This window comes from Sturnus vulgaris, chromosome 2 (genome assembly GCF_052056855.1).
Source record: "Sturnus vulgaris isolate bStuVul1 chromosome 2, bStuVul1.hap1, whole genome shotgun sequence".
NCBI classification, from domain to species: Eukaryota; Metazoa; Chordata; class Aves; order Passeriformes; family Sturnidae; genus Sturnus; species Sturnus vulgaris.
The window spans coordinates 47503750-47625645 of NC_142244.1; the positions used below are offsets into that span (position 1 = coordinate 47503750).

Below are 121896 nucleotides of genomic sequence, written 5' to 3' on the forward strand. Positions count from 1 at the left end.
ATTTGTCATTACCAGCAGCATAAGTCAGAGAGGAATCACAGCTAGTTTCAATTTTCTGCTATGACTACTGACAGATTCAGAGCTACAGACAGAAAAATATGTGCAGAAAAATATGTGCTTCTGAACTGCCTTCAAATTCACAAATTCTGGTGAAGAAACATGGATAATGGTTCTTTGGCCTCCCAGGTTACACTCACTTTGCTTAGTGGAGAGATCTGAACCCTAATTCTGACCGTGATAAATTCTGATCAAAACCTCATGGGACAGGCTTCTCCCAGAAAAAATAAATGTTTGGAAGCAGCAAACTTTGTTGGCAATCACATTCATTTAACACCATATTCTGTGCTAGGATCAAATGTTTTCAACATTGAGGAAAATGCTGGAAGACATCATTACTGTGAACAGTTGAGCCTCTTGATATTACACAGTCCTTGTCTTTTTTTACATTCAGAATATAGCACCATTTAATAAAAACATGAAGGGAAAATCATGTGATTTACAGAAAAACTAGAGATGTTTCAAAACCATGCAGAATTATTTTAATATATTATGTTCTGTATAATAAGGGTTATTCAAAATTTCTGTGGTTCCAAGCTGAGAACAAAAGCAAATACTACAGTGAGAGAAAAAGCCCCATGGGAGGTAATTCTGCCTTTTGACCAGCTCTATTAATAGCCCTGAAATTCTGATTAAGTTTGGGCTGCAGGCCATAAAGTTAGGATTATCTTCATATGGAATTTGAAAGAAAAATGGAGCCTGAATATTAGCAACTATTAACTAATTAGAAAGCTCATTACACTGGAACAGTATGTCAGAGAAATTCATGGCAGCTCTTTCTCTTCTAGCACTGAATACACAGATGGACAAAAATACTTAGAAATCTCTGCTGTGGACAAGAAGACAACCTGATAGAGTAATCCATCCCAGCAAAACATTGCCATCTCTACTATCTGTCCCTGCCAGTAAACACTAGATGCTGAGTTTCATCAAGACTCAGTTTCAACTAACTGCTGCAAAGCCTTTTGGAGTTTCATCATTTCAGCTTTCAAAAATACTTCCTAATCCAAGAAATTTCTCAAACCTGAACGTTGCCTTTCATCTTTCAGAGGAATTGCTTCTGAGCGCTGCAAGTGGAGTATTTTCAGCTCTGAGGTTTGAACTCACTGTAGTAATTGGAAATGTGAAAATTTTAAAGTAAGCTAATTTCGCTCCTTGAAGCTTTACTCTCTGAGGCATGTTTCTATATGTGCTCTTCCACAGACACAGTGTGTTCCAAATTGTCCCATCCTCCCATGCCCTGGAAATGTAGCACTTGTACCAGTAAGCACAGCATGACTGCTTTTCTGGATTTTTGGTTTCTAACACTTGTTTAAGCAGTTGTTTACCTCCACCCAAGCAGCAAAGTTATTTGATACACATAAAGTATTTTCACAATGAAATTTTAAGGATAATCATTCATAGTTGTGTTCCATCCAGTTCATTTTTTCCAGTTTCTATGGTGAAAACCATGTGATATCCATAGTAAATTCCTTGCCAAAGTTAAAATATAGTCCCGCTCTCAATTTTCCAGGAACTCAATATGATCACATTGTTCTTCAAGAAATGAAAAATTGACTTTCTGAAAACAAGAAAGTGTCCGAGGCCCCAAATCACTTCATTTTCTGTGGCAGGTTAGAAGAATCCATTCCCTGAAATCTGTGCTCTGGCCATTGGCTTCTACAAGCTTTGTTATCTCCTTGTTGCAGTGTGAGATAGTACAAATAATGTCAGCAACACTGCTAATAAGCATGTTAAATAAATAATGCACTAGATATGACTCTTTCAGGACTTGGAAGATTCCAGCTAGCACACAGTCTACACATCCAAGATATCCTCGGCCATGCTAGCTCTAAGAAATAAATGCAAATTACTTTCATTCTCACACAGTACCTCTCCCAAGGTTCCCGAGCAATAAATCATAAATCAAGATCCCACTCGGGTCTCTAAGGCACACTGCAGTCTGTACCTACTTCTACATGAAGTCCTCAGCTGACAATTCACGTCTTCAGCACAACAAAATTCACTAAGGCAAGAATAAAAACTTCTCTGTACAGGGGAGAAAAGCTTTCTTGGAAGACAGCACTGCACTGCTCGTGCATTGAAACCAGAGACAGTCCCCAGCCTCCCCACCTGCTGCTCCCCGGGCAGAGCACATTTCTGTGACCCTGCCTCCTCTGAAAAGAGCCACACCTATGCATATTCATACCTCTTCTTTGAGCATTCAAAATTAAACAACTACCCGGAAAATCTTCAGCAGAAAGGAACAGAAAAAGCATACTATGTATTAGCCACATTAAAGAATTCACTGCCAGAAGGTTCTGTGATGTTGAGAAATAAGCATAGCACAGCATATCACAGCATTGCACAGCATTGCATAGCATTGCAAAGAAGGCAAAGCAAGTTAGTTTGGCCAATTTCCACTCAAATCAGAGAAATTATCCAGCTCAGACCCTCCCTACATATACCTATAATCTCCTTATTTTCACTTCTTATCTAAAACTGTGATTCACTAGTTACAAGAAGAGAGTTCTACCTGAAAAGTGACTTCATTAAGGAAATAAAATGTTTTTCTTACTATGCCTTGCCTATGTCCAGGGCAATGGCATGAGTTTTAATGCTCTATTAATGAAGTACTGACCATTTGCTAAAATCCAAGTGCTGGTAAAATATAAATACACCTACATTAAGAACAGATTCCTTGTTTATATGAAGGAAGGTTTTTATTTTATCTGTCCAAATGCATCAATCTTGAGTCCTAGGAAAATTAAGGTTTTCAGATGAAATCTGAAACCAGTTATCACTGAAGCTAGTACATTTGTAAAATGTCATTTTGCACTCGCCAGGCTAGTTTCATGCCAGCTGAAATATTTGCTTTGAACAGCTATACTCTTATAGAAATCACAGCACTGAAAATTTCCCTGTATGTGGGCTGGTGTAAGAAGCCTGTTACCATAGACAGCTCAGTGGTGCACCTGACATTTTTCAATAGCTGCTAAGAATAGGACATATAAAGCCATTTCCTTCAGTTCCCCGTTTGGGAATGCAGGGAAGTGATTACAATGATCCAGAAAGCCACAAGAAGTTGTTTTCAACTCTGTTTTAATTGGACTCCATGGGCAGCAATAAAGAAAAGGCATGAAAATAAAACAGTATTATGGTAAGGAACAGTATTTATGGTAAAGTACGGGAAAACATAAAAATGTCTGCTAAGATTGCCACAGAAATAAAGATGAGCTGCAGGGGTGAGGGAAACACGAGCAGGATGATGGGCTGAGAGCCTAAATATGTGGCTTTCCTCTGGGACAGGTTGTGGACTCAAAAAATCACTTCACTCCCCTGTGTCATGGACCTCTTCTCTGTAAATGGATTTAAGTGACCATTTCTGTAAAACACTTCCAACCCAATAAGAAACAAAATTATGTAAGAACTAGACATTAGTAAGTTATTACTCATCCACAGCAAATTTGTGATTCAATATCCATGTGTTTCTTGAGACAATACTGGCAGTTGCTGCCAAGCTGACCATGAATGCAGGCAAAAAATAAATTTTCTATATATTAAAAAAATAGGCTGGATTGGCCTTGTAAAGCTGTTCCCAGGAACATCCCAATGACTGATTCCTGCACATCAAGCTCTCTTATTCCCACCAGCACAACTTAGTAGATGAGAGATGCAGGTTTTGACCTCTCTGGCTCTTCCTGCACTGCACAGTGTTACACTTCAGAGCATACACAGGTGCTGAGTGAAACATTTACCTGCCAGGTGCAATATTAAGAGTTACATGCTCACATCTTAGATGTGTCATTTGTCTTCAGTTCATCTTGTCCCCTTTGGCCCCATCTCTGCATCCCAGTCACGGAATGTGGCTCTCCCAGCTCCATTTCAGGTCAGGCTCCTTGCACAAGGCAAGGAGAGGCAGATTAACTGTCTGACCATCACAGCAAGAGCTTCAGCAGGAAAATTCAAATTATGGGGCATAGAGGAAATGCAGGAAAAATAAATAAGGCAGCAATTATAGCATAGGGCATGAGGAACATACTACAAGGATTTGGATCAGAAGAAGCCAGCTAGAAATGGAGACTAGGAACATGGCAGGGCAGACATTTACTCTAGAGGAAGCGATGCTTCATCAGTTTAAAGTCACCATGGCTGGCCAAATGAAGCAAACTTTTGTCTAGACAGCAGCCCCACTAATTTCAATGGGATATATAAAGTTAGTCTAGCTGTAGGCCCAGAGCTCTCCTTGAGTTATTTATTGTCTCTAATAGTCTGTAAGGAACAGACTGTACCATCTCACAGAGGTGTTCCACAAAGATCAAAGTCTTTAGAAAGAATCCACCTACAGGGCTGTGGATTTTGGAAGGCAAGTATAACCCACTTATTGCTCTGGGTGTTACATGAAAGCCTGCTTTGTCAGAGTAGGTGAAAGGAACAAGAGGGATTTTATTGTCTGTTAAAAACCAATATGGGAAGCTGAAATATTAAGATTAATTTTGGTTTTAACAATTAATAGCAGGGCTTTTTCACTTGTATGGCTTCTGTGCTTTGAAGCAAGAGCACCACAGATAGCAATGCAGTGCATTGAAAAGAACAACACACAAAAGAATTTGGAAAAGAAAATGCTCTTTGAGCAAAGGAAAGGCTCAGTAGTTACTTGAGAAGCAAAATCACAGCCTTGTACCATTGGATAGCCAATTGAGCAGAAATAAAATAATAGGTATGAAAACAAGTACAGATTTTAACTACACCAAATGGAGCATTGTGTAAAAGGTACTGTGTGTCTCTGAAGAGTAGGTTTAGTGGATTTACTCAGATACAGAGTACAGAAAATCACTCAAAACCTCTCAATAATAGGAAACCAAGATACAGATTTTGGGGGCCTTTCAAACCCTGCAATGCTCATCAAATGAAAGGATCCTCCTGTCAGTTTTACTTGATGCCTTAGGATTTTAACTTTTATACTTTTCATGTTTTGTAATCCTGCAATTCTTTAGTGTTTAACTCTAAACTCCATATAGAGTGTTAGCTGCTGCTTTCCCATTTTATTCAGACAAAACAATTCCTCTCTAAGCCTGAAACTCAAGGACACCTTACTGTCTTGAGAGATGTAAACAACAGTGAATTGGAGGGGGGGCAAACTTGGATTAAATTATTTCATTACCTGAAACTGTAATTGGAGGATTAACCCCTGATATGTGAATGGACCAAACTTGTAACTGTATGAAAAACTTGTGACCATCGAACATCTTGGGTGTAGCCCCTCAGAGACTTTTGTCTGCCCAAGGTGTATCCATTGAAGACCTTCAATAAATACCCACTTTTATTCTCTTGAAAAAAGTTTTAGGTAGCCATGCTCTCTCTCTGTTTCAGGTAGCCACTCCAAGGCATCATACTGACGCCTCATATCCAGAGCAGGGCTTTTTCTCCTGATGATAGTGACATCTTCTTGTCACTATTTTTAGTGGAGAAAGCAGACACATCCCAGCCAGCTCTCTGCTCTGCAAACAGCTAGCTGCACACAGGGACCCTGCCTAATGAAGTAATTACCTCTACCATGGAGCACAATTAGAAGAGGCAAACTCTTTGTCTCAACTTGATTAACAAAGAAAATCTGCAAATTGACTTCTCTGCACAGGAATTTCAGGTAGAGCTAGTAAATTAATTCTAGTTAAAATCAGTCCATTTCCAAAAAATTTGGGTAGGGCCTGAGGATTCAGCTATTACTGTCAAGAACAATAGCCAGTATCTTGCTACATAGCAGCTCCTTAAAAAATATTATCATTAATATAGCAGGAAGAAAATTGTTCTAATAGACCCTTTGGTTTAAGTGACATGCACTCAAATTTTTTTATGCTGTCAGTACTAAGTGATGCCTAAAATTTTTTAAAGTATGTCTCTCACTTTCCTAACTTTTGGAAAGACAATCTATATTAGGCTTCATCTCGACACAGAAAATATAGCTGATTATAGACGAAGTTGCTTTAATTGCAGTGGCTGCTCCAGAATAAGTGCTTGTGCATTGATTACAGGTCATGCAGCTTTGACTACTAAACACGTGCAAAGCCAAAGATTGTTATTCACTAAATCAGTAATGACAATGAAGTAAGAAGACATATATGATCATTGAGAGAAGTTTAGAACACTTCCCAAGGTGCCCAAATGGCCAAGGTTCTAATGAAAAATAGGGGTAGTTAACAAATCAGCTGGAGAAAGAGAAAAAGAAAGAAAAGAGAAAGTAACACAGGGATAATGGTTATGCAAATGAGCATACTCGCATTAACCGCCAGAAATTTAAGAAGAATGAGAAGAAAACAAAAGCCACAAATACACTTCCATGACCTTCGGACTTATGAATTACATGCTGGGTTTTATGCATCTCAGGTATAATACCAACTTTAATAACAATTAAATTCCTGTGCTGTATTTAAACTTTAGTCTTGGGCAATTATGAAGAGTAGGCAGAAGTGTTCAAGAAACATTATGATTCGTCTCTGGTTAAAAAAAATATGTTGCCATCAAACTGATGTCAAAATACTTTTATATCAACAGAGCAACAAGTGAAAGTGTTAATCTGTCGTTATAATAAATAAATAAAGTTAATAACTAAATAACAGGTTGTTAATTTATTTTAAAAGTTAATAAAATAATTAATTTATTTTAATTAGTTTTAATTAGTTAATTAATTATGTAATAAGTAAATAAACATTTATTTAAGCATGTTTGTCTAAACGACACATGAGAGTTTAGAAGGAGCCAGCCCAAGATTTTCCTGGCTTATTCGTGCTGATCTTATTTGTTTAGGCCTTAAGGAATGTGGCTCTTAAAACACCTAGAGCCTTTTAAAATGTCTTGGCATTAAGAGGAATAGTGTTTGGCTACTGTGACGTGTGCACTTACAAGCTTGTTAGCTTGGCATTGATCCCCAGGAAAATAAGAATGCATGTGATATACACTCAGTTAATACAGAACGACAGAAGTTAATGCAGTCTTTGGATATCAATGTGGATTTATAGAAAACAGATTTGGTGAAGCAGCCAAATGAATTTTTTCATGGCTTTATATATTTGGATGATAAAATGACTAGTGTTGATATAATAACGGCAGGCTTAAGTAAGCAAGTTGGCTTAAGATTGCATGACATTTTAAACAAAATATAAGCACACAATATCAACATGGCATGTATTATGTGGACTAAAAGCTGCCAAACTGATAAAGTCTCTCAATTTTCCAAGAAGGATGTTTTAGAAAGATTTGATCATCACTTTTTAATATCTCAGATAATGTCATAATTGTTCTTTTGACAGTTACTTCTATTTTTTTTTCATTATGCTGAAAAACCACAAGTAATACGGATCCACTAGGTGGAAACTGAAGTTAAATGAGTGAGCAATTACCCACAGGAAATGTTTCCTGGGAGTCACAGTGGAGTCCTCCTCTATGTATATTTGAAAATTCAAAAATGTTGCTCTAGATCAGACATACACGAAGTCAGCAAAATCCCACGACTTGTGGTATGAAAAGGTTGGACTAAAGGATGGCCTCATCTGGCTTTAATAAATATATTGTTGATATCAGAACATGTGCCTGGGTAAACCTGCTCAGTCTGTGTGGATTCCCAGGCAGAAACACAGACAAGGAAAAAATCATTTGTATCTACAAGATTAATCAACTGAGAATCCATCTGCTCTGACTGCCAGGTTTGCTGCATTGCTATTAGTTCCAGCAAGCAAAGGTGTGGTGGATTCATCAGACACCTTCGTGCATTGGCACAGAGTCCCTGCTGCTCACCAGGCTCTCTGAGGGGGCAGAGACACTTTCACAGAGAAATAGGTTGGATCAGACAGCAGAAATTACTAGCAATTACTAGAAGAGGCTGCCCAGAGAAGCCCCATCCCTGGAAGTGTTCAAGACCAGGCTGGATGGGGCTCTGAGCAAACTGATCTAGTGAAAGCTGTCCCTGCCCATGGCAGGGGGGCTGGAACTAGATGGTCTTCAAGGTCCCTTCCAACCCAAACCTTTCTATGATTTTATGAATGTCAGTTTTATCTTTCTTTAATTTGCAACAGAACTATGGAACTGGCTTGCAATTGTGATGTTATAAAATGCATATGAAGATAAATACATGCATTTTTACACAAGTAGAGCATTAAGGGAGAATGAACAAAGCCAGTGTCAAAAGGGCACATCCTCACTCATGAGGCAGGTAATGATATTAACCGAGAGGATTCTCAAAAATGCATGAAGAGAAGTGACTTCTGCTTGAATAAAGGAATCATACAGGAACAAAGCTGATTTGGAAGACACCACATTAAATTTACCTTTGTGTCCAAAGTTATGCAAAATCTATTCATTCTTTAAGTTTATTTGAACCCCAAATGGGATATAAGAAATGCTAAGACCAGTGCTAAAATGAATTCAAAATATATCCTTGCTTCATTCAAAAAAATTCACAGAAATATTTCATCTTGCAGCAGGTGGCATGTTACTGTGAAAAAGAAAAGACGTGTTATCTCCTGGTGGCAGAACAACCTCGAGCTGAATTACATGTGACTGAAAGCCCCATCATTGCAGTGAGAGCTGCAATGAAACAAAACACAGGTTTTTGACTCCTGAAGAGAAATTAAATACCTCTTAAAGCTGAAGGGAAGAACAGTTTCATGAGTATTGCCTGATGCTCAGAAGGGGGGCCTATCCTTCCTTTCGTCTTTATAAATCCTTATTAGCAGTGGAATTATTCCAGTATGAAGCACTGGGGGAAAGCAGTGAGACCCACGTGTGAGAAGACAGAATTAGCCTGTTCTAGTGAAGTAATCATGTAAGAGACAAGTGAAAGATGAGAAAAAGAATTAATAACAATTATTATCTCCAAGGCACTGTGCTAACACTGACGTCTGTTCTTACAGGTAAAGGTTGTGTTTCATGGCTTCTCCTGTAATAGGGGAATTCCATCACTAATTGGGTTTTTATTTGCTTTACAGACTTAATGGCAGCAGGCAATATTAACTACAAACAAATAATTAGATTTCATTTATTCTGCCTGTCCATTTTAGGTTGTTAGTGAGCCTTAGTTAGTGGAGAAAAACCTCAAAATAAAATCTTCTGAAAAGTATTCTGTTACTGAACTAAAAAGAGTGTGGGCAGATACTGTAGGACTCTTATGCCTAGGTTTAGGTAAAATATCCCAAGGTGAATATAATAGCCATAGAATAATGCTTGCACACCTTTTTTCTGCTGTATTTATAGTGCATGAGTTGCTAAGAACCACAGAATAGCTGAGGATGGAAGGGACACCTGTAGATCACCTAGTTCAAGCCCCTGCTCAGAGCAGGGTCACCTACAGCAGGTTGCTCAGGACCATGGCCAGTCTGAATTCCCTGCCAAGTTGCTTTCCAGCCAGCTGGCCACCAAGTTAATTCTTTATCTATTAACATGCTGTTAATAGATAAACACAGTTCCACTCACCCAACTGGCACCTACAGTGCTTTAGAATTTGGCTATATGTTTAATTTAGAAAGGATGCATAATCATCTCTAGGTATTGCAAATGGTGCTCATGCAAATGCACATCTACTGCAGAAAAAGCAAGACTAGATTAAGTATTCAGACATGATCAATGCTGATCAGACAAAAAGGATAGATTTTCTTTAATGAAGAAATAATGCGTTGAATTACACTGAAGTTTATTTTAAATTAATACTTCATTAAGTGTGAAATGGAGATGTATTTATCAGCCTGCATAACAAATGATACAATGTAGAAGCAGACTGGCTTATTAAATGCATATTATTACTGGTTTTACTGCAATGGTGCCTCATGCAAGTACAGTGAAGGAAGTCACCAGAGAGAAGGACAACAGATAAAGAACTGAAGGATCAACAAAACACAGAGGCCATGTTACTCATCCAGTCACACAGCCACAAAACTGGGAGCCCAATCCAAATCACCCAAATTCCAATCCATTCATGTCTTTGAAGTGAGGCATTAGAAAAAGCTTAGTGGAAAAAATTTCCATCAGATTTTCTCAGTATGTTGAACTAAAAACAGCCCCAAGGATGGCTGGATTTCAGTTCTGTTCCAATCTAGATACCTATTTAAACTTGCCACAGTTCATCTGTCTTGTATGAAAATCAGACTCTGCTTTAGGATCCCACAAAACTGGGGTGCATGACCCTAACACAGCCTCCTGCATTTTGAGGTAGGAGCTCTTCTGAGACAGCCGACCTGATAGAGCTGCTGCAGTGCCATTGCCTTCTGTGTGAAAACTAAAGGAAAAATGAGACCAGGTAAAATCACAGACCTGCCTCAAAATGGGATGATTCATTCCTTGGAGGATCTTACCTCTCTCCAAAACAGGGAACAAGGAGGCCTTGATGACTTGCTTAAACCATACCACACCTTTTTGATAGCTAGGTGATAGCAGACATGTGCCCAACAGGATCTATCCAATACAGAGGTCTATTCTCCTCATAATTTCCAGCTATTAATGTAATTCTGAACTGGATTTGCCAGGTTTGTGTGCAAAACAGTGTGCAAAAGCTCTTAAAATGACAGATGAAAAGAATTAAGGTAGAGGATGAATGGACATCAATGTTTTCTCATATCCATTTAAAGCAATACAAGGAATGCTTTGATCTCTTTCAGATTAACTATCCTCCTATTTTGGAGAGATCTTTTACTGGATCATGGAGATGGCAGGAAAATTCCTTGAATGAATGCAGTATAAACTTCATAGGAGCAGTAAATAGAGCATAACTTTTCACTAAAGTTTAATAAGTTATTATAATTACAGATTATTCTTTTTAATAGTATTTTGCTCATATACAGCATGAAAGTCTTATCTTGAAGAAACAAATTAAATACCAGTTCCCAGAAGCCCCACCTCTGAATTCTACTCTTCTGAAAGACTTTTTCTGTCGTAGTCTCTGCATATCATCGGGAGAAACCATACAGGTCACCAAAACTTCATTAAAAATTCCTGCCTGCCATATTATGGCCTTGGCAATTATTGCTGAATTTAGTAGGTTTTAGTATGTGTGATTTGAACAGCACAAGTACTGGTGTAAAAAATATCTACCAGTTAAAACCATTTAACACCTTATTTAACTGACCAATATTATTGCCTTCTATGATTATTTGCCTATGGGACTTCTGTGATTTTCATGTTTGTTCAAAGGACTTGTTCTTCCTGTGGTGCTGCCACCTGCCAGTTCTTAAACAACAAAAAAAAGCTAAGCACAAACCAAAAAAATATTGCTCATAGCAAAACACCCATCGAGTCACGTTCCCTTATAGTTTTGATGAACAGAATTTTCAAAAATATCAGTCAAATGTAACACATACCCTCGCCCACCTTGGAAAACCTGAGCTTTTGTGGATAAGATTTGGAGTACTTTTAACTCCTCTGTAACATATACACCTGTAAAATCCTGTAATCACCTGTAAAACATGGTGAGTTTTTTGACAATGGAAGCAGAAAGGGTGCAGAGAAGAAGCTTGAGATATCCTGTTGTGACCAGTCAGAAGTTACAGGATTTATGAAAAAAAAATTTTATCACACCAAGAGGAATGCTGGCCCTCTAATAAGTATGCTCAGAGAAGTAAACTGGCAGCAGGTTGCTGGGAGAAGCTTTGTTACCAGCTGCACTATTTCCTCTGGCAGAAAAGGAGACAGGAGCATGGATCTGCGTCTTCTCCTATTACTAATGTTTTAACTCAGCTTTCAGCCCAAAGTGAAAAGTTAACTGTGAATATCCTCAAAATATAATGTAATCAAAGGCAGAATTGTTCACTGTTTCAACAGAACAAAAATAACCAATGTCAGCTGGGATTTGGAAGGATAAGAGCTAGGACATGTGGAACAGTCTGGTGGGGAGATGGGAAAAGCGAACTGAGAAATGTCCAGAGTCAGACAGCACAGCCTGAGCTCTGCTGCTGCACACCCTGCCCGTGCCCTCTGAATGCCACAGGGCACTAGGAGGGACCAGAGAGAAGCACCATCCTGCCTGGCAGGAAAGAAAGGTCAGGATGAGTGGAGCTGGAGCTGGAGCTGGGCTCACCAGTGCAGCTGCAGCACCTGATCCAGCTGTGCTCCTGAGACACGGCACATCCCTGAGCCAAAACACTGAAACACATCTTGGAGGGACCAGGTCATGGGGAAAATCCTGGGCAGGGCTTGACATTGTTAAGAAGGTCTGCATTAAGAGAGTCACAAGAGGGAAGAAGAGACTAAAAAGTGAAAATAATTTATTTTGAATTGCCAAGTTGATTTTGAAGTGCATGATTTGCTGTGCATAGTCTTTATCTGTCACATGAACATGGAGATTGACACAGTGGAATAAATCAGTCCAATTTAATTAATTACTTGATGCTTCATAGAAAACAGAATGATGAAATAGTCTTCTTATGTCCTGTCACTGGCCTATGCATCGAAGCATAAAGATTGCTAGCTCTTTTTTTACTCATTCAGTTTGCTTGTGGATGGCCTAGTTTTCCATATTATTCTTGATCTCTTGCTCCCTCTTGGCTCTAAAAAATTTTTTAAAAGTAATCAAAATTCACTCTATTTCAAAATGTAACTCATGTTTTGCCTTTCACTTCAGTTCAAAACCATTGCTGTCTATCATGTTTGCCCTCCTTGGTGACAAAAAAAACTCAGCAAAGGGATGCTAAAATATCAGTGAGGGCTACTCAATTCTTTCTCTGCAAATTACAGATAACTACTTTATCCTTCTGATGACTGCAATCAGAAAAATCAGAAAAAGTATCAGAAAAAATTCCCTGTTAATCTTCAAATGATATATAAAATGTTTCCAAATTGTGTGGCATCCCATAAGCATGCTTTTTCAGCTATTTTAAGATTTGGTTTAAGTGGACTCAATTAATGCCTCATTTGGGAGATACCTGAAGTTGCTGCCTTTTCAGAAAGCAATGACCTCTCCCCTCGATAAACTAGGGGCTATCTGAACACAAAAGACAGACTTAAAATAACCTTTAAAAGAAAAATAAAATTTAAAAAAAACAACAAAATTTACCACTATAATTCTAATGTACTGAAGCAAATTATTTCTTTCCAGTGCTTCCTGGATGTCACTTAACTAATAGATCTCCTTGTAGGAGATCTGAAAAATACTCCTTAAAACAAGCAGTGTCATGTGCTTCAGCACAAAGCAGCACCCAGCTTCCTCTGGAAATGATTCTTCCCAGGAAAGCCTGCTGCTGTGCTGGGCTCTTATCTATTTGCTGAGACCACCTAGGAATATGGATGAGGAATTGAAAATTTGATTCATAGCCTATTCAAATAAATAGCAATTCCAACTTATTCCTACAGGCTCTGCCTCAGGATATTTAGCAAACAGCTTTTAGTTACTCACTTGACTTGTAGCTAAATCATTTACTTGACAGAATTCCTACACACTGAATCCTTCTGCAGCTTGCATCCTATCTTGCAGGCCTTGGTCTTGCTGAGCATCACCTGTGTATAACAGGAATGGAAATAATTTTCAGAGTACTTTGAATAAATTAAACTGCCACGAGAAATCTGGCATTTCCTTTGCTCTTGTCAGCTGTCTTGATCCCATCTTAAAAGATCAGCTGTTGATAACATTGACAGCTTTATTATTACTAAGTGACAGCATGTGTCAGAAAATCAAAAGAAAGCCCAGCAAGAATATGAAAAGGTTAAAAGCAATAGAGACAACATTATTGTTGCCATGGTACATATCAGCATCTAGCAAAGCCAGCAGGGCAGGAGCAGTGACAGCCAGTGCTCAGGCAGTCTCCTTGTCTCAGATAATTCCAATAAAATGTCTGGAAAGAGGCAGAGATCATCCTGCAGAGTCCTAGTCTGAGTGAGGACTCAGTGAGAACCACGGTGACAGCTTATTCTGAAAAGTCAAAGCTGGTGAGGAAGAAATGCCCAAGTCCTCCTCGAGCTGCAGGGACAGCCACTTATTACCTCAAGGGCTGCCAGTCATATGTTTTGGCAGTGGCTCTGATAAACCACCAAATAACATTTTATCACTTGCCAATTCTTGACCAGTTCATGGAGCACATTGAAAGAATGGGCCATTAATCACATCAAAAGAGAAACAAACAGGCTTGGTATTTGTGACTCTGAAGTCCATGGGGGAAAAGCAAGTCAAAAGCAGCTTGTTTTCCAGTTTTGAGCTTCCCAACATTCTTTATTTCGATTATTCTAAGCATTTGGCCTGCTTCAAGACATAAATATGGTAGAAAGCAAAAAAAAATAGCTGATTTAATGTTGGTGGGAAATTAAACCTGGATAAAAGGTTGTATTGTGTTATTCCCTATAAATACTTTCATTTCCTATTATTTTCACCTTTTATCTGTTTTTGGATACCCTGTCTCAGAAGTATTTCTTTCAATGTGGGGACATAGTAGAGTTATACATCTGCAATGACCTCAACAGCGAAAGAAGGAAGAAGGATTGTAGGAAGAGGTAAATCTTTTTATGCTCATGACTGAGCCTCCCTGTACCCAAGACCATGGCAGAACACCAACCTTCCTGCAAACAAAGCTGTACTCAGAGTGGTTCTCTTTGAAGAACTGAGTATACAGCTTCAACCAAAGCATTTGGCTCTAACACAGTAACAGTCTTTAAAATCATTCCTCTGGGAAAAACATGTATCAATGTTTTATGTATTCCAATTACATATTTTTTATAAAACTTTTACCAGAACAAACACATCAGCTCACTGGCAGAAGCAGCCTAAGCAACTTCCCAATATCTTTGAAGGTTCAGAGAGCAAACCCAGTCAGGTTCACAGAGTTTAGACCCATTGCAAGGGACCAGAGAGACTGTTACAGAAGAGGACCCTTGTATTTCTTCCTCCTCGTCTTTGACCCCACTTACCTTTTCCTGCTATTCATACCACACTGGTGTGTCATGAGGAGCCACAACACTGAAGCAGATCAGTCAGAAAATCAACCTGCTGGGAAAGACATGGTCTCCAGTTTTAGAAATGCAGAAGTTAAAACAGCCCAATCCACCTGAAGAGCATCTCCAGCCTCCACCTGGAAAAACACTGTTGGCAAGGCCAAAGAACATTAAATCCTCCATAGAGCACCCCACATTCTCAGCATGGGGCAAGCAGTAACAGGAGTTTTTAACCTCCCACCTCAGTGCCAGGGGCAGTGTGTGGGACATCCTTGTACCTCTGTACCTCTGTACATCACGTGGCAGGGTGTACCAAATTTCTTCCATCAGCCTGCAGTTTGGTAGTGCACAGGTGCTCAACCATTGCTGCCCTTTAGTCTGCCATTCTTGCATCTTCTCTTAATATTTTCCTAACATTACAAATATTGGGCCGAAACAAATTCTGTTTTGCAGGGAATGCCACTTCTTTGATATTAAATGAAGTTCTACATGGCAAAATGATGCAGAAACCAATCGTTAGTCTGAAACCAATGTGGAAAACCAATCATCAATCTAGTCTGTCCCCATACGAAAGTTTCTCCCCACTTATAAGATTTTTGGAGGAATAAAAATCAGTAAATTTCCCATAAAATCCCATGTAAAGCAACTCAGAGAAGGTTCAAAAAAAGTACACATCTTTCATGTCTTCTTTGCAAATCCTGACCCAGCTCCCACTGCTCTGCAATACTATCAAGAACACAAATGAGACTCTTGGTATATACATAATTGCAAACTCATTAATCTGCTTAGGGACCACACCACATGAGTTCTGATTATCACAGAGAAGAAAGGAAATTTTGTAACAGGAGAAATTTAGGATCATCACATTTACAGAAGTATCACATGAAAATACACACAGAGCAGTTTTGACAGACAGCTCAGTGTGTTTCTTCCATATTCTCTTTAGTGTTTTTCATAGGCTTTGCAATCAAATGAATGGAGATCTCATTTCTATTACGTTCTTAGATTGCTTCCACAGAGAAAGAGCCAGCTCTCAGAACCCCAGCCAAACTAAGAGAGTTATTTGGATTCAAATCCTTCCCCTCACAAGGATTTCTTAATCTTCAACTCAGGAAAGATTTTTCAACCTGCCTGCCACGATGCCACTATCAAAACTTCCCAGCTTTGAAAATATCCCTTGGGGTTAGCCAGTTGGAGGCATCATGTGCTGAATGTTTCTCAGAATCTGCTAAATAAAACTCCAGTTTTTAACTGAGTGTTAGCAAGTCACTAACCTACAGAAGGATGAAATGTTCTTTCTGACATGAAGTTCAAAGAAAACATACAAACGTAGTTTTTTCAAACAGTGGACATTGGCTGCCCAGGGAGGTGGTGAACTCACTATCCCAAGGTGTTCAGGTTGTCTAGGTGGTTATCAGTCAAAGGGTAAACTTGATGATGCTGGAGGTCTTTTCCAACATAAATGATTCTGTGTTTCTGTGAATTGAAACTTGTGATACTGAAAGGTTTGGTGAAACTTTGACTGGAGCACCAGGTCTAGGTTTGGGCACTCTACATGAAGAAACAGTCATCACTGGGAATCGAGAAAAGAGCAGGCTGGAAACAACTCCATACTTCTGGGCACAGTGAGGCACTGGAAGAGAATAGCTGAGAAGACTGTGGAGTCTACAGTCAGAGCTGTTAAGAAAATGGTGAATGATTAGGAATCATTAATTGCATAGATACAAGTTAATCCTGGCTGAGTGAGGAAAGACAAGCTAAACAAACTCCCAAGGTTATTTTGCTTTTGTTTCCCTAAATGCTTTGTTTTTATGACAATCCACATTCAGGTTAAGAGAAAGTCCTGCAACATTTTACTCAGGTTGCATAATGTAGGCAGGAAAAGCCATTTAAATCAGCTTGCTTTTCTGTGCACAGAAACCAAGAAAATGGCACATCCAGCATTGCCAGGTCCTAATCAAAGCACTTTGTAACTGGTATCTTTAAGGCGTGTGTAAGAAAATTGTCTGGACTTCACGGACACAGCCAGCCTCACTTAGCTCCTTTATTTCCTTTATTTAAGCTCACTCATTTCTGCTGAGAACTAGGACAAAGGGGGTCATCTTCATCTTTAATCTTAACAATGTCTCTTTACAGCTGTTCACCATTTCAGCTAAAGTAAGACTAATTCAGACAGCTCAGTGGTGAGTCTTCAGTTTCTTCCAGCTTCCTTTATGCATATGGACACAAATGCCACCCGTAATTCACAGAAGAATTTCCATCTTCCTCATCAAATAAAAGCTTTCTTTTCACTGTTAACTCTTTAATTAATAGATTTCTAAAAAATTAAATTAATCAATAGATTTCTAGATATCAGTATCTAACTCCCCTGCACTCGACATCCCATTACTCCACCAGCTGATTGCTGTCTCAGGGAATTAAGGCACTGCTGCAAGCAGGAGACAATTGACTGGCCTGGGAGCACACATACTTCAAGCCACTAAGGGAAGAGGCTTGTTAGAAATTACAGACATTCATCTGGGACAAATCAAAGACTAGATTTCCTAGAAGCTATCCTCCCAGAAACACTCTCAGAATCTGACCCAGCAATCCATCAAGTTAAAGAGCAAGCAAGCCAGCAACACGCAGCTGAGCCATCTCTCAGACTCAGTAATGACTCAATTCAAAATTATTTATGCCAAATACAAATAACATCAGCACATCCTCAGGAAAATCAAATCCCCATAAATCTGAGGAAAAGGATTCCAAGCAGGTTGTTTCTAATGACTCAAGTTCACTAATGCCAGAGAGGAGAAAAATTTACAAACCTTGCTCAAGATATTTTTTCTACTAGTGTGTAACAGAGGTCTTCTAAAATAAGTGGCTCAAGCATTGATCTCACAGATTACAGGACTTAAACACATACAGGAAAATGTCTTTTCAAGGTCCAGATCCATCCTTGCTGATCCTATTAATTTCAGATGGCATGCTTGGGTTTATCCTTTGCATGGATATGTGCAACAACTTCACCCATCCTGGGAAGCTACGTGGCACCAGTCTTTGAGTCCTCAGAACCTTCCCAAGACCTTCTTCTGGAGGAAGAGTCCACAATGGAAAAGTCTATCTAGTTTTTTAGGCTGCTCACCTTATAAATATCTTGCTTGGCAAAAATGGCAGGAGGTTGCAGGCTTCTGGAGATAGGGATGATGCCTCCTGCAGGCTGGATCCAGCCTAGAAACAGCCTGGGGACCTCTGCTGCCTCTTGAACTTCTCACTGGGCACCTCCTGGCCATCAGTCCTTCTGCAATGGTTTTCAGTGTGCCTTCCCAGGGAAAGTGCCTTTTCCCTTCAGTCCCTGATTTAACCTTGAGCATTGAGAAACTCTCCTGCAGAGAGCATTTATGCACTGCTGGCTCACAGCATCACCTCTTGTCACACCAACAAAAGACTTGAGCCGAACAGTTTACCTAAACCGTAAAAGTATCTCCATGTACTGATATTTTGTGTCCTTCCCTAACTGATGTCAAAACTGATGGAAAAGCTAAAACAGGAATTAGAATCAAACTAAGAAAAAAAAAAAGTTGCAAATCAAGCCACCTTCAGCAGAAAACAGTCTCCATATTTCTGTCCTAGGCATTTCCAATAGAATTGAATTGAGGAGAGCTTATGATAGAGTTAAGCCATGCTTGGGTAACAGGAGATATAATAAATAACAGACATGGTAGCAGAAGCAATAATGTTTTTATACTGCCGTCTGGAAAAGCTTATTAGTATTTTTTCCATTTCGCAATTTTCCCCATAGCAGCGTTAAAGAATGACACATACTCTACCTGTAGGGTTTATGAGAAGGGGACTGCATGCTTTCTCCATGAGAAGATATTCACAGTCTTTGCACCATCAAATCAGCAGTTTCCTAACTCCATATAACTTGTTGACCCAGCAAATATGTGTTCTGGACAGCGTGCTTGCCAAATGCTGGTCACTGGGCTGTTAGTGCCCATTGTTTCCTGCCAAACAAAACTGAAGTATGTGCCTTTTTAATGAAATTGCATAGAAAGACATGTTAGAGCTGTCTAATAAAAAAAAATAATAAAAAAAGATACTTTAGATGAAATCACAGCTCTTTATTCAAGCAGCATCACAATCAACTTGATAATGTTTCAGTTTTTCTATTACTAACAGCTGTGGATGCAGAGCAAGCCCAAGCTTCATGCAAGATGGTCTCTTCTGCCTAACATTTTATATGTAAACTGTGTCCAAAAGGCTTTACAGAAGTAAAAACACAACTACAGGGGGAAATAGCAGAGTCTGAGAGAAGTGGAAAAAAAAGCATAGAACTGGAGACTGAAGAGACAAACGGATACAGGTGGTCTTGGAGGCAGAGGATGACAGCCAGAAAGACAAGGCTAGGGAAGAGCCTCTGCATAGAAGTGATGGAAAAGGTTCATGGAAGTTTAGGCAGGAGCCCTAAACCTGACCTTATACCAATCACTTCTTGAAGGTATTTCACTGGGAATGAAGGCTGCCCTGAAGCTCTCAGCAGATCAAGCTAGCAGGATATCCTTGAGGACAAGGTTCTATATGAAGCAGAGCAAAATTAAACGGAAATAACTTTCCAAGTAATCAATCTAACATAAACTAATAGAGGCAGATGAACCATAACACGCATTTTTTTCAGCAACAAAAGAAATTAATTGTGCAGCTGTGAACCCAGAACTGCATTTTGAGTCTAGTACTAACTGGGGGTTCTGTTCTCTGCCATATGCTTAAACTAATTAGATGAGATAGTAAAGAACAAAACAGTTTAAATTTACCACGACTGCCATTAGAAATGCCTGACAAACGGCTAGTAAATAGGTATTTCAAAAACAGCAGAGCAACACTAAATAGCTATATTCAGCTATTGTGCAGTTACATATATCTCAAGCATAAAAGGAAAATTCCTTAGCTAATCTTTATGATTTACATAGCTATCGGTACAGTAGGCAAAATATTGGTTACCATTAACTGCTGCACATTTATCTAGAAGTTGTTCCTATCTTCCTTTTAACACAGAAGTAATTAGAGACATTTACCATAGACATTTAAATGTACCTGTGTTTAAAATATCAAAAGAAGAAAGGAAAATTCTTATTTTAGAAAAGGGGTTAATTTATTTATATATATATATATTTATATAATATTTAATTTATTTATTTATTGTAAAGATACCTGCTTCCACTGCAAAGCAAATGCTCTAGAAAATCTCTTCTCATATCTAGTCCATACAATGACTATGCATTGCAGCAATAATACAGATGCTACAGGGCTTTGGCCTTACATACATTTAGATTTCTGGATCTTAACATTAATATTTTCTGAGTATTCATAATGTAATTACTTAAACCAGATTACTTGATTAGAATGGCATGTTAATACAAAAATCTTGCAGTTTAGGTTTTGCTCTTAACTCTCTCCCCTTTTTCCCTGGGTAATCATCATTACAGTGATGACAACAATAAAGGCACATATGTTTCTTTGTCTCACACGCTGCTGATTGAGGGAGCGTGGTGCAAGTTAATGCAAAATGAGCTTCACAGCTCAGTGTGCCAGATAAAGATGTCTACACAGAATTATGTGAGAGCAGCCGTGGCCCCAAGAAGCAGAGCATCCTGGAAGGCTGACTGTGGAGATGGGGTCATGGTTCAGTGGGGCTTGAAGAATCAGCAGGGAGAAGAAGAGAGCACCCTTAACACAGGCTCTGCCATGTGATTGCTTAGTCATAACCACAGATACCTATATATGTTAAGATGAAAGAAGCTAATGCTGTCTGATGGGGTATTAATGTTCAATGTGCAGGGAGCACATGCTGCAGATGTCCCAGCCAGCACAAAAACCATGTTTTGAAAGCTGGCAGCTCCTCGAATTAAGGTCATTTGTATCTGTAACCCACCTCTTGTCTGGAGGCACATTTGCCACTGGTGCAGCTGTGCTGGTGCAATTCTGTCAGGTGAGCATGGTACAGCAGTATGGCAAGCTGGGTCTGCACCAGGACTTTGCACCAGAAAAGTCTGAACCCCAGGTGCAGTTCAGTTGCCAGAGCATGAAAAATCAGTACACACACCTGACCTGCTGCTGTGGCTGCTGTAGTACAGATTACAATGAAGAGCAGATTGAGAGCAAGGTTTATGAGAAGATCTGGTGCCACATAATAGGAAGATCTTTGCAGTAGTTTTTCCTGTCCAGAAAGGTTAGGACTTTTTCATGGCTTTATTCCAGCACTTCTGCAACTATGCAAACAAACAGCTATCTTTTTGTTCTACCCACTGACAACAGTGGCCCTTGTAATATAGCAGCACAAGCTGCATTCCCAGTTTTGCTTACTTTTTCCCACTTAACCTATACACTTTTTGCAAGATAGGAAAGCACCGACCTCCATCCTCCTGCCGTGCTCCTTGCAATGTAAGAAAACAGAAGGTGGTTGGCTTTTTCTTTTAAAGGCTAATCTTGATGTGTCTTGATGATGGATGTCCCTTGTGTTACGCTGTAATTTTTCCCTTAGCAATATAAATTTAATCTAGACTTTGTAGCAGAAAAATCCAGTGCACGGCTGGCAATGGTCATGTGAGTGTATACACATGCTATGCTGTCCTGTATGCTGAAACAGCTACTCAGTGTGTCCCCTGCTAATATGTACAAAGATGCCTTGAAAGCAAAAATACCTTCCTGGCACTGCCTTTGTGTTTAAATTTTTCTCATGAGTAACAATTTAAAAATTCGCCCATGAGAAACAGAGCGAAAATAAAGAAGATCGAGAGAAAGAACCACTGCAATGCTAGGTGAACTAAATTGCTACTGCCATTTCAAATACTTTATGAGGTTCAATGTGTATATGGGGAAATCACTGGCATGCACATTTTCAGACTAAACACTACTTTTCATGAACTTCATTCATGCAAAGAGACACTCAGTATAAAACAACTTGGCCTTGGTTTCTATAGAGGTGCTGAGCATTGCTGTTTCACACTGACCTGAGTGTCTGCTGTGGATGCTTCATTTTTCTGAAAACCAGTCCCATACTGGCCATATAACATTTCTATTTGCATCTGAATATGTGTGCCTCAATGTGTAGCAAGTAATAAAAATGTTTATTCCAGTATTCAAAAAAAGAAAGGTAAAGAATATCACTGGAGTTCAAAGTATCATTGATTTAATCCACATCTCAGTTGTTGATCTGGGAGAAACTTTCTCTTCCAAAGAGAAGCTGGCTTCATTAAGACTGACATTAATCCTTGACAGCAGAAAGGAAAGACTGGTTCCTTAATTTAAAACAGTTCTACTGATTGCATTCATAGAGAAGAAGGAAGAGCAGGGATTTCTGCATAACCTTTGTCCTCCTTCTTCATACTTAAAAAAAAAAAAAAAGACAAACCAACAATTCTGTTGACCTCAGCAATATTTGTGAGCTGGGGGTAATGGCTGTAACCATCCAGTCCATCTTCTTCTTTAAAATCTACTATTGGTTGCTAATGGTATTGATGGATTGATCTTGATTTTCTCTTTCCAAGTGTAACCTTATATTTTGCCTCAGAAACAGTCCAACATCTTGCTTAACTGTCCAAGGAATGGCTTTGGGGTGGAGGCTGCACTCCTTGCCAACACCAATTGCCTTGTGGAAAGCTTTCTGGCTTAGGAAACACTGAATGCTTCAACACCCATCACAGCTTTTCCTCTTCTTTCTTAGAAGATGTTAAATCTACATTTGGGCAGGTACTTTAAATGGAGTGGAAAGTCTTGCTGGGAAATGGGAGAAGACCTCCTTGTGAAAATACCCTTAAAGCCTCTAACAGCCTTTCCTGAAAGCTGCAGACAATAAACCACTAATTTTGGCATGACAGAGGGAAGCCAAATCCAGAATTAGCAGACTTCTCTAGTTCACATCACATCTAACCTCCCTCCACAATACATACACAAAACATATTTGTTGTTTCTGGAAGAATTATGTCTGACAGAAGAGCTGTCTCTTGAAAATTCAGGGTAGCTATTCATTAGAATAGATGTCAAAAGCTTTGGGCATGACCACTCAGCCAAAGTCTTCTTTCTGACAAAAAATATCTTCTTTATTGATGCAGATAAAGATGACAGGCTTGACTGATTGTTGTTCAGTTTCACACTGTTAATATTTACTTGCTTTTTACAAAATAATCCTGCATTTAAAGCACTTCATAGTTTTGGAAAATTACATAGATTTGAATTTAAAGACTTTTTCATTCAATATCTCCTCATCTTAAAGGGAATAAAATCTAGTGATATTTTGAAGTGACTTGGTGAAGGCTACAGTGTGAACAGAAAACCTAGCTTGAGGAAGCATCACTTCATTCAGTTTTGCCCCTCTATTCCTGCTTAAACCTAGAGAGGGTCCAGTATGATATAAGTCAGATCTGTAGGAAAGCAAAATAGAAAAGAGGGTCACTGAATTGGTCAGATATTCTCATAAAAGTTCTTTAATTTGTAGGGCACCCCTTTGGCTGTCCAAGCCCTGTGACTTTTCTGTAGAAACCACTGATGTGTATGGACATTAGCAGTGCTTTCATTGTCTTGTTTCTTTGAGCATAAAACATTTCTTTAAGGCAACAGAAGACAAAACTTAAAGAGTATTTTTTCCATAGAAGTACATCACAGGAAAGGATGTCCAGGGTCACTGGGTCTTGCCTTGCTCTGCAGTAATGTTCCATAAAGACCTTTATGAAATGAATTAGTTTCACCTCAAAATTTGCTATTTATTTTGGTTCCACTATTCTTGTTTCAGAGTCTCCTTTCCATGATGGCAAAAAATATCCTTCTCATTTCCCAAGTAAACGTATTCTTTCAGCAGGATAAAGAGCAGGCTGGCAACTGAAGAGGTAGGGGAGGGTCTGTTAAGCCTTGGTAAGGATGTGGGCTAAGGCTTTCCATTTTTCTGGCGAGCACAGGAGAACAATTTAAAACTCCCCACCTACAAAGAGAGCCTTCCCCAGCACAAGCACTTGGTGTCTCACATCACTTTACCCACATCCAAAGTTTCCTACCAAACTATGACCAACCCTCCCAGTTGACCAACTTAAATTCCTTGCAAGATACTGGCCTATTGTCTGACTGAAAGCTTTCCCTAAAACTTTTTTTAGCCCTACCTCCCACAGCCCCAGAAGAACTGGCCCTTCCCAGCCTCTCCCTGAGGCACCCACAGAACCCCAGAGCCACCTAGGAAAACTCCTGGTGTCCATCCTTTCCTGCTCTTTTATGGCATCTACTCTGGCCTTACTGCAAAACTGAATTACTGCCTGAAGGGTCCTATTTCCAGGAAAATAATTTCATCTGTGTGACGGAATTTTCAAGACAAGACTAGATTTTGTGCCAAAACTGTCTATACTGTTTTAATAATCCTATTTCTTCTCCAGTATTATGTTTCTCTTTCATGTTCTCCTCTCCTTTCTGCCACTTTCAGTTAAGTTCTAGAAAATAACAATGTCCACTTTCTAAATTCAGTTCAGTTGAAGAAACTAAGACCTTTTTTATTTCTCTCAAAGAAGATCCCCTCTATTTCCTCCATCATGTAAACAGCCCTTTTTAAACAGTGTCCACTCCTCTGCAATTAACTCCTCCTTGAGCATTCCCAGCTAAAGCAGAGTTGCACTCCGTGGTGAGATTACACTTGTTGGTGAGATTATATCCAGTGGAAATATCTTGCCTTCTCCATTGTTAGAACAAAATTGTGTGTTTCACAGCTGTAATACAGTTGTTCCTCACACTAGTCCCATGGTAGCTACTAATTACACCCAGCTCATAACAACATATCTCTTTTTCCCTTGTTAGGTCTTTCTCAGTGTTGAATTCCTGCATCACTGCACAAGATACTTTTTGGTTATTTCTGCTTTGTATTGTTTCCCTTCGTGGTTTTTCCCCTTTTCTATGACTGCGCTTTTGAAGATTGTCCCTTTTGCCTGTGTGACACACCAAGGGCTGTTTGCAGGCAGTGCCAACCATCTTGCCTTTCCGTGGCTTCCAGCCACCCTGACAGCCACCCCCACAGTCCTGCAGAACACAGACCTCCAGGTTTTGTACACAGAGGCTGCTGCAGACGTGGAGGTGAGAGAAATGAGCAGATCTCTCTCACACACACTTTCTTACTTGGCACTTTCACATTTCTAATTTAAATTCTATCATCTGTTCTCTTCTCTGCTGAGCGAGAAAGGTGATTGCATTGACACAGGCCATCTGTACACTGGAAGGTGTAAGAATGAAAAATGTTCTGCTGCCACCATAGAAAACAGTCCAAGGGAGTTGTGCTTTAGGTATTACAGTAAAATATGTCTTTGGCTAAGAATATTTTTGGAGTTTCTGTTACCTCACAGAAGTTCCCTTCAATTTTTTCTTAATACTCTGCAACTACATTTTTAAAAAGGCTTTGGAATAATAGGTCTATTTATCTCAATCCTAATAATAAACACAATAAAAACCTTTTTTTCAGCTTACAAATATTTCCCCTCTGAAATTACTGAAAGTCTCTTGCTGACATCAGCTCTGAGGAATTCCTCCTGCTTGTTAGTTAGATTTACATCATTCATTATTTAAAGTAAGAGAATTTAGCCAGCATTACACCAGTATAACAACCCAAAAACTAATAGGGTAATTATTTGCATGCTCAGTACCACATACTTTATTCCAGGAACTTTGCTCAATCTGTATTTATTTGCATTCTTATTTACCTCTTTAAACTTACCTAAAGATTTTAGTTTTGTAAAGATGAACAAATAAAAAGAAACTGTTTGTTATCAATGTTTTACTCAAATGACCTGAAGAGTTTTATTTTGAGAGAAGTGCAGACGGTTGGGCAGTAGGACTGCAGACCTAGGATGACACCTAAGGTGGCATAGAGGTGAGAAGTGTTTAAAAGATGGAATGAACATCACCAGAAATTAAATGGAAAACAAGAACCAAATAGGATCTAAAGAAAATGAGGCAGATGGAACTGAAATAAACTGGAGAGGACAGGGGAGCCTCTGTCCATCACCTTCAGACACCTCACTCCAGAGCTACAAAAGCCCAAGGGGTGTCTCCCCTGCAGATGCCATTGAAGCCAGAAGGAATTCAACACAAGCACCACTGGCCCTGAGAGAGATTGGATGGGCACCAGTAATAATGCTCACAGCACATCTGGTTATAAAAAGATTTATTTCATGACACATCCATACAAAGCTTTCCCAACCACAAACTTTCGAAGGGAAGGAATGAAGAATCTGCTAGAACAGCATAACATGTACATACACCATGACCCTTAAGTTGTTTGGCTTCATAAGGCTGAAGTCTAGAGGTAAAAAAGGAAAACCACATGCTGGTAAAAGTTTTCAAAGATGATAAATAGTCAAGCACATAGTGATTGAATGAAAGAACAAACCATTATTTAAAAAAAATGTTAAGTGCTTGTTGTTAAATGCCATTTTGAAAAGTGTCAGAAAAAAATTCTTTTCAAAATGGAAGAATTTTTATTACTTGAGCAGCATGCTTAGGAAATTGCATGTTTGACTGAAGTAATGTGATATTACAGTATTTTGAGAAGAATGACAACTTCATTTTTGTAGTGAACTCACAATTCTTTCCAAAGCTTCTAATTCACTTTAATGTGATGCACAAGGACTAGGTTGACTTTATAATTTAAAAAATTACCAGATCCCATGTTCCATTGTTCAATATGGAAAGCTCCTATCTGACAAGGACTGCATAATAGAAACCATATTGCTTTCTGCTATGTCGTTCTTGAAAATACAGGTGTGAGAATATTAATGCATTCAAATATGGTACAGGATAAAGCTAAATATGAATGAGCCTATTTAGATATGACATTAAAATCCACTGAAAGATAATTTGGGCAAAGAAAAATACTTTTTACTTTATTTATAAATGATAGAGTTCTGAGACAATATTGACAATTATAAATAATATCCCTATCACACTGTATGGAAAGAGTACCTAAGCTCCACAAACAACAAAATTAAGTATGTTTGTCAACTCAATGCCTGGAAATGATGAAATTATGAAAAATTTGTTATATGGAACCCCACATATTTCCTTAAAAATGGTGAACTAAGTCAAAGATATTTGTAGACTCTTATGCCTATGGAGAAGTAACTGGGCATTCAAGTGGCATTTCACTGCCACACATGAAACAGTTTAGAGAAAACAAAACACTTAAAACTAAAAATTATAAAAAATAACAAATGACTGAAAATTGTAAAGAAAATGTAAAACGTAAAGAAAATGTTGTTCTACAAGCACTGAAAATCACTAATTTAATACACTGCTGGAAAGGGCAGTTCATAGTATTCAGTGTTGTTGACAAATAAAGTATGAGATAACTTAGTCATATGCATGTGTTTATTCAGATTTTGGAAAAGGTAACATGATGGCAAGCCTTCACTGGCCAGAATTATCCATATATGTCTTATCAGCAGTAACCCATGGGTTTCACTTTCATCTGTACTGCTATTTTTAATCTTGATCTCAAAATATTAAAGTATTTCAAGATCATGAAAAAAAAGTGCAAAGTACGCTCTGCTTCAAGAGAAACTATTTTCAAGGATTACATTTGAAAAGTTAAAATGTTTCCTGCTGCTGAAGATGCTTTGATAAGAAGAGAGAATTTTCCCAACAGTGTTGATTGTAATTCTGGAACATACAGGTACTAAGTAATTTTTTCAATTTAATTATTTAATGAGAAGTTTAACTGTATTTTTGTTTGGAAAAACAACCAAACCAAACAAACACAAATGAGAAAAATATCAGAATTATCTAGTTCATGAACTGCATAAAAGCTAAATTCAAAGTATTACAAATACAGAATTTTGTCAAAAAAAATGTACAAGTGGAGGAGATGAATTATCAACTGAGTTCATTTTGTAACAATTTTACAGGATTTATATGGGAAAACAATGAAAAGCTCTTCATTGTGAAACACCAAGTGGCAACATCAAAAATTAAATCCTAAGAGCCTAGAAATTCTTCGAAATTTTTACCACTGGCAATGTGACATTTTTTGAACCAAAGTATTTCTCTGAGGAGCTGCTCTCATTTAATACAAGTAAATATATTACAGAGCAATAGTGTGACACCTGTAACTCCAAAAGCAGCCTCACTCAGGTGCAGGATTATGTAGGTCCACAGAAGAAGAACACTTTTGCATTTGTAGATAATGCAGTCAGTTACATGGAACTGCTTATCACTACATTTCAATCTTTGGTTCCTTCATATTTATAGAATTAATTTCTTCTGGTGATCTGAATTTACAGGTTCCTGTACCTTTTGGAAAGATACTCCCAAAATTTAAGCAAACTCTCAAATTAGTTTTGTTTGAACTATTCTTGTTATACCTGGTCATGAATCACTCTAAAGTCCCAATTTGGATTTTAAAAACAACTTTTTCATTCAATTGCTAAATGAAGTGGATGAAGCAGATGGCAGACTATATGAGGAAAATACTAAAATAGCAGGACGCAGAAGTGTTCACACTGGGATTGTGGAGGAAACTTATGTCTCCAAATCCAACAACCAAGTCAGAAGGCTCTACCTTATCACTGCCAAAACTTCCCAGCTGGATGGGTGGAACCATAGGCCCTCTTTGCTTTACCCTGTGCTTTGGTGCATACTCAGAGTAGCACAGTCCAAGAGTTCAGTGTCTTCCTAAAAGCTATTTCAGATCAGATTAGCCCCTCATGCTGTCATTTCTACATCACTTTGAACCCTGATAGGCAGAGCTGTAACTGGAAGGTTGCAGATGTGCAACTTCTGCAGGCATGTCAGAGCCTGAAAAAGGGCAAGTCTTGCCCCAGCTTCCTAACAGGACCTTCAAAATAGGCAAAGCTTTTCATGTGGATGTGTAAACAGGAAAGCATCTGGCTTGGTCCAAAGCTAGAGAAAGTCCATGAGAAAGCCCCATAAAGCCCATGGATAGCCACTTGTCAATTTCAGTGAGATTTAGATCAAGTTTTTATTGCATTACTTATAGCTCTGGAATCCACAGGGGTAAAGAAGCCTTGAACACAAATCCTTCGAAAAGGAAATAGAAAGGGAACACCCTGTGATTTCTCATTCCAATTACAAATTTTGAAGCTAAGGCAAATAGTCAAAATAAACAAGTGTTTTCACAGCTGCTCATAATGGCTTAAAACATATAAAGCTTGAGTTATAAGTTATTTTTCTATTTTAGAAATGCATCATAACTTCCACCCCCTCATGCATTTGCTCAAAGAGCCTGCTAAAAGAATTTGCTGAGGAGTGCATTGCCATCTGCTAACAGTCAAAAAAGACCCACTTTTAAAAAAAAATCTTATCTTCATATTGCTATCAATTTATCCTCACTCTCTGTCTTGATGTGACCTGTTTTTAGTTTCTGAACAAATCCTGAGGTCATGAATACCTTGAGGTCAAGAATATTTGGATTTGGCAGAGCTAGGTAAATGGTTGGACTAAATGACTATGAAGTCAGAGACAACACCAAGTGGACAACAAAATCTGCCTCCTTATAACTACATGATTGCATGCACATTTTCTTACTTAAAGCACATTTTACAGCCTGACAGTTGTCAGTGCTGCAAATCTCAGTGCTCCTCCTGCTTCTGTTCAGAAGTTATTCTGGAACTTACACAGTTTTCTTATTCCCACCAGACATTTCTGCATGTCACACAAGCATTTAGGATGACCCTTGACATACACGTCTTAGTTGTTGATTACTTCAGAGAAGTATTGACTATTCTGGCTGTCACAGGAAGGAAAGCTGCAGCCCTTCCCTGGTTGCCAAAGTTATTAAGACTCTGGGCTCTGCAGCTGCCTCTGCAGCATTTCTAAACAAGGTTCCAGTGTGGAGCTACTACACTGACAATGGGGACCTTTCTTTCTCATAGTGGGAACCTCTCACCCATCATGAGCAGCACCCCAACTGCTCTGAGTACTGTTGATTGAATGATTCTTCTGGTTAGTGAGGAAAAGCCATAGGATTTCTGCTGCATAAAGAGGTGATTCCAGCAAGCCACACAACCCAAGGCCACAATGAGTTTCCTTCAGGGAAGGAGATATTCCTGTATTTGTCAGCTAAATAAGGAAACAGGAAAGGTCTCCATTGTGTTTTGTTGAAGAAGAGTCAGAAGAGAAAGTGGGAACAAAGCCAGACTCCTGGATATATAGATGAGATAAGGTATCTCCAAAACACTCATACAAAACAGCAAAGATGCCTCTCCTTGGGTCCAAGATTAAATACGTCACCTTCTGCATCTTTTATAGGCATGTAAATCTGAAGAACTTAATCAAAGGCAATATGTCCTATAAGCAGATGCTGCATTAGTACAATGTATGGCAATTACTGTTCTACAAATTGATATTATATTACATTTTAATAAAGCCATATGTCAGGTATCCCCTTCTTACCTCTTACTCAACTGACTTTCTTTCTATGGTACAAAGGCAGTAAATTTTCCCAAATTATTTTTAACTGGAGAAGAGAGAGGAAGATCTTTTTTATTTCCATTTATTTTCACTGCAATTCAGACATCAGAACTCACTATCACTCATCTGAGAAAATCTGTGAAACCAGTCTGCTCAAAACTGACCTGCTTTTACTCTTTGCAAAAGAGGTAAGATTTTGATTGCTTTTCCTCACTTATTGTAAAATTTGCCAGTGATAGAGCCTGAAAAGTTTTATAAACTTAATTTCTAAACTGTTTATCCATGCATCTTATATTCTCACATTTTCCTCATTAAATGATTTCATCTGTAATCCAGAATAGATGTGTGAATAGTGCCAGAGGTCTGAAAGGTGAGGCAAGGAAAAGACTCCTCAAATCTTTCCATTTTGATATTTGAAGTTTACCATACACTGTTCAACTGCTGGGCTTCCAGTAAAAGCTCATAAGCAAAGAATGAGTGTTTCAGCCTTTCAAACTTGATTAGCCAGCTCAATATCATGTTCATGAATGAGCCTTAGAAAGGGAAAGTCTGAAATGCCAGTTTTCCCTGAAGACATTTCACTATGTACATCACGTGATGTATTGGAATATGTTTCTGTTACTTTCAGTAATATTATTCTTTACAGTATTCCTCTAGCTGAAAGCAAGAATGACAAGCCTGAAATTTCAAATGCTCCTGTTCATTTTGGACCCTGTATCTTGGAAGTCATCTGGATGACTTTAGCAACAACACATTCAAAAACTGAAGAGCAGGTTTTTTCATAAAATTGCAGGTCTGCAACAACAGAACTGATTGGACTGTAGCTGGTAAAAGTAACTACTTGGATCATAATTTCTCTGCCAAAGGGGGAATGGTCCCCTCATTCCGCTTTGGGGTGGTGGGGAGGAGCAAGTATGCATTTAGATACAAAGCTCTAGAGATGCCAAGTCTTGTATTGTGCCTTTGAACATTTATCAGACATCTTTTATGTTCTGAATCAAAAAGGGGATCAAAAAGGGCATGAGGCTGAAATGTTATGTATCATTATTTCTTTATCAGAGACTGAGGTGCAACCACATCCTGGGGTTGCTAGGCCAACAGATGTGAGATCCTTTTACCTAGAGGTCACAGAAATGCTTTGGCAAATTCAAGGTTTGTAAATCTTCTTTTCCTTTGAAGAGATCACTGATCAACTCTGCTGATTTTAGTGTTGTTCTTAGCTTGTCTTGTTGTCAACAAGACAAGAATGAAAAGCAGACATTTACACAAGTAACAACTGTTGTGATGAGAGCTACAATATTTTGTCAGAGTTCAGGTACATAGAGAGATGAAGTCAAATAACTGGAACTGAAACATGGCAAGAAATGAAAACAACATAAATTTTCAAACACAGTAATAAGAGCAAAAATATATCAGACACTCTGCAGAGACAATAGATGATGACGCTACAACAGAAAGACACAGAAACAAAATGAAACCACAGCCAAAAAACTAAGCGTATTTTATAACTGCACATGTTGGGGAAAGGGTGGAGGTGGGGAAAGGATGTACTGGCATTCATCAGAAAACTTTTTTTTTTGTAAGCTCGTGGAAGATCTGTCTCAACCCAAGGTGTCAGTAGCAGCAGTTAATGAAGTGAAGAAAGAATGGTAACAACCAGATGGGACAAGGCCATAGGAACTTGCAATTGCTAAAGATACTCTCAAGGACAAAAAAGTCAAACCACTAAATCCTTTAAAGCCACTTCATGTGCAGAAAAGTGGCAATGGTTTTTACAAAGGTTTTCAAACTAGATTTGAGGAACTCTAAGCAAATAACCTCAACATTTCACTGAGGAAATTGGTAGCAACTCTTCTCTGGAATAGAATTAGCAGGTACAAAGTGGGGAAGATCAACACCGTCTTTACAGAGCTCAAGCGTCAGAAATCTGCCAGAATTCTCTGATTATACTTTAATAAACATGTGGACAAAGAAGATGCAGTAGAAGATAATCTACTTTCATTTCCTAAACACATTTGGCAGGGCTTACTATGAGACACTTTCAAAGAAACAAGCTAAAAGGGACAAGAGAGAAGGTCTTCACATGGCCACATGACTAGAAAACAAAGGGTAAGAATATTTCCTTAGTTTTCATGACTGGGAAGTTGCTATGAAGCCCTGCCTGGGGCCCCACTGTTCACGATTTCTTTAAAGAGATAATATGCATAAAAGTTGTCAATGTTTGTTAAGAATACCAAGGTGTGCAAGGTAGTACAGATGCCAGCTGATTGCAGAAATGCAGAAGGGTCTTATGGCTAAGTGATCAAAGGAGTAAATGAAAGATAAAGTTTGGTACAGGTAAACCTAAAATCACAGAAAGGAGAGAAATCATAACTGTCTAATTCCTAAGAAATATTATTCTATGGTTAATGTAGCTCATGTCATTTTCTCAGAGGTTGTGTCACTGTAATTTTCCAACCCCATGAATTTGTGGTGAAAACATCTGTTAGAATTATAAACACCAACCCTGAAATAGCAATCTGAAGTCAAGCAAAATTACCTTTTGGATAAATGGGAATGACACTTCTTGAAAATAAGCCAGAGGCCTGTAGATGCAAATAGAGGAAAAACTTGAATTGTTCTAGAAAATAATGAAATAAGAGCAAGTGTTTTCCAGCATACTATGTACCAGAGCTGCAATCTGATCATTATATCCACTCAGTCCCCTGGAACACAGTATATTCTACGATTTCACAAATAATCAGGTCATGTCATTCCTAACCATGTGATTTCTCCTAAATACTCTTAGAATGTTTCATAATGAACTGTATGATTTTCTCTTGTGTCTCTCTAATGGAAACTAAATACATTTTCCTTTTGCTACCAAATATACACACAAAAATCTGACTCTATATAGATTTATTGTACAGGCTCCCAGAACCCTGACTAGAGAAGATCCTCCTAACACCATATCTTGCTGAAGAACAGAAAGGACCATTAGAGCACAGAAAGCACCACTAGAGCACCACAGAACTGCTGCAGAAGCCAGTGCTTTCAGGTGATGTAACAGCAATTGACTCTCCCAAGGGAGAAGGGAGTCTATTGATAGAGTGAAGAGTGCCTGTATTCCCCTGGACACCTCAGGAAAGTCTTCATATGAGATGTGCTGAAGATGCTCCATACTTACTGGAAGATACCTGTGAGACATGTTGCTGCATGTAATTTGCACTGGAGGGGGGAAGTGGTTTATTCCCTGACAGTCATGATAGGGAAAATTTAAACAAGTTCAACAACAGAATGAAAGTGTGGAGGCCAGCAGTAAGCATATAAAAAATTTAAATGGATAGCTTTTTTTCTTGATTTCATGATCTATTCCAGCTTTTAGACACCTCTGTCTGTCCCCTTGAAAAGTTTGCCTCATGGAGGGAAGGCTGCCACTTGCATCTCAGACCCTCCAGAATCCTTTGATAGACTTCATAAAGAACAGATGACCAAAAAGCTGCTTGCTAGAGTCTGAACAGGGGAATGTCTACCCTGACAACTCAGTTGAGACAGAAGAAGGAAGGATAGCACCCTATAAACCCAAAATTTCAACATGAAACAGCATCTCCTAATCTTCCCTGAGGACCCTGGGTCTTCTCACAGCAGTCACATTGCCCAAGTACTGCCTACAAGATTCAAGCACCAAAGCCCTCTCAGAACTGCACTAATGGGAAGATGGCTTTGTAGTACAGTCTTTGTTTGAGAGAGAATTGGTAATTTTTTTCTTCAATCTGACTAGGTGCCCCAAAAACCTTATTAGCTCCTTCTCCTCAAGAATACGATGGCAGGTGTAATGTGAGTTCCCATCCCTTTAAGGTTTTGACCTGAAGAATGCCCACACTGAGCTTTTTCTCTCACTGCAACACAGAAACCCAAGTGTGAATGTAAATGGACCCAGGATAGGGCATTTAGGGTTCCATATTTTTACTGATGAGAGGAGCTGGATTGACTCTGGGAGTTCTGACTCCCATGGTGCCCATCCCCAAGAATAACTCCTGGCCAGCAAGGGCACACTGTACTTAGAGCCCACAACACCTCTGCCAGGCCAAAGGCTAGGGCCTCCCCTTGGCCTGGGTGGGTGACATGAGGCTATGTACTGTCATTTTCTTAAACAGCATCTGGAAATGCTGTCTCAGATAGCAGAAGAAGAGGCAGGGCTGCAGCAATGGGGAAGAATGAGAGCACCTTGTGTCCAGAGGAAAATAGCTCCTCTGGTTCCTCTTCCTGGCACGCTGTCTGCATATTTGTACACATCCATGGAGCAAAGGATGTGGACAACTTTTGCTGTCTGATGAGAAAAGGGAAAAAAGACCTAAGTACACACGCTGGCTGCAAGTACATACAGTAGAAGCTGAACGACCAAATTACTTGAATTAAATACGCACAATACCAGCAAAAGCTATCCAGACATCCTGGCACCACTCTGGGCTCCAGTATGGCTCAGATATCCCACTGTGATCTCAGAGCAGGGGACTATGTCATACATACATACATATACAATGGATGAAGGTTGTGTACATGGGCTGAAGGGCAAGTCTGGGTGTTTTGGATCTGTTACTCAGAGTAAACAGAATCACAGAATGGGTCAGGTTGGAAGGGGCCACTGGTAGGGTCATCTGTCCAACCACCCTGCTTAAGAAGGGTCATCCTAGAGCATATGGCATAGAAATCTGTCCAGACAGTTCTTTAATACCTCCACAATCTCTCTGGGCAATCTTTTCCAGAGCTTGGCCACCCACACTTCACCAAGGTGCTGTCAGGTACACTCAGAGAGCCAGGCACTATGGACACTCAAAGAGTGGGACTGTGTGAGCACATTAAGTGACAGGGTTTGTTGAAAACAGGCCTCTTGTTCTTTACTTTGCTCTTTTTACTTTTTTACAGCTTTATTTCCAAAAAATACACATTTACAGTAATCTTAATTCTCACTCTCTTATAGGTAATTGAAACACGAAGCTGAAGTAATAGGTGTTACTTGGAGAAATTCAGAGCAGCCTCCACACCATCTGAAATCCCTTGTGCAGTTCTTTGTTCTTTACTTTGGACCTTTTCCCTCATTACAGATTGCATTTCAGTCTTTAGAGAGTTGACAGGTAATACATGTTTTTAATATGTATCCATGGCAACATTAATTTTGTTAAAATACTGTATATGCCACACACATTTGGCAACAAATTGACAGTATCTAAACTAATTCCAGATATAATAATTACACCTTTCTACATTGTCAACAAAGAGATCACTATCAAAATCCCCAGCCTCAGCTGAGTGGACTCAGTCCACTCCTGAACTTAACTTTGGTCTAAAACTAACCTCTTCCAGGAAATATTTGAGTGAATGTAAAGACTTGTACCACTAAAGGGGCACCAAAATAAGTCTGTAGTGAAGTAAAGAATGAAGTGACTGTGAGACCAGAGGACTTTTCCAAGGATCTCAAATCCACATTTCAAAAAGAACATCAAATTACTTTTAACAAAAGCAGTGGGCTTGCATTCAGCCGTCTCACACATTTATACAGTTGCAATAAAGTCCTCTTCAGTACTTTACAGGCTGATATTTACCTTCTTGGGCTATTTTTATACCTCTTGCAATGTGTCTAGCAATGGCCTTATTCTCATCTAAACGATTCATATACTAATCACAGATTGTGTTCCTTCATTTACTGCCTTATTTTTTGGATTCTGCTGAATCCTTGCATGGCCTAATGCTCACCTCCAGGTTAACTCAGCCACAGAAGGATTTTGCTGTGCACAGTACACACAGCACTAATACACCCCTAATTCCTCTATGTACTGTCAAAACACATGCCATCTACCACATTCAAGTTTTACCTTTTTCCTGGAAAGCACTGTTCCCAGCACCAGTGACTTTCTTGCCAGGTGAACACACAGTCAATATTCTGCTTCTTGTTAGGAAGATTCAAAACAGATCATTGGAGATCATTGGCAGAAGAGTTCAATGAAAATTAATTCATTCATGTCCTGCTCTAAGTGGACATTGTTTGTCTGAAATGGACAGCTCTAGAAAATACTCTGGAATGATAATCCTTCATCCTCACTGGAAACTGGATCTCTTAATACATATATTCTATCTGTGTTAATCTTCATGTGTGTTAGAATTCACTACCTTTGGCCTCTCAGACATCAGGTCAGGTAGAAAGGTGCTTACCATCATCCTGGAAAGCATATTAGCCTTCTGGGATATTAGTCACATTGTAGAGATCTAATATATAATTCCAGCCCGTGCACCCAAGATTAACGTGTGTAAGAGAGTTCAGTCATCAAGAAGAGATGATTAAAGATCCTGACTAATTCTATCTGCCTCACACCCGTCACACCAGTCCCGTTTCCTACACTTTATTAATGAGTGCACCATTGGAAAATTCATTATCAATGTTCTTATTATGCAAAGGTCACAGACTCCATTAGCATTTGCAATACACCATGTTTTTTCTAGAGGCTGTGCAAGTCAGTCACTTGCCAGACAAGCTACCATGTACAGAACCCATCATCTTTCTCACATTCACTCCCTCCCAGACTCAGAGCAGAATCAATGAGAAGTCGAGAAATTCATGACTATCAAGAAGTCAGTACTACCCATATTGTTCACATCTCTTCTGTAACATTCATTTTCTACAAAACATCTGTCTACAGAGATCTCAAAAGTAGCACAGCTGAAAGTATCTAGCTGTCAGCATGTTTCAACAGATTTCTATGTTTGTTTTCAGGATGTGATTTTGTGCCTGCCACCAAGTTCTCAAGCAAATGTCAGTGCTGTTCCCAAAGCAGCAGAAACTCTACTCAGAAGACAAATGGGGAAGGAAAACACAACAGCTTTTTTTTTATAGTTACCAAACTTTGCAGAACTCTGAGGTCAAAGGATGATGACATTCAGATCTTGATAATGAGCACGACATTTTGCAGTTACATTATCTTCTCTAAATGTCAGAACACAGTACTCCAGTCACAATACATCAGTGCACTCAGAGAGGATCTGGTCTTCCATTCCTTCACATCAGTTTTGTACCAGTTTGACTTCATTTACATTCACAGAACTGTAAATTTAAAAAAATATTAAAAGACGAATACAGCACAAGGATGGAGCCAATAATGATTTCTGAAATTCTGTGGGGAACATTTCCCTAAGTAAGATATCTTAGACTTTGTAACAGTTGTAAAGTCGATTATACTTGAGGAAGAAATCAACTCAGCCGTTCTCTAATATTTCAGACAGTACAATATCTGGGGCTGTTTTCAGATGTAAACCAAAACTGACACTTTCCTTGGTGTCTGGAGCCTCCATAAGTGACCCTGAAAATCTGAACTAGACTAGCAGAAGGACAGATACAAACTGGTAAGCAGAAAATGAAAAGAGTGAACCAAAAAAGGAATCAACCCTCTAAATATTGATTCAGCTCCCTTCAGCACAATCAATGCAGAAACTTTAGCTTTTTGCACAGAATGATGGATTGAAAATATCAGCTGTGGGTACATGGACAGTTAGAGGATCTATAACGTTAAGACCATCTGTCATTACCCTTTTTGGTACACATGCAAAATCTCTTAGTGAAGCTAACACAATCTCTGGCTTCTTATCTCTATTTATCTTTGACACGTTACACTTTTAGATTCAGAATCTGTACGAGGAATAAGAAGGGAGCATTTGAATTATAGATCTCTGCTTGTTTCCCCCACATACTGTCATAAAAATTTTCATTCACTCATAATGATATTTTTAAGTACCTTTTTAAAGGTAGAACTAAATAAATATATACGTGACTTGGACAAACTTGTGTCTGCAAACCTGAGTGGAAAACAAATTTGTTTAATTTGGCAGTTGAAAGCTTCAGAAAGCAGAGAAAATGGCATGGATATGAGTATGAGCTGAGAGTGACTTCATTTTAGTTGAGAGCAACTTATTTTAGCTGAGAACAAAAAGGCAACCTCACAGTGCATTAACAGACACTACACAGTTGAAGTGGTGAAGTGGTAATAATTCAGTACATAGCATTTTTTCTGGTGCTCATGTCAGAAAAACATTCAGAAAGCTGTTTAAATGGCACATCCAGATACAGCATTGATATCAGAGAATTAAAAGCAGTTTCTCTAGTGGAAGGCAAACAGAGCCTGATCAGTCTCTAGATATCTAAACAGCAAGAAATATTTCTGAAAGTAGATTAATCTTTAAGCTAGCAAAGACATTATGAGATTCAATATCTAGACATGGAAACTGGAGACTTTGGCCTAAAAATAGGTGAAAACTGTTAACAAGGAATTAAAAACCTTCCTTATAAATGTGATTTATTTTCTTTTAAATTTACAGTATTGAAAGCAAACCTAGATGCAGTTGTAAAGGTTATTAACACTCATAGCCATTAGCAACTAGCACAAAAGACAGTGAGCATTAGTAAGAGTTATTTTTTTTTAATTACTTTTACTTAATTCAGCTCGTTTAAATCATGCCTACCATAACTGATAACAAAAGTTACAAGATGTAAAAATTATTGCAAGGACTTTCTAAACTATAGCAGTAAATGTGTTGACCTAGAACATATTTGGGACAGTTTGACTTCCAGCTGACTACACTCCCAAAACCAGCGGCTTCTCACCACTTAAAGAAAATCACACAATGCAAGTGTATTTCTCACATACAACTGCTCAAATGTGTTTTTTCTGTTTATGTTAATCACTAGCAGTAGAATATAAGCAGTCACATTATGTACAGAGAAAAAGTAATGAGAAAATGTCCACTTTCAGATCAGACAAATGGAGCAAAGTAGAAGAGGAAGAAACTCTAACCAGGTTAATCCTGGTCCCATACAAAACTTCACCCATCCAACAGCAGGACACAGCTCAGTAGGATGCACAGATAGCAGGGTTCAGGCACACTGAGATCTTGCTCCCAGAAAAGTAAAACTTGTTAGCAATAACATTTCCTTCCTTCCTTGAATAATGTACATTTTTCTTGTACGACGAGTTTTACCTGCTCAATTTAGTTCTGCTTGGAACAAATTGTAGTTCTGATAGATGATGCCTTATATTAGAACAGTATCAAGATACTATGATACTGTTCTTTATCTTGTAAAATATCATCATCTTTGACCTTCACGTTCTTTTGTTTACAAATATTAAGTAACTCATATCTGCAATTCAACAGTGATGGAGACAGGAATAAAAATACAAAGACCTGATAAGTACAATATTTATTAAAATGCTTTCATATATATCTTCTAACATAGCTGTTACATCTTAATGGCATTATTTTGAAGTGTTTGGATCACTTCAAGTAAGTATCCTCATACAGTTCTAGCATTCTCTTCAGAAACCCCTTCTTCATCTCTTGTTAGTAAAAAGGAGACAGGAACATAAAATGCCTTCCAAGCACAGCTTTTAAAACATTTTAAATTATAAAGAGAACAGCTCCGCATTAAGATTTTTTCTTTTTCCCATGCACTTTCTATTTCTCACACTTTTCATTTCTCTCATAATTTTTAAGATATCTGTTGCAGCAGCCTGGGAGGAACCATCATTCATACTGACTGTCAAAACTTTCGATCCAGTTTAGTGTCTGACCACCCCACAGCTAACAATAAACTCTTGACTACCATAATTGTTTAAGCGTTCAGTAAAACTCTCTTGTTAGACTGTCTTCATTGTTGATGCTGACACTCAACCTGCTGATTACCAAATTTATCACTTGGATCAAAGGTTTTGTTTTAAATTCTCAGGTATATGGGGAGCATTTTCAAGATGCTACACATTAAGACTGTAGGAGTAGTGAGACCACAGTTAGTAGCTCGTTGAGAAGGCTGCTGTAAGATACCCAACCATGCACACAAATTCACTTTTCTTCTCAAGTCTGCTGGGGACAGCTATAGCTAAACTGCTGGAGGAAAACCCCCTGCTGGCTTACAGGCTGGCAATTCTACATCTATAGGACAAGAATCTGATCCCAATGGATTGTCTGTGCTAGAGGCTTGATCTGACAACATTTTCTGTATCTTTCTGCATTGCTCACATTTCTAAATGGCAGCTGTTAGTTCCTGACTGGCTGGCAGCCTCTGGCAGACTCAGTATTCGGAGAATTTTTCCACCTTCATGCAGTAAGAAGTATGCTACTCCGTTTGAAATTAATTTCTTTATGCTTCTATAGTTACTACTTAATGTGGCCTGCCTGATATTACAAGGATTCATACTGAATCTTTTATTTATTTACTTTTCTTCCAGAACCTTCTTTCTCACCCTTGTGTTCATCTTCCACCATGAACAAAACAGTTTCACAAGAGTTACATAAGATGAAAAAATATATTTTTTCAGAGAGATAAGAATATAGGAAATCTCTTAGTCGAACAAGATAAAGTAATATAAAACTTTTGGGCAGTAACGGTGATATTCTCCTTCTCTAGTTCAAATTTGCATGCTTGATATTGTCAAAGTAAAGGTAATTTTCTTCTTCCTATTTTTTTAAATGAAAAATCCATGGGAAACATTATATTAGATGTTATTTGATTTTGCTAACTGCTAAATTTTTAATGTGTATTTGTAAGTGAGAGAATGCATTTATGAAAAACCATCCCCTTCTGTACTGGTTCCCTCTCCTGCAATGAACTGACTGCTGGAAGCAACACAACAGAGTTTAAACTGAGAGGAAAGGCTCTCAAAGAGACAATCATTTCAAAAGAGTCTGACTTTTTTTTCTCCACAGAGATGTAGTGAAATGCCTTTTTTCACAGTTTTTTTTAATAAAGCTATTAAAGAAAAAAAGTGGGTTCATTATCAATGCTTGTCCTTACTAACCTATTCTACCTCCCTTTTCTTCACAAAGGTCTTATCCAGCTGTGCACAGTAATATTCTTGGGGTATGCAGGGCACTGGTCAGAGCATTCCCAGTCTGCAAGGGAACATAGATACTCTGCAAGCCCTAGCAGCTCTGACAGCCAGAGCTGGAGTGTTGTTGAACCTATGCATTCTGCCCTACCCCTCCAGCACAGCAGGCCAGCCTTCATGCTCAGTTGGGAAGGTTGTCATGGTGGAGATGCTGAGAGATGCTTTTTGACCTTCTCCATACAGACATAGCAGGCTCCAGCCTGCCCGTATCTCTTAGGCTGAAAATATCCATCTGCTTGGACTCTGTCACACATGGAAAAGCTGTGCTCCCTGCACACTTGTCATCTTGTAATTTACAGATCAGCAGACTCTCAGAGGGCCAGGGGAAGCAGAAAGGCGTGTGAAGGTAATGCTATTAATGCTCTGTGGCTCTGCAGGATGCTGGGTTATACAACCTCTGTGTCTGGTTTTGGCCGCTGTGCGTGTATCTCACACAGTGCAATGCAAGGGAAGATTTTCACAGGAAATATTCCTAACCCCAGTCTCTCTACTTTTGTAGCTTATCCTAGTTAAACTTCTATTTATTCCTAATTTTTTCCTAATATTCAAGCAATTTTTAAAATTGCACAAAAAGAGTTGGCGTACTTCCTAGTACATTAAGTTAAAACAAAACAATAATATTCCAAACTAGCAAAGAGAAATGCAAGAAATTAAAGTCCATAATGTTAGCTAGTTTTAAAAAACAATATGGATTTAATCCAATGTAACTCCAGTTAATCCTTAACCAGGTTCTTTCACACAAAAACAATTTTTACGTCAACTGGATCAGGACCAGTTACAAAGCTTTGTTATTTTTGGTAGTGATTGTAGTAACTGTAGCAGTAAAAAAACAGCTTTAGTAATTTAAATGGCATTTCAAGCATTTTTAAAAGCAGAGTTTATCTTTTGCATTATTGAAAATTCATTAGTTATTCATTTTGTATTGCTTGAGGAAAGCTCTAAGAGTAGTCTTCTAAGACTGTAACTCAATATATGAATTAGATGGTGTTGTCCAAGTGTAAACACATTCTAATACTAGACTTAGCACTGTATTCTTTTAAATTCACATGGCTTTACAGAAAGGTTTTCAAACATGTGAGATGGCACAATACATTTAGGTAGCCATAGGTAAGTGTATATAAAGATCTCTAGAAATCCAGCTATTAAATTATTTCAGATGTTAGTCTTTATCATGGTTGCAGAGAGGCAAGTTCATCCAACATTATTTTCCCACAGTCCTAACTCCTTTGCTGGATTATCTTCTTTAAAGTACATTAAAGTCATCTGGAATCAAAACTCTCATCAAGAAGCAGTCATGTTAGTGGTTCAGACAGGGTGGGCACTGAGTGGAAATGGCTCCATTAGCAGCTGAGAGTTACACAGATGAGAGAGAAGCCTTTCAAAGACAGTGAAGGGAAAGAAGGAGCAGAGAGATCAAAGCAAAGAAAACACAGCAGAAGACCAGATTTTCTCAGTGATCTGCAACTGTAGACAAAAGACACTGAATATTATAGGGATGTGTTTAGCTAGTACAGAGAGTCACACTCTGACTCCATACTGGTATCAATGGCTAAGAACTTTGTGCTTTGGGGAATTCACTGGCCTGATTTTATAGTTCTGGCTCCATGAATTATGTTTTGCATAATCAAATTGTGGCATTCATTATCGCAACATGCCAGAGACATCATATGCATAAACAGATTTAAAATAATTAAACAAATCTATGCAGAGAAGATCTATCAATGACTATGAAACATGACTTATACTTGATCTACTGATTCCATAAGCTAAAAGGACAAACCAGGAAAAGGAGCAATGTGTATCTCTAATATTTCCCTATGCACCCACTATTTACCACTGATAGAGCCCTAGATTCAGTAAGGTTGGAAAGGGCCTGTGGAGATCATCTACTCCAAAATATCTCCTCAAAGCAGGGTGAATAGGTTGTTCTTATGTGGGTTAATATCTTCAAGGAAGGTGACTCTACAGTCTCTGGGCAACCTTTTCCAATGTTTGTCCACCTTTATAGCTAGAAAGCTTTTCTTATGTTTAAACAGAATTCCCTACTTTTCTACTTGTGCCACTGCCTCTTGTCCTCTCACTGGATACCACTGAGAAGACTCTGGTTTCTTCTTCTTTATTCCCTCCCATGAGATATAAACACTGATTAGGACACCTCAGTCTTCTCCAGGATAAAGAGTTTCAACTCTCTATGCATCTTCTCACAAGGAGGATGCTTCAAGTGTTTAATCATCTACGTGGCCCTTTGTGGACCTGTTCTGGGTTGTGCATCATATTCTTACATTCCTCCTTGTCTTCCTAGTTTGCTCTTTCAACACAGCTATCCCACCATGTTGCTGTGATCACCATGAGATTTAACCCTGCAGTTAGATACAGTGCTATAACTCCTCCCTTTTGCTTCCCACGGAGCATGTAGTATCATAGAAGCACTCCAGAGAGGTATTTGGTCATGCTGATTTATTGGCTTAGTTCAATCTTTGGTCTGCTCCTGTAAGGATACTGTTGTGGAGTGAACACCCTGCAGGTGGATTAGGGGAGAGAATCAAAAGGGTAAAAGTCAGAAAATGTTTGAGTTGAGATAAAGACAGATTAATAGTTAAAATTTAATAATTATAGTAATTGTGAGGAAAAACTAACAAGGAAAAAAGTGAATTCCAAGAAAGATAATTGATGCCAATGAAAAGAGCTGCTCACCACCAACCAATCAATGCCCTGCCAGTCTCCAAGAAGCTGCTGCCCCTTGGCCAACCTTCTCCCCAGACTTTATTTCTGAACATGACACTAAGTGGTCTGGGACATTCTTTCAGTCAGTTGGAGTAAATTGCCCCGTGTGTGCCCTGTCTCCTTGCACATCCCTAGCCCACTCACTGGTAGGGTGGGGTGAGGAACAGAAAAGGCCTTGGCTCTGTGTACACCCTGCTCAGCAATAACAAAAACATCCCTGTGTTATCAACACTGTTTCCAGTATAAATCTAAAACACAGCTCCATACCAGCTACTAGGAAGAAATTTAACTCTATCCCAGCCAAGATCAGCACAGCTACTCTTGTAAACTGGCACTCGGAGTTTTTGCCTTTTCCAGGTCAGTGTTGCAGGTAGTTACCAAGAAATCATTGGTAGAGAAGAAACATTATAAGGTAATGGTCCAACACCTTGCTCTCAGCTAGGGTCAAACACTGTTCCCAAGAGATGTTTTTTAATGTATTCTTAAGGTGTGCAGTAGTTTTGAATATCAATTACACCACTAAGGGTTTATCTCTCCTTAATATCTGAACTTCTCCATAGTATTTAACATAGTTAGTCTTTGCTTCCGCTAAAGTACAAATTCTCACTGTTACTCTCATTCCTTTAAGTTTCTTTTCATTGGCTGTGCTTTCCTGTCCCCTGACAAGTCTGGCTGCTTTCCCTGGGACTCTATCCAACTAGGCCATCTTTTTCTTCATGTGCCTCCCCAAAAACTGACATAATAGAGCAGCAAGGCCTGCCAAACATAGAAAGTACATTAAGGATCTTTCATATGTCACCTGCCTTGTTCACAGCAACATACCATTATGTACTCCCATTTACTCTGTGACTTCTAAACTACATGACTGTAAAATCTTTCACAGAATATTTACAGGTCCAGTTTACATCTTACTTAAGGACATCCACAATGCAATGTCTGATGGAAGAAAGTGGTATTAATGATCTCGGGACAGAAAATCATCTGAAAATGGCTGTCACTCAGAAAACAGGTGGCTCACAGAGGAGATATGGCACAGGCAGGAGAGGACATGTTCCTTCTACACAGCCAAACACCTCTCTTTCCCAAAAACCTATTGCACCATGAAGCACTCAGCCTCAAATAATTCCTGCCTTTCTCTGAAGTGACTCTAACTGCATCATCTTGCTTGAACATCATGTAGAATACCTGTTATCTTCTGTGCTATTGTTGAAGATAAAGCCCCCAAGATCCACCGTGTAAATAAAATCTGTATGTCACAAATTAGAGCAAGTAATTTCTCATTATGAATAACCTGTGTTCCTTCCATGACTCCTTACTGACAGAACTTAGGGTTCCTCTGTTTCTTTCAAAGAGAAAATATGTTGAATCTACTTTCACTGGCCTGAACTCCCACTAATTCAGGGTAAGAGCAATGTGAAGCAGAGATCCTGTATCACTTATTCAGTGGTTGGCAGTTCCTAAATGGGAGAAGCCAAGGTGACTCCAGTTATATTAAAGCAGCTTCAGAATAGAAGGTGGATGGAAGTTGCTCTCCTGACTCCAAAGGTTTCCAAGCACAAGGGCCGATAAAAACCAAGGATGTAACAACGTTTCTTGAACATTATTTTTAAAGGCTTTCCAGTTGCTTTTTTTATTACACAGATCAGGTTTGTAAGACCAGAGGTCAAGATAAATATTTAAAAGTATAGATAAACATATAGCTCCACAGGAGTTGCTAAAATCTTCTGTTTCCATCTGTATATGGGCATAGGAATTGTTTCATGAGCATGCTAATGCCACTGTCTTCTATTAGTGTAATACTTCTGAAAACCAGACCTATCTTAAACCTATTTTAAACACAGTAGATTACATTAAATTAGGTCACCATGTCTTTTAATGATCATTTTCTCTTTCTCCTTTGATGCAGCACATAAGTAAAACTTTCCTTCTGAGCAGGAGCTCAGGTGAGTATTAGAATTATAGACAGAGCGAGGATAAAATATATCAATAAAGGGGAATAACAGATCTATTTGGATTCTGAAGAGAATTATGAATATACTATTCAGGCCTTGAGCCTGGAACTGAGCAGCTCTATCCTCCTGATGATTAGGTAAGTGAGCAAGGTAAGATGTTTTCAAATTCAGGTTATCTTGAAGGGAAATCCTTCTTTGTAATTAGATCCTCTGTTCCAATAACAGCTATTACACATTGCCAAAGCCAAGGTATTTATCAGACATCTACAGATTTCTGTGTCATGGAGGGAAGGGAAGGGAAGGGAAGGGAAGGGAAGGGAAGGGAAGGGAAGGGAAGGGAAGGGAAGGGAAGGGAAGGGAAGGGAAGGGAAGGGAAGGGAAGGGAAGGGAAGGGAAGGGATTTTAAAGTATTACAGTCAATACTTTACACTAGGGAGACAACAGACAGTGATATCCATCAGTCTTTAAATCCCCTTGTTTACTGTACCACTAGACTTTATGTAATGTTGTTTTTCTTCCTGAAATGGGTCTGCCAGTGACATGAAATGATCACAATGTAATATCCTAAATGTTTTCATCGTGTGTAATTATTTATTTTCATGCCAATCTGAAATCCTAGGCAGATTGCCGACTTGATGATCATGTTTTCTCCCACAAAATACTTCATAGACAAGAGACAAAAGCCTTAGAAGGATCAGAAATAGAAATGTTTATATAACCTGCCACTTGAATTATGAGAGAGCAAATGCTATATCTTATTAGAAAAACACAAACAAGCTTTTCTTGTACATGGGTTTTAATTAATTCTTTGCCATAAATCTTTATCAACTAATTAGAACAGTAATTACAAACAGAAAACACAATTACACAAAGAAACAAAGAAAATAAGAAGACGACAAGCTGACTGAATTAATTTTTACTATCTTTGAAAAACCTGGCAAAAAGTTAACATGTAATTTCAGATAATGTTATTAATTTAATTGAATGATTCTAGAATGGCAGTTATATTGATCCAATTTACAGAAGATTGCAAATAAATTTACAGTGTAGTAATTTAGACTCAAAGGATAGAAATCAGTAATAGTATTACACTCTTTTTTTTTATAAAGCTATAATGTGAATATATGAAAAATAATGTTCTGTAAATTTTCATATCAGAAGGGTAATTCTGAAATCTGCCATCGGAGTGGATAAAAACATATGACTTGTGGAGCATAAAGATTGCCTCTTTAATATCACAGCATGAAAAATGCTCTTTTATCTACTCTGCAAAAAGAAGGACAGCCTATAAATGTTCTCCCTGTGGTCATTTTATTTTACCATTTGGGTTGAATTAATTTGACTTTGAAAAGTCAGTTGTGGATAGGCATAAAATGAAACCTTTGCTTTTTTCCTGAGATTTCATGTATGTTCAGCACCTTCTGCATGCTCTTTCAAAATTTTGTTTGTAGTAACCAACTGCACTTTGGTCTTTTCTCAGTCATGCTCAAAAGCATTAATAACTCCAAAACCCAGGACATGGCTCATGTGCACAGACAGAATGCAAAAGAACTTGTACAGGTTAGAGAGAAAATTCTTCCAGACACATTATTAAATAGCTGAATCATCAGGGTGGAATTCATGTCAGTGACAGATTTAAGGCAGATGTCCCAATCTCAGCTGGTCTCTCTAATTTACCTCTGTTAAGTCATACTGACATTTTGTCAACTTCATTTCTTCCCAGCCTTATCAAAATAACTATTGGAATGGCATGGAACCTTAGCTTAACCGTATTCCATGTATGCTTTGGAACTCCTCTTGAAGCTGTACCTTTAAAAAATACTGCAGGAAGCCTGAAAAACACCATGTTGTCATTAGCCTCAAGAACTCTTACAACTTAGGAGATCTTATCAGTCCTAGGAAGAATTTCTATGGCTACATCAGCAAAAGACAAAAACCAAGATAAGTAAAACCACATAATATATTCACAAGACTATTTTGGGCAGGGATGAATACACTTTTTGTCAAGTTTTCTCTCTTTAAGTCCCTTCTTCCCACCTACACTTTCACAAACATTATATCTCTTTTCTGCATTCTCAACTAATCTCTCTCAAGCCCACATCCAGAAGCTGCTGAAACAACCTGTCTTACATAATTGCATTCCTCAGTTGCAAACTCCATGCAGAACCACGTCTGAGATGGATGTTTTTTAAAAGCACCTGGGAAAAAAACCCCAACAAACACACACACACACACACACACACACACACACACAACTACACTTTCAACCCAATGTGTAGGCCCTTTCCAGGACTTATCAGCAACTCCAGGAAAACAACTTGATTTGAATTTCTAAATAAGTGTCCAGGACTCTTAGACCTATGACCTGCTTGGAAGGACTGAAAACAACTGACCAGGGATGAACTGATCAACTTTGCCTGGAATGTAACTGAGCGCTGCTTTGTAAATACATGGAAAGATACTCTGAAGAATTTCTAGCATTTCTGCTTATATTCCAGCATTTTCCATTATTTTAACTAAAGTCTGCTTGAAAACTTTGGGTTTATTTTTCTTCTTGTTCCAGCCACTGCTCTACCACTCCAATCTGGCTGTGTATATTGTTCTGTTTAGAAGAACAGGTTTCACATTTTCCATTTAGAACTCCAGTGATTCCTGGAACATAGGCGAGTTACAGCGAAGAGCTTCCATGCATTGTTTCAGCCTGACAAGTGTGACAAAAAATGGAGAAAATAACATAGAAAGAAAATCCAGCAAAGCGTTTCCTTCACAGAAAACAGACACTGGAAAATGCTCAAGTTTTTAGCCCTTGATTAAGAATATGTCATAAATTTTCTCTGTATATTCTCTAAAATACTCCAAACCTGAGGCACATTATAAGTATTCACAAAAAAAAAAAAAAGCTCTTGTCTAAATGAAATAAGGTGCTAGAACAACTACCATAAGAAATGTAATCCAGGGCTTTAACTGCTCTTAATGATTCCCCACTGCATTCCAACAGCAAGTGGTCAGTCTATATTGAAAGGATTATATCTTCATGTGAAGAAACCTTTTTCCCCATTCTCAACTCACAGTGTCATTTTTGCTAAAGTCAGTGTATTAGCCAATATGTTAATTGGAATGTTTACCCAACCTTGGAATACTAAAGCTCAAAATATATTTCAGTGATAACAAATATCTACTTTATTACTGCTAATACAAATGCACTTGTTAAAAGTGCATTTAGACATGTATAAAAATCTAATCACACACCTGAAATAAGTATATGTGAGTTAAAATTTTATTGTATCTATACTTAATAATGTTGTGCCGTGGCTGAATTTAGTTCTCCTAAATCACAGTATCACTCTGTAACATTAATTTTTGTATTAGACCTTTATTAGATTATTGGGATCAGAATTTATTAGCATGGAAATACAAGCAAATTACTGCATTCAAAGAGAAAATTAGAGAAAAGTGGCCTTATGTCTTTCTGTGGCCATAATGGACCATTATGGAATGGTGCTTCCCTTAGTAAACTCTTTTGCTGTGAGCACAGAGAAATTAACATAATTACAATCGATCATGTGTGCACCATCCTTTCCAATGGTTCTAATTCATGGACCATAAAATCGACTGATCATATCTTAATACATTTATAATTCTGTAGGAAGTATTTTTTACAGATTGTCTAATGACGGATTGTTTTCAAAAGTGCTTTTTGCCATTTTATCATTTCATTTTATCATTTTATCATTTCATCAGGTGCCTTCTAGTTTGTACATTACTTAGAAGGAATGAACAACCATGCCTGCCCAAGTTCTTACAGAATATCTACAATCCATTCTTCAGCAACAGCCATCCTAAGAGTTATAGCCCATGGAAACATTTTTCTACAGAAATCTCTGTCTATTTCTAATCATTTACAATAATTTTTACCTCCAAATACAAAAGATAAAAGCGAATACTCTTGTGATTAGGAGTAATTTTTCCTCATGTATAATTATCAACTTCAATTTTATGTTCAGCATCATATGAATATACTAAAAGATAGCTTTTACACCAATAGAAGTTATTAACCACACATTTCAATTATTCCAGAAAAAAAAAAGAAAGATGAAGCAGACAGCTATACCAGCCAAAATAAACAAAAAAAGACTTTCTGTTCCTGATATCTTCTTGTATTTTTAAAGGAACTGAAATTTAAAATACGGCTTTTTCTTTTTTCTTTTTTTTTTTTAATTCCACAAAAGCTCTGGACATATTAATTCCTACATGCTCTATACATAACAGCAATGCTTTACACTCTTTCAAACAGCATATGTACACCCCAAAAAATGAACAATACAAAGACAATTTCCAGGAACACTAGGTACAAGAGGCACGTAATCATGTTTCTCTGGGACCACAAACATATTGTTTCTTGGATTTTTAATATTATGCCTTGTGTAGATTGAAAAGTAAAACACTCTCAGTCCTGAGAACACGCTCCACTTGCTTAGCAGTCATTTTAAATTCAAATTATCCATTTTTCATTGATTTAATTCCTCTTTTTTTATGCATGAATATCACAAAAACCTTAAGACGCAGAGTACCTTCTAGTAAAATATTTTATCTTTCCTATAAGAGCCAGAATTAATTTGATAGTAATTACAATGACACAGATTGGAATGGATGTGCCACAGGATGGTAATCCTGTTCCTTCTAAACAACATCACTTTCATCAGTAAAGCAACAGAATTCAGAACCAATGGTATATTTGTCATCCTAACAGCCATCCAACTCCTTTGTCTATGCTTTTGGAACATCACAAAGAAACCAAAATAAACCAGGGGAAATGATGATCAGCTAACTAACTAGCTCAAGGTCCAGCAAGGAGTTAGTGGAGGAATATGGTAATAAACTGTCATTTCAGCAGTTTCAGTAGTCAAGCTCTTAACTATCAGATAAAGCCTTATTAACCATAGAATAATCCATACACTTCCCTCATCACCACCCATTTTCAGTGCATTATGAAGAATTCTAACTAGTAAATCCTCTAAATGCCTTCTTAAGACATCAGCTATTTTCTATGTGCTGATTATAAAAGACACAAAAACTAATGGTTTTGTCTTATGAGGAGGTCCAGTAAGGCATACCACACATGAGCAGCTTGGGGGGATGCTGAGAAATTTATACAGAAGCACATGGTAAATATTTGCAACAATCTGCTGTGAAGGGAATATCATTGCATATTTACACCTTGAACTGCTGAAACCTTGTGTATAGGCACTGAAAAAACACTGCTTTTCACTTTCATTTTGCATAGGTGATTCCAAAAGATCTTCTAATAAATTTGTTTCTTAACAAGAGAATGTAATTTGTTAGGAGCACTCTTTATCATAGGACCAGACGGAATTTTTGCTGTGAAACCAAATTTCTTAAAGATTTTCCAAGCAAAAGAGAAAGCTTAGTTTGCCTAGAGACAGAATTTCATCTTCAATAAGCCTAACAATGGCTGATCTACAGAAAGATTTCAACATCTTTTATACCTCTCCATACAAATAAATGCAATTGAAAGGCCCCCAAACCGACTTCAGTGCCCACATAGAGGCTTCAGTCAAATCCCACAGGATACAGCAGTCTCTCTTTTTGGCATGCATTTGTGTAATGGGACCCAAATCTGTGCCTTGCTACAGACATGCTGAGTTTCAGAGATGGAAAGCTGAGGTCAGGAAAAGATTTTTTTCTTTTGCTTGTTTAACAAGTCTTTATTTGCAGATATCCCCACTTATGCTGTGGCAAGGGGCATTGTAGTCTTTTCAATAATAAAATTGGGAATACACACTCAACCTCACTTATGGCTGGACCTAGAGAGATGGAGCTTCAACTGTCTCACTTGTCAGGCTATGAGACCCAGCAGCTGAGTGTAAATGGACCAGGCTAACTCACCATTCCCATGTCTGACTGCTTAATTCAAGCACTAATAGTGTGGTAAAAATCATAGCATTTTAAATTAAACACTCTTATCCTTCTGATGTTTGTCATATTTTTACTATTAATATACCTGAAGACAGACTCAGCAGATTTCTTACACTGTGTTTCAGACAGAAATAAGCATTCTCTAGAGAAAAGAGGCAGTGTGATTTCAGCACCAATACCACAGAAGTACCTAGGACCAAACTGTCCACCCTCACACCTGCAGATAGTTTGTTAGTTTTAACCAACCTGGTGGAGGAGAAAGAGGTATCTGGCATACCCTGAAATTAATTTTATTCACCGAAAATTAGATAAATAATAGCTACTGAATATAAGCACCACTACTAAGTAGTTATTGGGTAGGGGTATTACTAAGCCAAATTAAGAACAGCCACTGACTGCATTGCTAAGTGCAAGGCTCCAAGGCTCTTGGTATGAATTAGGAGGGAACTAAAAGGTTACTCAACAGCAAACTATACAACCAGCTCACTAATCTATCCAGTATAGTGACAGAAAAATTAGTGGTAACATTAGGAAAAGGTGAACACACACCTGGGATGAGAAAAATGCAAGACCAACCCTTTCAGCAACAGAACAGATTTAGATCAACACTAACGGGTCATAAAAAGTAATTTTAGGCATAGTGATAAAAGCAATGTAGTAAATGAACATAAGTAAGCAATAACTCTTAAATTTTATTTGAGTGACTGCTGCCAGATATTAGAGCTGTAAAAATTAACTATGTATCATCGTATAAAAATCATGGAAGAAAATACCAGCTGTACTGTTAGAGAAGAAATTTTGCATGTTGAGTAGATCTAGAAATCACAAATGTACATACTGGCTAACAAAATATTTGATGAGCATGAAAAATCTAATCTCTTTCACAGTATAAATTACTTAAATCTCTGATACTTCAGAAAGGTAATTAGAAGTACTATGAGCCAGGAGTTAACATTAAGTACATTTCCCTCAGGTATCAGTGTCTCTGTGCTAGGCCTCCACAATGCTTTAAAGTTACTCGTCTAATGGGTAAACCTTCAATTGTTAATGCTACACGATTAAAGAAATCATACTTCCAATACACCTGCACAGCCCCTACCTACAAACTTTACTGAATTGTGTCATTTGGCCCTGCCTGCAGTAATGTAACAGGTATCCTTCCTTTTGCACACACGCATGGAACTCATCACATAGCATCTAGGGGAAGACTGTTTCTGCTTAGCACTTAATCAGTGCTAGTACACAGCCATAGTACAGGAAAAAAATCTAATAGTGATTACATACCAAATAACCAAGTTACACATTTGCAGAATCTGTAATCTAAATCACAATCAAAAAAATTAAAAACTGGGCAGGTTTAGTGCATTTAGTAATTTTGAAAGCAGAAATTATTGCTGAGAAAAGGCAAGATACAGACAATGAGAAAGGAAGATGCAATTATGCATTTGAAGAAATAACAGATGGCTGGAAAGATTATCAAGAAAACATAGAATCATAGAATTATTTAGTTTGGAAAAGAGTTCCACCATCAACTTCAGCCTCAGATTAATCACCACCTTGTCAACTACACCACAGCACGCGTGTCACATCCAGGCTCCAACTCTAGAGATGGTGATTCCACCACTTACTTGGGCCGTTTGTTCTAATGTTTGACCACCCTTTCAATGCAGAAATGCTTCCCGGTGTCCAACCTAAACCTCCCCAGTGCAACTTGAGGCTGTGTTGCCTTGTCCTGTCACTTGTTTCAGCCCACCAGGCTACCCCCTCCTTTCAGGCAGCTGTAGAGTGATGAGGTCTCCCCTGAGCCTCCTTTTCTCCAGACCAAACACCCCCAGCTCCCTCAGCTGCTCCTCACAGCACTTGTGCTCCAGACCCTTCCCCAGCTCCGTTCCCTTCTCTGGACACGCTCCAGCCCCTCCATGTCTTTCTTGCAGGGAGGGGCCCAGAACTGAACACAGGCTTGGAGCTGTGGCCTCAGCAGTGCCCAGTACAGGGGGACGGTCACTGCCCTGCTCCTGCTGGCCACACCATTGCTGATCCAGGCCAGGATGCCATTGGCCTTCTTGGCCACCTGGGCACACCCTGGATCATGTTCAGCGGCTCTCGTCCAGCACCCCCCTAAGTCTTTTTCTGCTGGGCAGCTTTCCAGACAGTCTTCTCTGAGCCTGCAGCGCTACATGGGATCGTCGTGACCTGCTACATGTTTTCAAACTGCATTTGACTATAACTTTAGAACACAACTGCAGAGTTCACACCCAAGCCGCCAGCAGCATCCTTCAATGACTCGCAGCGCCCTTCTCACCGCAGCGCAGCCGAGGCGGCGCTGCCGGCGAGCGAGCGCGGCCAGCGCTAGCCCATGCTGCCACCTCGTGGGGACCCGCGCGGGACACACCGGCCCTCCCGCTCCCACCACCGCGCAGAACCGGGAACATTGGCAGGGCAGCGAATGGCGCAGGCACGAGGTTGCTCCTTCCTCCCAGGAAAACTTCTGCTTTATATAGGAATGATTAACTCAACTACCGGGTTTGTCTTCAGATTCGGAGAATGGTGTGAGCGCTAAACTGGAGGGATAATGGCTATGTTCATTTGTTCTTTCACAAACAGGCTGACAGAGCTATAAAAACCTATAGTATATGCATTATACATATCATAACTTGTATGTACATCTTTACAATTCTCTGTAAAGGCGTGGAAAGTAGAATGTGAATCTACATATTTTTAAATTTTAACACAATAATAAGAAAACTATGACTTGGGAATGTGTGGCTATTGTTCACTCAACTAAAATATAAGCAAGAATGAGCTGTCTTCCCCCAAAAGAGTTAATTAGGCCTAATTAGGCTTCTTATAGCTAGTTACACTGCTTTTTAGACAATCATGTTCTGCTGGTTTAAAATTGCATTCAGACCTCTAATCAAAGCAAACCTTTCTATCATTTCCCTTTCCCTGCTACATCCACAGCAGGTCTGCCATCACCAATCCTACAGTTTACTCCTCAGCTGTTGCTCATTATGATCATAAGAAACTGTTTACGAGTTGTGAAAAACAAAGTTCCCTTCTTAGAAATTTTTAAAGTTTAATAAGGAATAAAAAGGGACAATATCGAGTGCTGTGGTGTTTGGCAATCTGCCAAAAACACACTGTTAGCTTAAAACAACGTTCTTATATACTTTTACATTATGTGAGTTAATGCATATTCATGAGCTTTTATACATATTTAAACCTTTTTATGAGTTTAGAGGTTTTAGAAGTTTTTTTGCTTGGTTTTAACCTTTGACTTGTCGGCATGCCATCCTGTATATTAAATCAATATGTTTTATTTCTTCTCAAAGCTCCCTTAACATTACACAGTTTCTATTTTAATATTATTCTAATGCCTAATATATAATATATATTTATCACACTGATATTTATATAAGCTACATGGTACATACATGAACTGACAGATTATACTATACCAAAAAGTAGTTAAAAGGAAGTACAAATTGTACTATATCAAAATAATTGCAAAGGCTAATACATAAATGTGAAAGCCAATATTATATTGTCATTTATAACACGAGTTAAATTTTAAATGGGAATTAGCGCATAATAAGGAAGATGGAGACAAAATTTTGCAAAAATTTTTGCAAGGCTGTCCTCACTGTGGAAGTAGAGGAAGCAATTTCCAAATCTAAATACATGTTGAGAAAACACCTGAGATTTTAGCTTCATTGCAAGAAGCAATGGGATAATCAGAGAGAAAAGACCACTGGTATTCATAGAGCAGGAGAAGAGGGTTTAGCTCTTATGGGTCACATAGAGAGAGATGATTAATTTCTTCCCATCTGAGCGAAATTATTACAAGGGAAATCAGTTTAAGGATAACTTCTAGAAAGTTCCACCCATCATACACAGATCAGGCTCATTCAAGTGTAAAGTAAAAAAAACATGCAAACTTGTTTGATTTGGGTGTTTTACCAAAAAGTAGGTGAGTCCCTACTCCATAAAATTGCATAATTTTTCAACTTCACTGCTCCTTTCTTCATGTTTTCTTCCTCATTACTCCTGAAATTCTTCTCCTGCCCTTTCAGAAGGCAGTACTGCAGTCTGCCCTCTTTTGTCTCTTTTCCATAAAAATACTATTTCCCTCGGCCACACCAACTGCAGTACACCCTGTTATTAAGAAAATCTTGAGTAAGGTTTGTGTTTCAGCATTGCCTGTGCCCACTATCACTGGTATGTCCTTCTTGGTAAGTTTTGGTAACCTTGATAAGCTTTTGGTAACCTTTCCCTGAGCATATCAAGCCCAAAACCTTAACAGGGCAATTCTACTAATGAGAAATTTATCTTTTTAACACCTGAACATCAGCAGAGGAAGATCGATGTATTTGAAATTTTAAAAATTAACTATATTTCACTAGAGGTGATTAAACAGCTGGAGAGTATCATGCTACATTTCTGACTGCCAAAACACAAATGGCAAAACACTGCAAAAACATCTCTTACTTCTTCTGCAAGTAACAAGAACTCATGAAGAACAAAGTAATTCTGAAGCACGGACTTAATGGCTTCTAATCCAGTGCCCTGGTTTTGGCTGGAATACTGTTAATTTCCTTGACAGTGGCTCTTACTGAGACACTAATTTTGAAAACTTTAAAAAAGCTAAGGTTATAGTTAACAATAAACATACTGATTTAGCTGAAATGAATAAGATAAGCTTTGCTGAAATCAGTTAAAACTTAGAGGATGGTTAAAAGAAACCGGATTTTAGATAAGCTGTCCCGGATCTAATAACTCATTGCTTGTCAACTTTATGTTTGTGTAAGCTGTGCTTGTAATGAAAAACAGGGAAATTGATCAATAGATCCCAGAATCACAAGACAATTGCAAACCTTGTGTCTCCAGAAACAGTCCTAGAAACAGGAAACTATAGGTCGTCCCGAGGATTCATTCGTCACGTATGCATTGAAAAGGTAGAAAGGTCAGAAGGAGGAAGACTAATTTTACTTCCTCGTTTCTAGGGACCCCTCCCCAGAATAGACACTCGACTCATTTCAGGGAACAAACTACGCACGCTTAATAGCCTTTCTGTCAATTAGCACACGAAGCGGAGAAGAGGGAGTGACAGTGAATATGCATTTGTATTTTGTGTATTCAACACTTTTGTAGATAAAAGGCTTTGTAATTACGTGTAATCTTGGCTGTGTGCATTAGGGAGATATCCCAGCATGGCCTGGCGCTGCAATAAACATACACTTTCTAACTTTAATTGTTATCGAGTCTTTTGTTTGTCACAGTTGGGTATTGGTATTAAATCGATATTCATATTTTAATAAATCATTACTGTGTTTTGGACTTGTGCAGAGCACAGTGCTGACAATGTAGAGATGTTTTTGTTATTGCTGAGCAGGGCTTACAGAGAGCCAAGGCCTTTTCTGCTTTTGTGCTGTCAGTTTTGTACTGATGTGCTGGTGAGGAAGCTGTAGGTGCATCCGAGGCTGGGAGGGGACACAGCCAGGACAGGTGACCCTAACTGGCCAAAGGGACACTCCAGACAGTCTGACATCATGCTCTGTGTATGAACTGGGGGGAAGAAGGAGGAAGGCAGCATGTTTGGAGTGATGGTTTTGTCTTCCCAAGTTCCCATTGTATGTGATGAGGTGCTGCTCTCCTGAGGATGGCTGAACACCTACCAGGTCAAGGGAAGCAGTGAATTAATCCCTTGTTTTGCTTTGCTTTTGTGCGTGGCTTTTGCTTTCTTTATTAAACTGCTTTAACCTCAACCCAGAGTACCTTTAACTCTCCTGATTTTCTCCCCAATCCCACTGATAGGGTAGCGAGTGAGCAGCTACATGGAGCTGGGCTGCTGGCTGGTATCACACTCCAACCCTCCGGGAGCACAATCCCTTCAGCGCAGAGCCTCTGCCACCCTGCCCGACGGCGGAAGGACGTGGCGGGGAACACGATCCCTTCAGCGCAGGGCCTCTGCCATCCTGCCCCACGGCGGAAGGACGTGGCGGGGAACACGATCCTTTCAGCGCAGGACCTCTGCCATCCTGCCCCATGGCGGAGGGACGTGGCGGGGAACACGATCCTTCCAGCGCAGGGCCTCTGCCATTATGCCCCGCCCCTCCCCGCGCGCCTGCCCGGGATTGGCTGCGGCCGCCTGCAGGGGCGCCCGGGCCGGCCGCCATCTTGGCGCGCGAGGGGCTGGGTGAGGCGGCGCGGGCGGCGGGCGCGGTGCGGCAGCCGCGCGTCCCTGAGCCCGCAGCGCCGCGGGGAGAGCGCTCCTCTGGGCACGGAGCACAGGAAAAACAGCTATAGGAACCAGGGACGGTGCCGGGGACGGTAGCGGTCCTGGAGGAAGGGAGTCGGGGTCTGTACACGGGGTGGATTGCAGGCAAGGAGTGCTTGTGGGGATGGTTGCAGTATGGAGGAATCATCCTGTTGAGGATGCGGGATCAGGAGGGAGGCTGGAAGAGCAGTAGTGGCGCTTCCCAGTGTGCCCAGGAGCCGTAGGTGGGTCGGGGTGGAGCAGCTGAGCAGTGCAGAGCAGCCTGCTGCTCTGCTGCCCTTAGATTTGCTTTTCAGGGAAGAAATAGGTGTATGCTTGATGGCATTTCTGTGTCTATCACTCCCATTTTGCTGTTTGTAAAATTAGGTGAATCTGTAGTGTTGGCTCAAGTGATGAGCTGGGCTGTGTTGTAAAGAATTTGTCACTTTTTCTGTTTTGTTTTGTTTTTTTCTGTCAGGCACCACGAGTGGAAGGGAAGAATCCTCCTTGTTGGACGATAGTAGTAAAGAGCTTCCCAGGAGCAGAATGAAAGGTGTGAGGTGTGTGAATTTTAAGATGGTGGCTTTAATATTTTTGAGTTTTGGTGGCACAATTACCAGGAAATAGAACTGAGAAAACGTAAAAAGTAACGTTTCTGTTCTGCAGTGTTGCAAGTGAGTCCGTTTTACTGTGTTACCTACGTGAGGAAAATACTCCGTTTGTGAAAAGTTGCAGTATTTGGAGTAGGTTCATGGAAAGAGACATTTTAAATGCAACTTGGTACGCTGTCAGATACTGTATTATATTGGTCTGTATGTATTGTTTAGAAATTAACTCTGTTGAACTACTCAGTATGTTTTAAATAACTAGAATGAATGTGATCAGAACTGATTATGTAACAATTTATTGGTGCTGGTTCTAGTTACCTGAAATACTGCATGCTTAACAGCTGTAGCTTCACCTTTATGTACGATGAATTCAGTGTTACAGAGCTGAAGTACTTCCACAGTTAAAAGAAGGTAACCAAATTTTTGTCGTGTGTTTTGTTAACTGCAGTTTCTTCATAGTGTCATTTGGTAAAAGTGGATGAGCTTAGCTCTAAAAGAGCTGGAAGTCTGAATTAATTTCTTACTAATGTTCCTGATGATCATAAGTCTTTACTTTTACCTTTGAAGGCAATCTCCTAAGCTACTAGAAGAGCATTTTACAGAACCACGTCAGAGAAATAGTGATTTGTGTCATATGTCAAAAGCTGTCAGTGCAGAAGGTAAGGCTTTGGGATCTTTTTATTTCTTTTATGGTGTGTGCTTCTCACTGTGAACTTCTTTCATGTGAACTGTTAAGGATAGTAGATGGGCTGCTAAATTTGATTAACACATTGTTTATTTACTACTTACCCAGTAGTTACCAAGAGGAATCAATTCCTTTTGATTCCTCTCCTCCTTTTCTTGACAAAGTGATTGGCAAGTTTGTTGTAAAAGAAACCTTATTTTTCCGGGTTTTTCTGCTTGAGTAACTTTTTTCCAAGGGTTGAAAAATTGTATGGGATGCGTAGTATTTATGGGTGTTTATGAAGCAATTTTTTTCCTGTATTTAAACTATGCTTTTTGAATGGGTGGGGTTTTTTTCTTTTTTTGCTTTCATATAGTTATCCTGTACTGAATGTAAAACAACGTATATATAGCTAATGGTAACAGAGAATGTTGTCATTAGTACACACAAGTCAGTCTTTGTAATTCTCAGCTAAGTTTTATATCAATCTATCTGGCTTTCTATTCCTAGCTCTTAAATTCCCTTATTAAAAAACTCAGGGTTCTAATTCCTATTGACTTGCTGAATACTATTTAGAACACTGCACTGGTGTTGGTGTATTCCTATTGTCTCGTGGATTAGGACACCCTACAGGAGTGGGTTTTTTTCTGTGCTTGCTTTTACAGTGTTGCATAGTGATGGGAAGGATGAAGACACCGATTTGTTTTGTTTCTCTTCTCCAGAAGTAAGTTAATCTAAAGCTTTCAGTTCAGTAGTCACTGTGGTGGTGTGAAGTAGCAATATTATAGGATCTTGTGAATTTTCATTGAGAGTGATTAAAGCAGGCTCAGGTCCCCTCTGAGCTCAGGGTCTGTGCATTATGACCACCTGCATCCTTAGCAAGTGCTTGCTAGCATTTCTCATTACACAGTGTTGTTGTGTACTGCACATCAGATGTCCAGAGCCTGGGTTTAGGAAGGTGTATTTTTACAATTCTTATTAGTGCCCCATGTTGCCAGGTCTGTTCCACCCTCTTGTGTGCACACAGTGGGTAAGAAAGCAACTCATAAATATCTACATTTTCTGTGAGCTCCCACATAAAGACTTAAAAGATACTATAAAAAATAACTTCACTTTGCCCAGTAGTGCATAGGTTCTGAGGTTTTTTTTTTCTGCATCTAAAAAAAAAAGCTGTGTGGCTCTTACATGTTGTGACACGTTAATGTCATTTTTTTCATGGAAATTTATATTTTGGACAAACATGACATGCGTTTTTTTTCCTCTTACAAAATTCAGGTGTAGCATTTATTCCAAAATACAGATGAGTCAGATCTTTGGCATTTAAGCCCTTCGATTAAGCCTTACTGAAAAGGTACATTGTAGAATCTGGTTCAGGAATCCAGTATGTTACAAATTTTGCATAAAAATGGGGAAAAAACTAAGTGCTAACAGGAAGACAGGATTTCTTTTACTAGGAACTCTTTTTATTTATCACAAAGGTGCACTGATGGCTACAGCTGTTCTATTTGGGAGCTCTTTCCTTAGACCTCCTCTTGTACAATTCAACAACATTTACTTTGAAGCTCGATCTAATGGAAATGGTGGACAGATGTGGATACTGAAGGTGTAAACAGGTTTATAGAATACCTGTTTCTGGGATTTGGCTGTAACGCAGTGGTTGAACTTGTTTTCCTTTTCCCCTCTGAATTTAGAACATAATGGACTTTGAACTTGGGCTGTGTGGCAGCAGCTTGGAAAGACAAGCAAGGTAAACCTTTATTAAGTCTTTTTATGTCTTTAAATGCCAGCCTGGGGGAAGACTTGACAAAGTAAGTGATTCCAGACATTTTCCTTGGGCTGATTTTTTTTTACTGTGTTCTTTAAACTTCACTAATATGTCGTTGGTATGAGTGTCTGATACTGTGGGAACACATTGAGTACAAATATAATTTCATTGAGACACAGCAAGAAACAAATTGGTTTGGCTTGAAAATGTATGAAACTGAAAGTTTTAAGCACTGGGGTAGATGGCTGATAAGGGTTCAGAGGAAAAGAGACATGCTGAAATGCCAGGCTGTGGTAGGAAGGACTTTACCTCCTTCCCTCCACCACCTGCTGATCCCATTGCTCCTTCTGTTTCAATAACCAGTCACAACTTTATAAAGATCAGATGCCAGCAATATTCTGTGGTGTTGTCAAATCTAAATTACATTCACTTGTTTATTTGCCCAGTCCGTGTGAACCTGAAGGAAGTCTTAAAGTGGGTATCTCTCCCCCTGGTGTTATTGCTGTGGAGATTAATGTTAATGCAAATAAGGATAGCCCCAGATAATTCTTTCAGGTCTGTTGCAAAAGGAACCTGTTCTGAAAGGAAGATGTAGGAAATTTTATCTTCTGAGTTCGGTGCATGTAAGACACACTGCTAACCTTGCCCAAGGTGAAAGATTTCATGTGTGGCTGTCAGTCTCTTCAGCAGTGTTCGCCAGACACTCTCACCGTTGTTCACTCAACAAACTGAGCCCAGGAAGAACACAAGGCTTACTTCCTGGAATAAGGCTGGTTTATGCAGACTGCTTTTGTGGGAGTCCTGTCAGCTGTTGAAGACCAGCTGTGGGTCATCATACATTAGAATTTAAGAGCCTTCCTAACAGGTTGCCAGGAAATGGTTTTGGTGTCATTGGTCATGTATTCTAAAGATTTTAACAGTAACAAATGAAAAATGAACCATGGAAAATGTTCATAATCATGTATTTACTCTCACTGAGGATAAGAGTCACTACCAGCTACTAAGGTTTTGTTCTATCTTGCCAATTTTGTCAAATGAAAAATAGCTACTTGTAAGGGGATTATAGTAAAAATAATTTTTTTTTTAATGGGGCATCTGCTATATGTGTGAATTCATCTGTTACACAAATAGGTGTATGTATATGCATTTAATGATAGATTTTGAAATACTCATGTAAAGTATTTGTAGGAAGTTTGATACTTTATTAAAAGTGCATAGATCTTTTCTTTAAAAGTTTTTTGTTTGCAGGCCCTTCAGTCACAATACCAAAGAGAAAAATGTTCAACACCCATTTTCTTCCAATGGTGGGCTGAGTGATGGACCAGCTGTAGCTCCATCATCTGACATGGTGTGTTAACGTGACATTTCCTTATATTCTCACTTGGTTTTGTATACACGTAGTTAATAGTGCACTCCGTGAAACAAAAACCCCTGCAACCTTAATAGTTATGTGTTATTGTTCTGTCTTCTCATAGAAGGGATGTGCATCTTCACTGTTCATAAAATAACTTGACAAAATGAGTGCAGCTCAGACTCCCCCAGTGAGATCATAGCTGAAGACTGTTAGTTCTGTCCAGCTGCTGTGAAACGATGTGTTTTGAATTTAGCTTTTCTTAAAAGATAACCCAGGCTTCACAACATTTGAGTTGAGGACTTCTTTGTTTTTAAATTTGGGGCATCTGCAAGGCTCATGCTCACAAGGCTGTTGGACAAATGGATCTCTCTTTAAACATTCTATTAAATTTCCTAAGCTCATCTTTCTGAATGAGGTTTGTGAAGACTGCGAACGGGAGAACTTAAGTTGTGGATATTTTAAAGTGAGTGGAAAGAAGCTATATATCCAGTGCCAGTCATGTTTTCTTCTGTGGGGATTGTCCTGTACACTGACCTTAAAAAAATCATAACTTGCAAATGTCTGATGTGATTTCTTAGGCAGTTTTATTACAGTGCCCGTTAAAGTTTGAAAATTACTTTCTGGTATCAGCAAAATACTGGGAGTTAGCTACGTTTTTTGGGGGTATTTCCCTTAGTAATATTCCTAAATATTTTACTATTGTTCCAGGCTGCAGTATTCCTGTTCTTCAATCTTCCATGTTTTCATTTCTCTGTATTAGTAACTTTATTTTGCTTTTTTTTCATGTAAAGTTTTAATTTGATTTTTGTATGTGAGTATGCAATTAAATTGTTTAAAAAAAAAACTAATTTAGAATCTGTTTCAGAAATACTACAATGTAAATGTTAGCAGTGAAATTCATGTGAGCCAAGTATTTTGTGCCTAATGGCCATTATGGAGCTGCTCAGAGTCTTCACATAGCTCATCAGTCACCCACATCAAATGCCTCTGTCAGAATGGCAAATGGTTATAGACAATCGTGTCTTTTAGTTGTGCAAGCAACTTTTATGTTCATTGGCAAACCTTTCCTCAGGAGAACAGCACTGGGCAAGATATTGATGAAGCTTTGGGCATAGCTCTTAGTAATCTTGGCCACTTCCGTGATGCAAGCAAGGTGGGTGAAAATCAGTTAAATAAATCATGAAATAATAAATCCTCTCCTAGACTGAAGGTTTTTCTTGTGAGTAGTCACACATTAACACACTATTTAAATGTGCTTTTCCTGTCTTTGTTTTGATACCTGTTTTGTCTTTCAACTGTTCATGTTATTTCTGTGAATAAACAGCATTAAAGTCCAAGCTGCAGCCTGAGAAATAGTGTGCAAAGGTGTACTCAAGCCTGTGCATAATTTAAAATTAATAGGGCAATACATACATTTAGCAGAACTATATGTGAGCCAGTCTTGAAGTGCTAAGTATGTGTTTTCTTGGATCAGGATAAAATTCAACTTTTGTTTTTGCTCTAGCTACTACTCTAGCTTTTTAATTGTGGTGTGCTTCTTTCTGCATTTAATGGTGGAAAAGATGTTACGAGGCCAACAGAAGTAAAAAGTGCAACAGAATGTGCAAAAAAATGTAAATCAAGTAATTCATTTATATGCACGACACAAAACATAGGAAGAATCCAAAAATACCGGATGCTGTTAATAGGTTTTACTGAGTAACTTTTGAACTTTCTCGGTTACAATTAATTTTTTTAAACTTTAACTCTTCTTAAATGTACTGTAGAAAAGCTTGCAGTTCTGTCTTTTCCATCAGTTTGCATTTTACTTGTAAGATACACAGTATAGAAGTATTTAATGTTTCAAAAGCTTAGTTCTGTTAAGTATGGTGTGAAGTGTCGGTGAGACCTGTTCTCCATTCCCTTTCTAATGGCCAGTCTTTCTGTTAAGCAAAGCTATGTTGAATTCCTGGTTCATACACTAATAGCATCTTGTAAAGACTTCCCATTTCAGCAGCTATAATATAATAACCTACGGGTACGACCGTGGTCTTGCAACAGCTTTTCAACAAAGTTTGAGAAATTGCCAAAGCAGTATTGCAGATTTTTTTCCTGTAGTCTCTTGGTTAACTGTAACTCCAGTGACAAAACTGATGTTTAGCCAGGGAAAGAAATTTTTTTTTTAATTTTCCCTTTATGCTCACAACAAATTTTAAAAAACAGTGGAAATCTCAGCATGCTTTTACCTGTGCATGGTGCTGTATTTGAATGTCAGGTAAGGGAAGTGAGACAGTGGGCCCAAGATCTGTTTCTTGTCTCATAGACCTAAAAGGTTCAGTTGAGGATTCAAACAGTGCCAACTGACTCCAGGTTAGAGAAAACAGAGGGTTGTGATGAACTAAAAGTGGTTTAATGTCACTCTATCTGCTGGGGTATCCATCACTGTCTTACTGTTCATTGCTTCTGTTCGGCTTACTGTTCATTGCTTCTGTTCGGAATTTTAAAAGAACTAGTATTGTGAGAGTAACAGAATAATAATGAAATAATGCATGTTTATTCATACTGAACAAAATAGGTGCTGGAATACTTGGAGTTGAAAGTAAAGCATAAAAACGACAAAGTTACAGAAGCTGCAGATAGAACACTTGATGAACTTATTGCTCTTCTGTCAAGGTAGTAATCTAGTTTTGTAGTATGGCACGGGTGAGTTACTTTTATCACAAACCTCTTTCTAGTTCAGATGAAAGACTAAAATTTTGTTTAGAGTTTTCTAACAGTAGAATTTCATAGTACCTGGCTTTCATTTTTACCCTTTCATTGTGGCATCTTGGAGCTGGTCTGCATGGTTGGGAAACATTACAGTTTATGTTGCCTCTGTTCTCAAAAATTCATAAAAACTAGTCATAGTGTTAATTTTCTGAAAAAGCACAATTTTGAGGTTTTTTAATGCTGTTATTAATGGATGATTAATTTTAACAGCAGGAATAGCAGGGGTTTTACAATTTACTTTCTGTGCAACTATCTAAGCTGATAGAAGCCCAAAGACACATCATTTCTGGATTTTCAGAAATATTTGTGCCTTCAGATTGAGAGGAGAAAGGTGTTGTGATGGGTTGACTAGACAGGTGTTAAATCTCAACTTGCCAGAAGAGCCTCTGGGCAGGGGATCTTCAGTCTTATCATAGTAGAATGAATTGTAAGATCCATTTTTTAGTTGGATGTGTTTGAAAGTATCAGGAGGCTGAAATGGAAGAGTACTCCTAATATTTAATTAAGAAATGTCTTTTCAGTGTGAACTGTTTAACTTTCTCGTCCCTCCAATTACAGGGTGTTTCCCATGCCCCTACTTAACACTGTTTGGGGAAGATGATCCTTGTGTGTGAGATGTACCCACTTTGTCTTGTGTGGCTGGCAGCTGTGTGTTACTGTTCAGATTGGAGTCTGTGAAGATGTGTATATTAAATTCTGAAAAGTAATGTTTTTAACACAGGAAAAGAAAGTTGTTTTCAGACTTAAAGGAGAACATCAACAGCTACAGTTCTAGTATTGCAAAAGCTAAGGAAGTCATCGAAGAGAAGAAGAAGCACTTGATTGGTGCCATTAAGATGGCAAAGGAGTTAAAATTTTCACATTCTCTAAGAAACTGTTGTGATCTCACTCAGGTAGTAACATTCTTGCACTGTGAAATAATTTATTTTTAAGGAATATATTCAAATTTGGATTGAAAGTTTGTGATCTTGGTTTGCTGACTCCAATACTGACGTTTTTGGGGTATTATATTCTTACCCTGCCTGCCTCTTCACAGACACAGAATTTGTATTTGGTCTTGGTTACAAGTTACAGTCTGGTGACTGATATGAAGCAAAAAAGGTGGTTCTTGCCTTGAAGAGTTTGGCATCTGAAAAAGGAAATGGCGTGGGAGGATATGAAAACTGACAGAGTGCTGATCAGTGAAAAGGTGGTGTTTGGATGGGTTCAGTTTCTCAAACCTCTTCTGTTCCAGAGCTCTCCACCCTTCTCACTGAACTACTCCAGAATTCGTAGCCACACTCACTTGATCCTCTTGGTCCCAGGCCTTTACTTTCATTCTTTCTCCCCATCATATTTTGCTGTTCATAGCAACCCATGCTACCTGCCATGCTGTATTAGAGCAAAGGTCCATCTGTGAAGTCTCCTGTCTCTGGCAACAAAAGTGCTTGGAGGAAGTGTCCAAGAAACTGGGGAAGTTGAAGGTTAAGGATTAAATATCAATAAGATACATCAGACTCATTACACTCAATAAACATTACCTTATTCTGGCATAAGCTTGTGGAACATCTTTAATACTGTAAAGCTTGTGGCAGTGTGCATGGGTGTGTACATATGTGCATTATATGTACATAGGCATTGGCAGTGTCAGTGAGTTCCACCTTCTACTATTTAAAATTAGGTTTATGTAAAATAGCTTCCTCTGTTCTTTCAAAATGTACCACCCAATTATTTCATATGGAGTCTTTGTAGTCCTTCTTTGAGAAAAAGAATGAACATTTGATCTTGTCATTCTTTGAAGAAATATGCTTTTCAGAATCATCCACCCTGCATCCATTTGTCACTTTCCACATGAAGAAACTGGGTTTTCTGACCCAGAAAAGAAGTCTAATCCTTCCCTTTTTTCTGTCATTTATTTCCATCTTACCAGTGTGATGTTTTGGGAACTGGCAGCCACCACTCTCTTCATAGCCCTTCCTTTTTACTTAAGCGATCCGTTTTTTCATCAGATGTTGATATAAAAGGAATATCTGACTTTTGCTTCTGTTTATATGCTTAGATTACAGAATACCAACCATTAGGTCTTAGCAAGGCAAGAAGACATATTTGAGAATTGGCTGTTGACTGAATTCTGGGTGTTTTTAGCATAAAATTAAAGGTGTTACGCTGTAGGTGATAGGAGTCTGTATAATCTACGTTCTGTTTAATGCAAGCTAAGATTGAACTTCTTAATTTCAGATTATTTGTGACTTGAAGTTGCCAGTGGAGGCTGAGCTCTCAAGAGTGAAGAATTTAAAGGAAAAAATACTTTCAAGGTAAATGACTAGAGTGGGAGATATACAGGGAGGTAAATGGAGGTACAGGTTATCTTAATTACAAAAACTGTCAGTGGAACAATTAAGTGAGCTTCTTCACTTGCAGTTGACTGAAAAAGTACTACTTTAGGCATAAGTATAAACTCTTCACTAAAAATAGGCAATAGCCTTCATGTGAGGTGTGGGAGAGAAAGCACATACAGTTTGCTGAAATGTTGAAAAATACACATGCATTTTAAAAATCCTTGACAGACTTCTGCCACTTCTAAACTCCTCTCCTTACAAATAGAAATAAATTGGGAGAATAAAGGCTTCATTACTTTTTTAGTGAGTCATTTTCTGGCCGTCAGGAAATACTAAATGCTTTTTGGGGTGCTGATGTCTAAAGAAAGCTGTGGGAATTCCCAGTTGCCATACTGTCCTCACTGTGAGCAACTGATGATTTCTGTAGCAGAAATGAGTAAGAAAGTAGGTCACAGCTGAGGTACACCTGACCCTGTGCAACTTGGTCATAAGGCTGGTCAAGAGCACTGCAGTTCCAAGTGTATAAAGGCCACACGAAAATGATGGGACAGAGCAAAGATGGTGCTATTTTGGAACATCTTGGAACCCCCATTATATTTCAGGATGTGGAACCACTCTGGGAATAGAGCTGGGGAGTGTGATTCTGACTGGCACAGAGAAATCAAACTTGGCAAGTTAATTTACATGCTACATGTGAACAGTTTTTATAGGATAACAGGATAATTTAGGTTGGAAAAGACCATTAGGATCACTGAGTCCAGCCTTTAACCTAATGTTACCAACTCCACCTTTACATGTGTTTAAGTGTAATGTCTTCATGTCTTTTAAATCACAAAATCATAGAATGATTTGGTTTGAGGGGAACCTTCAAAGGTTGTGTAGGCCAAGTGTCCTCCAGTGAGCAAAGGCACCCTCAGCTTGATGAGGTTGCTCAGAGTCCCATCCAATCTGACCTTAAACCTTTCCAGGGATGGGGCATTTACCACCTCTCCAGGCCACTTCTTCTGCTGCTTCACCACTCTTACTGTAAAAAATTCCTTTTATCTAGTCTGACTCGACATTCCCTTAGGTCAAGGGGTACTGGTTTTAAACTGTTGCAGGAGGCTCTATCAGAAAATTTGTGCCTGTCTTTCTGGAAGGTGCAGTAAGGTCTCCTGGTGCCTTGCCTTCTCCAGATGAGCAGCCCTAGCTCTCTTAGCCACATGCCTCCAGGGATGGTGGCTCATCCAATGGCTGAGTGGGTTGGTTCAATGCTAGACAAAATTAGGGACAACTCCTGTCACGTTAGTTGAGTTCTTGAGTTAAAATATGGGTAAAGCAAGCTGTAAAATCCTCTTTCAGAAAACTTCGGCCCTGCATACCAGGTCACTATTTTGAAGATACTGTCAGTGATGAATGGCAATTTCAGAGAAGCCTGTTTAAATGTACCATGGTAAACTCTCCCAAATAAAGCTGAAACATAATAAAATCCAATTTTTTTTGCATTAGAAAACTTTAAAGGAACTTCAGCTGAAAAGGGGACAAAGGAAACCTGATGAAGGATAAATAAAAAGGCGTTACATACCTTGTGCCACTCCAAAATTACACCAAAGGTGAAAAAAAGTAGGAGGTGCATAGAAGTTGAGGCACATGCTGTAGACATAAAACACTGTAGAAAGAGTGGATACATTCCTGAAGGGGCAGTGGGAGAGAAGCACAGACAGCTGTTCAATGCTATTTGTGTTTCAATTTTCATTGATTAAAACTGGATAGAAAAGCTAAGGCATTTATTTAAGTTATATTCACAGTTCCATTAGCTTAAATGCAAAAGTGATTAAAAGACTTCGCATTTTTCATTGGTAAAGAAAATAGTTAATAATGTAGCAATAAACAGAAACATCTGTTTGGGACTTGAGTTATGGTTTTGTTCTTTAAAAAGAAAAGAAAATTCTTTTTCTGTACAGAATGATCTATTGAACTAAACTGATTATAGATGTGAAAAGTGAGTGAATGTTGCAGTACTCTGTGCATGAGGGAGAAAGTATAAGACAAGAGTTTTTAAGTATGAACGTGAAGATAAATGAGCAGCCAAATCTGGTTTTTGTAGGAAGAAATAAACTAGAGTAGGCAATTAATCTCTTACTTTGCCCCTCCATGAATATTGTGAAAATCGCCATAGATCTCAAACTGTCAAAATGACTTAAGTATTCTATATTGTTCTCTTCTCTTGAGATTGTTCCTGAGCACTTTTGAGATGAGATCTTCATTAGAAAATTTGGGCGAGATTAAATGGGGAATGATAGGGAAGTAAGTATTTTTTAATGAAAGAGAATAGGTACAGTAACTTAACTGTTCTAGTGGTTAAGCATTTATTGGAATTTTTTTAAATCTGTAGGTGCTTATGGAATTCTAAGAGTATACCAAAGCAAAAAAAATCTTTATATGCTGGTATTTCAATCAGCATTCTAGTCAGTCCAGGTAGTACTTCAATTCTGACATTTTGTTTTTACTTGTGTTTTTCCCTAATATATTTTGCTGAATAACTGAAGTTATCCTGATTTTATTTATGCAGTGTACTTTCAACTTCAGTTGGCCTTTAATGATTGACATTTAATGATTCAGTCATGAAACCAGTTAGGCTGGAAAAGATCATTGAGTCCACCTGTAAACCTAACACTGCCAAGTCAGCCATTAAACCATGTCCCTGAGTGCTGTGTCTACTATGTTTGTAGTACATGTAAGAGAGATGTTAATCATTTCAGCACATGAAAATGCATGTAAGTGTAAATTAATCTGTAAAACGATCAGCAAGTGCTGAAATTGGTAGTATTTCCAGTCTAGCTGCTGATTGTGTCAAATGCCAAAAGAAATTTTTCTTAAGATTAACCAAAAAAACATTTTTATTTTAAAAATTACAATTGTTTTTATTTCATTAGGGGTTTTTTGTTTGGTTGGGGTTTTTTGTTGGTTTGTTTGTTTCTGTGGTCTTTGACTAATATGTGAAAAAATGGAATAGAGTTGATGTTAGGGCTGTTGTAGTTAACACTGAATATGCTAAAAAAGGGTTATTTCTTTCTGTAATATTTTAAAATCCTGCATATGAGAATGAGTAGTATCTGTTAGTACAAAAGTATCTGATACGCCTCTTGTTTTCAACATGAGCTGTCTTACCACATTATGAACATTTTTTTCAAATACAAATGCAAATTTGTATTTGTACTTGTCATCTCTGATCATCTAGGTGGAGGTAGCTCTTGCAGTAAGCTGTGCCCAAGCATATGTACTGTGAGTGTGACAATTCTTTCTAGGACTGAGGAGTTAAATTACTGGGTTTTGTTGTCTTGGTATTAAAAAATATAATTCCGTTTATTTCTAGCAGCTCTTATGAGGCCTTTTTTTTAACATAGTGATGCATTCTTAATAAAACCTCTGCTTTGACTTGTGCTTTTCTGGAAACAGACTGAATTATGTTAATTTGTTTCCAAATAAAATTTTTCCCGACTATAGTGAAGATAATGGACAAGACACTCTGATCCTTGATGACCAGGAAGAAACGCCTGATGTCATAATAGAAGAAATACTTGAAGATGACTTGGAAGGTAAGTGTCTTAATATCTCATGCTTTCAGTGTTCCATTGTTGAGTGTGATCTTATTTTTTGAGTCTTTTATTATGCTGTGTGTTTGGCTCATGCAAGTTCTTTAATGGTGTCTGTTTCAATTGTTTTGGGTTTTTTTTTTGTTCTCCTGTTTAGCTTACTGAAAACTTTATCACAAGCTCTCTCAAAGAGGGTCAAGAGCACTGTCTGCTATGATTATTTACTTTGACTGTGGTTATTGTCATCCCCTCAGTTTCTGTCATTGGCTCTTGAAGAATTATTTTCTGTCAGTCACCTCAGCCTCTTGAATCTTCTCCCAGGCCATTGTCCTACGATATTTGGCTGCAACAATTAGGCTCCCCAGCTGGTCAGGTTTTCCCTGGATTGTACTAGTAAGAGTGTAGAGTGTAGCTGACAGGTCCCTGAAGGAATCCTTCCCCTCTGTTAGAAGACTGAATCTGGAGTACTTTGTCCAGTATTGGACCCTGTGGTGCTGAAAGTCACTGTCACACAGGAGGGAGTCCAGTAGAGCCTGCCAGGCTGGTGTGCAGGAGGTGCTCAGGGTCTTAGAGGTGTTTTCCAGCCTTAATAAGTGTACAATTCTGTATGTAAGACAAGATAGCTGACTCATGACTCTTTGGAAGGGTGATCCAAAAGAGGTTGTGTCCCTATAGGAGAAATCTTTTCACATCATTCAGACTTCTTGTTCAGATGCCATCTTACACACTGGAAATGGCCAAGAGAAATCCTGCATCTGTTCTGGATGCGGCATTTCCTAAACTTGGAAGCACAGTCCTGGATACCTGCTCAGATTGTTTCAGGTGCCACATTCTGTGTAGTCTTTTCACCTGAGATGTTTTGCAGTTCAGAGATGGCAGTGCCGAGGTGGCAGTGCTCCAGGTTGGTTTCCCCTGTTCAGTCATACTGGTGAAATTCAATCTTGATGTCCACTCTCTGCAGGAAGCTTTGTGGTATAAAATACTCTTGGAAGAATTGAATCGTGGGGCTTCTAAAACCCTCTGGCCCATTAACAACCTTTGTTGAGTAGCTTCAGAAAGAGAAACTTGTCTTTTGTATCCCTAATGGAGGGAGGAACCTGCAGTACAAGAGTCCTGTCTTACATAGTTTCATCTCTTGGCTAGTTCCTTGGTCTTTGTGCACTAACGCTGAGTAACTATGGGAAAGTGCTTAGCACACCTGTTCTTAAAAGGAGGAGTCTTAATCTAATTTGTTTTCTAGAAGCTTTCTATGTATTTGTTAGAGGAAATAAAAACTCTGAATTATCCACTTAAATTCAGGCTGTCACTTCGTGAGACAGCCTTTTGTTTTGGAGGTAGCTCAAAAGAGCAATTTCATCAGGAAGCAAGCATGGTAATAGTTTGAAACCAGTGTGAACAGATTTGTCAGATAAAAATCTGTTTCAGTTAGTATTATTATTAATGCAATATAAACTCAATAATATGCCTGATAATATCTGTTGGAGTCACTTGGAGGGTGTTTGATAACTTGTCTCATGTCTTACTCAGGTCTGACAGAATTGGTGTTTGTAAGCCATGTTGTAAATCCATGCCATTTCTACGTTCGGAAATACTCACAGAAGAAAGAAGCGTTTGCTTTGCAGACAAAATTGGAAAAATTCTGCTGTAGTAAGAGTTCCGGTCTCTTGCCTTCAGACATTTTGGAACTAGGTAAATGGTTAATTTTAAAGGTCTACACAGCTTTAAATATTGCCTTGGAATATACCTTCCTTAGTATGATATTCTTTCCTTTTTCTCTCCTTCCCCCACTCATTTATGTAATAAAGCAGTCCTTATAAAATGCACTAACTGAATAGAAACCGTTCTAGAAATCAAAATGAAAGACAATAATACATTCTTATATCATTGAAATTATTTCCTAACCCACATGTTGATAATCTTACCCACTTCCATAATGTGTTCAGAAAACCCATTGAAAGTATGTAATAACTTTATACGTCAGAGGGGTATTTGCCACTTTACTCAGAACTATAGAAAGTTTGCCAGAAGTGACTTCTTGATACAAACCAAATGCTTGCCAGCCTTAAAGACACTGTGTAAATGAATGTGAGAGTAACTTCTGGTGGCTAAGGAGACAAGATTTTTACTGTCTTTGTGTCTTCGTTGTAGCAGGAGTGTTTTACTACCTGTGTGGAGCATGGGAACAGGAGAGGATTATGCTGAATTGTAATAATAGTTTCAGTGTGAAATTCTTTAAAACATTGCATTAGTCCTTTTGTATTTGCTTCCATATAGGTGCTAGAACTTTCGTTATGAGTAGGGAAACTGGAATGTGGTGCCGTGGAACTATCACTGAACTGATTCCTGTAGAAGAAAGTAAATATCAGAGGAAGAAGCCTTGTGGTCCAATAAGATACAAAGTGTGTGATGTTGCATTGCTGAAAGTATTCCTGATTGATTTTGGAAGCTCTATAGTTCTGATTTTCTCAGGGTATGTATATGGAGAGAAGGGGTTTTGTCTGCAGTTGTTGTCTTTGACTGTTGTTATTCAGCATCTCTTCTGAGAAACAAGTCCTTCCTCATCTTCACACGGGCAGCTAACCAGATACCCAAATGCCTCTGGTATTCTCTTTGTACATATTCCCCTCAGAAAAAGTGGCACTGTATTTAAGTGCACAAGTGCACAAGCCTGCATAGATTAAAATATTTAACTGAGACTTGAGCTGTAAAAGAGAGCATTTAAGTACTAAATTCTTTAAAAACTGCATTTCACTGAGACTTTAAAGTTCTGTTTTATTGACATGACATTATTCCAATTACTGCAATAATAACTTAAAAGTCTGGGGTTTGGTTTTGGGGGTTTTAGGCTTTGGGTTTTTTAAGCTAGTGCTGCATTTATTCCCATTGACACTAGGTGTGATCCAGCTGAAAGACCTGATCCTGCTACTCTGCAAACGATTGAAACCCATGACATTTGTCTGTTTGTGAGGAAGCCTGACCAGCACATTGAGGCAGAGCTTGCAGCCATTCCTCCTCTAGCAGTACGGTGTTCACTGAAGGATGTTGTTCCCAAAAATGAAGTAAGTACAAACTGCTTGAAGTATTTCAGGAACTTCTTCGTGAGATTTCTTAAAGAATTTTAATATGGAATTTAAAATTATCTTATTCCAGTATAAACAGAAGGACACTCAAGAGTACAGGGTGTATTTTTTTTTAAGTTAAATTCTCATGTAAAAAGATGTGTTGCATTGCTTTCATTGGAAAAGAAACAAGAGCTTACAGCAGTCACTCTTAAAAAGGCTGTGAAACTACAAATACATATTTTAGGCTTGAATCTCACTGCTCATACTTCAGACATGTTCTTTTGTGAAGTTTTAAAATTAATTGCAAAATTGATCCTCTTGTTTTGTGTCTGTCTGATAACTATGCAAATAGTAACTTTCAAAAATCATCAAACAAAGAATAAATGGCTTCTTAAAAAATTTTAAGATAATCTCTTCAGGGATCATACTTGTTATTTAAAAATTTTTGTTGCTATTGTGAAGTGTTATTTATTCTCTTTCAATATAACCAAAAATAAAGTACTGTCAACCTTTAATCCATTACAAAAAGACTTACATATTGCAATATTATTTTCTTCAGTATTCACTTTTTATTAGGCTTGCTTTATTCTGGCCATATTCACATGGAAATGAACTAAGGCCAATGCAGCTGTGCATTTCTGACAGTATTAATTGTTGGTCAGTTTTGAGGGGTTTTTACCAGTCTGATACTGACTGAAAAACTTGAAATAGGAACATTCTGGAACAATTTTTACAAGTAGATAAAACACCTTCCTTGTATGTGCTTTCATTTTTTTCTGTGCCTAAAATTCACAGATTTTCAGTATCAGATGAGAAATGCATTAACTTGATCCCAGAGAAATAAATTCAGGTTTTTTTCCAAGGTAGATAAAATGTTACACAGGATGCAGTGGAGAGCAGCAGTGTGTAAATCGATCAAATCATGTGCATTTGTATAAAGACACAAGAAGACAAACCTCCATTTCTGCTCTCTCAATTCATGGGAAAGTCATGAAATGAAACAGATAAGATGATTCTGGTTTATGTATCAAAACAGTCTGAGGGGTCTTTAGAAGAAACATGGTGGAAACTGCAATCCTTTGATCTGACTCCGTTTTATACAGTTTAATACATGTACTAATCCATAATAAAAGGATTCTGTGCAGTGCTGTCCTGGCTATGGACTAGACAGGTCTGACCATGTTCAGTATTTAATCTCTTTAGATTCATCTGTGCTTTCTTCCTTGTGTTTATTTTATCTTATTTTTAATTATGATTTGTATTTTTTGTTTTCATGTTCTCTGACATCCTCAGTAACTTTTTCATTCAAATACAGGATGAAGGTTGGGGAGAGGAGGCAAAGACAAAATTTTTAGAAATGGTAAATAATAAAGTTGTTTCAATGATGGTATTTAGAGAAGAGGATGGTGTTCTCATTGTGGATTTGAGAAAACCTCCATTTAATGAAGTAAGCAGTAATGTACCACTGTCTCTCAAGGATGCATTGGTCTTCTTAGATTTGGCAAGGTATGCGTCTTCCTTTGGTTCATGTTCCTCTATGCCATAGCTGATAACAGAACAATGCTTACAAAGTGAAGTTTACTAAGCTGGTTGCTTTTGCAATGTTCCATATATTAATGTGTGATGTATTAACCTTCAGCAGTGTCTGCTGATTTCCCTTTTTCACCTTCACCAACAACCACCATGGTATACTCATTTGCACTAGTCAGGCTTAATTTAGATAGGGAACTTTATTTTAGAAAATGGCAAAATACGTATTTCTGTACAAATTTTAAATAACAAGGGGGCTAAATGAGAAGCCTTTTGGTGTTTGTGAGACAAAAATCACACAAAAATGAGCCTGGGATCTGTTTGATATGGGCTGGTAGGCAGTGGGAGAAACATTACAGATAATTGGCTGCACCAGCTGCAAGTAGGAAAGTTTAAGCTATATGTATAAGTATGAATCAATTTTTATAAGATCATTTTGTGGGTTTTTTTTAATGGGAAATTTGATGTTTGAATATGAAAGGATTCCTTTGCAGTTAATTTTGGCTGACTTTATTCAAAATTGCACCTCGTTTACCTCAGGTTTAAATTACAACTCCCCAGTCAGTTGGAAAATTGCACCGTCTCACACTACCGTCCACCTGATATTCCACAAGAAGGAGAAGAGGTCTTTGTTGTGGTTTGTCACATTAATAGTCCAAGTGATTTCTATCTCCGCTTGGTAAGTGTAGAAGTAAAGTCTGTTTAGATGAAACTATGAATAAAAATTTTAATGTTGAGCTATTTATAATCCACACTAAATAAACTACAACTTCTGTTGAGTTCTGTCTCTTACTACCAGTGGTAGGATTCCTAGAATTAATACGAGATTAATTCCAACAGTCCTTGATTCCGCCATTAAAAAAGAACATCTGCTGTGTATGTGTGATTTGGTTTTTTTTATTTCAGAGAGAGAGTGTGGAATCTTTAACTCTTCCAGAGAAAATTCAGGAGATATATAAACAAGAGAATGGTAAAAACTTGGAAATTTTCTGCCCAGTTGAAGGCCAAGCCTGCATTGCAAAACAGGAGGATGGGAATTGGTATAGAGCACAGATTATAGGTGAAGTCTTAATTCTTTTGCTCTAATGCTAAGTTGCAAAATCGGATGTGCTGGTAGGTCAGACTCACACGCTGGATATGAGCAGTAACATCCAGCCAGTATTTTTACTAGGAATTACGGTGCTAGCACGTAGCTTCGTGAAGTCAGTAGTACTAATTCATATTCTTTTGCTATTAATAGACTGGTTTATGCACCTGTTCTTGTTGTTTAAACAGAGATGCAACAATCTAGAGATTATTAAAATTCTATTACATAATTACTTACATAATAGCTTTGGCTATTCTAGCCAACCTGAGTGTGTCTGGTGTTGGTTAATAATTCTCCATGGTAATTCCAAAGGGAGCGGGGGGTTGTGCATGTGTTGAGTCTGTGTTGCCTGTATGTGGGCAGTGTAGCATGTCTGTGGCTACCTGCTTACTTGGCATGTGTTCAGTGTGCCAGTGTCTTACAAATGGGGCCAAAAGGCCAGGGCTGTCATTTCAGGGACGTGAAAGAGCTGGCTCCTAAAGAATGCTCATTTTGATTAGGGTATGAAAATGCAAAAAAAATTATACTGGGTGATCATATGGTATGAATGTGGGGTCTGGTCTGAAATTCTGGTGCTTTAACCTGTATCAGATACTAATTTTTTTGTTAAAATAACTTGAGTTGTTTTCCTTGAAGGGCTGCCAAGCTGTCGGGAAGTTCTGGTAAAATATGTTGACTATGGCAACACTGCTAACTTAACTCATAAAGACATACGCAAAGTGAAACAGGAGCTTCTCAGCTTTCCAGAGAAGGTAAATGCCTGGGTTAAACACTTGAAATTAACAGCGTCTCAGTGAATGTGAGGGAAAAGAGAGAGTTGTTCACCTTCCTTACTTTTTTAATATCTTTCAGGTGCAAATTAAATCTATTGTTGCCCTGCAGTATACATACTGCAGAAGGGGTATATATACAATGTGCATATATATGTATACTTAATTCACTTAAATGAAATTCCTTTCCATAATAAGCCAAATGAATTTTTGCATTCTTTCCTTTTTAAATGATAATGTCATAATGGGGGGGAGCGAGGTTTAAAATATGTTTTTGTTTGGATTATAGTATTTAAAATTTGATGTTTTTCTAACTTGAGGAATGGTTGGAGTGTTCCCCTTTTGACAAGGAGGAAAACTGCTGTTCATTTGATAGTTTTGGTTACCAATCACGGTTACGCTGAATTTTGAAATTTTGTATGTTGATAGTTTTTTTTACTAGTTGAAGGCACCAGTAGGCTTTTTTTTATCACTTCTGTGATGTAATCTTTACTGATCTCTGCACCAGTTCTATGCCTTACCATAAAGGGAGGCAAAGAGATACAAGCTCTGTATTTCAGCAAGAAGGTCTCTGAATGTGAGGTTCATGCTCAGCTACTGGGAAGGGAGGGATCGTTTTGAACTGAATCAGATTGTGGTAATGTGGAACCAGAAGCCAAGGTCATGCTGTCTTGTATGAGTGCAAAGCAAAGCCTGTGATTCAGTTGTAATGAGATGATCTTGATCTGTATGTGATGGTAGTTGTGTAATCTTGAGTTATTCTTCAGGCAATCAGGTGTAGACTGGCTTGCATTGAGCCGTTCAAAGGGGCAAATGAGTGGAACAGAGAAGCCAAGGAAAGATTTGAAGAATTGACTGAAGATAAGCTTATGTTGTGTTCAGTTATTGGTAAGTTATCAGGAGTATTCATCTCTATTTATGTATTAAGATGACTCAAATGTAGAAACAATCACTTTGATATTTAAGATCGTATTTATTTGAAATGCTTATTTTCATACCTGCTAGAGATAGCCTGAAGTGAGAATGTCTAAATGCTATCCTCTGATTAGAGGAGGCATAACAGATAAAACTTGCAGCAAAAGCTCTGTTCATGTTTTGTCTTACATCATGTAACACTGGTGTAGTCTGTAAGTATTCTGGTTATTCAGGTGGGCTTGTTTCCAAAAGTACTAGCTATCCTTGATGTTCCCTGACTATTGGTAGCTGGGAGTGTGATTGCTGCTGTTTTAAACTCTTGCCAAAAAAGAAAAATAATTTCAGATAACACATATATGCCTTATTAGGATTTTTCTCAATACCATATATTGTTCATATGTACCTACTTACTTTTCAGCCCTTGAGGAATGATGATTTGGAACCCATTTAATAAATGGAATTATGTGTAACAGTTGGAGTTCTTGTACAAAAGCATTGTGATTATTAGTGTATTTAAGTTAATTTTATAGATGTATGCAAAGTTAACTGTCTCCTATTGTTGACATTCAGAATCATTTATTTTGTACCTCAAATGTAATTTTGGAGAATTATGTCTTTTAGTATTATTTGTCATTCCTCTAAAACCATAGTCTTCATACTGTCATTGATTGTCACTAATTATGTTGATATTATTAATTCACAGAAATTTTAGATAATAACGTCTTATCTATTGAACTCTTCAATGCGTCTGCTGATAATGGGAGAAAACTTAGTATTAACTGCCAGCTTGTTGAGGAGGATTTAGCATCCTACATACCTGGGTAAATACACAGTGAATAACTTTTAAAGTATTTGGAAATACAGAATTTGTGTATTGAAACTGCTGGTATTGGTGTGTCGCCTCCAGTGACTGGAAATTACCACATCTGTGATAAATTAATTTTCAAATGACATTCATTAGCTGGTGTAATTTATAGTGTAACTGCAGTTTGATAGTTGAATTCACAGTTAAATCTAGACTCATGTATTAAAGTTGTACCTTTGAAAAAATTGGAGATCAAATGTTTGCATTATGCTTTTAGTGTCTCTAAGTACCAAATTTTCTCAGTGTGTTTACTGTTAAGGTTCCCGTCCCCATGTAGTAAGACAAAGAATTTGTGTGTTAAACCTGCACCTAAGGCGAGTCATCTCTCTGGGAGATCTGTGCTACTAGGAAGCACTTGGGTGTCCAGCTATGGCAGCAGCAGAAGAGTTGGGAGGACAGCAGACATGGGAGGTGTGGTGGGGGAAATGAGGCTGATGAGGGTATAACACTGTTGCATTTAATTTGCTGGCTTTTTACCAAGATAATCTGTGGGCTGTATTAATGAAAATCTGTAGTTACTCTTTTATTAATAATTTTTGAATACTGGTGGAAATATATAATTTAATGGGAAGTTTTCATTCCAAAAGGAAATTCCTGAATTTGCGTTTTTTAGGAGGAAGCGTATAAGTGGATTTTCTGTCTTAGCTCAGAAATGTAACTAAATCGTAGTAACACTCTAATATTGTTGCAGTCACAATTTTTACTACGATTTTTGTAAATTATGCAGCCTGAACAGCTGAGTTACTTTTTCTCTGTGATTAAGGTATTTTGTTGTATCCCATCTGTACTTAGATGCCTGCTTCCAGCTTTCAGACAAGGGGGTATATTCGTTTAGCATAAGTTGCTGTGTAACAGTGATCCCTTGAATAATGTGGATTTTATGATCGCTTGCTCACTCCCCCTTCTTTAGTTGGACTGGGGAGAAAATAAAAGAAACTTGAGCAAGAAAACTCAGGGGTCAAAATAAAGACAGAGAAATCACTAAGTACTGTTGCAGGCAAAACAGACTTGACTTTAATTATTACTAATTAGCATAAATATTTAGTTACTAATTTGGGCATTGGTGCACAGAGGACAAACGTTTATATCACCTGCCTGGTGCTTCCCAGGGTCAAGTTTATTACAAGCAACTCTTTCCTCTCCTGCACATGAGTTACACAAAGTCCATTCAAGGAGGCAGTGAGTAGTGCAGGGAGTGGGGGTCAGGACACAGCAGGTTATCCATGCTGCTCCTTCCTTCTTTTCTTCCTGTGCTTTAGAATGGACCGTCTACAGACCTATGTCCCTTATTCTGTGGGCAAGAGACCCACTCCACATCTTCTGTTCTTATGATCTTGGTGTCCCCTATGCAAGCTCTTCTGTTCCCTGAATGTGCAAGGGTACCTTCTGAAGGAGAATAAAAATGATACTGCCATTAGTGTTTCAGAAGTAGCGTCTATAAATGTTTTTGTCAAAGCTACAACCCATTTTCTTCCATGTTCAGTAATTCCTGTCGTTTTGTTATTGGGACTTTATCACTTGGTTTAAAATGTATTTAAACGTTCTATTCTAATTTAGTGCTCTTTGCAGGTACACTGAAAGAACTGAAGTAAGGCCCAATGAAATATGGGATGATCCTCTAGAAGAAGTTTCCAAAACCTCAGAAGCTTTAATTCCTATTGACATGGAACCTGTGAATGAAGGAGATTTCAGATCACTATGTAACAAGGAGTTACATGGGAGAATTAGTCATGTTGTGTCCCCTAGTAAAATTTTTGTACAATTGCTGTCATCAGAGAGAATACTGGAAAGGTACTAAAATTCAAAGAACTTTCCTTCAGTTAAAGTGTTCTTATTACAAAGTGGTGAATAGTTAACAAACAAACTCTGCTAAGAGTTGCATTTGGCACTTTTATTTCTTGAGGGCTGCTGACTTACCTTTGAGGAACGTATAGGAGCAGAAGAGAGGTTGGCACTATATTGTGGCTTATTAAATAGTTCTGATTCCAAATTAAATATATGATCTCACTCATATTTCAAATCAGTTTTATTGCAGTAAGTATTGGGGCCTGAAGAATGGAACACTGTCCAAAAAGATTAAATCTTCCTGTTCTTTCTTACCATTCCCTCGTTAAAAATCTGTTTAAATAAAACCTATATCCTAAGTCTTAGAACTTACTATTAGTACTAGTACCAGGGTTTTTGTGGGTTTTTTTTTTTTTTCCCCAAAATGTTTCCAGTACCCTGTTAGGAAGTTTTAAGACAATTTCTATATATAGTGTATATCAGTCTGCTTTTGGTAGATATTTAGGCAGTCATGCCTACTGTTTGAAGATAGTTAAAAGAGTGTGTCATGGTTTAGTGCAAGTTACTTATTTATCTGTTTATCTTTTCATCTTCTTGGCTGTAACTACCTAGAGTTCCGTTTATGTAGTCATGACATTGAGTACCACACTCTCAAGCTGTCAAAACAGTGTAGTTTTCATATAGTGCCATACAAGTACTCAGGATTGCTCAGATGAATTCCAGTGTCTAAGTTAACATGATAGACTTGTAATCAGGATGCATGTGTTTTGTAACTCTCATTTCATTTGTTTCTAACATGTCATGAAGAAAAGCTGCAATACTGTGCATCTGTTAAAACAGTAAAACTTCATTGTATGCTAGTTAAAAAATGACTGAATAAGCCCTTTATTTACTGCATGAAATTTTATCACTAAAATAGTGGGTTTTGAATGTTAGTTTACAGGAGGAGATGGCTTCCTTCTACAAAGAATCCCAGCCACAGTCTGTGAAGTGGGAGAGTGAAATGCACTGTGCTGTTTACCTACAGGATGTGGGACAGTGGCAGAGAGGTCAGATAAGCAGGGTTGTGTCTAAAACAAGTGCAGAGGTAAAGCTCTTAATCATAACAGGGTTCATACTTCTGTTTCCAACCTTGAAACTGTTCTTTCTTCTGTGTTAATATTTTCTTACAGTCTTGCTTTTGTTGAGAGTTTGTCATGCTGTACATTGCTGCAAATCAGTTGACTGTCTTGTCAAAGCTCAGGGGCCTTTATCAGGAAATCTGGTAGTTGAGGAAGGCTTACAAGGTTGACTCTTTATTTACACTGCCCTTTGGAACATAGTAGAGGTTCCCAAGCTATAGTCTAACAATTCATTTCAGATTCCAGAAGGTGTGTGTGAAACTGAGGCTCACAGTAATTCAAACTCAATGATCCTTGTTAAAAGATGGAGTCAGCTGAACCAAGTGCAGCACCACAGGAACACATGCAGTTGCAAGAACCCCAAGCTGGTGGTGATGCACTGTGCTGGGTAGCTGTAGCATTTTCCACACTAAGCTCACACAGAGCTGCTTGAAACATGAGTTTTGTTGTACCAATTTGAAAATAATGAACCCCAGAAAAAGCATTTTGTGACTAGATACTTATGTGTCTCCAAAGTAAGAATGGTTTTTTGATCGTGCAGATAATCCAGGACTGGATTGCTGCTGATTTTTTTTCCACCATCATCAGGTTGTGCCCAGGGGTCTTTTTAGTTGGAAGCAGAAATGGGATTTTGTGTACTTCAGGTTTGCATTATCTGTTTTCTGAGCCTAAGAGCCTTCAAACAGCCATTTAACCCCATCGGAATAAAAAGCAAGGGGTGAAGGAAAGCAGTTTTGGTGTTTCTTGGTTTAGCAAAAACTCTGTAAAGTTATTTTAACCCCCTTTGAACACACTTGTGTGGTTGTCCCTTTCCTATGCTGTGGTAGTTGCTTGAGTTGTGATTAAGTATTCTAGTGCAAAAGGCATTTGTTAAATCTCGTTAATGTTTGAAATTTTTTTAACCTCCTCAGGGATGATTTGAATTATCATTTCTTACAGATAACAGTAAGAGAGGGTGGTTTTTTTTCTGTTGTTTCTTGCCTGTAACAGGTACTACTTTATGATTCTGGAGCTGAAGAAACAGTGGAGGTCAGCTGTCTTAGAAAACTTGAGGAAAGCATGAAGACCATTAAGGCGTTAGCAATAGAATGTTCACTGACAGAAATAAGGTAGCCTTTCCTTTTTACTGAGTGGCAGCATTAGAAACTAGAAATTACATATCTTTGTTAGCAATGATTATCTAAGATTCGGATGTGACTTGCTTTTTGAGTAAAGAAATGGAATGATGACTGTGATTTATTTAATAAAGGTTTGGAGTTTTTTCTAAGGGTTATACTGTATAGTAGTAAAGCAGAAACTGTGCTGTCAAAATAAATAATATTTATAGGTTGAGTTACAAAATAGTGAACAGATTTATTTCATTGAATATTTTTTCCCTGGCGCAGAATTTGAGATGAATTGGATTGCATGAAACTGTACAGAAGGTCTCTTTCCTAGATGGTTATGACAGGTGTCATAACTTGTAGAACTCATGATACTCCTCATTTTGAAATTCTGGGCTTGTATTTTTTAATTTTTCCAGTTGTAGAGATCCAGAAATTAATAATGATTTCATGTTAGTTTTGACTGTAGTAGAGATTTCTTTTTTTTTCTATAACGGTTTTGGCAGTTAAAAAGAAAAAGCCCAGTTTTTAGTAGAGGGAAGAGTTGGTGGTTATACTTATGAGATGCCAACTTCTTTTGTACCTGGAGATTATCATTTGTTCTATGTTAGACCCACAGGTGGAAGCACACAGTGGACAGCAACAGTGTGTGAATGCTTATCCTATTACCTAACTGGAGCACAAGTGAAAATAGTCATACAGGTCTGTAATCAAAACCAGTGGCATTTATAAAATTTCTGTCAGGCTAACCTCGGATTTTTTTCTGAATATTTTACCTTTCAAACAGTTGAGAGTAGAGCTTGATTGTATAGCTGTTTGCTCTGGGGAAAAAGGTACTTTTTCTTTCTGCTTTACTTTTTTTATTCACTAGAGCATTAGAGCAGTTGACTACCCAGTGTGGAGAGAACTTTATCTTTGCTATATTTGGATAGTGAAGAATAGTAGGTGTTATCTTTGGGATCACCAGATGCTGACAGCCTTTATGGACAGATAAGCAAGTTGCTTAGGTTCTTGATGAGAATGATTTCAGAAGCTACTATATTAGTTTTCAAGCCTCAAAGACTGAAAGAATTAATCCAGTTCTGTATGAATATCATTAGTAATTGATCTCTTCCAGGAAAAAAGAAACAGGATTATTAGAAAGGTTTGATTTGTTCAGGGTCTGTTGCCAGCTGCCAGTGGTATTTTACAGCATGTGTGGAAATAAAAGCCATGATGAGTGAAGTTATTTATGCATAAGTTTAAATCTGCTGCAAAACAAATATTTGATACTTGATTCTATTAAAAAGGCTGAGGGAAAAAGCATGTTTTTGTTCTACAGCTTTTTTAATGTCATGTGTAGAACAGGTAGTAAAATGGTTGGAACTGTCATATGGATTAAATAAATTTGTGTCTTCTCATGTGGGCATCAGTTGTTTAAAGATGTCTGATTGACATTCAGTACCAATAAAATTTAAAATATGCCTGTAGTTTAGAGGAAATGCATATTTGTAATATGTTGTCCAGCTCTCCCATTTTTTCCAGGAAAATGATGCAGGCTGTGCTTTGCCTGTGAAAATTCTTTGCAAAGATGAAACAGGAAAAATGACTGATACTTCTGAATACCTTATTGAACAGGGTTTGGCTCTTAGAAACAGAAGGTTTGATTAATTTTCTTTTATATTCTCTCAAACTCTGATGTTCATATTTGACTAGACTAATAAGTAAATTAAAAAATTTGGATTATGTTCTATCAACAGAATTCCATCTTCAGTGGACTTGCTTGTAAATAATGTTATTTATTGTATCCATAGCACATTTCAATTCTCTAAGTTTGTAGATGAGATGCTTGACAGTATTTTGAGATACCTTTGCCACTCTGTGTGTTTGGTTTTCTTACTTGTATTATTTTGTAGTTTTGCACTTCTCAAGTTCTTTGTCGGTTAATGTGCTGGTATTTGATTGAATCTTCTAGAACTGGTAAAGCTGATGGGGCTTGTTTAGTTTCCAAAGAACATCCTGAAGTACATTTCGAGCAGGAGAACACACAGCTGGATGGTTGTACTTCCAAAATTGCATGTGCAAGAAACGGGACAGTTCCAGAGGAAAATACCACTATTTCAGAGAGTGAACAAAAATCACTCAAAACACACGAGCTACTGCCTCATTCAGGAATGGATGAAGTATATAAATCTCCCATTGTTCCTGAAGCAAAAATTTTCCAGGCTGTAGTGAGTTGTATTGGAGGTGATGGAACTATTTATATAATACCGAAATTATTTGGTGAGTTTACATAGAAAAAAATACATTTATGCATCTGAGTGCTCTTGGGTATCAGAATGTGTACTAGAACACCTATCTGGTACGTGTTCAGTGTTCTGAAAGATTCCTCTTGCGAGGTGATGTCCTTTGGTGTGCAGGCTAAGGATTCTCTGTCCTTAAATCAGCTTTTCTGCCTTCCACCCTCCCAAGAAATCCAAAAACCCAAAGCCCTTGGATGGGCAGGTTACTTGCTTTTCTTCTCTAGGCTGTAATGGGTAACGCAGCAAGTGCTTTCTTTTGTATTGTTGACTGATAAGTAAATGTAGTAGTTTACTTCAAAGCGATGAAGATACAGTCATAAAGATTCTTGGAAGTTAGCTTTGTTCTCAGATACTGCTGTATTTTTTTTCCTTCAGTTTAAGCTCAGTACACAGTTTCTTCAGGCTCTTTATTTGCATTGGTTCATTTTCTTCGGACAGATGCAGTGTCACTCCTCAGTTCCATGTTAGTCACTCCTCAGTTCCATGTTGGTTTATTGTGCTTCAGAGAAATACTTACATACGAGAACATTAATTCTCTCTTCTTTGGCTTCACAAGTACATTTAACTACTAGATTATGTAACTATTCATAAAACTTTGAAATTCAAAGTACAGTAACCCCACTTGCACAAGACGGTGTTTTCTTCCTGCAGTTCTTGCTGTAGGCTGTGCCCATGGCAGAAGAGGTTCTGGACACCTCTTCTGTGTTGCTTCATGGTGTCCTACCACCGAAACAGTGGTCTGGGAGTTGTCTTGTTCATGCTTTGTTTGGCTCTGATATTAGTGCTGCCTAGGTGTCAGTTACAAAATTTATAGACTCTTCTATAAGTTCTTCTGAGATTAGAATTCAGAATTACTAATGGCTTCAGAATTGGAAATGCAGTGTACTGTTTCAGTACTAACTCTTGTGCATATACTAGATATTGAACATACATATTGTATCAGTGTTGGAAAATATATTTTGGAGCTCCACGTGTGTTTTATCTTTATACATGTCTTTGTCTGAATCTGATGGGGTTTGGTGATGGAAATATTTTGCATGGATGTCAGGGACTATTTTTAATTTTTTTTTTTTATTTCACCCCCTCTCCCAAGAAACTGCACTAAACAAATTGATGGTTGAAATACAAAATACCTTCAAAGGCCTTGGTCTCCTGATACCCTACTGCTGGAAGAAGGGAGAAGCCTGTGTTGTAAGAGGATCAGATACTTTGTGGTATCGAGCTAAAATTGTAGAAGTCAGTGGCAGTACTCTCCAGGTAAGGTGGATTGTATGGGGGGAGAGGGGGAAGGTGTATGTGTATCTGCATATGTGTGTTTCAAAAAGGCATATACTCCAATCCTCTAAAATAAAAAAATGGATTTCACATTTTTTCATTGAGCTGATGTGATGACCTTATGCAGATGTTAATTCTGCTTGAAAATGTTGATTACAGTCCTTGTTTTTACATTTATTTTAAATATCAAATCTGTCTACCTACTTCAGTTGTCATAATTTTTCCTGTAGTTTCCCTAGTAATGATAAATTTTCTTAAGTAAAAAGCTGCTCTTGATCTCCTGTAAGTAATCCCTTTTAAGTTTTTTTTTAATTTTACTGTTCTTAGCATATGTAGAATGCTTTGAAAACAATTAAGTTTAGAATCCCACACCTGCCCTATCCTCACCCAAAAAGTATTGGCTGTCTGTTTCAAATTCTTTCTGCTGCACAGGTATAGAGCTTCTTCTCATTAGCAGTTAGTCTTACCTAAGCTCTTGAGTCTGCTCATGATTTTTGAATGCAGATTTGCAAAATCTATCCTAGTTCACAATTTTTTTTCCTTTCAGTTTTAAATTGATGTTGGTTATTCTATAAAAGGTAGGAATTCTTGCAAGGGAAGTTTATAGTCTGAATTTCTAATCTGCCGTACCACTTTTTTTAATCCTTTCTTGCTTTTCCACTTTGTCACATCACTTACTTACCATCAATGCATTATTTTTTTTCCTCCGTAGAAGTAATGCTGTAAATGAATGCATTCCCTTACTAAACTTAATGTAGGAACCAGGAATTATTTCAGGAAAGCTTTGCATTTCCTCTAGGTACAGTACATAGATCACGGTTACATAGAGAGCATTCCTCAGTGTCACCTGTATCCAACTACATTTTACACTCGCATTCCTCCGTTCTGCATCCCGTGTCAGCTCTACAAGACGCTGCCGGTGAGTCATGGCACATCTGTGTGTGAGTAGCTGCTTACTCAGATCCGTACCCTGCTTAGTGAGAAAAGTTGAGAGTACTTGCTGGTATCTTCTCTTGTCTGCAAGGATTCAGAGAAGAGATGATGAGGATTGTTTCTGCAAGTCCTTATCGGGACCCAACAGATTTGCTTTATGAGGGGACCCTGCTTGAAAGGTAGCTGTCAGTGGAGTCAAATCTTTGTGAGACGGGACACTGCAGGCCTGTCAGGGGGATACTCTGAAATGATAATTCATTTTGCAATAGCAGCAACAAAAAGTAAATCCTGGGTTTCTTAATGCAGAATGACAGGACAATCTGAAATTTTCAAGTCCTGCTAAACTCTTCTTCTAACATTCTGAACTTGGCTGTGTAGGAAACAGTCTAAACTAATACAGGTTTAGGGGTTTTTGTCAGTAATTGGTATGTAAATAACATCTTCACATACCATCACACCTTGCTTACTCTGGTGCACTTACTAAAAGTGAATTACTGTAATTACCAGCTTACTTGTATTGCTGGGAACAGTTAAACTGGTGGAGTAAGGAAGGCTGCAGCTGCAGCAGGGGTGGTGGGGCAGGGACAGGCAGCAGACCTGCCAGCGAAAGGTAGCATGCCCAGGTAGGAAACCTCCTGCAGCAGGTGGTGAGAGGGCTGTGTAGCATCAGGGAGGCTGAGGAGGAGTTGGATAGCTGATTCAAAGTGTAGTTTGCAGTGGACCCACAGCCAAACGGCCAGAAACTCTCCCAGGAGCACGTGTAGAAGATAGAAGGGGCAATAATGCAGAATGGGAGCTTGAAATGGCAGGGACCTGCAAGAAGAGATTTTTCCCAGACTGTGAGGTGCACTTGCAGCACTGCTTTGTCACTCTGTGGGCTGCTGAGGACAGAGGCTCTGTCTCACATCAGGAGAAAGGCCAGGGCTGAGGAGGGCAGCGCCATCTGCTCCCTGTGGAACCCCCAGTGCAGCTAACAAAAGGCAGTGGGAGATTGGAGGGGGTGCTTCCTTCTGAGAGGTGCAGAGGAACCCATGTGCTGACCCGACACTAGAGGGATGGTGCTCCTGCTTTTTTGTGTCGGGGACATCACTGAGAGGCTGCCAGGCCTTGTACAGTCCACCCACTGTTACCCACTGCCCTGAGTTGTCTGCTCCTCTCAGCACCAGTGATACACCTCAAACTGCTCCTGGCTGTATTTGCAGAGGTTGCAGATCCCAAGAGTGTTTGTAAGGATCTGTGGGCAGCCAGTAGTTCTTTCATCAGTCCTGTCTGTCAGAGGGAAGGGAGTTAAAAGGCTCGGTCCAGTCTGGTGAGGTGAGAAATCACTACAGGACTGTAGCCACAGCCATGGTCAGGCTGCTTGGATGATGGCACTCATTTTGAGGCTCCTGGTCTCGTGGGGCCTTGTGGGGCCCGTCTCAGAGAAGAGGAGAAGAATCTTTGGTCCATAGGCCTGCCAAGCCTGGAGAGGGATCTCAGGTCAGCAGGAGAGCAGCTGAAGAGCAGCACCTGTGAGAGCAAGTCCAGGGAAGGGTGATGAAGATCAGAGGGCTGGAGCACCTCTCATGTGACAACAGGCTGAGAGAGTTGGGGCTCTTCATCCTGGAGAAGGCTCCAGGGAGACCTTCAGCACTTTCCAGTACCTAAAGGGGGCTACAAGAGAGCTGGGGAGGGTTATTACCCTTACAGGACTCCTTAGAAGGTCATGGAGTGATAGGACAAGGGGAAATATCATGAGACTGACAGAGGGCAGGTTTGGATTTGATAATAGGAAGAAGATATTCAGTACAAGGGTAGTGAGACATGGGAACAGGCTGCACAGGGATGTTGTTGATGCCCCACCTTTGAAGTGTTCGAGGCCAGGTTGGAGGGGGCTTGGAGCAACCTGGTCTAGTGGAAGGTGCCCCCTGCTCACAGCAGGAGGGTTGAAACTCGATCTTTAAAGTTCTTTCCAACACAAAACAGTCTGTCGTACTGTGAAAGGCATGCTTGTAAGCGTAGAGATTGGAAAGCAAAGATACAGCAGAGAAAAAAAGTACTTAAGGCATTCTGTGCTTTGTTGTGTGTTATCTTGGATTCCGTAGTTCTTTGGATTATGCTTCAGATAATTTTGTACACGTACATTACTGTGTACATATAGTGTCGGTTAGATTTGACAAGCAGCATCTCGTTCTAAGCCATTTCAGGATCTGAAAATTGTGGGTTGCATTGTCACATAAATTCTAATGCACCAAATTGCAGATAATATTTAAATGATTATAGACAAATCAAACTAAGGATGTGTGTTTTTTAGTCAGATTTCTTTTTTTAATGGTAATCATGTATTTCCATCTACCCTAAGAACAGAAAGAATATTACTGGTTGGCATCTTAATGTGTTGGTTTCTTGATTTTCCCCAAATAGATTGGAAATTTTTGGCAGCAGGATGCAGTAGATTACCTTCAAGAACTTCTCAAAAATGAAGAGGTTGAAATTCATGTTAAGGTAGCCTGATTTATTCATAGATGTGGAATGAAGCAAAGTTTTTGTTGTCTTTTTCCTTTTAACTGGCATTAAGAATGGTACATGAAGGAGTATAGCAGTAAATGTATTTCTTAGACAAAATAAAAACCACAACTAAACTTACTTCTCCTGTGACTTTACCTTTATTCTAGTTTTCAGGCCTTGAATGTATCCATTAGAGTCAGTGCTGTTTTTTCACCCTGTTCATGATGAGTTGTCATTCTGACGAGTAACTTACCTATGGGCAGCATAAATTGTTCTAAATTCTATTTTAAGTGATAACGTTCTGACATAATTAAGTATGGATGTGCTTAAATGTATTTATTAAAATTAGAGGGAAACACATCATCTCTATGGTCTGAAAACAAACCATTTCAGACAGTTTAACGATAAATTGTGAAGGGGAAGGGTTTGAGTGAGCAAACATGGGATAATATTTCAGTGTTAAAAGAGCAATTGGTGCTGCCATATCAGAAAGAGAGATAATCCCATTTGTGTTATAACTGATGTTAATAGGCATCTTGGTCTTGTATCTTAGAGTGTTATGCATATCAACATGAGACGTTTGAATTTCTTGGTCACCATTTCTAAAACTTCAGTCGCAGTATTACTATTAGAATCCTATTTTGTCCTTTGTAAATAGGAATTGCCAGATAACCCATGGGACAAGTTGTCCATCAGCCTGTATTTTGGGGGAATATCACTTTCATCCTTCATGGCTTACCAGAAGTACTGTGTTGCTGAAGATTGCCAGGACATACAAAAGCTGGTGAGACTTGTGTGTGTGTATGTCCCTTTTGCTGTTGCTGCTCTTAACGTTGCAAAGATTATTCAGTTGCTTGTTGTGGCCTCAGAAGATTTGTTACTTTTAAAATATTTTAAATTATTTTTTGTGCTGTAAGCAGCAGTAGGACTGAGCACACAGGTCTGCAGCACAATATGGGGAGCTATGATGTGCTGACAAGACTGTGGAACAGCAAATTTCCAAGAATTTATTCATGGACTCTGTAATGAAAAGAGATTTTTCCCTTCTGTTTAAAGTCCAGCTAGTTTTGTTTAGTTCCTCTAAAACAGTAGGAATAGGGTAATACTTTTATCGCTTGAAAATATGAATTATTCAGAAAAATATATCCAAGGATAGAGTAAATTAAATCAAGTATTTCATCATAAACCCAGTGATTTATAGGGGAGTTACCTAGGCTCTTTATTCCAAGAGTCTGGGACACTTACCTGACATTCTTTAGGGGAGGATTTAAGTTTTCACCTAACTTCCTTGTCTTAACACCAACAAAACTGTACATAAGTAATTTCTCTGTATTTGTTTTAATTTTTTTTGTTCCTTGAAATCTAAGGATCAGGTTTATTTAACTTGCTAAGACTTTGTTATTGCATCTTTCTCTTAATTCTGTGTGGCTCTGCCAGTGTACTTTTCTTTCCAATGTAAATATTTGCTTCAGAAAACAATTTTCCAGTCCAGAGTCTGCTGCTGTCACTGCTGGTGCAAGGCTCAAGTTGTCTGCCAGGGGGCTCATGATGCAGTTAGAAAAATCCCTCCGTGTATATTAGAACTGAGTACCATGGAAAACTCAATTGTAAATCAGTCTCTTGTTGCATATTCATGAAGTCAGCATGACACACAGCTTTCAGCAAACTAAATATGGACCTGGAAATGAGATTTGTACTTTTAACACAAAAATTAAATTTGGAAAACGAAAATAAAGCTGTGTAAGAAGATTGCAAGCAAGAAGCATTCAGAAAGCCTGAAGTGCTTTCCTCAAGGAGTAATAGCATAAAGCAGATCCATTCCAACAATGAGTGACTCAGAACAAACTGTAAGAAAACGGGCATCAGAAGTGTTCAGTTGTAGACCAGAAAAGAAGCAAGGCATCCAGAACTCGAGCTGAACCTCAGGAACAGCAGAAGTGGGAAGCAAACAGCTCTGAACATGCACAAATATAATCAGCTCTGGTTTTAGCTGTAGAGACTCAGCAGCCAAGCTCACGACACAGCTGAAGTGCATTTTTTTACATAAGGTGTAACTGTTACATATTATTTTATTCTGTAGTTTTGTAACTTTATTCCCAGCTTCAAATCTGTGATTTGGGGTGAGTTAAGCTGATGAGGACTTTATTCTATTTCATGAGCCTTGCAATTGCTATTGGTGGCTTGTGCAGAGCTCACTGCACCCATTGCTGCAGTGTGTCCCTGTCTTTGAGATGTGCTTGTGTTGAGCTACACTGATGAGCTTAGGAGCTGGTCTTTGTTACCATATGACAATCCTAGCTTAGGCATTAGCCTGAAAGAATTCCTAGTAGGGCAGTAGGATGTTGGAGAATGCATCAGAACCTCCAAGTTTGCTGAGCTTTACAGCAGTGACTCTCATTCCAGGTGTGTCTGTCCATGTGTAGTCAGGTGGCTCCTGACTCACAGTGCTCCTGATAGTTTTGCAGAAATCTGGCATTCAGTTTGTGCATCTATAATTTAGTTAGACAGTCTTTCTTTGCTTGTAGGAGTACATACTTTGAATGGAAAAAATTCTTTTTTCCTAGTTAAGTTTGAGGAACGTAATGGTTTTTTGTACTGCATCCTCTGTCATGTCCTGCAGGGGAAATAAAGGGTCATAATTCATTGTTTCATTTTCCAGTTACATATGTTGCTTCTACTTTCCTCTTTTTTCGGGGCATAATGAAAAGTTTTCATCAAGTAAATGCATAAAAATTTTGGAGAAATTGTACATTTAGTTGTGCATTATGTTTTAAGTACAAGAGAGAATAGGAGCTCTCTTCATGACCTATGATCTAGCTGAGCTGTGAGTCATATATCCTTCTAAAAGTATAACTCAATGCTGCAGGGTTTATTTTGTGTTAAACCAAATGCAATAATGACATGTAGAATTCAAACTGTGAAATACATGGTTCTAAAAGAAGATACACTGGACAGTACCATGCTGCTGAGAAAAATCTGTATCTGTACATTGCAAGGTCAGTTTTTTTCATGAAGGACACACTGCTTATTGCTATATTATACACCTTCTTAGGTAATCCTTTGAAGCAGAAGTCATACCTAAGTTAGTTGCTATTTTGTTATTCAATATGATGCTCAGCTGAAGTCTGTCTCGGTCTAGGGGACGTTTGAAGGAGACCTTTCGCCTTCATACCTGCTGCAACCACTGCCTGTTCCAGGAGAAACCTTTCCTGTCACAGTTACCCACTTGGTGTCCCCTAAGGAGGTAAATGTGTCTGGTCAACATCTCACATGCTGCAGTCCCTGCAGGCTGATGAAAAGGAAATCACAGCTGGCAATCTCAGAGCATTACAGGCTGCAAAATGGTCCTGAGCTATTGGTTCAGGGGGTTGTGCGGGGCAGCTCTCTGAATGAACTCTTAGTTGAAATAACCTCATAGGTGAGGGCAGTGAAACATGAATCCTTTCTCTAGAAAATTGAATTTAAAGAATTACAATACTGCAGTCTGCTACTTAGCTTTTTTTAATAAGAAAATAGGTCGTTGGATTTTAATGTGGCAGAACAATAGCGAATTCTGTGGAAGCCCATACAACTTCCTGGAGTTCTGCCCAATCTCCCAGGCAAAAGACAGGATGTTATGTGAATTGATTGAATAAAAGATTTCTATGTGGACTTAGAATGTTGAATGATGAAATAGAGAAGAGCAAGGAGGTGCTGAACCTTTCACAGATGGGATCTGGATTAAAAGTAATCTTTTAATAATGGTTGGAATTCCTAGTTTCTAAATTAACTGCAAAAATAGTAACATCGGAGCCTTTTCTTTAAATAGGTTTATATTTGTCTCGATTCTTCTGGGAACCTTACAAAGCCCTCTGCCACAGAGAGAGCTGCCAGCTGTGACTCGGAGAGCCTTAATAAAGCCCTGAAGTGGTGCAATAAAATTGTAAAGACTCTTCCTCATCTAACAAACTTCAAAAAAGGTACATTGTGTGTTTATTTTCCCTGTTGTTTCATGTGGATATTCAGAAAGCCTGAGTTTCCTTTTCTACTTCTATGTATATTTAAATAAAAGTTTTGGAGAGTAAGGACTAACATCACACTATAATTACATGTTACACTGTAATATGTTTTCATTCTTAATGAAATTGAGGTTTTTGTGTCATTCTGCTCCACTGGAAAATGATGGACAGAACTCAAGACTCCTGGTGCCTGTTAGAGCTGACTTTAGATTGCATTTGGCAGTAATAAAACTTTTCCCTAAAGGCACCTGTCATTGAACTGTGAAAATATTATTAAAGGTTCAAAAGCTATGTACAGAAAATTATGTTATAAAGGTTTAGAAGTTGTGTGAGCCCTAAGGAGCACCACTTCAATGTCCACAGCTGTTGGGCGTAAACTAACACAAGTATGGCTGTCTGAAACCTGGTGAAGAATGCAGTTCTTGCTCATGCTTGATTCTGCCAACTCATAAAATTCTGGATGAGGCTTTAGGCATTATCTACCTCCTGTCTTCCAGACTTGTCTTTTCACTTGGAGATCAATCCATTTACTAACTGGATTGTGCAGATGAGTCCAAGCTGAAAATTTGGAACATTAAACTGTTTGGATCACTATCTTTTCACCAAGCAATTCACTGTTACTCCTCACCATTGCCATGTGGGGTGGAGAAACTTAACTTAAATTGCATAGTACTGATTGGATTGGATATTCATGGAACAAAATTGTAGTACAATTTTGATAAGGAAGAGGAGACTTAATCTTGGTCACCAAGTAAAGTGGATTTTCCAGGTCAGTTTGTACTGCACTGAGTACTGAGGGGTATTATGTGATGGTTTTGGTTTTTTTTCTTCTACAGAACTGCCTTGCCTTGCAGAATATGTGGATGGTTTATGGTACAGAGCAAAACTCCTCTCTGTTACACAGCTTGTCCCTGTTCAGATTCTGGTTCAGTTTGTTGACTATGGTACTTACTTAGTTGCCCCAACAAGCAGGTAAATAAGTTTTAAAAAAATGCATGTAAAATGGCTGTGTGTGTGTATGTATGTATACACTTAGATCATAAAATATGTATGTTACATTTATTATTAATTTTATATAACTACATATATGTATTTTTAGCATAATTTACTATTGGATTTCAGTTAGAGAGAAGGTGGTTTGGCTGGTTAAATAATTTGTCTGCAGGGTGTGAGGTTTGTGCACCTGCTTCTATTTCAGGTTGTTCTGAGAAGCCCATTATTATAGTATCAGATTTCTCCATTATCTCCAGTTACTTAACCTGTGAGTGGGCTCAGGTTAATCTGCTTCTGCACCTGAGAACCTTACTCAAAACAAGGACTGAGCCCTCTAAGTGTACAAACAAATCCCAATCCTGTGTGACTGTGGTCTACACAGAAGACAGCTGGGGAGTAAACTAAAGGATAAAGGGAGGATCTGAGTGGAGCACCCTCTGCTCTGCCTGTGTGGAAAATGGAACTTAAAATCCCTGTTCTGTGCAGTTTTGAGATGCTCTGGACTGCTCCTCTACTGTCACAGATGTCACCTGAGTGTCTCAAACATCCCAGGCTTCTAGGGCTCCCTAAGTCAGTCTGAATTTCTCATACATACATATATTTTTATATATATATATATATGGATAGTACATACTACTACAGTGCATATATAGAACCTATATATATAGCGTGTATATATATGCACACATATGTACTGCTTAATCACAATGACTTGCCCTCAGGCTTATTGTGGTATGTACACTTCCTTGCTGAAAATGATGCAAAAATGGGGATTTGAAAAGATTCCATGTTTTACAGTCTGTTAAGGTTTTGGGAGACAGTGTCTTCTGTTTCAGAGTTGCATTTCCTGCTCTGCTTCCCCATTCCTTTGCTTCTGAGATAGAAAGATAAAGAATGGGGAGATGATAATGTAAACCCCAGGTACTTATTTCCAGTAGCGTGTCTGGAGCACATTCAGGCATGAAGCACTTGGACCACAAAGGTTTGTGAAGTTGCATTGTGATGATTCCATCTGGATTTCTGTGTTCCAATCTGTGGTCAGCTCTTGAGACTCCTCCCCAAGCAGGGTACTGGGAGGGGTCTCTGATAGTTCGTGTGCCAAGTCCTCCAGAGAGCCTAATCCTGCCTGAGGAATTGTTGGGTCTGAGTTTGGCATGTTCCCATAGAGCTCCTGGTTCCCACACCATAGATGTGCTGTATGAGCCAGTTGTCCATCCTGATGGCCTTCCTGGCAGGTGGATTGCTGTGGGCAAACACTTCTCATTTTGGTTTCAGATTGCGTCACATACCTTGTCATCTGCTGAAGTATCCAGTTCAAGCAGTACGAGTTCTGTTGGCTGGATTTAGACCTGCTTCAGATGACAAAAACGTGGAAAGAATTCCTTATTCCCCAGAATGGAGCCTGAAAGCATTGTGGACCATGGTGGACTGTGTTGAAGGAAAGCGTCTCTCTGCTTCCATACTTGTAAGAAATGCCTTTTTTTCCTAGTTCTTGCCAAGCCTAAAAGTCTTACTAGCACTCTAATTTCCAAGTGTTTGTTTTACTGTGAACCCTTATAGTTTAAAATTGAAAACCATTTTTACCATGAAGGAATGCTAAGAGAAAATTGCAATCTGAAATGTGGCGCAATCTGCACCACACTTAATTCTGCAATCACAAAGTTTCTAGGCATTCCTATTGTTTTAAAACCAGTTTTCTTTACTTAAAAACAGAGCTACTCTTCTTATATTCACAGTTCCATTTAGACAGTGAGTGCAGCCAGTAAAATCTTTAGTATCAGCTTGAAATTTAAATCTGTAACTGTCAACACTGTAAACTTTCAGACTGTTTCACCAGAGGTTACCATTTCTTTGTATGGAGATGACAAAAATCTGGTTCATCTGAAGCTGATAGAAATGGGTCTTGCAGAGTTGGATCAGTGACCTGTAAGTACAGTTACCATGAACTTCAAATCCACACCATTGGGGAGGGATGATTTCAGAAGTTTTAAGCAAAGTATAAACTGACAGTAATGTGGACAGCTAGAGTTTATTTCAAAAAAAGCCCTTCTGTCCACACATCCATTCTATTAGTAAAGTATTTAACATGAAATAAAAAGCTGTTAAAAATTAACTTCTTTACATACCATTACTGAAACCCACTAACCCTAGGGTAGTGTAACATACAGAGCTTCTGCTGCCAGTAACTGAAGAAGGCAACTTGCAGATGTGGCAGTGTACTTTGCCCAAATAATCAAAACTAATCTTCTTTATTCTCTGCTTTTAATCTGTGCCAGGTGCTGGTGGTTCTCAGTGGTTGCTCAGGCAAACATCCATGATAACATACTGGTGCCTGCATGTCTAGACAAACATGGAATGTTTTTAGTGAAGAGCTTTATTCTATGTCTTACCCACGGAGAATACCAGAGACTTAGATTTTCAGATTTCTTGGCCAAACCTGTTCTGTCATATTTTTCCTTCTCATTTAATAAGCACTCTTCTAGCAGACGTGAACAGATGATGTTCTTAATATGTTCTAATATTGTAATAGTGAAACCACTTTCTCATACTGAAATAGTAAAACTATGCATCCACATCTCAATCTTTTCTGGTCTTGGAGCTTTAAGTATTATTCTGTGATACTCTTCTCATAGGAATAGATGGAACTCATGCATAGTGGTAAAGAATTAGATCAAAAGCTGATGCTGGGACACTTGTTCTAGTATCTTGTTAGAAAATGATAGTTTTATTATCATGACATAACTCTTGTTTGTGTTTCAGGTTTGTTTGGTGACAGAGATCTTCACCCAGCACCAGATAGGGAGCAAACAGTTGGGGTTGCGTTACTGTCTTTGTTTTGAAACATGTTTGCAGTGTTGCTGGTTTCTGTTTTCACTTTCAGGTGTTGTTACACCTCTTTCACTTCAGAGTTTGGGAATAAACAGTTTGGTCAGCATGCACCTGAAAGCTTGTTTTTCCTTTACTGCTATGGTATGTGAGGTTTCTTTGAGTGCCTCTTTATTGTACTAAATCCTTTACCTGTAAAGCTCAGCCCCCTCCCAGTCTCTCCAAGGAGAACTTTGTCTAGGCTATCAAGGAAACCAGTTGTGTGCTGAAGACTCCACAACCTCTCCAGGCGCCCAGTTCCAAGGCCCAGTCGTTTTCTCAGTAAAGCAGCCTCTTGCTGTTCAGAGGGAACCTGCTGTGCTTCAGTTTGTGCTCATACACACAGAGCCTTGCACACATCTCTTCTTTCAAGCTCCCATGAAAGCAAGGCTTTCAAAGCTGAGGTCCAAAGCTGACCCCAGTGCACAGGCACAATGGGATAAGCAGTGGAAGGATCCTGTCCCACTTCACTACATATTCTGGTACTAACCAGATGTGTCCTAGGTGCTGTTGCAGATACCCCAGAGAGCTCATGCTCACTTTCAGATCAGAATATTTTCATTTAAAAAGGACCACAACCCCATTGTTCATGACTCATCTTGAAAGCGGCTTAGCCCTCAATCAGCTGCTGTTTGAGCAGTTTGACCCAAAAGGCCAGGACCTGTCTCTCCATTCAACCAGGTAATTCTGGGTCTGAGTGAGCACACTTCTCATTGCCACGCTGTGAATAATAAAGGGCATAGACAGATTAAGGACCGAGCTTGCCTTCATTGAGGAGAAAAAGGGGAGGGGGCAGAGGAGACAAGGAGAAGAAAGTATCTTCTACCCTGTGAGGGAAGGAAACAAATTTTTCAGCATGCACAAGAATGAAGACTTAGAGCCTTTTGATAGTAGGTACTGCAGAATTTTGAAAGACAAGTCAGCTTAAAAATACCTGTTAGGTGGGAAAATTGGATGACTTCTGTTAATTTCTGGTGTTTCTGAGTAGTCTGGAGAATGAACCTGTCCCCCAGTCTCGCCTATGTTAGCCCTGTGACTATAGAATAGCAGTATATAGAACAGACACTGCAGTCTGCTAATGCTGTTGCCTCCTAACTCGAAGAAACTAAGATGACAAAGGAAAAAGAATAGCCCAGGACTGCCATTCCTTTGGTCTTTTAAGTCATGCAGTAAGTAAACTGATGTTTAAAATAAGGTGCAGTCTACAGCTGTTTTGAGTGTTCACTGACAGCTGATTTAAAATACACCCTTTTAATGCCACACGGCTGAATACTGACTCAATAAACTGTTTCTTAAATATAGAAATGGGGAAAAATAATTAGCAAAAGCTCTGATGTAGTAGCACCCACTGAAAAATAAAATTTATTTAGAAAAAACTATAAATAATATATATATATACAACAAGCTTTAAGCATTTTCACTTCTTTACAGAAATGTACATTATTTTTGCTGATGTACTAACACTCCAGCAGTTTTGACATGGTCTACAGTTTAGTGTCCATGATAATATTACCATCCTTGTCCTTTACTCTTATTCTGCCAGAGACATACTTTGTTTCCTGCTGTCCATTCACGTACACAGTCTTAACAGTCCCATCTGGATACTCCCGTCTTTTAAACTGTGATGTGTGGAGTTCTCGCTGGCCATTATTGAACTCTATAGTTTTGCTTCCATCTCTGCATTAAAGAGAAAAAAAAAACCCAAGGATTATGCATTGGTGTAAGATTAGTCTCAGAACAAGCATCACGTATGTAAGCCTAAATGAAGGAAGACTTAGCAGTATTTGTGGAAAAATTTGTTAAAGATCGCAGTTGGTTCATACTCAAAAACCTGTTTCTGCAAAACTGATACAACTTCTTTATATTTGAGAGCCTCCACTGCACTTTATCTGCATCAAATCCATCACTGCTAGAGGCCAAGGGAAGTTTAAAACTTGGTAATTTGAGCACTATCAGTTATCTGCTGTCAGTCACCTGATTCCCACACCAAAAAAACGGAAACAGCCTAAACCCAAAACTTGAGCAGTAAATATGTGTTTGCAGTACAGTCCATTGAAATGTAAACCTTCAGGAGCTGTAGAAACACACCTGTCACTATCTAATGCCCCTGTCACTGAGCCCCAGGTGCTCCCATCCCCTGCCCAGCCAGGGGACCCAGGAAGGAAAAGCTCACCGCTGCACACGAACAATGGTGCCATCGGGAAAGATACTTTCTTCTTGGCCATCTGTAAATAAATTCTTAATTGTTTGATCAGGGAAGGTTATTTCCTTCTTGCCATCAGGATAATGCTTCTCTGAAATGTATTTTGAGACAATATGCTTATTACATAAATACATATCTAGATATGGGCAATAATTCTGACAGTTGGGTTGGATGATTTCTTTACCTATTTGTCCATTTGAAAACTGCAAGACCTCTAAGCCATCAGAGTATGTAGTGTGAGTGGTCTTAGCATCAGCATAGTAATAAATCTGCAGACAATAGTTGAGATTTAGTGTAACTAATGCGAAGTTTTAAATGAGTGTACACATGCAGATAAATATTTATTGGAAAATGCAGATATAGGATACCTACCACTGTTTGATCAGGCATAATCTGCTTCACATCCCCATTGAAGAAGGTTATAGTTACGGTCTTTCCATCAGAGCCCACTTTTTTCCTTGTTCCATTTGGGAAAAATATAAGGTGACAGCCATTTTTCAAAACCTTTTCAACCTAATGAAAACATGAGTGAGGTCAGTATTGAGCCCTCACATTCACACTCATCTTTCCTAACAGCTGTCTTCCAGAATTTCCGAGTGCCAAGCTCTCATTTTACCTTTCCATCAGGATAAGCAGTTTCTCTCTGTATCTCTTCACTGCCTGTAAATGCAGGAGCAGATGGTAGTGACACATAAGCTTCATTAGGAGAGGTGTCCTGAGGTGACAAGCAAAAACTCAAATCAAGCTTTGTCTTTATATACTTTTTTCCTAGGCTGACAGGTATTTTAGGAAAAAAGGAGCATCACAGAAGGAAGATAAGTATGGGGAGGCATAAACACAATCTGGCGTTTAAGCAACTCCAAGTGTAATTCAAGTGGTACAACAGATGGAGACTGAGCAATCATTGGTTATCTGTGGTTTTTAGTTGCAGTCTGGACTAAAGTGGAATTCAGTGAGATGCTGTAACATGGTGCTCAATTTCCTTAAGAAATCCACATCATCGTATGAAACAATCAAGTTCTCTAAAGACTTAATTAAAGTATTTAAAAGATCCTTGCACAGTTGCCCTACATGGAGCATATGAACATCCATCTTTATATACTCTCCCAAAAGATAAATCATTTTTCAAAATTCCAAAGAGTGAGAGATTATTACTTTGGTTTTCTTCCTGAGCCAAAGAATAATGCAACTACTAGACAAAGGTAAAACACCCCTATAGACTGATACATAGCCAGAGGAAGAATATAAAAGGATGAGTCAACAGCCTCATCAGTCACCCTCCAGATACTCATTAACTTTTCTGTTTTAGACTTTTTTTTCCCTGCTTTGAAAATCAAATCAAGACACAGGACTTACTACCATAAAAGTCTGAGAAGAATCTTCTGGTGCTGTCATTGCCTCAGAGTTGTTTCTGTCATTAGCAGGTCCTGATGCAGGTGTTCTAGAAAGTTTTCCTACTGAGATACATGTAATAGTTATATTGGACAGTATGATATGGTAAAGTACAGATTAAGAGTTACAATTATATAGGAGGTCAAGCTGTACAGGACACCCACATTTCTTAACTGCAGTAGAAAGTGAAAGTGGGGTATTTATTAACACAATAGGCACACGCTCAGAAAAGAATCAATCACTGCCATTGATTGCTTCGTGTGTCAGCAAGAAGCTAGAATTGAAGAATCATTACAATGGACATTTAATGTACTTTCTGTCCTATTTCATCTCTGTAGATTTACAAAGGATTTGCCCCTCTTAGAAATTTAGACAATATTATTAGTTACACCTTATAATGAACAAAGGGAGATGAATATCAGCTTTTAACAGGAACTGATCAGCATATTTTTTCCATGTCTCTCCTATCAAATTACTAAAATAAAACTACCTTCAATTCTGGAACAGAGTCCTCTAACAGAAAACAGGATGGTTGGATGAGCTGTCAGAGGGTGTAAAAAATGTACCCTGCAATTACTTCCCATACGTGATTATCCCTTAGGAAGGCAGACAGCCTTTGCTCCTAACTGTGAACAAGGAGCACCTGCCATAGCATTGCCCCTGTGATTTCAGATCCTGGTAACAGAAGGTTCTGAAGAGACACAACAGTTCTGATGCTATCAATACACTCAACTAGACATTAGGAAGAAATTCTTCACTGTCAGGGCAGTGAGGCACTGGAACAGGTTGCCTAGAGAAGCTGAGGATGCTCCATTCCTGGAATGGCCCAAGGCCAGGTTGGATGGGGCTCTGACCAACCTGATCTAGGTTGCTCATGGTCAGCCATGGCAAGGGGTTGGAACTGGATGATCTTTGAGGTTCCTTCCAACCCAAACCATTCTGTGACTCTGATTTAACTAACATCTGCAGCTTGGAGAACACCAGTGATGAATGTAATTTGTAATTACTAAAAGCAGCTTCTGCAGTGCTCCACACCACCAAGTATGAAGCATTTTTCATTCCAAAATTAGTCTCATCACAGCTTTCTCCAGAATCCCTATGAGGTATTTATCCATATGCTCAAGACCATAACAGCTCTCACTCTATCTCCTTTTGAGGTGGTGATGCACTCCACAAAGTAAACTCCACATTCATTTTATTTTAAAGACTTAACAGAATTCTCTGCACAGACAAATATTTTTACCTTTTGCCTGTGAATAGCTTTTGCCATTTATCTTGCTGCACTTCTGTACTGGAAGAAGCGGGGATGCTGTTCGACTTTTTGGGCCTCTATTTGGTAGACACTAAAAGAAAGGAAGTTATTTATGGTTTATGTGATGTAATCATAACTGTTCATACAGAGTCAACAAAATTTACAGACCATATGACATGAAATTTACTGGAAGCTTTCTTCACAAACTATACAGTTTTGAGACTTGATCAGCAGAAGGGCTTGTGTGATGTAGCCCAAGCTGCACTTTGGAGCTCTTCCTCCATCAACTCCCTCATTATCAACAACTCCAGAAAGTTAATTTGATGCAAGCAATCCAGAATAATAGTTACAGGTTCAAAACTTAATAATACAACTACTTTAAACAATCATGAACTGCTTGGTTTGCCTGGTTGATCCTGAAGGGGCAGAGGTTCCTAGGTTAGACTCCATCAATTATTTTTCTTTCATACTTGCATCATTTTTGTTTTCCAAGATGGGTTCCTCAGCAAAAGGGATGCTGCACATTGTGAGCATTGACATTTGCTGAGAATACGACATTAACAAAATTCTGTGTCTTTCACCACTAGTGTATTCTCCAAATCAGTAAATTAAAAACCAGCTAAGTTGTAGCTATTAGACTCCAAGTATGTAACAGAGTATATACACCAGTATTCACACTAATGTATTTAAAGCACCCAGAGTAATAACTTACAGATTCTGCTCTATTTAGACTCATTCCAGAATTTTCTATTTTCTTCTTGCTTCCAGCAGCTTCTACCTTCTTCCAGGATTCTAGACGAAACTTCTCCATAATTTTGATTTCCTCTTTTAGCTCAAAATTCTCATTTACTAAAGCTTCTATTTGATCTTTCAGGCGTCGATGGGTGGTTGACCATTTGGCCTCTTTTCGTTTTAGATCTTCCTGTAACTCTGCAATCTGCTGTTTTAAAGCCTTAGAAAAATGCATGTTTATAGAGAGTTTGCATTTTTAATATAATAATATATATTTTAGTTTCTAATAGAAATACAAACACAAGCAAAAAAGGCACAAGTGGCAAAAAAGTCAAATAAGCTTAATAGTGCAGGGCTGAAGGGTAAGGAAGAGTTTTCTTTCCTGAAAGAATGATTATTTACTTTAGACTACCAACTTTATAAGCTCTACTCCAATCACAGGAATCGTTTTTCTTGCTTTCTTGGCATCCTTTACACTTCCTAGATTGGCCAGTACAAACACACTTGAGGCAGAAACACAAAATCGTTAATGCTAGCCTTGAAGGGTCCTTCAAAAATCTTGGCACAGGAAAAGAGGGAGGACACAATCACACAAAACACATGTAGATCTGCCTAGTTTAGCAAATGTAATTCAGTTTTTTGAAGTAAGGGAAATTTTAATGCAAGGAAGGAAGAGGGAAATCCCTGCGTGGTGTTTAATATGGCTTGTTTATACATCTCATATACAATACATCCTGACAATGAGGAACAAACAGATCTTGTTTCTTACATCCCTGATACTTAAAGACCTATAGGTGATAATAAAATGTAACTTTGAAAATTGTAGAAGATTACTACATAGACTGTACAAGAGTTATAGACAGAATAAAACCCTGTGGAGTTCTAGTTTGCACTTTAATCCACTACCACAAATAAAAACTTACAACTTAGTACTTTAACTTCGGTAATTTTGTTTCAAAGTTGAAGATCATTCTAACAGTCACCAGCAGTTTTTAGTATGGAAATGTGACAGAAAGATTTGCTCATAAGAAGTTTTTGCCTTAAAACCATCAAACAGCATTGTGAAGACTGTAGTTCCCTTCCTCAATTAGAATAATTTAGATTGGGATAAAACCTTTAAGATCATGGAGCCCAACTGTTAATCCAGCCAAGTTCACCACTAACCCACGTCTGCTAGCAGCTCCCATCTTGAAATCATTTGTAATCTTTGAACTAAGATAGAATTTAGTTCTTGACTGCCTTTAAGTGAATTTACATGTTCCTGTGTGCACTAGAATAATAATATATTCTTATACCTGAATTTCATCCCGTTCTTTTTTATCTGGAATTGCTCTAGCTTCTGTAGTGTATTTTTCAAAAACTTTACGCTCCTTTTGCAGTTTTTTAATTTCTTTTTTTTTATATTCTTCTATTTCAGCCAGTTCTTGGGCTTTCTTCTGTTCAAAGTCTGCAATTTCTTTCCTGTAATTATGAAACAAAGTTGTTGTTTTAGCTCAAATCTCCTTCATATCTGGATTTTAAGAAAGAAAGTGAAGACTCAGTATTTTGTGGTCACATACTGCAGTTCAGCATCTATTACCCCCAGGAAGACTTACATATAAATGGTATTACTTATTTAAGGAGTAAGAATTGTCACACAGTGATTGTTTGAAGTCCAACAATATATATTTTTATATCTTCTATATAGAAATTAGAAAAGCTTTGGCTAAAATCCATGCTATATTCCTCAAAACATTAAAACACCATCCCCCAAAAGCACAAGAGAAAAAGAATTGGCTAATAAGAGGTCAAAAATTAAACATTAGGCAAAGACACAATGCTGTTCCCAAACAAACAAAAGTGGCTGTGGAAGGAACAGATGTGCCCCATTTATGTCATCAGAGGTAATTATTCTGTTCTATATGCCACTTATAAATGACCCAGTTCAAAATAAAAGCTTCTCAGTGTGTACACACAAATATCAAATCCAAACAAAAGCATTAAGAGCAGTTCTGCAAGGCCAATTTAGGACTGTGTTATCCTTTAGAACTCATAAATATTCTCCAAAATACAGCCTTTAGGGACATCATATTAACTGAGCAGGGTTTCTTAATACTATAAATTGTGTGTAATAATGACAGTTTAACATAGACATAGGTCTAGACACAAGTTTTGTTCTATCTCCACTGTAACTGAAGCACATGAATTGTTTACCTGTACTGTTGGTAACTGAACATTAGGAGAGCCTACAACAAGCACTGAAAGTGAATGCACCAAAATGTTTCAGTTAAAAATTACCTGATACTTGCCAGGGCATGCTCTCTTTCTTCACGGAGTTTAGTCAGAGTTGTGTTTTCAGCTCGGAATCTCTCAATTTCATTTTCCAACTCAGCAAGTCTCTCTCTCAGTAGCTGGGATGGAACAGTGTTTCCTATCAAAGCACAGCCACATGCACATTATCTAAATATCATTCTTAAGACCAAAGTAAACAATTATCACACACCAGCTTAAAATTGTTTAAAAAACAACCAAAAACCAAGTAAATACTGTTTTAGAGACAACAGTAATTTTACAGGAAAAAGTCTACTATCCAAACAACACAAGTTTTGTTTTAAAACACTCTGCACTATTTACTCAAGGACCTCAAATATGGAATAGATCTATCACTTATGTGTTACTTTTAAGTACTGGATATATCATTCATCTTGGTAGAACTAAAGCTATATTTGGAAATGGAATGTGAAGGGCTTCACTTCAAACCAGAGAAATAAAATGAAGGTAATAAGGGTGTAATGAGTGTATATGGCACATGTGTAGGTACATACCATATATATGTGCCAGGCACATGGATTCACTATGATGGTATAAAATATATCAAATAGAAAGTTTATGACTTTCAGTTTTTTCAAGTTCTAGTCACTACAAAGTCTGTTTACACCCATGCCTGATGGGGAATCTATTGCAGAGGCTGATAATAGGAAGGGGGTTTTGTGGGTTTTTTTCCTATCCCAGTTTGCAGTTCAGTCACTATTTAAGAATCCTCAGGGTTGTAGAGTCTGAGTATGCAACAGAATAGATGAAATACTGATGTTGTTGTGTAGGTTTCCTTGTTCACCCTTAAATACTCTGAAAGGCTGTAAAAAAACCACCCAACCCTACCCCTTCTCCTGCAAACTTTTAGCAGCCATCCTTAGACAACCCTACACAATCAATTCTCCAGAAAACAATAAGCAGAAGTAGCAGCTTTTATATGAATCACAGAATATTCTGAGTTGGAAGGGACCCAAAAGGATCATCGAGTCCAACTCCTGGCCTTGGACAGGACCATCCCCAAGAGTCACACCATGTGCCTGAGTGCATTGTCCAAACACTTATTGAACTCTGCCAGGCTGGTGCTGTGACCACTTCCCGGGGAGCCTGTTCCAGTCCCCAGCCACCCTCTGGGTGAAGAACCTTTCCCCAATAACCAACCTGAACCTCCTCTAACAATTTCAGGTCATTCCCTTAATTCAAAGGCATCTACTCCACAGCAGGTTCTGCAGAGCAAAGCACACCTTTACTGGTGCCCAGAGAGCCTGCAGGGGTTAGCACCTCCATGTGCACGTCTGACTGGGGTTCATTTTACACAGGCTTTTATACTTCACAGTTCTGACATCCACCCTTGTTTGTTTGCTTATCTAAAAGCTGCAGTTTTAAGGGTTGGGGTCTTACATAACTGGTGATTTCTTCATCCCAGGGCTACAAACACAGTCCATAGTTCTATCTAACATATTCATCACATTCACCTAACTGCTATTGTGTTTTTCTATAACTGTGCTTCATTGATTACATTCTTCTGTTTTCTGTCTATGAAAATAAACCCTATGACTTTGCATTGTTCTGGCCTTTTGTGACAGCCAACATGCCTCTCCCTTCTTAGCACTTTAGCCCACCCCAGGGGCAGTTCTCTGCTTGCAGAAGTGGTTACAGTCAGATGCAGTAGCCATACTTCAGTTTTTCTTAATTCATATTTATGCTAAGGTGCTGATCTCATGTGAGGCCTGTGTTTCACCCTCGGGTCTGTCACTGGTCACCACAGAGAAGTGATCAGTGCCTGCCCCTCCTGTTCCCCTCACAAGGAAGTTGCAGACTGCAATGGGGTCTCCTCTCAGTCTCCTCCAGGCTGAACAGACCAAGTGACCTCAGCCAATCCTCATACGGTGTCCCCTCCAGACCCTTCATCATCCTTGTTGCCCTCCTTCAGACACTCTCCAGTAGTTTAATGTCTTCTTTACATTGTGTCATCCAGACCTGCCCCCAGCACTGGAGGTGAGGCTGTCCCAGCTCACAGCAGAGCAGGACCTTTTCCTAATATCCAGCGTAAACCTCCCCTGATACAACTGGAGGCCATTCCCTTGGGTCCTGTCACTGGTAATCAAAGGGAAGAGTTCACTATCTGCCCCTCTGCTTCCCCCACAAGGAAGCTGCAGACTGCAATGAGGTCTCCCCTCAGTCTCCTCCCCTCCCTTGCCCAGCTGGCCATGCTGTGCCTGATGCCCCCAGGACAGGGTTGGCCCTCCTGGCTGCCAGGGCACTGCTGGCTCATGTCCAACTTGCCATTGACCAGGACCCCCAGGTCCCTTTCCATGGCACTGCTCTGCAGCATCTCATTCCCCAGCCTGTCCTTACATCCAGGGTTGCCCCATCCCAGGTGCAGTCTGGCAGTTGCCCTTGCTAAATTTCATCTGGTTGGTGACTGCCCAGCCCTCCGGGAGCCCCTCCAGTCTCTCTGCAGGGCTTCCCTGCCCTCAGGGGGGTCGATAGCTCCTCCCAATTTAGTATGGCTGGCAAATTACTTAGTATCCCTTCCAGTCCTGCATCCAAGTAATTTATGAAGATATTGAAGCGCACAGGGCAGAGGATGGAGCCCTGTGGAAACCCAGTAGTGACAGGTCACCAGTGTGATGTCACCCCATTCCCTGTAACCCTTTGTCCCTGACCTGTGAGCCAGTTGCTCATCCATCACATGATGTGTTTTCCAGCTGAATGCTGGACATTTTGTTCAGAAGGGCACTGATAAAGATGAAATCAAAGACTTTACTGAAATCCAAAAAGATTACATCAACTGGCTTACCATAAAAACCTAAACAAAACCCTACACATGCACTGAACCAGAGTCCGAAACCAACACAGTTCACAACCTTAGAGACCAAAGATTTAAATACTAGGCTGTGGCATCCTGCTTTCACTGAACAACTCCATTTTTAATGATAGCAGAAATGCAACAGCTGCAACAGGGGTTTGAGAGGCAGTTCTGCACAGACTGTAACCATATAGATGAAATCAAACTTGGGCAAAGCAGAAAAATGAATCCACATTTCCCATATTCCACATGAACTCTGTAGATACTATACTACTCTCAGAAAATACAGACAAGTCTGCTACTCCTTTGTATTTCACAAGAGGAGAAAGTTAACCTAGCAGTGAATAGCATTACCCTACTGTGGTGGAAAGGAAGGTACCACTTCATTTTCAGCTTGCCCTTGATATTTTCCTTCATTCAGAAACAGTGATAAAGCAGCTTCAGATCAAGTTACTTCAATGAGCTGAAGCCTCCAGAGGGAAGGGGAAAAAAAAAACTACAAATTAAATAAATAAATTTTTAAAAATAAGTTTTCACCAATCACAGTCTTTCTGCAAGCTGTGTAATTGTTAGATCTGGCATCAGACATGCAACCAGAGATGTAGGTGGAGAATAGGGCCCTTTCTTGCAGCAGAAGTCTGTACTTAAATCCTTGGGTGCAATTTCAGTTTGGAGCTCAAGCACTAGTAGGGAAGACTTGTACAATACACCTTCCTCATCACTTCCTACCAGTTGCTGTTCTCTCACCTCCCAGCTCTGGTTCCACATTTGCTTTGGTTTCACGCTCTGGATGGCAGCCTGCCTTCTGCTTTGGCTTCAGTGAAGGAAATAGTTTCAGCATCAGGTTTGATACAGGAGGTCCATCTGAACCACTGTCTGCTGCAGATTCTTTGGACATTTCATCTCCTTTCTTTGTGGCAATTTTTCTCTTTATTGCTTTACCTGGGACAGATGTATCATTCTTAAAGGAAAAGTCCATCTGCAAAGGTGTTTTAGTATATTTTTCAGGTAAATCAATGCTAACATAGTTTTCATCAAGATCACTCCATGTTCTTTCATCATCAAATTCAAACTTACTCCTACTTACACACAACATGCTTCTGTGATCGTCTGTAGCTTTTCTAATCTTTTGCTTTGACAGTGCACCACAGTCTTTGTCTGACAAGCCAAAGTCAGCATCTCCAGTTTTGCTCTCTTTGCTTATGTCTGTAACAGAACTTTCACAATCAAAAAATTCTGGATCACTTTCTCTATGGTTTACGAGGGCTGACTTAGCATCTTTGTTGTCATGCTTCAATGTAGCCCCAAATTCACTCTCAGAATCTGTAGAAGTATCACCATTGCCCTCACTCTTATCTTCATTTACAATCCAGTGATTACTTTTTAAAGCAGGAACTGCTTTCATGGAAGTAGCTGAGTATATTACACCATCTATTTTACTCAATGGATCCTTCATTCTAAAATCTGTCCCTGAATTTGAGGCTGTGTGCATAACTGGGCTCTCATTTCTGTTTTCCCGTACCACACAGTCTGCCCTTTTATTTCTCTCATTTGTAAGTTTGACAGCCAGCTCATTGACTTGCTGCTGCTTTGCCTTGATAGGAGTAGAAGACATCCTACGGCCTTTTGAATTTTGCTGGTCTCGTTCCAAGATCTTTTGCACAAATGAGGAATTACTTGAGAAAGATATTTCATCTGCAGCTTGTTCTAGAAACAAAAATTCATCTAATTCCAAGTTCTCTTTTTCTTTTTCTTTTTCCCAGTTGTCCAGTTTATTCTGAAATGAAAGTTCAAAAGACAGTTCTGAATCTTTTACAGGGTGACCTATGGGACACTTAGAATTAGAAAAGGCACTGGTCAGTTCTTGAGACAACTGAGACTTTTCTGCACCAGGTAATTTGTTTTTGATTTTGCCAGTGTTCAATTTAGCAAATTCTACTCTGTTATCTTTATTTTCTATTTTGCTGTTAATTTCTGATGGATAAGAATCTCTCATTTGTCCGTCATGATTTTTTCCTGATTGCATTCTTGTTTCTAATGGCAAGATATTTTCTCCATTGTGATTCCTGAGTACCACTGTCTTCTGAATAGGACAAGGTTTTACTTTATAGGGGTGGTTGTATTTTTTACATGGTGCAAAAGGATTTTCAGAAACCAGTTCTTTGCCAGAAGGCGCAGTTTTCTTCTGTGTTTGTGATCTGTCTACTTTAATAACATTTCTATCATCTGAAGCCCTTTGTTGAAGTTTTGAGGTGTTTTCTCCAAGTTTTGTCATTTTAGACTTGGCATTAGTGAATCTTGTTAAACCTTCTCCTCTTTTCAGGAAGGGTCTCTTGATCACTGGTTTTTGGACAGCTGATCCATTTGTCTCCTGAATATTAATAAAGAAAAGCAAATAAAATGTTAGAAAGCTCCTTACACAGTTTGCAGATTCCTTCAAATAAATCCCACATATTGGTAGAAATTTACATGATACATTTCTACTGGATTTCTGAAGACTTCAGCAAGTGGAGTATTTGGAGCTTATTATTTTTAAGAATGCGAATGTAGCATTCAGTGTTAGCTTTCCCTGCTAGCATCTTCCTTGTACACTTCTAAAGCACCTATCACATCTCAGCACAATATATAAAGAATGAAGATTTTTAAAGTAATAATAAATAACCTGCAACTTCTGGTTTTGCTCCAGACGCTGTTCTTCTAGCTGTATCTGTTCTTCCAAGAATTCTTCAAAAGTTTGTTTCTTCTCATGGATTGCAGCTTTAATAGGTCTAGAATAATTACAAAAACAACTCTTGTAATTCTGTATAAAATAACTACGTTTAACATCACCAGTATTCAAAGACCAAGGTGTAATTGCATAAAAGATGACAAATTCTGAGGTGCTTTAGGCATTAAGTTAATCTGAGAAATGTGCATTTTAACACTACATGTTTATCCAATGCCTGCAATAGTTAATATACGTCTCTAAAAGACCATGTGTGCAGGTTTTGTTGCTTTTTCTTTCACTGCTTTTCTTAATGACCCTTTCTTTCGGACAAATCACCAAATTTCCATTCAAAGTTTAGTCACACTGCCAATTTTGACGCTTCCACTCAGGAATGCTACTGAGATTATGTTCTCTGTCTCTCCCTTTGATACTCCTCCTCCTTCACAGGAGTGCTGCGTCTGGCTGGCATGGAGTGAGCTTTTTTCATAGCTGTTTTGGCCTTGTGACTACAACAGCACTGATAATAATATTTTAGCTATTACTGAACCCTGCTTGTACAGCATCAAGGCTTTCTTTGCTTTTCCTTGCTGCTGCCCACCCCAGGAAGCAGGCTGGGGGTGGGCAAGACCTATTCCAGGGGAGACACAGCCACATTTCATAGAATCACACAAACACAGAATGGTTTGGGTTGGAAAGACTTTAAAGAACATCTTGTTCCAACCTCCCCACCCTTCTACAGTAGGCAGGGACATCTTCCACTAGACCAGGTTGCTCACAGTCCCATCCAGCCTGGCCTTAGACATTTCAAACAATCATAACTCGCCATAATAAACCAGAAAGTCACAGCCTTGCCCTCCTCCCTCACATCACTACTTTCAGCACATAATAGTGGATAGGAGATTGTAATAAATTAAACTGGGAACAGCAATCACAACTGCTCAGAATTCAACTAAACTTGTGTAAAAACTTGGATAAAAATTGCATAATCATAGTGTGAATTACCTCTCCTCTGTATTAGTCAACACCTGTACACCTCCACTGGAATTTTCAGAGACATCTGCGCTTTCCACACCCAAAGGATCAACGTGATTATCTTCACTCTCCATTAATAATTCCGTCTTTTTTTCTGGACACCACATGTTTTTTCCTGTGAAAGCAGCAGAGTTGGTGTTTTTTTCATCCTAACAATAAATCAGTTTTCAGCACATACTTAAAACAGCAGTCAGGTCAGGTGAAAACCAGAAGGGAGCTTCACGGCCATGTAATCTGAATTTCTACATAAAACAGTCCTAAGATTTCCCCAAATTAAATCTTATTTGAATTTGCACTTTCGTTTTAAAGGAACAAGCAATTATGCATCAAAAATTTTCCGCAGACCTTAAATAACCCATTCTGATTGTTCATCTGGTTTGCTATTGTTATTGCATGGTCTAAAAACGTAACTGAACAAATTCTGATGCCTACTGTACAATAAGCTCTCTTATCAAGCTTCTGTTTCCCACATATATATGCATAAATTCAGAAGAATCTGATTTTTGGCTCATTCTGCTTTTAACCAAACACGAATAGACAACAACAAGAACATTCTGAGGTCTGTAAGCTGTCAATAAACAAACCAGCATACCAAGTAAACCAACAAAAATCCTAACACCTTCAAAATAAGTAGCAGAAAATTTCTCTCAATGACAAGGGGGAAAAAAAGCACCACATATCAAGTTATCTTTCTGTAAATGACTAAGCAGTAACATGTTTGTCTTCCTTGTTTTTCAAACAATTTGGCCTTTTCAGAGGCACACACAGACCTTGCTTTTCACAGGCAGACACTTCTGAAAGATTGTTCTTCAAAGATGCGGTGCATTCTTTGTTGTTCAGCTTTTGTAAAGAATCATTGTCTTGGGTATGGGAAGAAACCAGAGCACGAGCTCTGTCTTCAAAGATATTCTGATATCCAGACGATGGCAACTGAGGTGAAGGTGCTAAGCCAGTGGAATACCCAGGTCTTAGCTTTTGACTTTCAGCCATTACAGTATAACCTTGAAATGAGAAGGAACAAAAATAGCTGTGTCAGTCTATTTGTATCACAAAACTACTGCTCCCCAGGAGAAAAGAAATCGGTCACCCAGCCTCCATCCTTATGTCACTGACCAAGAATAAGTGATTAGGCAATCTTGATTTTCTTCTCCTAAAATAAGTCCTAATTTAATCTTGTCAGGTAGGCAGAGTGAAAGGAAGATATAAATTAAGTCAGGTTGGACTGACAGTGCCAAGAGCAGAAAGTATCCCTCCTCAGCTCTAAAAGCTTCTCCCAGCCAAGAGCCGTCCCCTCTCTTACACCCAGCAAACAAGACTGGAAAAGGGATACAGGTTACAAGCCTTTGTTTTTAAATACAGATCAGCTCTCTATTCTAGTTCAGTTCATCACCTGAATGTCATATGTGTGAGCACAAGCAAGGAGGGACCACTTCATTTGGCTACACTGAAAGATTAAAGCAATAAAAAGTACTATGAGAAGCAGCTACTCAGAAAGGAAAGTAATTGTTTTACACTTCAATACATGTACTTTGAAGCAAGGGCTCCCATCATAGCACATATTGATCAAGTCACAACAACAGCTGGCATTTTGTTAAAAAAGGACAGTATTCCTTCTTCAGTAGCACTCAACTTTCAGGCACTGAAGCAATGCAGCATTTATCTTTGACTAATCAAGTAATCTTAAAATTAAGAACACAGATAACACTTTCAGATTTTAACTAGACAATGAGATTAAGTTTTTCCATTTATACAAAATACATCATGTGCATTCTTTCTCAATTTACCAAGAGCTGGTGGCTGGCCAGATACCATGCTAAGTAGCTTCTGCTGCTCTTCCATTAACCTTTGAAGTTGTTCCATCTGTTGTTTCTTTAACTGTTCCTGTTTCTGCTGTTGCAATTCCTTCAGCTTTTCAAACAAATAAATAAATGTATTAGAGGCTAGGTTTATTTAGAATGTACCACAGAATTATTTTGTTATAGATTGTCAATAACTTTCTAAGGACACTTAATAAATCCTCTTAAGATAACAAAAAGATCAGCTTATATTTATTTAGCCACTGATTGATACTACTGACAATATTTTACAAGTGGGCAAGTATTCTCCTATCATGTAAAATACAGGACAAAACTTTTATAGCACCTGGTAATTTGTGGAATTCTACTCTGGAGACACACATACTCTCTCCCTCTCCACTTGAGCAAACAGACATAGGGATTTATGCTGATGTAGCTGCTGGCAGAGTGGACAACAACTTCCTAGTCGTTAACAGCAAGATCTAGTAAAGTGCTGCTGAAGACTTCCAGCTAACACAATTTGTATCCAGTAATTGGAAAGAGCTTCGAGTGAACACACAGCCACCTACAGTGGATTGACTGACACACTTGCATTGGGAAAAGAAAACAGTAAGTAATATAATGGCATTATAATTCCAGGCCCTTTTTATCCTGATATCTTGGATATTTCATCACACTCAACACTAACATACCTCCTCATCTAAACAGAACCAGGTATGCCACACCTACTGGGAGAACTAACAAAAGATGTTGCTATAGATACAAGAACATTCAACTCCACAGTGTTGTGAATATCTATGGTCAAGCACTACCACTGCAATGACCAGCATCCCATTTCCACAGCCTCAAGTGAAGAAATATTGTAAAACTGTGTGCATCTTTCCAGGAAAAATTATTTTGAGAACGACTTCATTTTAAATTGGAACTTGTGCCACCTGGAAACAACAGTAGTTACATTCTCCATAAATTCACATCATGAGGAGGACACCAACTTTCACACACTTTAAGCTTGCTGTGGCCTGTATGTTGCAAGGGGTTTGCTTATTTGCAGACGTGATAAATCATATACAGGAACAAAATAAATCTCACTGTAAGTATGCTAAGAAATTCTAGGTATATTTATTACCTGTTCAAGCTTTTGTAAGAGTGGATCACTGTGACTGGATTTCTTCTGGCCATGCACTTCACCATGGACTAAGTCTGGTTTGGAGCCTTCTAGGTTTCCAGCTGCTGCTGGAAAAGGTGTTCCAGTGGTACATTGCTGAAGTGTCTGAGAGCTGCCAGACTCTTCACACAGGGAGTCATCACTTACAGAACAGCTGTCTGAAAGATGTAGCACTTCTTCAGGTAAAGCTGTAATTTTTTCAGGTCCGGGTAACAAATTTTCTTTCTTGAAGTTCAAACCAGTAAAACTAGGATATAATATGACTCCAGCACGGGAACTATTGAACATCCAGTGTGCACTGAAGTTTTGCTCACCACTCAGATTTTCAACAGTTGGCATCTTGCAAATTGTATACCAATTTCTTTGCTGATCAGCATTAACACAATAATATTATGTTCAGTAGGGCTAAGACAATATAACTTTCAAAGTTTCAGGTAGTTGGTATGGACGGTTATCTATCTACTTCTAGCACCTAGAAATTAAGCAGATAAACAAAATCAGAAATCTACAGTAACAGATTCCCAGTAAAAGAAAGTTACTCTCTTATAACCAACCCAGTGTATTTATAAAAATAAGTCATAATCAATAGAAACAATTTGGATAATAAGTAACAAACACTTTAGGTGCAGAAAATCAATATAATCCAATTCTTAATCATATTATTTGAGTGCAGCTAATATAATCTCAAATACCATAAAGCTGTACATAATATTTTCTTCAATAATACTGAGAGGGATTCAGAATTTTTTTAAACACTTGCAACAAAAAAAAGAAGCGATTTGATTTTGAGCTGAGATCTCTGCCATGTGACCTTCATATTAATGTAAAGTTTCAGATATGTCCATCTAAATACAAACACTTAACTGCACATACTTCAATGCAACACTTTATCATTTTCACATCTTCCTTAGTTTCTCTAGGAAACGCTACAAAATGCTGCCTGTTATCTTCCTTTTCCCAAAACGCTTCTTTAAAATCCATCCAAAGGAAAGTTTAAATTCAGCAACAAATCCTACAAGTGCCATAAAACATGAATGAATTCACGCTGGAAGGAGACCCAAAGTGATTTCCTCGCTTAGGATGAAAAAGATAAAGATGCTGCCGGTGACAGTGCGGCAGCAGGAGCCGGGCCACTCAGCTGTGCTTCCTCAAACTAATCCCAGGGCAAATAGTTCTCTGCCTGCGCATCCGATGTGACAGGGGAAACACGGAGGAGAGAAGGGGCCAGGCCACCAGGGACAGACCGCCACAGCAGCCCAGGTTCAGGAGTCCTGCTAATCAGGAAATAACTTCTTAAAGCTTCCTCGTTCCCAAGAGATCAGTTCATGCCAGCTTTCACTTAATTTTCCCGCAGTAAAAGTACTTATGCTTCCAACCAGAGTTTGAAACCGCGACTGGGAGAAATATTATAGAAATGTTTCATATAGAAATTATTGCCTTCTCTTTTGAGACGCTAAGGGAAGTTTCCCAGAGAGGTGTAGATTGCCGCAGTTACAAATTGAAGTCTGCAAGGTTCACGGTCTGTTGTCTCCGTCCCCTTTGGGAGACCCTGTGGACGCCGCCGGCCAGTCTAAACCTCCCCACGAAATTTACCGCAGCAGCACCTTCGAGCCAGCCGGGACAGCCGGCAGGGATCAGGCTGATTCGTCCCGGGAAGGGGAGGAGGGACAAAGGGATCCTCACATAGGTCAACAGTGGGGAGATGAGCACAGCCCGGCTCCTCAGTCGAGCCGAGGCGTCGGGCCCAGCGCCCTCCTTCCCTCACCGACACCGCCCTCACAGAGCACGCCCCAAGCGCAGCCCCGGCCCCGAAGCACCCGCACCACGACAGCTCCGACCCGCGACACCTCCATATAGCGAGGTAGCTGCCCCGCCACCGCTCCTCCGGCCGCCACCGCAACCGCGCTCCGTTCCGACTGCCACAGCCTTCTCCTTCTATTACAAACCTGCCGCCATCGCACAGCCTCCCGGCGCCACAGGCGGGCACCGCCCCGGCGCCCCGCATGCTGGGAGCTGTAGTTCGAGCGCCTCAGAGCCGCCTCGCAGCCAGGCGGCGAACGCGGCGGATTGGGACTACAGCTCCCAGGAGCCTCTGCGGCGGGAAGGCCGTTGATGGGCATCCACAGCGGCGGCCGTACCCCGTTCGTGCCGGGGCTGTCCGGGCGGGAAGCGGCGGCGGGATCGGCTCCCGAGCTGGGACTGTCTGTCCCTGCCTCCCGAAGGCGTCCCGCAGCTCGGGCTGGCTCCCGGGTGTTCCCGCTGGTGGCCCTCTGCTGAGGTCTCTTAGGGCAGCACCGCTCTGGGGCGAGGCTGCGGACTTCTGTATGCTTTAAGTGCGGCTACTCAACAGCCTTTTAAAATTTAAACAGCAACGATATTTAAAATTTAAACACAAAGATAAATGGGCAAAACGCACCTCCGGGCTTTCAGAAAGCACATTTTGTGCACATTTCTAAAGCACATTTTGTGCTTTAGGCATGCTTTGTCTCGCTGAGCGAAAATAGTGTTTTCTTCTGAACTGCAGAAAGCGCTGGAGCATCACCGCTCCAGTCCTGGGGAGCGACCCCGGCTGTGCCTGGTGCTGCAGCTCCAGCACCGAGCTCTGGGCTGTATAAGCCCGGAACAGCCTTTTCAACTGCCTCCTATTCGTTTTAATTTTCACTGTTTCCTTCTGTAGTCCCTTTTGTAGGGCTCTTTCTGCTATACTGCTACCATTTTTCCTGGACTTGGGTTTAGCAAGTTATAAATATTGTGTCTACATGATTGTACTCAGACTCGAAACTTCATTAACAGTGATAAGCTAATGTGCTAGAATGTAGCAGAATTTTTATTTGTGTCTTTCTAAACCAGAGCATCACATTCAGCCCCTTTGACATCTCCAGTAAGAAAATACTAGTCAAGGGGTTTGGAGTTTTTTCCCAGTTTACCTGCACACTTATAGTCTTACAGGACTACAGATTATTGATGGTCTATTGTTGGATGATAGAAATTTATTTTTGGCTCCCACTATGTGCTAAAAATATAATCATTACGGTGGTGTTGAGTTTGTAGTTTGATCATGAAGTACAAGCCTGAGTGCTTGTGTGAAATCCTTTTGAGGCTGTTGGGACCTTAAGGATCTTCACCAATATAAAATTGTAAGAATTAAAACAGGGAAAACTGTCAGCAGTTAGACTTTGCATAACTTCCTTATTAGATGCTGCAACAATGCAGTATCCCAGTTTTAAAAACTTTTATTAGCAGCTAATCAATCCTGAACACACAGATTAAATATAGTAGTTTTAATTCAAATGCAAATTCTGATTTTTAATTTTGTAAATTTTGCCACTCTAAACTAGTAAAGCCAAACACTGCTAAAATTCTTTAGAAATTTCATTCTCTAGGGAAATAGGAGAAAAGGGCCCAAAATCCAGTGGGTAATGAGGGGCATCAGCAAGCATCTCCCTCACTCAAAGGAGAGAAAAGCTGCTGGGTACATACTCTGAACAGGTTTTAAGTCAGGTATTCCAAAGTTCATAGACTTATAGAATATCCTGACTTGGAAGGGACCCAAAAGGACCATCGAGTGCAGCTCCTGGCCCTGCACAGTGATTCAAAGCAAAGGCATCTCCTCCACAGCAGGTTCTGCAAAGCAAAGCACAACTTTACTGGTGCCCAGAGAGCCTGCAGGGGTTAGCACCTCCATGTGCACGTCTGACTGGGGTTCATTTTACACAGGCTTTTATACTTCACAGTTCTGACATCCACCCTTGTTTGTTTGCTTATCTAAAAGCTGCAGTTTTAAGGGTTGGGGTCTTACATAACTGGTGATTTCTTCATCCCAGGGCTACAAACACAGTCCATAGTTCTATCTAACATATTCATCACATTCACCTAACTGCTATTTTGTTTTTCTACAACTGTGCTTCATTGATTACATTCTTCTGTTTTCTGTCTATGAAAATAAACCCTATGACTTTGCATTGTTCTGGCCTTTTGTGACAGCCAACATGCCTCTCCCTTCTTAGCACTTTAGCCCACCCGGGGCAGTTCCTTGCTTGAAGAAGAGGATACAGTTGGATGCAGCAGTTACACTTAAATCTTTTACTAATTCATACCTGTGTTAGAATGCTTATGTCACTTATGTCAAGTGAGGTCTGTGTTTCAACAGGGCTGTTATAAATGAGAAACAAAAATCTCGATATTCAGCAAAATTTAGGTTGCTTTATTTGATATAGACGGATCAAGCAGCGCTGGGGAACCTGAGGGGTCACTGCCCACTCCACACTCCATCGAACCTTGGTTTGCAGCCTCTTCTTCTACTAAGGTTTCTCATTGTAATCTAATTTTTGGTTTTTTTGCTGTCATAATTTTGCCAGGTAAGCAGTGGTGGTCGAATAAACATCCTTATACAAATTCACAAAGTCTCTGGCGATAGTCAGTCTCACAGAAAACCATCTGGTCCTTGTAGATAACACCAGTGAAGTTCTGGAAGTCTGGTCCTTGGCATAGGCAGCATTGATCAGACAAAGGCAGGAAGGACTATCGGGAAGTCTGATTTTGCAAACTCGTAGTAGATACAACTTATTTGGAAAATATAATATTCATATCAAGGTGATTTAAACCAGAATTATTTAATAATATATTTTCCTTTATCTAGTGTTCGTGCTTCACTTCAGACCTTAGTATTGTGGTTTATACAAACCCAATAGTTTTGTGATTAACACGAATCTTTTATCAATTATCACAGGACCATCCCCAAGAGTCACACCATGTGCCTGAGCACGTGTCCAAATGCTCCTTGAACTCTGCCAGGCTGGTGCTGTGACCACTGCCCTGGGGAGCTGTTCCACTGCCCAAACACCCTCTGGGTGAAGAACCTTTCCCTGATATCCAGCCTAAACCTCCTGACACAGCTCAGGCCATTCCCTCAGGTCCTGTCACTTGTCACTATAGAGAAGAGATCAGTGGCTGCCCTTCCTCTTCCCCTCACAAGGAAGCTGCAGACTGCAGTGGGGTCTCCCTTCAGTCTCCTCCAGGCTGAACAGAACAAGTGACCTCAGCCACTCCTCATATGGTTTCCCCTCAAGCCCCTTCACCATTCCTATGGCTCTCCTTTGGACACTCCCTAATAGTTTATTGTCTTTCTTATGCTGTGGCACCCAGAACTACACATGGGACTCAAGGTGAGGCCGCACCAGCTCAAAGCAGAGCAGGACAATCCCCTCCCTCAGCCGGAGGACACTGTGAGAGAGAGTTTTGAAAGCTTTGCTGAAATCCAAAACGATTACATCAGCTGGCTTCCCTTGATCAGCTGGGTGGGTTCCCTTGTCATAAAAAGAAATTCAGCTTGTCAAGGAGGACTATCTCCTTGTGAACCCATGCTGGCTGTGACTGATGACTGCACTGTCTCATTTTCTGTTTGTGTGTGTGTGTGAGCAGAGAGCACTTTTATGCCACAATCACTGCTAATGCAAAATCAACCAAAAACAAGGACCACAATATATATATATATATATATATATATATATATATATATATATATTGACCTCATGTGCCCTTTGATCTGTTATCTACCTGACTTAAATGCACCTACCACCATTATAGAGTTGCCAGTTCCATCAGGAGTATAGTGTATACAGACATGGGTAAAATTGCATCTCATAGTGTTGATTTTCTAGGTTTTAAAAAAAACCCAAATTCAAATGGATTATGTTGCTCTCTCTCCTTGACTAACTAGTTATTTTTTTCGCTAATAATTTATGCTATTCCACAGTAGCTGGCCATCTGATTTCCTTTTTGCACTGCAGAAACAATGCATACATTGAAAAGCAAATAGGTCAGAGAGTAAGAAAATAAACATATTCCTTAAATGTAGTGTAGGTAACATGCTTTCAATCTCAGCCTAAAATTACATCAGGGTAATGTGTTTTGTCAGAGGGGTTTTTTTATCTGAAACCTTATCCTAATCATCTCCTTTCAACTTGGCCCAAATTAATCAAACCATAATCTTATATCAGATTGTCAAGTGCTGATGTCAATGCCATTTAAACATTTCCTCTGCATTGTCTCTTGATTTATTCTCACTGCACTAAAGTAGAATCTTTCTGCAGGGTTGATGCAAAGGTTTTATTGACCTTGTAAAGGCTTTGGTACAATTCAACCAATGATTTTAAAGCCAGAAGGACCTATTGGCTAATGAAGTTATTTGGATTTAGTCTAAAGAAAATGTTCTAATAAATGTTTCCCCATTTGCACATACATAGGGCTGAAAAATGTGAATTAGGAAATGAAC

The 121896-nt window shown here is 38.9% G+C and overlaps 2 protein-coding genes across 8 annotated transcripts; one reads left to right on the forward strand and one right to left on the reverse strand.

Annotated features, from left to right (window-relative positions):
* The first annotated feature begins 58318 nt into the window (after positions 1 to 58318).
* On the forward strand, positions 58319 to 98316 carry RNF17 (ring finger protein 17). The gene is made up of 35 exons (XM_088159282.1): positions 58319 to 58349; positions 58618 to 58699; positions 59315 to 59406; positions 60077 to 60135; positions 63603 to 63683; positions 65085 to 65182; positions 66000 to 66171; positions 67496 to 67572; positions 69808 to 69882; positions 71083 to 71174; positions 72699 to 72860; positions 73446 to 73641; positions 74065 to 74230; positions 75549 to 75739; positions 76304 to 76442; positions 76670 to 76823; positions 77487 to 77602; positions 78388 to 78508; positions 79239 to 79356; positions 80970 to 81191; positions 82122 to 82272; positions 83297 to 83415; positions 84021 to 84111; positions 84934 to 85049; positions 85364 to 85671; positions 86785 to 86948; positions 87766 to 87885; positions 90303 to 90383; positions 91045 to 91170; positions 93526 to 93630; positions 94195 to 94345; positions 95221 to 95356; positions 96653 to 96842; positions 97202 to 97303; positions 98138 to 98316. Exons 1-34 carry the CDS (start codon positions 58319 to 58321, stop codon positions 97298 to 97300), a joined length of 4401 nt encoding a protein of 1466 aa, XP_088015408.1. The 3' UTR covers positions 97301 to 97303; positions 98138 to 98316.
* Positions 98317 to 99576: 1260 nt separating this feature from the next.
* CPAP (centrosome assembly and centriole elongation protein) lies at positions 99577 to 116090 on the reverse strand. 7 transcript variants are annotated; one of them, XM_014877684.2, is made up of 16 exons: positions 115584 to 116090; positions 114446 to 114569; positions 113432 to 113662; positions 112632 to 112776; positions 111585 to 111690; positions 109670 to 111293; positions 106099 to 106231; positions 105117 to 105282; positions 103802 to 104041; positions 103081 to 103180; positions 101805 to 101899; positions 101062 to 101160; positions 100818 to 100958; positions 100630 to 100714; positions 100416 to 100536; positions 99577 to 99919 (listed from the first exon to the last, which is right to left on the reverse strand). In XM_014877684.2, the coding sequence occupies exons 1-16, from the start codon at positions 115959 to 115961 to the stop codon at positions 99727 to 99729; spliced, it is 3981 nt and encodes a 1326-aa protein (XP_014733170.2). In that variant the 5' UTR covers positions 115962 to 116090; the 3' UTR covers positions 99577 to 99726. The 7 variants fall into 7 exon arrangements, 5 of the variants coding, with proteins under 5 accessions (XP_014733170.2, XP_014733167.2, XP_014733169.2 ...); XM_014877681.2 differs by having other exon boundaries at positions 101802 to 101899; XM_014877683.2 differs by having other exon boundaries at positions 101805 to 101902.
* Between the last annotated feature and the right edge of the window lie 5806 nt (positions 116091 to 121896).

What these genes read in the sequence shown, in the direction of transcription:
- RNF17 (XM_088159282.1), top strand. Translation starts at nt 58,319, where the DNA reads ATGCGGGATCAGGAGGGAGGCTGGAAGAGCA. An exon ending in ACTGTTGTGATCTCACTCAG is followed by an intron (nt 66,172 to 67,495) that starts GTAGTAACATTC and finishes TCTTAATTTCAG; the next exon opens with ATTATTTGTGACTTGAAGTT. An exon ending in AGCTCTACAAGACGCTGCCG is followed by an intron (nt 87,886 to 90,302) that starts GTGAGTCATGGC and finishes TTCCCCAAATAG; the next exon opens with ATTGGAAATTTTTGGCAGCA.
- CPAP (XM_088159448.1), bottom strand. Translation starts at nt 115,961, where the DNA reads ATGCCAACTGTTGAAAATCTGAGTGGTGAGCAAAACTTCAGTGCACAC. An exon ending in TCTTACAAAAGCTTGAACAG is followed by an intron (nt 114,570 to 115,583) that starts GTAATAAATATA and finishes TTGTTTGAAAAG; the next exon opens with CTGAAGGAATTGCAACAGCA. An exon ending in AAGAACGGGATGAAATTCAG is followed by an intron (nt 104,042 to 105,116) that starts GTATAAGAATAT and finishes CATTTTTCTAAG; the next exon opens with GCTTTAAAACAGCAGATTGC.